This window comes from Budorcas taxicolor, chromosome 2 (assembly GCF_023091745.1).
Source record: "Budorcas taxicolor isolate Tak-1 chromosome 2, Takin1.1, whole genome shotgun sequence".
Classification (NCBI taxonomy): domain Eukaryota; kingdom Metazoa; phylum Chordata; class Mammalia; order Artiodactyla; family Bovidae; genus Budorcas; species Budorcas taxicolor.
The window spans coordinates 20828731-20971386 of record NC_068911.1 but is presented as its reverse complement, the minus strand read 5'-3'; the positions used below and the strand labels follow the sequence as shown (position 1 = coordinate 20971386).

The 142656-nt window shown below is 44.9% G+C and overlaps 1 protein-coding gene across 1 annotated transcript; it reads left to right on the top strand.

Annotated features, from left to right (window-relative positions):
- Positions 1 to 23321: 23321 nt before the first annotated feature.
- CACNG3 (calcium voltage-gated channel auxiliary subunit gamma 3) lies at positions 23322 to 120403 on the top strand. Its single transcript, XM_052635913.1, has 4 exons — positions 23322 to 23532; positions 107233 to 107316; positions 113999 to 114139; positions 119892 to 120403. The coding sequence occupies exons 1-4, from the start codon at positions 23322 to 23324 to the stop codon at positions 120401 to 120403; spliced, it is 948 nt and encodes a 315-aa protein (XP_052491873.1).
- Positions 120404 to 142656: the final 22253 nt, after the last annotated feature.

Here is a 142656-nt window from a genome sequence, read left to right as displayed (position 1 = left end):
AAAACCATAGCCTTGACTAGACAGACCTTAGTTGGCAAAGTAATGTCTCTGCTTTTGAATATGCTATCTAGGTTGATCATAACTTTCCTTCCAAGGAGTAAGCGTCTTTTAATTTCATGGCTGCAATCACCATCTGCAGTGATTTTGGAGCCCAGAAAAATAAAGTCAGTCACTGTTTCCACTGTTTCCCCATCTATTTCCCATGAAGTGATGGGACCAGATGCCATGATCTTCATTTTCTGAATGTTGAGCTTTAAGCCAACTTTTTCACTCTCCACTTTCACTGTCATCAAGAGTCTTTTTAGTTCCTCTTCACTTTCTGCCATAAGGGTGGTGTCATCTGCACATCTGAGGTTATTGATATTTCTCCCAGCAATCTTGATTCCAGCTTGTGTTTCTTCCAGCCCAGTGTTTCTAATGATGTACTCTGCATATAAGTTAAATAGGGTTCAAATAGCAGCCCTGCCATCTTTACAAACTATATCATTTGGGTAAACCGCTTAACCCCTCTGATCCTCCATTGCCCCCTCTATGGAAGGGAAATCTTTCTCTTGTGGGACTTCAATATAGTAACTGAGGTTATAACTGATTAATACTGAGCACAGTTTTGGCAACACCATGTGTGTGTCATACATGTAAGTATTATCGGTGTTGGAAAAGCTGGAAAAACCAAAATAAGTGTGATGGAAACTAAATTTGAGTGTCTATCAGGGCCTGGAAAATATTTGATGTAGCTGAGCTGACTCAGTTCAGTTCAGTTCAGTTGCTCAGTCATCTCCAACTCTTTGCAACCCCATGGACTGCAGCACGCCAAGCTTCCCTGTCCATCACCAACTCCTGGAGCTTGCTCAAACTCATGTTCATCAAGTCGATGATGCCATCCAACCATCTTATCCTCTGTCCCCCACTTCTCCTCCTGCCTTCACTCTTTCCCAGCATCAGGGTCTTTTCCAAGGAGTCAGTCCTTTGCATCAGGTGGCCGAGTTTCAGCTTCAGCATCAGTCCTTCCAATGAATATTCAGGACTATTCAGCTGAGCTGGCGGGACACAGATAATAGGGAGTGCTGGAGATACAGGAAGGGCAAAAGCCTGATTCAAAGACATTCAAGCTTTAAATTTTAAAATCTCCGTAAGGGACAAGCAAAATAAGGGCAAGAGCTACAAGCTCTCCAACTGCTGGAAAACAACTGAAACACGAATGTTTCAAGTGAGACCACAGCTATGAGCCATGAGGTCTGGTTGCCCAATTTCAAGTGTGTCAGTGAATTTCAGATCTACGAAGCAACATGATGCCCCCCAACCTCGAGGCTCTGCCCGCAAGAGCACCGAAGGACTCCTGGAGTTCAGGCTCTCCTTAATTTTAAAACCGAACATGACCACTCTTTATTTTTAACCTTCCCTTCCCCTCGTCTATGCCTTCAAGCAGCTTTTCTGGGGAGGCAGTGTTTGCGCCCACACTGGCAGATCTGAGTCCCTGGCCACGCGCCGGCTGCGACGGGGCTGTTGCCATGCCCACCCACCCCAGCAGCCTGGAAGCCAGCCTTTCGAGGGGCTCACTTGAGAGCTGCATGAACTATGAGGAGAGTGGAACTCAAAGTGCTAGAAGTGACCCAGGTGTGGGCGAAGTGCCCTCCACGCTGGCTCACTCTTTTGAAAGGAGCAAGCTTCACGTCTGGTAGGAGAGTCTGTAAGGTTCTCGGAGGAGGACCTGGGGCTTATGGTACTCATCACCACGTGGTAAATACTCCCCATGGACCAGCATTCGTCACATGTTGTGCCTTTTATCACATTAGCCTAACAGAGAAGGAAGCCCAGAGAGGTTAACAAACTTGCCCCGAGTCACACAAGGCTCATCAGTGGGAGAGCCAGGAAATCTATCACTTTAACTTCATCACCATACTGTAATGCCAGCAGGAGACAGAATGCAACGATGTGCTGACATGAGTTTTCTGAGCCCTTTGACAACTGCATTTATTTTTGCTCATTGTTAAAGAATCATCTGATCCATACATCCACTTCCCCTCAATATAACTAGTTTGATGGTCTTAAATGTTGACATGACATACGTTAAATGATGCATGTTGACAGATCCTTTGACATCCCTCCCCTTAAGAGATGGAACTAATTTCCCTCCTCTTGAATATGGGCTAGCTTCTAACGGATACAGTGAGGTAATGGAAGCAATGCCTTGTGGTTTCCAAGGCTAGGTTAGAATATAGAACTTTTGCCAGGCTCCACACATCCTGGGATGCCCACTGGGACCCACTGCCATGCTGCGTGGAAGCCCAGGCCACTCAGAGGCCACATAGCAGTGTCCCTATAGAAGCCCCTTCTCAGGTTCTAGCTCGCAGCCAGCGTTAACCATCAGAGGTGCAGATGGGAAAGATTTGCAATGATTCCAGGCCCAGCCACCCAACTGCAACCAGAGATGAACCCTGAACAAGAACCACATAGCTGATTCAGTCAATTCCCAGAACAGTGAGAGACGATAATAAATGATTGTCATTAGAAACAGTTACTGTGAATTAGTTCCTGTAAAAAAAAAAAAAAAAAAGATACATACTTCGGCTCTGGCAAAAAATTAAATTAAATAAAAAATGAGCTTCTTGACTTGCATGATTCGATTACAAACAGAATAAACTCCAATCCTACAAAATCAAGTCTGGGCAACTCTCCCACCTACATTTCTGACAGTGCTTTTAAACAATGAGGATGACAATGACGACAATGATGATGAAGATAATGTGTGCCTTTCCTCCTTGACAGCTTCATATGTGTCACACAGAGAGCAAAGTGATTCAGTTAGATATCTATCTATCTATGCTTTTTCAGATGTTTTCCATTATAGGTTATTACAAGATATTGAATATAGTTTCCTATGCTATACAGTGTGTGTGTGTGTGTGTGTGGTCAGTCGCTTCAGTCGTGTCTGACCCTTTGTGACCCTATGACTGTAGCCCACCAGAATCCTCCATTCATGGAATTCTCCAGGCAAGAATACTGGAGTGGTCTACCATGCCCTCCTCCAGGGGATCTTTCTGACCCAGGGATCGAACCGTCTCTCCTGCAATGCAGGCAGATTCTTACTGCTGAGCTACCAGGGAAGCCCATTCTATAGAGCAGGTCCTTATTGTCTGTCTATATTATATGTAGTAATGTGTAACTGGTAATCCTAAATTTCCAGTTTATTCTTCCACCCTTTCCCCTTGGCAGCCACAGGTTTGTTTTCTATTTGTTGTTTAGTTGCTCCATCATGTCCGCAATGCCCTAGACTCCAGGCTTCCCTGTCCTTTGCTATCTCCTTGAGTTTGTTCAAACTCATGTCCATTGAGTCAATGATGCCATCCAACCATCTGTCGCCTCCTTCTCTGCCTGCCCTCAATCTTTCCCAGCATCAGAACCTTTTCTAATGAGTCGGCTCTTCGAATTACGTGGCCCAAGTATTGGAGCTTCAGCTTCAGTATCAGTCCTTTCATGAATCTTCAGGGTTGATTTCCTTTAGGATTGACTGGTTTGATCTCCTTGCTGTCCAAGGGACTCTCAAGAATCTTCTCAAACATCACAGTTCAAAAGCACTCAGCCTTCTTTATGGTCCAACACTCACATCTGTACATGACTACTAGAAAAACCATATCTTTGACTATATAGACCTTTGTCAGCAAAGGGATGTCTCTAATTTTTAATACACTGTCTAGGTTTGTCATAGCTTTTCTTCCAAGGAGCAAGCATCTTTTAATTTCATGGTTGCAGTCACCATCCACAGTGATTTTGGAGCCCAAGAAAATAAAGTCTGTCACTGTTTCCATTGTTTCCCCATCTATTTGCCATGAAGTGATGGGACTGGATGCTGTGATCTTAGTTTATTTATTTATTTTTTTTTTACTTTACAATACTGTATTGGTTTTGCCATACATTGACATGAGTCCGCCACGGATGTACATGAGTTCCCAATCCTGAACCCACCTCCCACCACCCACCCCATATCACCTCTCTGGGTCATCCCAGTGCACCAGCCCCAAGCATCCTGTATCCTGTATCAAACCTAGACTGGCGATTCATTTCTTACATGATAGTATACATGTTTCAATGCCATTCTCCCAAATCATCCCACCCTCTCCCTCTCCCACAGAGTCCAAAAGTCTGTTCTATATATCTGTGTCTCTTTTGCTGTCTCGCATACAGGGTTATCATTACCATCTTTCTAAATTCCATATATATGTGTTAGTATACTGTATTGGTGTTTATCTTTCTGGCTTACTTCACTCTGTATAATCGGCTCCAGTTTCATCCACCTCATTAGAACTGATTCAAATGTATTATTTTTAATGGCTGAGTAGTACTCCATTGTGTATATGTACCACAGCTTTCTTATTCATTCATCTGCTGATGGACATCTAGGTTGCTTCCACGTCCTGGCTATTGTAAACAGTGCTGCAATGAACACTGGGGTACACGTTTTAAGCTAGCTTTTTCATTCCTCTTTCACTTTCATCAAGAGGCTTCTTAATTCTTCACTTTCTGCCATAAGGGTGGTATTGTGTGCATATCTGAGGTTATTGATATTTCTCCTGGCAATCTTGATTTGATCTTGAGCTTCATCCAGCCTGGCATTTCACATGGCTGGATGAAGCTCAAGATCAAATCAAGATATAGATTAAATAAGTATAGATTAAATAAGTAGAGTGACAGTAGACAACCTTGACATACTCCTTTCCCAATTTTGAACCAGTTTGTTGTTCCATGTTTGATTTTAACTGTTGCTTCTTGACCTGCATACAGGTTTCTCAGGAGGCAGATAAGGTGATCTGGTGTGCCCATTTCTGAGAATTTTCCACTGTTTGTGGTGATCCACACAGTCAAGGGCTTTACCATAGTCAATGAAGCGGAAGTAGATGTTTTTTCTGGAACTCTCCTGCTTTTTCTGTGATCCAACAGGTGTTGGCAATTTACTCTCTGGTTCCTCTGTCTTTTCTAAATCCAGCTTGAACACCTGGAAGTTCTCAGTCCACACACTGTTGAAAACTAGCTTGGAGAATTTTGAGCATTACTTCGCTAGCATGTGAGATGAGTGCAATTGTGCGATAGTTTGAACTCTTTGGCATTGCCCTTCTTTGGGATTGGAATGAAAACTGACCTTTTCCAGTCCTGTGGCCACTGCTGAGTTTTCCAAATTTGCCGGCATTTTGAGCGCAACACTTTAACAACATCATCTTTGGAGATTAGAAATAGCTCAGATGGAATTCCATCACTTTCACTACCTTTTTTTGTAGTAATGCTTCCTAAGGCCCACTTGACTTCACACTCCAGGATGTCTGGCTTTAGGTGAGTGATCACACCATCATGGTTATCTGGGTCATTAAGACCTTTTTTGTACAGTTCTTCTGTATATTCTTGTTATCTCTTCTCAATATCTTCTGCTTCTGTTAGGTCCATACCATTTCTGTCCTTTATTGTGCCCATTTTTGCATGAAATATTCCCCTGGTATCTCTAGTTTTCTTGAAGAGATCTCTAGTCTTTCCCATTCTATTGTTTTCCTCTATTTCTTTGCATTGTTCACTTAAGAAGGTGTTTTTATCTCTCCTTTCTATTCTTTGTAACTCTGCATTCAGTTGGATATATCTCTCCTTTTCTCTTTTGCTTTGTTTTCTATGTCTGGAGTCTATTTCAATTTTGTAAATAAGTTCATTTGTATCACTTTTAAAATTCCATATTAAGTAATATCATATCATGTTTATCTTTTCCTGACTTACTTCAGTTAATATGATAATCTCCAGGTCCTCCCATGTGGATGCAAATGGCAGTATTTCATTCTTTTTTTATGGCTGACTTATTCACTTCTAACATGGGAATAAAAACAATTGCTGTCTAGAAATAAACAGAACCAGGAGTATGCAGAATGTATATTAAGAAAAAACAAAAGTTAATCAAGAGAATTTAAAATAAGATCAGATGAATGGAATTAAGGAATTATTTAATAATGTCAGTTCTTCCTAAATAAATACATGGGTTTGATACATTTCTAATAAACATGCCCATTTCAATTTCTTTTTTATTTGTTATCTTTGTTTTCCTCTAATGGAGAAGGAGAAATTTGACAAAGTGACTCTAAAATTCATCCAGAAGAATGAATGGGCAAAATAGCCAAGAATAACCTAAAAGTGAAGAGTAATTAGGAAACAGGCTGAATACAGATATTAAAATAAACTGTAAAATTTCAAAGATTAAAATAGCATAGTACTTAAATATTGAAACACAGATCAATGGAATAGAGCAGATAACTCTGAGACAATCTTTCATGTATATGACTGTATTAGATAATAAAAGTGGCCATCCAAGATTATAGAGAAAAGAAATATTCAGTGACACTGGGACGATTGATTTATGTTGGGGGTAAACAAAGCAAAATTAAATCTTCATCTCATTATATATCAGTGTAAATTCCAGATTGATGAAAGCATATAAAGTAAAAATTAATTAAAACTAATAAACAATCTAGGCAAAGTTCTGAGTAAGAAGGCAGCTTGATCACTTGATCATAGGCATCTAACGTGTACCTGCTCCGCCTTTCTCCTCAATTCTCCTGTTGAAATATACATATATATATGTATTAATATACATCTGCAGTGCGTGCATGCTCGGTGTCTGACTTTTTGCGACCCCATGCACTGTGAACGGAATTTTCCAGGCAAGAATACTGGAGTGGGTTGCCGTTTCTTTCTCCAGGGGGGCTCTTCCTGACCCAGGGATCAAACCTTTTGTCTCTTGAGTCTCTTGCAGTGGCAAGCGAATTTACCACTGTGCCACTTGTGAAGCAAGTGTATATATATATACACACACATACATGCACATGTATATATATGTATACTATATATATTTATATATGTTAAAATTTTATTTTATCAAAGTATAGTTGATTTATAGCATGATGTTAATTTCTGGTGTACAGCAAAGTGATTCATATTCGTTTCCATTATGCTTTATCACAGGATATTGAACATAGTACCTTGTTGTTTATCCATCCTATATGTAGTAGTTTTCATCTGCCAGTCCTAAGTCCCAATCCATGCCTCTACCAACCCCCCTCCACCCTGACAAGTCTGTTCTCGATGTGTCTGAGTCTGTTTCTGTTTCGTAGATAGGTTCATTTGGTTGTGTTTTTTCTTTTTTAAAGATGAAGGGTAAAGCTTTATCTGTGCTGACGATTACAGAGGGCTGCCATCCATATATTTGAAACTTTAAAATATTTATTCCCAATGTGATATGAATGAGATGAAATTTAAAACTGGATCTTTGGTGATGTTGGAGATAAGTAGAAACACACACACACACACACTTAGTCTAATCAAGGAGAGGAAGAAAGACAGGTGTCATTAGGAGTAAGCAAAATCAGAATTACAGTTAAGGAAAATAAGTTTAAAACGCAGAATATATTATGCATAACTTCATCTGATAAATTAGAAAATTTGGATGGTATAGATTATATTATAGAAAAACATATATGGACCAAAAAATTGGATGAAGAGATCTGAGTAAAGGGAATTCCCTGGCAGTCCAGTAGTCAGGGCTCTGCACTTCCGCCTCAGGGGGTATGGGTTCCATCCCTCAAACCCTGGTGGGGGAACTGAGATCCACAAGCCAACAGCATGGCAAAAAAAAAAAAACAAAAAAAAAACCCATCTGAATAATATACAGAACCATGGGGGAGATTGAAAAACTAGTCAAAGAATGACCATGGGCTCAGTGGATTTCATGGGTGAAACAAACTGGAAGGGGTTAGCAGGATCTGCTTCCCCTGTCTGTGTTTTGGTTAAGCCAGTGGCCCAGCAGGAGCCAGGCAGGTGACCTACGAGTGACGCAGAAGGAGGACCTCAGAGAGGACTAGAGCCTGAGGTAAGAGAAGTGGGTGTGCCTCACTAAAGAAGCAGACGCTGCTCCTCCAACCAATGGCTGGCTGGAATTTGGGCCCACAGTTTAACTCAGCGCAGTGCAAATTGTAAAAACCAGATGGTGAAGAAAAGCATCAGCAGGCTGAACAGAATCTATGATCTACCAATTTGCAAGTTCTCCTGGAAATGTTATAAATACATAGGATTTAGGGAGGGATGATCTCTATACCATTGTCTGGAATCATTTTGAAAACTGTTTCTCAGACGAGGTGATTACCCTCATCAGTGCTTCAGGGTGGGACATGTTGCTGAACAACTTTGGGTCAGCACTGAGGCAAGTCAATTGAATAAGATAAAACAAAGATTTCATCTTTTGCCTTAACCCGTGCATCTCTTTGGCTGTGGCAAAGGAAAACTGGACAATTCTAGAAAAAATATAATTTTTTCATTCATTTAATCAACAATTATGTCTTAAGCACCTACTGTGTGTCATGCGCTATTAATACTGTAAGCATGGGAAACAGCAGTGTAGAGTCAAAGCTATGGTCTTTCCAATAGTCACGTGCAGATGTGAGAGTTAGACCATAAAGAAGGCAGAGTGCCAAAGAATTGATTTCTTTGAACTATGATGCTGGAGAAGACTCCTGAGAGTCCCTTGGACAACAAGGAGATCAAACCAGTCAATCCTAAAAGAAATCAACCCTGAATACTCATTGGAAGGATTGAGGCTGAAGCTGAAACTCCAGTACTTTGACCACCTGATGTGAAGAGTTGTCTCATTGGAAAAGACCCTGATGCTGGGAAAGATTGAAGGCAGGAGGGGAAATGGACGACAGAGGATGAGATGGTTGGATGACGTCCCTGACTCAATGGACATCAGTTTGAGCAAACTCTGGGACATCGTGAAGGACAGGGAAGCCTGGCATGCTGTAGTTCATGGAGTTGCAAAGAGTAAGACATGACTGAGCAACTGAACAACAAAAAGAGTAGTGAATAAAATAGAACATTTCTCTGCCCTCAGTGAGCTTTATGTTCTAGAGTTTGTGAAAAATAAACAATGGGCAGAACTCAAGGTCTGCTCAGTTTCAATGTTAAGAACCTTAGTTTTGTAAGGAGGACTCACTTCTAGGCATTCAAAAACCCAATGCAGAAATAACATGAGACCTGGGACTTGCTTCAAAATAAGTCAGTGGGGAGGGGCAGTTAATGGGACATAGAGATGAAACAAGATTGGCCAGGGGTCGACGGCTCTTGTAGTTGGTGATGGGCAAGGGCATTCATTCATCTGCTATACATTCCTCCCAATTTCATATGCCTGAAATTTTTTCATACTGGAAAGGTTTTCAAAGTCCAGTTCAGTTGAAGTCAAACGTGAACCTCACATTCAATTCCAAGTCTTCTCTTGTCTCCAGCCCCAGCCTGACCGTGAGTGGAGGGGCTCCGTGTGGGAGGGGGAGGCAGGTAAGATGTCCTTCCCTGCTTCCCCTCCTCTCCTGTTGCTGGCTGCTCTGGGTCTGAGGAGAGGGAAGAGGGGTAGGAGGTGAAGCTCTTCTTAGATGGTGTCATCAGTGGCCCTTTTGTGACTGCTGAGCCCTCTGCATTGCTGTCATTCAAATGTTGCTCTCTCCTAAATATGGTCCTGTGGAGACAGTTTGAGCTGAGTTAATTTCCTCGGTGTCCACATGGTACTCAGTGCATCTTTGCCTCACCAGACCTGGGAGTTGAGGCTGCCTTCCTGACACCCTCCCTCCTCACCCCGTAATCGACGGCTGCTTCAGCCAGCCTCTTGCCTCATGGTTCTCCAAGTGGGAACCAGGAACCAACCTCTGAGTTCATGTGTTCATGCGTGCTCCATATAGCTGATGACACTTAGTTTCTCTCCAGGGTTCCTCCCAGCGCATTTTGCTCCAGGTGCCAGCCTAGAGCCTCCACATCAGCAGCCCTGTCTGCAGGTCCCTCATCCCATCCGTGAGTGGATTGGGCCCAGTCTCACTTGGCTTGATGGGGGAAGAGCTGCCTACTCCTCCACCAGGGTGACGGGACACAAACAGGCAAAGCGCCTTCCTCCCCAGGCTCCTGGCTCATTTTTTCCCCACCTCACTGAAGGCCAGTCGTCAGTCCATGTAATCTGCATGGGAGCCGTTGTAGAGAGGGCTGCAGGACCTGTCTGGCCAGCTCTTCGTGAGCCTTGGGGAGTCACCTGGCAGCTCTTTGGCTCTGGATGTGGGAATATTTCACGCTTATTGTTTTCAGATTTGGGGCTTTGGCCAACATTCCAAGCCAACAGGAAAAGCCATAAACCACATCCCGTTCTACTGATTTTAGGAAGGTTTCCAAAGTGGTTTTAAGCCTCTTAGTTGTCGAGGTGTTTATCTCATCTCTCAATAAAGACACCTTTGAATCTCTCGCTGCCTCTTGGGCCATTTCATTTTCCTGGTGTATGTGCCCCATGGAAAGTGATTAACCACGTAATAGTCAGTTGTTCGTCATTCTGAAGGTGGCAGATTAAACCAAATCTCATTAAGAGAGTTGGCTTCTTTGGCATCATTGTTTTATTTATAGCTGCGTCGACATTTTTTGAGAACTTTGTATGTGCCAGGCGCTATGTTAAGCACTTATATGTAATCCTCATTATACAACAAGGAAGTCCTACTGACCTTAGAAACTGGTCCCATTATTTTACTTATGAGGAAAGAGAGGCATAGAAGGATTAAGTCATTTTCTCAAGGTCACAGAGCAAGTGATGCAATTGGGACTCAAATCCAGGTTTCCCTGACTCCAGACCCCATACTTTCCATCATGCATTAAGTATGTGCGTGCGTGCTTAGTGTCTTCAGTCGTGTCCAACTCTCTGCAACCCTAGACCTGTCAGGCTCCTCTGTCCATGGGATTCTCCAGGCAAGAATACTGGAGTGGGTTGCCAGTTCCTTACAGTGTTTGGTCTTTCCTTTGATATTAGCCTCTTTCCCACAAATCTGTGCAGGATGAGGGGAGGACAAAGGCTCTTTCTCCTGGTTCTCCTGGTGAGGTTTGTCCAGGACACCATTTGGGGGTCTTATATCTTGAGTCTGATCTCCTTAGGTCTTAGAGAAAGGCCAGTACCCTTCTTCCATAAAAGTGAACAGGAAGGTGGAGGGGAGGCAGATGCCCTAGGGAGGCTTGGGGCCAAAAGGCAATGGACTCTATCTATGATTTTCTTTTCATCTTCTTGTTCTCCACTACCATTTCTATCCCATGGAGCAGAGCCAAGCCTCTGATGTATCACTAAAAAATCCAAACCTGATCAAGTCGCTTCCTGCTAAAACCTCTCGCAGTTTCCCAACTCCCGCAGTTTCCCAACTCCCTCAGGAAAGTCATGTGATTTAACATGATTCTCAGTGTCTCCTATGTTTTTCACAGTGCTATACTGATAGCACACATGCAACTTAGTCTAAGATGCCAACATCTTTAGCCCAAGTTAGTGCAATAGACTCTTAATTTATCTCCTGGTTTTCACTTTTGCCCCAGTGGAGAATAGCCACTCAGTGGTTAGAATGAAATTTCCAAAGCATGGGTCAGCTCATGTTACTCTCCTGCTTAACTCATGCAATGTATTTACCGTGTTAAGGAATACCCAAGACTTCCCTGGTGGTCCAGTGGTTGAGAATGGGTCTTTCAATGCAGGGGATGAGGGTTTGATCTCTGGTTGAGGAACTAAGATCCCACATTCCATGGAGTAAGTAAGCCTTCAAGCTGCAGCTACTGAGCCTCCATGCTCTGGAGCCTGTATTGCCACAACTAGAGAGTCTGTGTGCCTCAGTGAGAGATCTACATGACACAGTGAAGATCCCAGACGCTGCAACTAAGACCCGATACAGCTGAAGGAAAAAAAAAAAAAAACAACTTGATGTACTGTCTTGATGTACTGCTGACAAAGGTCCGTCTAGTTAAGGCTATGGTTTTTCCAGTAGTCACATACGGATGTGAGAGTTGGACTATAAAGAAAGCTTAGCACCGAAGAATTGATGCTTTTGAACTGTGGTGTTGGAGAAGACTCTTGAGAGTCCCTTTGACAGCAAGAAGATCCAACCAGTCCATCCTAAAGGAAATCAGTCCTGAATATTCTTTGGAAGGACTGATGCTGAAGTTGAAACTCCAATACTTTGGACACCTGATGTGAAGAACTGACTCATTGGAAAAGACTCTGATGCCAGGAGGGATTGGGGGCAGGAGGAGAAGGGGACAACAGAGGGTGAACTTGTTGGATGGCATCACCGACTCGATGGACATGAGTTGAGCAAGCTCCGGAAGTTGGCGATGGACAGGGAGGCCTGATGTGCTGCAGTCCATGGGATTGCAAAGAGTTGGACACGACTGAGTGACTGAACTGACTGACTGTCTTGAACCGTCAGAGGAAAAAAAAAGAACCACTCAAACTGTTTACCCTGGCCCACTCGCTCTATATAATCGAGCCCCAGTCCAACTTGCTGACCTCCTTGTCTAGGACTTTTTCCTCTTGTTCATGAGATTCCTGCCACTCTGTCCATTCTGTCCTTCAACAAGTCACGTTTATTCTCCTTTCAGAGCTCCTGCACTTGATGATCCTTTTTCTGGGAACAGTTTCCTTGGTTCTTCTTCAGGCTGACTCCTTCTCCACCTTTGATTTTTCTCAGCTCAAGCCACCTCCTTGGAATGCCCTCCTTGATTGTGTTCCTTAAAGAACTCCTTCTGCCACTGCCCATACTGTGTATCCTATCGAGTTACCTTCATTTTCTTCACCGTACTTACCACTACTTGCTTCACAGTATTTATCACTATTTTTCTTGTTTGTTTGTTTGCTTATGTGTTCATTGGCTGTCTCCCTCATCTAGAATGCAAGTTCCTTGGGGGCAGGAAATCTGTGTTGCTCACCACTGCATCCTCAGTGCCTAGAGAAGACCTGGTCTTGATGGATGTTTGTTGAATGATCTTGCATGGCAAAATGGCCCTGCATGGTCTGGCATCTACCTATCTGTAGTGCACAGTGAACATCTCATTTTTATCTTCCTTTTTCTAGTAACAGTACCCTCAAATTCCTCGAAGAATCAGCCCTTTACCCACTCTCAGTTCACACAAATTGATTTGGTCTTCTTCCCTGTGTGTCGAGAGGCAGAATGATAGCACAGACCTGAAAATCAGTGAATCTCATTTCCTGGCTACTGCAATTGATTCAGGTAGATCTGAAACAAATGGGTCAATGAGAAACTATCCCCAAGACATTTGTTCTAACTGTTGGCTGAGACATATCCTATTTCTTCTCGGGTTGCTCAGCTGGTAGAAGGCAAGCCAGGAGTTCTTTGTACATGAGAAGAGAGCCAGGCTAAGGATGGAGCTGGCGGAGAGGGAGACAGGGCTGAGATGAAAAAGCAGACTCTGGATGCCATTTGTGTGAAGTCTTGGATTCAGTTGCTCATGAGCTTATCTACTTTCATGCTTTTAAGTCACAGGCACTGATTGATTGCTCTTGCTTTTTGTACACCCTTTGAGTTGCATTTCTGTCAACTCTAATCAGAAGCTTTTTGGGGGTTGGGGGAGGAAAGGATTGGGAGTTTGGGATTAGCAGATGCAAACTAGTATATAAATAGGATAGATACACAGCAAGGTCCTATTGGACCTATATTCAATATCACATGATTAAACCATAATGGAAAATAACATGAAAAATAATACATATATTAAAAATAATGTATATAACTGAATCACCTCAGTACATCAGAAATTAACACAACATTGTAAATCAACTATACTTCAATAAAACATTTTAAAATAGAAATTTTATGACTAATAGGCTACCTCTCTAATTCTACTTCTCTTCATCTGTATAAATTAGGAATTACCACTGATCCTTGAACAACAGGATTTGAATGCTCTGTTCTACTTGTACACTATTTTTAATAGTAAATATATGCTATATATTTACTATATACAGTTTATGTATATGGTACTATATAAACCACAGTTGGGTGAATCTGTGGGTGCAGAGGAACTGCATCCATGTGTAGGCGGGCAGACTATAGGGTTTTTGTGGATTTTCAGCTGAGTGGTGGCACCCTCTAACCCCTCGATTGTTCCGGAATCAACTGTATGCTCATCTGCTAAAAGTGAAAAGGGGTGAAATGAGAAGTCTGTTTGTGTCATGTAATAATTTTGGAGATAATCAAAGCCACCTTAGATGGTGGCTCCATAATGCTATTATGGACCCAGTCGTCTCCAATTTTATTTTATTTTCAGACATCTTAAACATGTACTTGTCACCTTCCAGTAACAAGTCATCTGGTCAGCCTCTGAAACTGAGTTCCAGTTCCATGCAGGCAGAAATATAAGGTAAGGACAGCATACTGTGGATTGTAAAATCTGACCACCAGCTCCCTTGAAGGAGATTTTACACACTGCAGAACAACTTTTTTTCTCCCATTTAAAAAATGTGGTAAAATTTATGTAACATAAAGTTTGCTATTTTCAATGTACAATTTAGTGGTGTTAATTGCATCCACAATGTTAGGTAACCATCACCAAAATCTATTTCTAAAACATCTCATCACACAAAACAGTTTCTTAACTGTTAAGCAATAACTCCCCATCCCTCCCTCCTCTTAGGCCCTGATAACATCTAATCTACTTTCTGCCTCTATGAATTTGCCTATTCTAGGTACTTCTTCTGCACAGAATAGTATGATATTTGTCTTTTTGTGTCTGGCTTATTTCACTAAGCATAATGTCATCAAGGTTCAATCATGCTGTAGCATGTATCCAAACTTCATTTCTTTCTATGGCTGAATAATATTCCATTGTATGTATAGAACACATGTGTTAATTCATTCATCAGTTGATGGACACTTGTGTTGTTTACACCTTTTGGCTATGGTATGCAAAACACTTTAATTATATTTTATTGGTCAGAATTTTGTTGCAGGATCACTATTCTCTTCAAGGAAAACTGAAAGATGTGATTTTCTTTCAAGTAGACAAAGAGCATCCCCAACTACAACTGGAGTTTTATTAGTTAAAAAGAAATGAAGAAAGGTCATTAGGGAAGCAACTAGCAGTCTCTGCAACAATCCACCCCTATGCCAGCGAATGTCTTTCCATATATAGAACACTGACATTCTCCCAAAGGAAACAATCACAAACTCTCATCCACTGAGAGGCTAGGATTTCTGAGCAATTTGTAGTCTTCTTCAACAGATCTGGGTGTGTCTTCTCTTGGTCTAAACTAAAAGATAACACATTTGCTACCAGTTCACCCATTATTTAATTTTGCAGGTGGAACCAGGTGAACATTAAGAGCTTCTTCTAAAGGCAAAGGCGGGTATATAGAGCACCCACAGGTTCATAGAAATTATCCAACCCAACTGAGTAAGAATAACAAAATTTCTCTTTTCTGGGAATAGAAGAAGTTTCTTGGCTAACAAGGAGGAACTCCTTTATCTGTTACTTTCCATTACTTTCTCTCTGTCCTCTGGAAGATTCTTCTTTGTCTATATCTCTCTCCCTGGACTCATCAACTCGGGGAGAACAAGCTTCCACTTGGACTCAAGAATCTTTCAGGGGTTTAGTTTTTAGAGGTGTCCTAGTCTAAAGGTTGCTACCCAAGCTTGGGATATAGTTGGCAAAATAATTCCCCTAAAATGCAAATAAATTTGTAATATTTTCTGGAAGAGTATCCATGGCCAAACATCTCCTCTGTACATAATATACAGGCATGGAGAGTATGCCATACTAATGCCACATCACACTCCAGTCATACTAAACTCCTTTCTTTCCCTCATGCTCTTTATGTTCCAGGGCACTGCACATACCAATCTAAATGCCTGGAACACAGTTTTCCCTGATCCTTACTTGGCTAATCATCCTCAAGGGCTCTGTTAAAATGGAACTTCCTCTGGGAAGCCTTTTCCAATGACCTCCAGTGACATGAATTGGCCCTGACTTGCACTTCCCCTAACAGAGTGCTAACCAGCCTTTGTTGATATTTTAGGTAGCGTTGCTTAGAAGCTTAGCCAGAAGCAGGGAGCCATATGCAGGTAAATTCTAGAAGTAGTGTCCTTTAGGAAAAACCTAGCAGAGTATGGGAACTAGCATATAGAAGGGCAGTGAGTGCCCACCTGTGACTTTTCAGAGCAGCAGTATTAGCTTTGCCAGGGAACTTGCTAGAAATGAAAGATCCCATGAACCATCCTAGAAACTCTGGGAATGGAACCAGTAAGCTGACTTTTTAATCTTATTTCTTTAGCTGCTCTGGGTCTTAGTTGTGCCATGTGAGATCTAGTTCCCTGGTCAGGGATTGAACCTAGGCACCCTGCATTGGGAGTATGGAGTCTTAGCCACGGGACCACCAGGGAAGTCCCATAAGCTGTTGTTTAACCAGCCTTGTAAGTGAGGCACAACTCAAGTTTGAGAAACACAGTGAGAGGGGACAAAGTCAAATGAGGATGTGGTCCCAGGTATAATCTGGCCTTGGCCTGACCCACGGAGGACTCTGGAACATAAATTGCACCACAGAATTGTCTCAGCCTTTGGCAAGAAGAAAGACTTTTGCATCCCTGTATCAGCCACTCATTGACTGTAGGCAGTCCCTGGGGTAGGGATCCCCTGGGGAGGCAGCTCCTATTAGCTAAGAGCGATTTTTCCAAGGGACAACCAAGGGCTGGCAGAGGGGATAGGGTAGGAAGGTTGGAGCTACAAATACACCAACCTAGCAAAGGGAATCTAGGCATCTATGGGATACTAACAGCATTGGTTTCAATTGTTCTTATTTGTTCAGTTATCTCTGTTCTCTCCGTTAGATTGAGTTCCAAGTGATCAAGAACTAAGTCTTTCTTGCTTGTTATTAACTTACCAGTGCCTTTCATGGTGTGTGAAATGTAATAGTTATTTATTAAGTTAATTGATTAATCAAATGCTGATTGAGTGCCTACAATACCCTGGGCACTGACCCAGGGTCTTGTAATTTAGATGTGAATTCTTTTGCTCTAGTGGGGAGGTGGCAATAAACATATAGATGCCTACACATACATATGAACTTATGTGTATATGTATATAAGACGGTGTCAGAGATTGAAAAATGCTATAAAGAAATAAAAAGCAGAAGGAGAGGACAGAGAGAAGAATGAGGTGTTATTTTAGAGCAGTTAAAGAAGGATTCTCTGAGAATGCGACATTTGAGCTGAGATTTGAATGAAGTGAGGGACTGAACCACGAGAAGGAACATCTGGTGGAAGTAACTTCTATGTGAATTCAAAAGTATTTCTAAATAAATGTTTTCTTATAAGAAGGATGTCTCGGGGGAGAGCATTCCAGGGAATGGTTGGATGAATCACAGGAAACACCTGGCATTTCTACACTGATAAAGCAGGAGGTGACTGGAAGAGATGGACAAGTGGCATGCTACTTACTGTTTTCATTTATTTTTTAATCGACTTCATTTATCAAAGTATACATGCTCAAGATTTTCTGAAAATCAAATAGGACCGAAGGGGCTGTCAGGAAAAGCAGCTCCTGGTCCCACTCCTGCTCCTCTCCCCCAAAGTTACCATGGTCAGCTGGTAACTTTTCTGTCTTGAGTGAGTGAATGAAAGTCATTCAGTTGTGTCTGACTCTTTGTGACCCCATGGACTTAGCCCACCAGGCTCCTCTGTCCATAGAACTCTCCAGGCAAGAATACTGGAGTGGCTTGCCATTCCCTTCTCCAGGGCATTGTCCTAACCCAGAGATTGAACCCGAGTCTCTTGCATTGACAGGCAGATTCTTTACCATCTGTGTCACCTTAGTTTAACTTGAAAGTCACACAGTCATGTCCGACTCTTTTTGTAGTCCATGGATTCTCCAGTGGGTAGCCATTCTCTTCTCCAGGGGATCTTCCCAACCCAGGGATTGAACCCAGGTCCCCCACATTGCAGGTGAATTCTCTAGGCTGAGCCACAAGGAAAGCCCACTCCAAATACAGTTGTTGAATTTTCATGGTTCCTATATTGATTTCCTTCATAACTTTCAATGACATACTCCAACCTATAGAGCTTCCATCAGCTATTGACAGCATGCCTTGGCTGTTCTCTATGTAATACCGGGATGTTGCATCCCCACCATTCCTTCCCTCCTCCAACCATCCAACTCCTATCACAGGTACAGATAGGAGGGACTTAATTTGCAAGTAGTGAGCGCACGAGGATAGGGGATTTTGGTTACTGAAAGAAAGTCAGTAAGGCTAAAGTTTAAATAACATGAAGATGTGTTTTATAATCATATTTCATTTTCCACGCTTTGAATCTAGAAGTGGCAAACCCAAAACTAGACTATGTGCGAACATAAAGGGGAATTATGGGATGGCAGACAGGGCACCCTTGGTCCACATCTGCTTAGTTTTCACCATTTCCTTAACTTACATTCATGTGGGTTACTTTACCACAGATGAGTTTTTCTCTTTCAGCTTATGTTCCTTGGAAGAAGGGCATAGACAAAGGTGAGGCTGGGGGGTACACCCAGCCCAGCTGTATGTCTGGCAGAGGCTCCAATACCTTCAGAGCCTTACACCCTAACATGTTGCCTTCTCACTCATGATCATGTTTTACTGCTGAACCCCTGGGCATCATCAGAGTGGCCCCAGAAGAGAATCACGGGGACTTTTCAGTCTTTTGAGCGGTCTCGAAAGTTCCTCCTGCTCTGAGAATTGTCATCCCTCCCTCAGCTCACAGGAGCCGGTCCCAGTAGCTGTGTCTATACCACCACCCCTTCTCCCTGACCACAGCAGGTCGGGCTGGAAAGTGGCACGTGACACAATCAGTTTGTCCCCCTTGAAAGTTTTTAATTGAGACTAAAACTGCCCTTTTGAGTCTGGGTGGATCTCTTGGATAGAGGAGACATAAAGCCTCAAAATCTAGCTTCCATCTTGAGAATCAACAAATAGAGAAGGCAAAATAATCTTTTTCCAACTAAAAATATGGAAAGAGGCAGAGATGAAAAATAGAGTGACTGTCAAGACTCCTGATGGCTTTTATTCCCTGGTTTTATCTTCTTGCTGAGTCCTGATAATGTCTTTGCTTAAAGGTTTCTTGAAGCAGCACCATATCCTTATATCAAAAATGCAATTCCTTAAACTAACTCCAATGAGTTTCTTCTATTTACAGCCAAAATGTACTAGCAAAATATCCCCTACTATATAATAGGTTTCTTGAGGGGCAGGTAGGAACCATATTTGTGTATTCTTCAAACTGCTAAGCAGAATGTTTTGTACATAGTAGGTACTCACAAAGTATTTATTGAGTTGAATCAGCTGCTGGTACTCATTCCTAAATGACACAACCACTTTCAGGGGCCCTGAAATTATCCTCACCTCCTGAGGTGAGGGTAATTCTGACCTAGGAGAGGAAGAACAGAAAAAAAGTACAGATGTACCTTGCCAGCTACTCAACTAGCTAAGAATCCAATCACCAGACTCCTCTGTCCATGGAATTCTCTAGGCAAGAATACTGGAATGGGTAACCATTCCCTTCTCCAGGGGATCTTCCCAACCCAGGGATCAAATCCTGGTCTCTTGCATTGCAGGCAGATTCTTCATCTGAGCCACCACGGAAACCCCTAAGAATCCAAAGGAAGCTTGTAAAAAGAAGCCTTAATAAGAGTCTTAAACATCAGTTGCAAGCTATCTGAGTGCCTCCCGGTCTCCCGCCACATTAGTAGGATCAAAGAAGGTCATCAGCACACACAGAAAGAGCCTGGCTCCATCACTTTTATAAAAAGGTAGTGCTTTGAATCTCTTGGGTCCCTGATGGATCTAGTGAAAGAGCCCTCTAGTGTTAAGAAACGAGCAATTACATCTAGGCTTAGAAGCTGATTCTACGCACCCATGTACACACACCTACACATTCAATTGAATGAAAGGATGAGGTCACCCCCTAGTAAGTGGGGAGGCATCCTCAGGAACTAACCAACGGCCTTCCTGCCTCTGCACTCCCACTCCACTCAGGTGTTCTGATTCTCCAAACGCAAGTACAGATCTTCCCATGCTCTGTGATCAGCTTTGAACTAGTCTGTGATCAGTTTTGGACCTGGGGTGGGGAGGACAGGGTAGGGGAGAGGCAGGGGAGAAGCCTGCCTCACCAAGCCAAAAGCTCAGTATACATTTTCACTCTCATTATGTTGATCCCTTTCTCTCCTTCAGAATTGTCCACATCCTGAGCAGTGATTGTCACCTTCATCTGCTTGAGCTCCTGACCCTTCTCCCCAACCCCACACAGTTTGCCTGGATGTTTGGTTCCATTCCCCTGGACCTTCTGGGAACCATACCTTGAGTGTTTGTGCTTACATTACAGACTACAGAGGTAGAGAGAGGGCTGCTCTTGTTTTACTGTGAGTTTGGTGAATGGATTGATTGGAGCACACTCTCCCAAAGCCCATTGACCTTCCAGTCACATGATCCTGCTTTAGGAACAGACTTTTCTCACTCCTATCAGAGGAAGGGTGAAAACAGATCCTGGAGTAGTTGCTTTGGTCATTATTAATTATTTCATATTATTTAAGTTTTTGAGATGGGGAAGGGAAATTTCACTAATCTAGCAACCCCTTTCAGGGAAGACCAGCTTCACCTCCATCTTACATAGGGCTTTATTGAGAAGCAAATTTCATTTCAGGAAAGGAAAAACAATAAATAACTTATAGAAGGCTTGGTACATTTTCCCCCATTACCTCCTATTTTTCTTCTGGGATAGCTGTGGTCTTGGCCCCAAGCTTATCTGTTCCATTTTGGTTATGTGGCAAGCTTTCAGTATTTCTACTTCCTGCCTACAAATCAGTGTTTGTGATCCACGACACATGCATATGCAAGTAAGTCTATGTAGGTGCATAAACCTACATACACCTATACTTAGGCATGTACACCCACAAATGCATACAGCTATGCATTTGCAGCAAATAGGCTCATAACACTGTAAGCAGGTAGTGTCATACACATATAAACATACATATATATATACACACCTGCTTTACTTCTACAACAAATTCCCCAGGCATTCAGAACTCATAGCTAAATTGGACACAGCACAAGTAAATATCTAAACACAATCACATGATAACTATTATGTATTCAAATCTACACATGCACGTGCAGGTATATCTAACACCAAGAACCAAGTGTTTAAGTGAATTTAAGACCAAAAGCATACAAACAAAGTGGCAGAGTCACCAAGAAGTCGTGAGCTGCATTTGAGAACTTTTCCGTGAATTGTTGCTATTCGGTCTTCTGGATAGAAGCTCTCAGACAGAGAGCCAGAAATGTCACCAGGGGACTGTATGTGTCTACGATTACCTACCATTATCTTTTTGTCCAGTTAAATAACATTCAAATATGACAGCTGGTTATGAACACATCTCAGGGACTGCAGAAACAACCCAAGCAGCCTCGATTCCAAACACCTGACCTCTGGGTCTCTGTCCCATCATGCCACAGATCAGAAATAATGAGGGCATTCTGTGGACTTAGTCTACTTGGCATGCTCAAGTATATGCCAGAACACATGGTGATAAAAAGCCAGTTGAATTAAATGATGATCCTTGGTGTCTCAGATGGTAAAGAATCTGCCTGCAATGTGGGAGACCCAGGTTCGATCCCTGGGTCAGGAAGATCCCCAGGAGAAGTGAATAACTACCTACTCCAGTATTCTTGTCTGGAGAATTCCATGGACAGAGGAGCCTGCCAGGCTGGGTGCGTGGGATAGCAAAGAGATGGACACGACTGAGCAACTAACACTTGCAACAATGACTATTTCCAAGGAAGAGTCTCACTAGCTTTCAGGTGTGCACCAACATTTGCACTTTGGACTAACAAGGAAAGCAGACCTAACTTCACTTGCTTCCTGTCTAACTTAGACAAGAATGTTAACAAATGATCATCCAAGGGACCTTTGAAGAGAATCTGACATTTTCAGCGACTCTCCCACCTTGACTCCATCACCACCACCACCCGAAAAATGTACGGTTGTTAAAATACATGTGTTCGGAGATCAATATCTCACACTCTCTGGGCCCAAATCCCTAATATGTGCATAACAGAGTCTACATACTTCTGGCTCTTTCTGTCTTTTAGGAATACATGATCATATGTATATGAACAGTTCCGGGTCTGATCTGAGCACGTTGTCTCCGTTGTAAACCAGAGCTCCAGAGAAAGGAGGGTAGACATATTGGTTTGTTTTCTGGGGAACCAAATTGAGACAGACTATACACAGATGTTCCTGTGACAACACTTTTTGCCCGCCCAAGTGAGCCATAGAACCATTGCCCCGAGTCGCCGGTCCCTTTAAGAAGACTCGGTCTTCCCCAATGGGCTCCAGCGGCGCCCGCAGCAAAAGGCAAACTTGCCTGGCTCATTGGTGGTGGGGGAAATGCCGCGTCGGGTGGGAGCTGAGAGAGCGCCAGAGTGCGCTGCAGGCTCCTTTCCCCTTCCCCTTTCCTTAACCCTTCCGGGAGCGGGGAGCGGGGGAACCGGGTCGTGCTGCAGCGCTCCTGAGGAGCCGGGGCGCTGACTGCCCTAGGCTCCCGAAACTTTGCGCGGAGCGTGGGTTGACTAGGTTGAGAAGAGCAGGTGGGCTGGCCTGGGAGGGGCGGGAGGAAGACCCACTCGTCGGTACCCCAGGTCTCTCGCCCGGGCGTTAGGAATGCGGGGGTGCAGCAGCAGCAGAGGAGCTGTCCCTTCAGCACCACGGACCTAAAGCCTGGTCGTTAGGAGGGCGGGGGCGGGGCAACAGACCGGGAGCTGTCCCTTCAGCACCGCGGACCTTTGCCCCCCGATGAAACCTCTCGGCCCCCGCCCCAGGACTGTCTTTTCTCCAGTTTGAGCGGGGGTGTCGGGAGCAGGCGGTGAGCTTTCCTGGGAGGCTGGGGAAGCAATGAACACTCTTCTCAGCGACTCGCCTCCCAGCAGTGCTATTTTTTGCCATCCGCCCTCACCCCCAGCACACGCGCTCGCGCACGCACACACACACACACACACACACACACACACACACACACACATAGTCCTCTCTGGATTTCTTTGCCTTGAGTCTCCCGGGGCTGTGAGGAGCCAGGCGCATCTCAGATCGAGCTGGCAGCTCCAGGCTCCAGAGCCATGCCCTGCACGGACCCTCATCCTTACCAAGCTCCCGAGGAATGAAAGGAATCCAGGGACCCTCAGAAGGCAGCAGTGATGTGGACAAACCCCCTGGAGCCTGCACCCTTCCGAGGGCCATAGGCGACCCAGGGAACTGGAGAGAGCTCCAGACAGGAAAACCCAGCTTTCCCAAAGTCCCTGTGGATGCCGACAAAAGGAGACCCGAATTTTGGGAAGAGCCTGTCCTAGGTTATCCAGCTGCAGAGTGATTTTTTCCCTCTGGCATTGAATCTCCCTCTCCAACGCCCAGCCGTCCAGAGTACCATGAAGAATTATGAGGATGTGTGACAGAGGAGTCCAGATGTTGATCACTACTGTGGGAGCCTTCGCAGCTTTTAGTTTAATGACCATTGCAGTGGGCACGGACTACTGGTTATATTCCAGAGGTGTGTGCAGGACTAAATCTACAAGTGATAATGAAACCAGCAGGAAGAATGAAGAAGTAATGACCCATTCCGGGCTGTGGAGGACCTGCTGCCTAGAAGGTATTTAGTAATTCCTCTCAATGGCCCCAAACAATCCAGTTTCTGATTTTTTGCTATTCCAGTGTGTGGTTGGGGAGACGGAGGCAGTGATGGGGAAAGAGGATAGTTCGAATTATTGCCGAGAATTTGCAGATGTCCAGACTGTTCCAAGAAAGACTAATGCAGTGTGGGATGAAAGGGTTGGGTCTTGTTGGTTGTTTTTGGTATGAGCTTCCTGAGATGAGATTTTGTGGCTCTCTGGGCAGCTTCTGCAGTTGAGAAAAGTCTTCAAATCTAAGATCCCCAGCCATATTGTGAACTACTTTGCTTTGATCTCTGGCTTGAGATGGGGTCTCTAGCTCTGCTTAAATTGCATTTCAATGGGGAAGAGGTGACAGGAGAGGAAGGGAAGGAAGGGAAAGCGGCAGGGGGAGAGAGAGATTGATTATGACCTAGCTTGGCATACTCTGAGCTATTTCCTGATTTCACAACATAGTCTTATCAGTTTCTTCTGAGTTTGGTCTACCTAGATATTTTCATGAACTTCCATTGGCAATCAGTTCCAGACTAACCTATATGAACCTCTACACACACACACACACACACACACACACACACATTTTATGAAAACATTAATACATATTTCTCCATTTGGGATCAAAACAAAACTTAGGTCTTGGTATTTAGTGTCCACCTGTCTTCTTTCCTAAAGCATTTGCAAAGCCAACATATATTTCTATGACATTTGCATAAGACTGATTCTCAAGAATCACAGCATACCACTTCTCATTCAAAAAATTGAAGACTCATTCTAAATTACAATGAAGGAGACAAACCAATTTTAGAATGTCAAGCCTGTCTCGCTATAAACTTGCTTTCAGAACACCAGAAGTCACTCTCAGCATCATTGGGCAATGCCTGGATGTCAGTAGGAGTAAATTTACAAATAGAGAAGGAAATCAAAGCTCTTTAGAGACTGTGTGCCTGAGGGAAGGAACTGGATTAGAGGGGCAGAAGGGAGTTTTTTCAGGCTTCTGAGGAATCTGTGAAGCTTGTCATAGTGATGAGCAAGGAAATCTGTGTTTCCTGTGTGTTTTCCTCCCCTGCCTGCCATTGGTTCTCCATGCCTGCATTACCACTGGCTGGCATTTGTCAGGGCTTCTTGAGAAGTTGCATTTACGTAAATTGCTTAGGAAATCATGCTATGACATCACTTGCTAGTGTAATATTGCATCATTCCCTGGCCTTCCTCCCATGATCTGACACTCTGAACAACTGCCCTCCTGACTGTAGAACTACTAGAGTGGATTCTGTTTCCACCGCAAATCTGCAACTGGTGGGAAGCCCAGGTAGGAAAGGATGACTTAAATGCAACAGGATTACTGCACTTGCTGTCTGAAGACCTTGGTAATGCTGCAAACTATCTATGTGACCTTGGCTAAGACATTTACTTATCCAACCCTGAGCATATTAATCTGGTAGATGATTAATTTGGGATAGGTGTTCATGAATTAGCACTATCCAAGGGTCTTATTATATCCAATGTACTGACAGGAATTCTTTCCTAAATATTGACACAAATCTGATATCTGTGATTATTTGTGGTCAGATATGGTGAAGTCATTTACCTTAGGGAAATGCCATAATTCTCTTTCCGATGTTAATAAGGAATTGAGCCATCTTCATAAAGCTGCAATTTGGTGGATGTTTTGGTGCCTATGTGATCCTAAGGGTGACATAAAAAAATCTGAGGTGGCTTCCAGGCCAAAAATGGCATATAGGTAGACTATGTTTCATTTATTTCCAAATTTTCTGCCTCTTTGATATAAATCTGAGAATACACAATTAAACCTCAGTTTTGGTCTCCCTCATCAGGTCCTAAAATTCCTGAATCCTTGCTCAGAATCTCTCAACTGATGGTTTCACTTATCTCCAACATCATGTCCTACACCCACAGTTTGTACAAGGAATTGGAACCCCACCCAGGCATTCTGTGGGCTTATTGGGAGAAGTGAGGATTTGAATCAAGAAGAAATTGGATTATTCTAAGATATGTTCTTGGTCAGGTGAATTCTTCTAAGAAAATTTTCTTGCAGTCTCCTTGCAATGTGGCCCAGGTATTTTATTTTCTACATTTGTGAAGTATTAATACAGTGAGCTGCACAAACTTTAATGAATCACAATGAAATTTTAGCTCTGTGCTCACCCGTATAATCAACACCAAAATAGGCCTGGCTGAAATCTGAAGCTAAGATTTTCCTTCATGCAATGAACATATCAAGTGTTCAAGGAATTTGCAGGAGCATCTGCTTTCTGCATGGGAGGACACATGCAGTAGGCAGCATCCATCTTCTGCTGGAATGAAGGTGTACAGCCATCTCCTGCTCCATTGTCTCCTGTCTTCCAAAGCCTCAGCATCTTCATTTTTCTGGCCCTTTAAGTGTCAAAGGATAACTGGGTGGGAGAGGGCATCCATATTTTAAGAGTCATGAGAGAATGTGGCTATTTCGTACAAGAAGGAGAGAAGGCTCCAGAGGGACATGACAGCTGTCTGCAAATATCTGAAGGGCTGTCATATGGAAAAGAGACTCAGAATGTTCTATGTGGCCTCAAGAGGATAGAATTAGGAGCTAGAGGAAAACAGGTTTTACCTCAGTGTAAGTAACTCTCCAATATGTCATAAGAAGCTTTCAAGGTTATGAGTTGTCTACTACCAAAAATATTCAAGTATAAGAAAACCACATTAATTGTTTCCAGATTTAACCAGTCATCAGAATCACATAGGGAGCTTTAAAAAGTAGATAATAAGGCCCCCACAGCTAGGTTCTTGGCCTCCATGGGTCTGCGGTAGGTCACTTGGAATCTTAATTTTCTGAAAGCCTTCTAAGCAATGTATGACATTAATGCCAAACCACATTGTGTATTTACAATGGGTCTGGGAATAACCATGTGTGTTAGGAAGGATCACATCTCTCAAGTGAGAGAAGAGATGTTTCCAGTTTTCCTTTCTGTAACTCAGCAGAACATCATATATATTTAGCACTTATTATGTGCTAGGATTGTGCTAAGAACTTTGAAAAAGTAACTCTTTCATCTTCAAAGGCTGTCAGGGTTGTGGGTATAAGTATTAGCCTCATTTAACAGATGAGAAAACTGACGCCAGGAGAAGTTATAGAACTTGCCCAAGGTCTCACACCTAAACTCAGCAGACACTACTTCACCTAAGCCGTGTTGCTCCACCTAGCCCTTGCTAGAGAACATTAATTCATGCTCCAGAGGACAGGTTGCTACTGGTACAAATATTAGCCTGTGAGAGAGCCCAAACACATGGCTTTTTCCATTCAGAAGCCCCAGATCCCACCATGCCTGTGCAGCATCTTCAGGGGTGTAGGAGCCACCAGACAGGCAAAAACTCAGAGGCAGTACAGGACACTGTTTGAATGAAAAACCAATCGACCTATGTAGAGACACCCACACTGAGAAGCCAGAACAAATGCCTGACTCATTAGCTGGAAAGCACGCTAGGCATTCACAAGGCAGTGCCCTGACCTGCTGTGTGCTTTCAATGGCGGCATGTGAATTTGAATGAGAATATGTTCAGTATGTGATTCTCTCATCAAGAAGTTGTAGATATAATCAAAGGGATGTGTTTAGATAACAGAAAGACCACTGGCTTAGTAGCAAGGATGCTCCCAGGTGCTAATCACATTCCTATCTCTAGCAGTTGTGTATGTTAGTACACACAGCAGTTGTATATGTGAATTGTGTATGTTGTTTCCTCCTTTGGACCTCAGTTCACCCAGTTATAAAGAGAAAGCTTCAGGTAAGATTAGGAAGAAACAAATCCAAACATCCCTGTGGACTAGGCAAGTAATGTAAAGTGTGAAGCAAGTATTTCACAGTCCTGTTAGCTCAGTTATATTGTTGTGAGAAGAGGAGTAACAGTGCATATGAGATGTCCATGGGATTCTCCAGGCAAGAATACTGGAGTGGGTTGCCATTTCCTTCTCCAGGGGACCTTCCCGACCCAGGGATTGAACCCATGTCTCTTATGTCTCCTGCATTGGGAGTCGGGTTCTTTACCACCAGTGCCACCTGGGAAGCCCATGAGAAGATATCCAGCAACTGAGACTTGGTTTCAATGTGGTGGCAACCGAGAGTGGCGGGGACCGTGGCAAACTGGAAACAATTGCTGTGTGTCTTGAGTTGATTTTTACTCTGGGAAAATGGATACCAAACTTGGCCCAATACTCCAAATTTTAAAAAGTCAGATGTTGAATCTTCTGACTTTTAAAATGTGGGCAACTGGTTTAACTTTTTAAACACACAGTGCCAGCCAAACCAAACTCACTTTATGGCTGAATTTGACCTATGGGTTGCCTTTTGAGCCCTGAAAATGATCTAAACGACCTTTTAAATCCTAATTTCTGATATTTTCCTTAATGAAGTTGTCCTTCATTAAGCGAATTATCACTTTTTCAACTCATTAAAAAGTTGATACTAAGAAAAAAAAAACCAACTTTGGATTTTAAGATAGGGAACTTAAAATTATGAAAAAGAAGTTCAAGAAACTGATGTTTCTGCTACAGATGGGCCTGGATAATATCAAACATCTGGCTGAAAAACTGGAAAAAAAATTAGCCAGTCATTAGAAGTTCCCCCATATTTCCAAATCTCCAGATGGTTGACTTTTTCAGCCAGATGGGGTTCCAGCTTTATTTATGTGTTCAGAAGCCTTCAGGGAAGCTTCAAAGATGTGGTTGAGGACAGGGATGGGAGAAGGACATGAGTACTTCCTATGTACCAAGCCCATTCTAGGTGCTTTAACCTATATTAATTTACAATTTTCACATCTCCTCCTATCTGCCCGCCAGTAGAATATAAACTCCATAAGGATGGAGATTCTTGTCTACCGAGGGCCCTACTATATCCCTAGAGCTTAGAAACAGTACCAGGTAGTCCCTTCTGCTCCTCTGCCCTAGATTAATGCTGTACCTCCCGTTAAATGTGGGTGCAGAATGCATCCGAACTCTCTTCCCTACTCCTGATCTTCCTGTTCCTTTCTCTCCACTTTTCGTCCTTGCTCTCAAAATCCAAGAGGCAGACAAAAGAGAGAAATGGGATGGAGTCTTAAGGCAGGGTGGGAGAGACTGACCATGACTGTGTTTGGGGGCAGGTTAGGATTTGGGGAAGTGGCAGAGGCTGAGGTGTGAGCATGACTGACATTCAGCCAGAAGATGTTTATATAGCCATACTAGATGTTAAAACATGGAAATACTTCCTCATCTGTTGATAAATAGTATCTGTTGGTTCCCCTTACTGATGAATTCAATAAAATTTGACATGAGCTCACTGTGTATTTTAAGAGAATTATGTTTTTGACAATTTGAACAGTATACTCCCAACATGTGAAAATATCCCCAGTAAAATGAGTTCTCACCAAAGCCCCACCACTAGCCCTTCCTCGAACCTCTCAAACATCCATTAGATCCACTAAGTAAGAAGTAAAAACCTGGCCCAGCAGGGCCATCAGGATCGTGTTCCAGCCCTATGGAAGCATAAGTTCTAACTGGCTCATCTTATGGCCTGCTGGTGGTTAAATATTTTTGGGTCTTACTCTCAGCTATGCCATTCTTGATGGAAAGAATTGTTCTTTTTTCTACCTCAAATCCAGACTTCTACCTTCTGACTGTAGCATTCTACCCATCTGAGAAAGTAGATAGCCCAGATATACTTTTTGCTTCATCATTTGAGATGTTATCTCTGGATTGGAATAAAGGCAAGTGACGTGCAATCCAAGGTTGGGTGATCAATGTGGGCTAGTAGCGTGGATGGTTAGTGTGAGTTACCAGCACATATGGAGAAAAAAAACAACAAGAAGAAATTAGGCAGAAAGATGGGTATGCCCTTTTAATGCTTAATGTGATAGAGTAGTGTCTGACAAGCTTACTTAAGTGGTCATCTAATCTCCTGGAAGTGTACCTTTGTTTGACCTAGCTTTTCTTATAGATTCAGGTCTAGCTGTATAGTTAGATGTTTACTTGCGGAAAACTTGGGAAGATGAACATTTATCTTTTCATTCAGTTGAGGTACAAATAGTTTCTGTTCATTAGAGGAGACAACTCCAAATGTTGTGGACAATTTGCCCACTCCCTAGGACATTAATCAGTTTTATATATAACTTAACAACATTATTCCAGTTTTTTTCCTCTAAAAAAAAATAACATCTTCCTTTGAGCCAGCTTTGTCATTCTGCTTGTTCCCTTCACTGATGAATTAAATAAAATCTGACATAAGCTCACTGTGTATTTTAGGAGAATTATGTTTTTAACAATTGAACATTCTACCCCAACATGTGAAAGTATTCCCAATAAAACCAATGTTTCTGAGATTAAAAAGAAGCCTACAAAAACTCCAAGACTATTTTTTTCCCTTCATTCTATGACCCTGCAGAGAGCCCATTTTTCAATATAGAAGCAAATGGGCCTTTAATAATTTATGGAAGATCCCAAAGAATATTAGATAATAGCAGGGGTTTTGGGGTCAGGTAGACCTGGTTTCTTACCTGAATCCTGCCATATTCTGGCTATAAGACTTTCGAGATTGCTAACCTCTGAGCATGAGTTTCTTTACCTGTACAACAAGGAAGCAAAAGTAGCAAGCACTTTCACCTGTTTCTTTCTTATTTCTTAATTTATGTCTTATGGTTCCTTCATACCTCTAAATAATATGTTGATTAGTAGTCCTTGATTCTTGCATTTTAGACAAGATGCATTTTCTAAGACAGATGATTTTGCTTTCTTATACTACTACCCTTCCTTCAGCACTTGTAGTTCCCCAATGAGTTACCTGTGGCTTCCAAGAAGAATCATTCATAAAGACTGAGGGCAGCTGGCATCTCATTCCTGGATTGGATACTAGCTGAGGCAGCACAACTGCTTATCTGTTCATGTACATACTTTAGCAAGGAAGTCAGAAGACAAGAGCAGGGCTGAGAGAGAGAATGGCAGTGGGGCAGCCTGTTTGGAAGGGAGAGGTCTCATGAGTTGAGTGGATCTGTGGTGGATACCTGAGAGCTTATGCCATTTTGTCCATATTCCACCCAAGAGAATAGCCAGTTAGACCCTAGACAGGGCTACATTATATTCAGGAAGATTGCCCTGCACAGGGCTGCCTGGCCAAGGGGTCAAGCAGGGATTAAGAGTCAGTCCATGCACCACTCCCCAAACCACGCCTGTTGATCCAGAACTGAGTCTATTCAAACGGAGGAGGAGGACCTTAAAAGAATAAGGGTTCTATATGGGGCAACTGCAGGTCCAGCAGCATAGGGGTATGAGTTGCCAGTGATGCGAGCCAAGATGGGATGACAAAGACTGGCCAGAATGAGGTGTCTCACATCAGGGAAGGAAGTTGCAGTCAAAGGTCCACAGGGCCTCCAGCAACCAATGCAGAGGTTTCTAATGGGAAGTCAATGTGTTGACTCCTGCGTGAGGAGAATCTGACCATCAGTGTTAGCTGGAGGATCAGTAGCAACGAACAATAATGCTTTGCAAATCCACACACTGAATGAAGTGGCGTTTTGGCCTTTTTTCCTTCCTGTTCTTGGCCACAGCATACTGAATTTACTCCCAAGTGAAAGAGGGAAGAGTAGGGAAATAGCTTGCATCCAGGTATGCAGTCGCAAGTTTTAACAACCACAGTGCCTGGAAAGTTATGAAATCTGCCCAAAATATCACTAAGAAAATGAGGGATTGGACATAACACAGTGGAAAGCCAAAATAAAACAGTTGCCTCATTATATGCCACTTAGTTGAGACTTATCAATAAATAGGAAATATGTCATCATGTTTTGTCTCTAAAATTCTAAAAGTTGAAAACTCAATGATGTACTATGTATGTACTAGGATACCTAATTATATTTCAGGAGTTGGCAAACTACAGCCAATGGGTCAGATTTGGCCCACGGTTTACTTTTGTGCAATCCAAAAGCTAAAACTATTTTGTACATTTTCAAATGGCAGAAAAAATTAAACAATATCCCCAAATATTTCACAACACATAAAAATGAAAAGAAATTCAAATTTCAGCATGTATATAACTCTTAGTGTTGTATATTTTAAAATTATGGAAATTTGTTTTCTTTCCTGTTATGTTAATACCTATATAGTATCCTCAGTTTTGCTGCTTGGCCTGCAGAGCCTAAAATATTTACTGTCTGGCCCCTTAAGAAAAAGTAGTTTGCCAATCTCTGCTACACCTCACTGCAGAGATATGTAGGAAGCTACAATAACATTTTATTTTGAGAAGTACCCTTTGTATTCCCAAGAGTGTCGAATTTCTTTCTTTTCTTCGGGTGCTATGTTGCCTTTATCATAGACTGTTCATCTGATCAGGTATTCAGGCATTCTGTCCTTTTTTCTTTCCTGAAGAACTCTCACTTAGTTCTTTGCCCAGGCAGTCCTTGTCCTCCTTCTGAGCCATGAAAAGTTTGCAAGAAAGTCAATGAGATCTTCCCCTCTCTAATGGTATCTAAGGAAGACAGCCCCTGCCAAGGTATGTAGGGAAAAATATCTGTTGGAGCCGGCAAGAGAAGAAAACTTTGTAACCTGTGTTCTGGTGGCTATGAAAAAAAAAAAAAAAATGATCCTAGAGGCAGACTGAAGTAGGCTCAATCAGACATGGTTACTGGGTGAGTGAGGGTGAAGAAATTAGGTCCACAAGAGGCAGCTGGTGTTGAAAATCTAGACAGAGCTACTCATCCATATAGTTCCAAGAATAAGGTTCATGTGATTATGAAACTCCGTGAAAGATACTATATGAATGGGCACTTTTTTAGAAGTAGTTTCATTCTCTAGTGTTACAACAGAGATGTTATGGGGAGGGAGGTGGGAGGGGGGTTCATGTTTGGGAACACATGTAAGAATTAAAGATTTTAAAATTTAAAAAATAAAAAAAAATAAAAAGTTAAAAAAAAAAAAAAAGGAATTTAGGGCAGAGAAGAAACCTGGGTTGATACTCAGGATCATCTAGGCATAGATGGTGATTGAAGACACAAGAGTATACAAGAAACGGCAGAGAAACCCCAGACGACTACAAAGAGGGAAGTTGACAGAACCCCTCTAAGTAACATTAATACTATGAGGCAAGGATCAGAAAAAAAAGTGAAAGTGTTAGTTGCTCAGTCATCTGACTCTTTCTGATCCCATGAACTATCGTCCATCAGGCTCCTCTGTCTACGGGATTCTCCAGGAAAGAATACTGGAGTGGGTAGCCATTCCCTTCTCTAGGGGTCGCCTGCATTGCAGGCAGACTATTTACCATCTGAGCCATCAGGGAAGCCCCGTGGATCAGAGGAACTTGTGAAAATTTAAAAACAACAGACCAACAACAACCAGAAAAAACAGAACTGAAGAGGAGAAAGAATTCAGGATTTAAATACCATTTTGAAGTCTACTAAGGCTTGCTCCAGAGAAGGCAATGGCAACCCACTCCAGTACTCTTGCCTGGAAAATCCCATGGATGGAGGAGCCTGGTAGGCTGCAGTCCATGGGGTCGCTAGGAGTCGGACATGACTGAGCGACTTCACTTTCACTTTTCACTTTCATGCTTTGGAGAAGGAAATGGCAACCCACTCCAGTGTTCTTGCCTGGAGAATCCCAGGGACGGGGGAGCCTGGTGGGCTGCCGTCTCTGGGGTCACACAGAGTCGAACATGACTGAAGCGACTTAGCAGCAGCAGCAGCAAGGCTTGCTCCAAAACGATGCAAATAAACAGAAACGTCTGGTGCTAGGAGCTATCTGGCTAGCTCCTAGCAAAGTGGAGTGTCAACATCAGTGGGCTACTTCCTGGGTTTGTGGGTCCCACAAAAGGGCCTGCTTCCAGGGTAGGTCTGCCCTTCCTTCTGGGATTGGTAAGCAGGTGAGATGTCAATGTGGACCCTGGAGGATGCTTCTAAGGAAGTTGCTGAAGGAGAGAATGGGTCATGAGAATCCCAGAAAGAAGTGCCAAGGAAATAGTAAAATAATAATTAGTTAACACTTAATGAACACCTTCTGTGCACGAAGCTACGATTACTGGAGTAGATTGAGCATTCATTTAGGGGCTAACTCCTGAGCATTTATTTATTTGTTAAACAGACACATGCTTTATGCCAAGCACTGTTGTAAGTGAGCACTTGACAAATATTATTTAATCCTTATGCATTCTTCAGAAGGTAGCCATTACTATTCTCCCCATTTTACAAATGAAGGGATGCGGACCCAGAAGGCACATGGTTAATAAGAGGCAGAACTGGAATTCCAATCTCACCCTGTACTTTCGTTACTGTACTCTACCGGCTTGGCCTGCTTGACAGAGGATGAGATGATGGGATGGCATCATCGACTCAATGGACATGAGTTTAAGTAAGCTCTGGGAGTTGGTGATGGACAGGGAAGCTGGCATGCTGCAGTCCATGGGTTCTCAAAGAGTTGGACATGACTGAGCAACTGAACTGACCAGCTTGGCTAAGCACTTAGTATAAACAGAAGGGACTGATTCTCATAATAGCCCTGTGGACAACCAGCAGGCCTCTCCCACCAATAACGACACTGAGGCTTGGAGAATTGATGATCACCAGCTAGGTGGTGGCAGGGCTGGGACTTGAACCAGAAAATCCACCCTAATCTCCACACTGCACTGTCTTAATATAAGATTCAAGGCCTGGTGGGCTGGGCTTCTCTAACCTTCCCACTCCTGTATCCAGGAGACTTTGATGCTAGTCATGGCTCTGAACCATTCAACAAATGGAACTGTGGTGAAAAATAATTAACCCAGCCTTTGCCAACTTTTATTATAAAACCAGAAGCAAGGTCAAGGGAAATATATGGTAGAGTTAGTGAGACTGAAATATTGTAGCAGTAGGTTCTGAAGAAACACCACCTCTGAATCAAAGGTAAATTGGAAAGAATTAAAAGGCAACACCAAGCATTTGGAATAAGAGCAATGTTTCTTTTCCAGAGTTTGACTAGAGGCAGATGAGCAAAGTACTGGAGATTCTTGCATTCTGTACATTGAATTGGTGGTGTTTGCAAACTTAAGAGTGCCGTTAGATTCACGGGTGTCCCACCTCCTGAGGACTAGACCTGGGCACATCAGTTATTTGACTTCTTTGAGCTTTACATTCTGTGTTAGGCAGGAGGAGTCCAGGTGTCTGACTTGGGTAACTCTGATACTTAGGGTCTGCAGCCTGATTCTCACGCAGCACCCAAGGCCAAAGACATCTTTGAAGAGCACCTGAGTCACACCAGACATGCCAAAGACTATTGTACCACCAGCTCTAGTTCTTAGTGACCTTGGGTGTGAGTAGGCTCACAATGGGCTGCTGAGGTGAGCTTGGGGCAGCAAGACTTAACACCATTGATCCACCTTTTAATTTTCATGTTGTAAGAAATACTATCACATATGTTATCTATCACATATGTTATGCTCTTTGGAGAATACGTAACACATAGCATATATGGAACATAAAACACATGGAGCATGTGTAACATATAACATATATAACACATGTTTCCTCCTTTTAAAATATTTGCTGATTTATTTTTGGCTTCATCAAGTCTTAGTTGCAGCATGCAAGATCCGTGTTGTGGGTGTGGGCTTCTCTCTAGCTGTGGCACACAGGCTCAGTAGTTGCGACGCATGGGTTTAGTTGGCATGTGGGTTCTCAATTCTCCAACCAGGGATCGAACCTGCATACCCTGCATTGCAAAGCAGATTCTTAACCACTGGACCACTAGGGAAGTCTCCCGGACACTTGATCCACCACATTTCCCTGAACCACTGCCTAGAACAAGAGCCTGGCACACAGTTGATGCTTAATAAATAGACATTGAATTTATTGCTTGTGAGTAAGTAATTTCATTACCTTGAGTTTCTCTGAGTGAATCCATGCTAATCCCTGACAATCGTTGTTCTGCCATTAAGTGCTTACAAACTACTTTTAAAATAATATATCCTATAATCCCTGCCACAATGAATGGTAATTCAACAGTCTGTATTTCGAGCAAGTCTGACTTGAAGATCTCAATATTGTTTGTCCATAGCTCACTTTCCATTTTTTTCCCCCTCAAAGATGATCCATAATATTTTATTTAAAATTTCCCTCTATATCCTGGGTGCAAACTTGGGGAAGGAAAAGAGAAAATACATGTTGTGTGAGACATATTGTGTACAGATCCGGCAGGCACTGTTTCTATTCCTTGTGCTTCAGATTCTGTATATATTTGGTTACCTGCATATTTAGGAAATGGAGTTTCCACCACTCTATATTCTGCAGCATATGCTATTCAGCATCATGCAGAGCTGCCTTGGAAACAATAATACCTACCTGTTAAATTAAAGTGACTCAAAACCTCATGGGTAACAGCTGAGGTGTCTTCCATCACCTCATCTATTACAAAATTCTACTGTCACCTGTGGAAATTGATTTTGGCATTGAGCCATTAATACAGATGCATATTTACAACAAATCATTCTGACCCTTTGCAAATCACAGGACGGCAGAACCAATTAGCTGTTTATCAACTTAAAATGTCTTAAAATATGTACTACCAAGAAAGTCCCGGCTTTTCAAAATATTGCTTTTCACCAAAGATGAATCTGGCTTGCAATCAAAATGCCTTAAGTGTTTAGAGAAAAAGAAAAAGATCAAATCAACAGGCAATGATGTTAATCTGAGTCAAAGGCCTGCTGCACAGCATCATAATTGCTCTTTTCTGCTTTTTCACTCTGTGGTGAGTGATGGCTTAGCTCTGAGCAGTGGGGAAATGGCAGGGGTTGGGTTCTAAGAGATAATAAGGTCTGAACCAAGGAAAATTCATTCTGGGCCACCCCCAAAGATGATTTTCCAGTTGGAGTCCCTGAGGCTGAGCATAGGAAATGGAGAGTCTTAGCCCAAGACCGTGCACTTTCTCCAAACTCTCTTAAAGCAAGCAGAAGAATGGGGTGGGGGAGGAGGGTGAAATTGTAAACAGCATGGTCAAGGTCGGCTTCCCTGAGAAGGTGACATTTAGCCCCAGATTTGAAAGAGGTAAGGAACCAAGTCAGGTGGGAAGAACGTTCCTGCCAGGCAGAAGGAACAGCAGGTGCAAAGGCCCTGAGGGGGGATGTGCCTTGGGTGTTTAAGGAGCAAGGAAGTCAGTGTGACTGAACAGGATGAGTGAGAAGGAAGAGAGAACAGGTGAGGGAGATGGCAGTCAGAAGGAAGTAGTAAGAACTTGGACTTTGAGTGAACTGGAAGCCTTTGGAAGAGTTTTTAATTACTTTACTTCTTTTCTGTGTTGGGTCTTGGTTGTGGCACACAGGATCTTCTGTTACAGCACACAGATTCTCTGGCTGTGGTGGTTGGGCTCAGTAGTTACAGTGGGCAGGCTTAGTTGCTTCAAGGCATGTGGAATCTTAGTTCCCTGACCAGGGATCGAACCCACAGCCCCTGCATTACAAAGCAGATTCTTAACCACTGGACCACCAGGGAAGTCCCTGAAAGAGTTGAATCCCAGGAATGACATATTCTTGGATTTGCCACGTCTGAGTCTTCTCACCTGCATTATTTGCTGGTTGACGGAAGGAGAACTTTGAACTGTGACCTTTCTTGCTTCCACCAGGCAAGAACTTCAGCTCTAACCTTTAAAACTTTCACCCTACCTGGTCCTCATGCTTCTCTAAGACTGGGCACAGCATCTCTTCAGCCTCCTCTTCCTTCTTCTCCTGAAAACAAGCCACAGTCCTTCACTGTTTTCAGCATCATATTTCTCACTGTGAGGAAATGGGGTTGAAACGAAATGACAATGATGCGGAAGTTTCTAATGCTTTCCGGATCTTACAAAGCTCTTGGAGTCATCATTCCTATTGGGTAACCCCTTCCTGACTCACAGATTATCCCCGTCAGGCTGGCGTCTTCTCCGTGCTCTGGTCCCTCTTCTCAGCCTGGAGAGACAATAAGACACTTCGAAGTAAGTGGTTTGCGTTTGAGGGAACCTCCAGTCTGCCTCCTGCTCTATGAGGGCTTATTTAACACCTACTATGTGCCAGACACTGTTCTGGGTGCCCAGGATTCAGCAGAAAATAGACAAGTTCCCATCTTCAGTAAGTTCACAGTTGTGTAGGAAAGATGCCGAGTGCACCTAGATGAACAGTTCAGGATGCTCCCGGGACATAGACCAGGGGATCCAGGATTAGGCAAGGGGACTACTCACTGTCACAGCAATGTTCTCTTAGGGCTTGTGTGTCCCCAAGGTGCCTGGCCTACAATATGTGTTCAGAACACATTTGTCAAATGCACGAAAAAACTTGTGGAGGGCGCACAGAGGAGAACTGACCTCTGCCAGGTGCTGGGGGCTGGAGTAGAAATGAATTCAGAGCCCGTGGCTTTTTATCCTTCAGCAGAGGGGAAAGAGAGCAGAAAAACAGTCTACCTAAAGGTCCATGGAGACTAATTGATGACACATCCGTCTCTTTTTCTAAATTCTTTGAACTTTTTTAAAAACAAATAATCTTGGATATTTGATTTTTGTCACGTTCTTTTGAGTGGCATATTTTTCCTATTGTATTTTCCTAATTAAAACAGCTTGAATATAAAAGTAGTAGAAAAACATATCCTCAATATCAACTTTTTTAGAAGGCAAGGTTTCCCCGGGGCTCTTACAGCAATCTCATCCCCTTACCCCCAAACTATTGCTACTTCAGTTTGATGAATCTCTAATAAATATTATTTCCCTTTTTTTCTGGTCTACCATGTCAAGGAGATTAGAAAGCATATATTTTTCTCTTCTAGTTCAAATTATTCATAATTTACTCAAAAGCTTTAAAATGGTATCTTACAATTTATTAAGGTATTTAATCATGCATGCTATTTTAAAAAATCAAATCATACAGAAGGGCTTTTAATGACAAGCATGTACTTTAAGGGGCTTCACCCCTCCCCACTTCAAGTACTACTCCTTAGAGCAAGCTTTAAAAAAAAAAAAAAATTTCTGATTCAGTTCCTCTGGTGGTTACATCCACATCTCTAAATAGTATGTTTCTTCTTTGATAAACATATTATAAACATTTTTTGATTTATAATCTATTGACTTCCTGCCGTAATAGGCAAGGATTTAGCTAACTCACTCTACCCTCTGTATTGATTATCTTTCTAATTTCTAAAAATAACATTAATCTTCATTTCTTTTTCCAGTCACCTTGGGAAGAACATCTTTGCTTCCCACTTTGCAGAATGAGGATGTACATATATCCTCCTTCCTACCCACCCATGTCTGTCAGTTATATTTGGACTTTTCCATGGTCAAGAGTCACTCCATTTGCATTCTATTCTATAAATAAGCTAATGTCTTCCATGCTGGGGCTATAGATTGATTCTGGAGTTTGAAAAACAAATGAACATTACTATGATTATGTAGACAATGTTTGATATAAAGCCAAGTTGTTTTCTAGGATTACATGTTTTTCTTTACGGTTTCAATGTCATTGAAATCTCTGAGTCATGCAAAGATAAACGTCCTTATGGAGTCTCCTTTCTAACGCTCAGCTAGTTGTTCAAGATCATGCCGTGTATTATTTGCTACAGTTTTCATTTTTCCTGGAGTTTCTGATTGACTCAAAGAGTTTTCCAACAGGTCATTTAAGAGCAAAATTAGGCTTCTTAAACAGAAGCCCTGTGGCCGGGAAAGGAACATTTTAGAAAAATCACTCCGCCTTCTTTTTTTTTTTTTTTTCCTGTTTCCTCAGTACAGGGTAGTGGTTAAGAACTCAGCTCCTACAGTCAGACTACTTGGGTTCAAATCCCATGTCAACCGCATACAGTTATATAACTTTGGATGTATCCACTAATATCTCTGTGTCTGTTTCCTCATCTATAAAGTGGTGGCTATTACTCATAAGGCTGTTTCAGGGATTTAATGAGTTAGTCCCTGTATAGCACTGAGAGCAGTGCCTGGCACACGGAAGTACTAACTTGGTGTTGGTTGTTACCACCCTCCTGTGATAAGCAGATCAGACAAAATCTGCCCATTGGCACTGTTCTGCCAACGGCAAGGACTCACCCAGTTACCGCTGTACTGTTAGTTCCCAAGAATTTTCAGTCTTTGCTTCCCTGAGGCAAAGCCAGTGATATAGCTGATGCAGATCCTATCAAGAAACAAAGTTCATGATTTTTGGTGATACATCTTGGACCTGATTCCTTTCATACTGGCTGATGTACGTGGTCAAAACGTCAGGGAATATGTATTCTAGAATATCCCCCAACTGAGCCACAGTGAGGAACCATTAGCACTTCATAAATAACAGTAGCAAGAGCATACTGAGTACTTGTATGCATTATGTCCCTTAGTCCTCTCAAGGGCACTATAGGGTATTTATACCCACTTTACCAATGAGCAAATGAGCTCAGATGGCAAAGAAGCTGCCTACCAGGTTCAATCCCTGGGTCAGGAAAATCCCCTGGAGAAGGGAATGGCAACCCACTCCAGTATTCTTGCCTGGAGAATCCCATGGACAGAGGAGCCTAGCAGGCTACAGTCTATGGTGTTGCAAAGAGTTGGACATGGCTGAAGCGACTTAGCACACACATGCCAATGAACAAATGGAACTCAGAGAAGTAACTCTTCAGATTCTCACGACTCGTGAGTGGTCGTAGAAGTGAGATTCAACTCTGGGTCTTTTAAATCTGAAAACTGATATCCTTAAGGCTGCTGTCAAGAGTTCTCAGAATGTCTTCTGTTAACTATGGAGCCTCCCAACATCATTTCATAGGGTCTGCAAAGTCAAAGCTATTTCATAGTGATAATAAAATGTGATCTGCCTTTTTCACTGTATTGACATTTGCACAGATGATGCAAAAACAAAGGTGGATAACACTCCTGGAGTCTGGAATAATGGCAATGCGCCAAGTGGTTCCAGGTGTCATTGTGTTCACTACCACCATGCACTCACAGTGAAAGAAAGTGCTAGTTTCACTTTGCATGTAACAACATGGGAAGGACAGGTAAAGTACTTCCACCATAAACCAAAGGCCACTGCTGGTCTCCACCAAAGGCACTTGTGCCACTGGGTTGCGAGCTGAACTAGCTGCTTTTCCCCAATGAAACACCCGATTTACTTGAAAGGACGACTGACAGGCAAATTATGGTTATTCAGACTTGGGTAGTTGGCAGACATTTTCTCGAAAATGAGCTAAGTGAGCCTGTCACTTCGAGGAAAGCAACTGACAGTATTTATTGCCAAGGAAAAAAATTCAAGGTTGCAAGTAAAATTACAATTTTGTTTCTATCTGCCCCCATAAGTGAATGCAATTTTTTTTTCTATTTGTAATGAAATGTGCCAAATTTGGAAGGTTTGTATAACTCAGTGAGCTGATATTTCCCGAATGACCAATGCATAATGTTAAAAATGATCCCTGGATAAATGATTCATTCAAAATATAGGCTTAGAAAGAGCCATGGATTTTAATGTACTAGAGCATAAAAAGTTAATGCATATGTTTTCAAACTCCACATTGCAACCGGCCATTAAAAAAAAAACTGCTTGATGAGTTTTGGCATACTATCAAAGGAGATATCCGTGATCATCTTCAAAGGCTATTCAAATTCATTGATCTTTGCGGACCACATATTTGTATGAGGCTAGGTTTTCTTCATATATTTCAACAAAACACTTGACAACAGATATAATGCAGAAGCATGTATGAGAACCTACCTCTTTTCTTTTTTTAATCAAGCCAGACAATAAAGAGATTTGCAAAAATGTAAAACCAAACGCCACTCTTCTCACATTTTTTGTTTTAGAAAATAAAGCTATTTTCATATAAATATGTTATTTATGTTAGCACGCAATTGGGTCTATCATTGTTTTCAAATGAATATGAATTTTTCTGAGTTTGATTTTCTAATACAGGAAATTCTGTTAGAGTTAATGCACAAAAATATCTCAATAATGTGCACAAGTGTAATAAGAGTCGTGAGACCAAAACACACAAGAATCTCTTTATAGATAAACTTTTACTCTTGTTGACAAACTTCAAGTGGTCGAGGAGAGAAACTAAAAAAGCCACGTTCACACTTTTGTCAGAAGCTTTCCTTCTAGTTCTGTCTTTTCTTTTCCGCTAAGATCTAAAACGTGGTCCCTTGGCACATTCTGGTCTCTCTGTTTTTGAGTCCTCTTTAGTTGCAGCTAAGCTCAGCCATTGTTCCCCCATCACTGGGATGTAAGAGGCAATGTGAGATTTCAGCAGGCGCTGAAAGAGGTGTCTTTGATTAAAATGCAACCCTGCTGGTATCAAGTTTGACAGGGCCCGAAGGATTCACTGTGTCTTGTGTCTTTGTTCACAAACACTGACAAAGCTTAGCCATGTCCTCACAAAGAAGTGAAAGCTCGGGATTTGTGGTATGATTCCTTACATGTGAGTCAAAGCAGAGGGCAGGAAAACTGAGCTGTGAGTTCTCAGGATTCTGTGGGTAAGGATTTATTGATAAATTGTCTGTCTTCTACCTCAAATTAAAGGAGACCACGTGTGAAGATGAAAAAATTCACCACGTGTGAAGATTAAATGGAAGGGACTACTGGGACAGTCACTGAACAAGTATTTCTTGTGCCCAGTCTCAGTGCTAGGCACTGGGAAACAAAGAGAAATGGGAAATCAGAGGGAGGGTTGGGGGTGCTTCCAGAAACGGCTATTCCTCTTTGTGTGTTGTTTTGCCAGCGCCACATCCACCCTACTTCTTCTGGTAACAGTACTCTGATTTTCTTTTCGGGGTTACCATGTCACCCTATCACTCTATCCTCTGTCCACATGATTTGAGAGGAACGGACTCCAGTCTGGCCCTCTGGATGAGCATGTGACTCAGGAATGACCTTGACAATTATAAAAAATTTAATCTACGAAGTGGTTCTCAATATGGTATAATTTTGCTCCCCATGGGACAGACATTTGGCAATGTCTTGCAACATTTTTGGTCATCACGACTTGGTAGGAGTGTGGGGGAGTATTCCTGCATCTCATGGCATCAGGGGATGTTGCTAAATGCTCTGCAATGCACAGGAAAGCCCCCACAGTGGAATTTTCTAGTTCTACATGTCAACAGAGTGGGGGTTGATAGCCCTGATCGAAACATAATAGGAAGCCATTGAAGGGTTTTAAGCAGAGGAGTAATGTGATGTGAACTGATGTTTTTAAAATTATAGTCAGGTGTCATGCGGGAACAGATTTTAGAGATGAAAGAGTGGGACAGGGAGCGGGTGCGGGAGTGCTATTGCGATAACCCTGGTGAGAGACTAGAAGTTTGGAGAGAAGTTTGATTTGGAAATAAACATTTGCGAATCATCAGAGGCAAAGCGTAGAGACTTAGATGAGAATAATAGCCTCCAATAAGGCTGTGAAAAAGAACAGAATAGAACCAAAGACAGAGCCTTTGGAGTCACCCATGTACGGCACGTAAAATAATGATAATATCTAACATCGTCTGACAGTTTATGCGCCAGCCACTATGCCAAGTCATGTACGTGATTGCATTTATTCCATTTATCAAAGCTTTCACCACCATTTACAGGTAAGAAAACTTAGGCACAGAGAGGTTAAGTAACTGGCCCAAGGCCACACAGTTAGCTATTGTCCAAGACAGAATTAGATATGACCATATCGCTTTCCCTCTTAACTACCAAGCTGCCTCCCTGGTCTAAGAATTTTCCAAGATAAAAACTACAAGTCTCACAAGAACTGAAGGATGAATGTGAGTTAGAAAATGAGAGGATGGAGCAGTGTTCCAGGAAGAGGAAAACAGCATGTATGGATGTCTGGAGGCTGGCACCACAGAGGAACTAAAACACTCAGTAATGGTTGCAGGAAGGTACACATTCATAGGTGGGCGGAGTGCACAGAACAGCAGGGGCCAAGTCATGCAAATCTGCAGAGGATGTATTAGGTTAGACTTAATCCTGGGGGCAACAGGAATCCTTTGGAAAATTTAAAGTGAGAGTTAAAAAAACTTATATGAGGTATGTTCCTGGTGGTCCAGTGGTTAAGACTTCATGCTCTCAATGCAGGGGGCCTGGCTTCGATCCCTGGTCAGGGGAATAGATCCCACATGACACAACTAAGTTCCTGCCTGCTGCAACTAAGACCTGGCACAGCCAAAAGATAAATAAATGGATGAATAGTAAGAAAAAAAAAATCTGGCATGATAAAGTTTTCATTTTTGAGGCCCATTGCAGATGGAGTGTGGACACTGGATGGGAGAATAGAAGGCCAGTTGAGAAGCTTAAATGTAATAATCCAGGAGCAACGATGGATTTCCCCTATTGGTGATGGGGAATCACATTACTTTGGGAGGTGTGTAAAAGCTGGAATCCACAGAAGTTCCTATTTGTTGCTTGTCAATTGTGAAGAAAAATAAAGTCAGGGGATTCTTGTGCTTCTAGCTTCACCTTTGGATGAGCAATGATACCTCTTACTGATGGAAATTTTGTACAGGAAGATGGTGAGTTTAGTTTTGAACAGGTTGAGTTTACAGCTTCTCATCTAACATTCAGCTGGGGGCGTTAAGAAGGTCATTGAATACACTCATCCTGAACTCGTAAGAGATGTCTTGTCTAATTACTTCTCCATGTATGTAGCTAGGCTTTTTGATCAGGAAACAAATGTGTACCTTCCAACCTCTGCTAATTCTAATAGAGTCACCCTGGACAGGTCATTCAGTGAGGTTCTGTGTGACAGATTAACTGATGTAAAAAATCTGATTTCAACATCAGGAGGTCACTGCCAACCTAGCTGGGCACAGATAGAGTTTACTGGGTCGTGGAAAGCAAGAAGTGTGAAACCCTTGTTTCAACCCCATCTGCTTCCATTGCTGACTTATCATCTGATTTGGGGTGAACATTAAAGAATCTTTTCATAATGGCGACCTTTTGAAATTTGAAATGATGGTTTCTGGTTAATTTCCATTCCAGCCCTGGGGCTGCTGCTTGAAGGTCATGAGCTTGAAGCTCTTGACTTGTTTCTAGCCCCATGATCTCAACCAGAATTGGAAAAGGGCATTGTTGTTTTTATCCTTTACATGCCCATCATTTGGATAAAGGATTGTCATACATAATTGTGTGACCAGACACTGAGGATGAAAAACATATGAAGGGTTGTGTTTCTGTTACTAACACGACCCAATCTGTTCTTTTCTGGAGAACCTGGGAACATTTGGTTTGAGGTCATCACAGTCCAATAACACGGTTGTATCACTTAGAATTCATTCAATTGCAAGTGACAGAAAACCCAATTCTAATCGAGAGAGAGATTCTACCAGGTCACATGCTTAGACAGTAAAGGTATGGCTTGATGTACTGAATTCACAAGTAACGCTCTTTTTCTTACAATTCTTTCTTCTGCTTCTTCTCTGTTGACTCCATTTCAGAGTAACGGATTAGAGACTCAGAGACAGATACAGAACAGCAACTCTCAGGGCTAAATGCTTCTTTGCTTGAACTCAACAAAAGAGTATGAGATTCTTGCCCAGCAAGTGTAAATCTCACTGCATTTCATTGGCTCTGATAAGGTCCATGTCTGTTACTGAACCAATCACTGTGGACAAGGTGTCCCAAAGGGCTGACTGGTTTATGTGGTCAAACCTTGGAGTAGGAGAGGCATAGATCCCAGAGATAATTGTGATGATGAACAACAAGCATCAGTTACTACATGTCAGGCACTGGTCTAAGCAGTATGCGTGCTTTTTAATTTGCTACTTGGAACAACCTTTGAGGTAGGTTCTATGGATATCACCCTTTTAATGATGAAGAAAGCCAAAATACAGTGAGGTTAAGTAACTTGGGGCTCCCCTGGTGGCTCAGTGGTAAATAACCTGCCTGCAATGCAGCAGACTCGGGTTCGATCCCTGGGTCAGGGAAGATGCCGTGGAGGAGGAAATGGCAGCCCACTCCAGAATTCTTGTCTGGGTAATCCCATGGACAGAGGCACCTGGCATGCTACAGTTCGTGGAGCCGCAGAAGAGTCAGACACAGTTTAGCGAATAAACAACACCAACATAAGTTAACTTTTCAAGAACCCACAGGTGCTAAATGACAAAAGCAAGGTTCAGAAAGGTGAAGGAACCTTCTTCAAATCAGACAGATGGTAGATGATGGAGCCACAATGTAACAAACTCAGGCAGCCTCTCACCTCCCATTCTCTGTGATACCACTCTAAGAGTGGGGCTACTAGATGTCCACTATCACTCAACACTTCACTGTTACAGAGGGCTTTCATATAGACTTCAATTTCCCTCACTGCCTTACGAATGAGTCAGGACCTGGGTGAATTAGCCCCATTTTCGGATGAGAAAATTGATGTTCCGGTTAATTGAGTGATTCGCTCTAGGTCAAACATCAAGTAAATAGTGGAACAGGGTCTAAAATCCCACACTCACGCTTTCTTCTCTTACTTATTTTATTTATTTATTTGGCTGTGCCAGGTCTTCGTTGAGGCACGTGGGATCTTTGATCTTTGTTGCAGCTTGTGGGATCTTTAGTTGAGGCATGTCGACTTAATAGAAGCATGTGGGATCCAGTTCCCTGACCCGGGATTGACCCTGGGCCCCCTGCACTGGGAACATATAGTCTAAGCCATTGAATCACCAGGGAAGTTCCCACAGCCATCCTTTCTAACCCTGCAATTACATACCCTGACAGTTTAGCGCGTATTTTAAAAGCCTGCAGACTTTATTGGACTCATTACAGGCTGGTCCTGAACCCTTGATTCCTGGAAGCTACCATCATGTTAATTTCTTTCTGGCTTTGTTGTTGGCAGATAAGAGAATCTCAAGAACTTGGACACAAAATTTCCCTCGATATTTAAACTGCAAATTAAGCTATTTATAAAATAGTTCATCCACATTGAATTATGGCCTTTTTCTTTGATTCAGTTCACACACACACACAAATCTCTATGTTTCTGGACTTTATATTCTTTACTTTGATACTTCTAGTTCTGAGGTTCTATCATACTTTTGTTTGACTTAATACCACAGGTTTTTCTTATCACCAGAAGGGCATGTGCTTCCTTATTATGCTGCTGCTTTTTTTTCTAAGAGTGATTTGATTACCTTTTAAAAAATACCTATTTAGGTGCACACTGGGTCTTCGTTGCAGCACTGGGAATCTTTTTTAGTTACAGTGTACGGGATCTTTAGCTGCAGCATATGAACTCTTAGTTGCAGCATGTGGGATCTAGTTCCTTGACCAGGAATCCAACCCTGGCACCCTGAATTGGGAGTCTTAGCCACTGGACCACCTGCAAAGTCCTTCTCTGCTCTTTTCCAGTACATTTTCAGTTCTTTTGATTTTCCCCAGTGAATTTTCTGACCATTCTGTCAAGTTGCCAGAGATGGAATATTAAGAAAATGTTAATTAATAGAGTTATTTGGGCACAACCGATATCTTCAGAACACTAAATCTTCCTCAACAAAAAAGTAGTAAATTTCCCATGTATTACCATTTCCTGTAAGGTCTTTTAGAGAAGTTGTGCCAGTTTCCTCATTTAAGCTTGTGCATTGATTGGGTGTATATTATTTTCAGGTAGCTTTTATATTCTGGGTTGCTAATATTAAGGAGTACCTTTTCCAGGATATTTCCTAAATAGTTTGTATGTGAGGAAGGGATTGATTTGCAATCATAAGCTGCTTGAACTTTCTTATTGTTGCCAGTTGCACTGTAGTTAATTTCACTTGGTTTTCCAGGTTAACAGTCATGACATCTGCAGATAATAGATTAAACGTATTTTCTTCCTGCTCACTTCCCTTTGACTGAGCCCCAGAGGATGACGGCCAGCAACAGTAGTGCTTAAAGACCACTTTGCCTTGCCCCTCACTATAAATGCCTTTGGACTGTAGTTCTCAAAGTGATTTATCTAGGTATAAATCCCCAAGTTTATGCAAATTTGCTAATCTGCATTTTAGCAAGCTCCTGGGGTGATTCCTTCTCCCCTAATCCTGCTCTTCACTGTTTCACCAAGAGGCATGGTATTTGCTATTGGTTTAGAAAGGTTTTCTTTATCATGTGAGGGAGGCTTCTATCAATGTCTAGCTAACTAAGAATCTTAAACAGGTATGGAGGTTTACATTGTTTTTTGGAGGTTTACATTTTTTGATATCTACTGAGATTGCAAGCTTTTTCTCTCTTGACTTGTTAATAATATGTTTTAATTTAAATTTATTTATTTTTTAACTGGAGGAAAATTGCTTTACAATATTGTGTTGGTTTCTGCCATATATCAACATAAGTCAGCCATAAGTACACATATGTCCCCTCTCTCTTGAACCTCCCTCCCACCTCCCATCCCATTAATGCCTTTTGTAATAAATCCTTTGGGGCTTTATTTTACTTTTGATATATAATGCTGAAATAAATCTGCTAATAAATAATTTAGACCCCTGCTCTATATTGATCAGTAAAATTTATCTGTAGCCTGCCTTTTGTATGCTATTTGTGTTAAGTTTAGATATCAGAGTTGTGATAGCTTGATAAAATGATTTGCCATGCTCTGAAATAGACTCAATAACATGGAGATTTTCATGTAAAACCCTCTGGGCCTGGGGCCTTTTTGAAAGTAGTTCTTTGACAATATCTTTCATGTGTTATTTGCTTGTATTAGGCCTTTTTGTGGAGTCATTTCTGTTTCCTAGAGAATCATTCACTTTATAGAAACATAAATGTTTTGGTATAGAGTTGAACACTGTGATTGCTTAAAGCTTGTGTTTTTCCAAGTCTATCTTTTCTCCTCTCTAGTTTATCATTTTGTCTCCTTGATTCTGTTTTTTCCAACACTGTGCCATTGAGTTGTCTTTCAGCCTTCAATTTTTCAGCTTTGAGGTTTCATCTCTTTCTGGTTTTTTATGTATTTTTTAAGAAGCTGGGAAAAACTGTTTGAAGGCAGCTAGCCAAATGCATTTTGAGCAACATGTTTTTTCTCTTGGGACTTTTCAACCCAGATTTAAAGTTTCATCTTGTTCAGGTTGGCAGGTTTTAATGGGAAGAAGTCCTTTTGGGGATCCCAACTCATCCAGCAAAGGCACTAGAGTTCCCAGCTAAGTGTCATCTGCCAATGTGATTGACTAGCTTGCCACTCTGATTCTCACAGAGTCATTGATAAAACCACTGAAAAGGAAAAGTTCAAGAATGTAGCTCTGTGGTAAAGAATTAGTTAAGCATAATCATCATCAGAAGATTCATCTGAATATAAACTCACTTCAAGTTCAGTGAATTCACTAAAAAACCAGAGCCCCTAATGCTGGCTGAGTTAAGTGTTATTCACTCACATATTATACACTCATTGAGTGTTTCCTCTGGGTAAGAAAAGCACCTTGCTGGTCTTAGACACACAACGCTGAAAAGATGCAGCCCCTTTCTTCGGGCACTTAGGCTGTGAAGAAAATCATTTCTTAAATTATGTGATCACATAAGCTTGCCCCACACCACTATTTTTTTTTCTTATTTAGGCAAACATTAAGTTTCCCCTTCAAAAACTACAAGAGTATCATATTTACTGTAATCAGTGCAACTATCCAAACGACAAAACTATCCAAACGATAATAATATACCCTGCTCAATTCCAACTCTATTTCCACGTTACTCTACTCCAAAGCAATCCAGGATAACAGATAGATATGTTTCCTCAACATCTTCTTCATCCCCAAACCAGACACATACATGCACAAGGGGGAGGGATTTTTCTATTTTTAAAATTGAATGAGATATTAGCTGCTACTTGCTTTTCTCCTTGAATACATCATGGGTTTCTTTCCAGGGCAATAGACACAGATCTAACTCAATCCTTTTAACAGCTATATCATATTCCATAGAATGGAATCACTTCAGTGTATTCAACCATTTCCCCATTGGTGAGCACCTTGCTTCCAGTTTTGTTTTGTTTCTAGTCATTCTTACGCATATGTTGCTATGTACTAGTGCTTTTATTTTTATAGGCTAGATTACCAAAAGTGAGATTGCCAGATTCAGGTATGGGCTTATAATCTTAAAAAATATTGACAGACTTGAAAATCTTGAAAGATTTTAGCAAGTAGGGGATGGTTACCAGGCAAATACTATAATTATTAAAATAAAATACAGCTTGCTCACACAAATTCAAGACATTTGTTTGAAAGGAAGCTCTCTAGAATGGGTCTGTTGGATGCACAAAATCCAGGGGGCACTGCTCTGAGAACAGTAATTGTTCTTGTTGGTCACTCAGTCGTGTCCAGCTCTTTGTGACCCCATGGACTGTAGCCTGCCAGGCTCCTCCGTCCATGGGATTCTCCAGGCAAGAATACTGGAGTGAGTTGCCAATTCTTTCTCCAGGGGATCTTCCTGACCCAGGGGTTGAACCATGGTCCCCTGCATTGCAGACAGATTCTTCACCATCTGAGCCACCAAGAAAGTCATTGAGAACAGTAAAAACAAGAGCAAAGCCATTTACTGAGCCCTTCCCACGTAATCAGCCAGCACCTTAATGGATATCTTTCATTTCACTCTCACTGCCATAGAAAACAGATGCTGTATGGTGCATCGACCCTGGATTGGCGATTCGTTTCATATATGATATTATACATGTTTCAATGCCATTCTCCCAAATCATCCCACCCTCTCCCTCTTCCACAGAGTCCAAAAGACTGTTCTATACATCTGTGTCTCTTTTGCTGTCTTGTATACAGGATTATCGTTACCATCTTTCTAAATTCCATATATATGACAAAACCAATACAATATTGTAAAGTAATTAACCTCCAATTAAAATAAATGAATTTATATTTAAAAAAATAAAAATAAAGAAAAAAGAAAACAGATACTGTTTATTACCATCCTCACTTTCCAGACACGGACACAGGCCTAGCAAGTTGAAGTCACTTACTCAAGGTCACCCATCTAGTAGGTGGTGTAGCTGAGATCTGACTCCAGTTCTGTGTGGCTCCAGGACCTGTGCTCTCAACCACCATATGGGATTTCTTCCAAGGATGCCTTTGCTGACAATGTTTTACTTGAGCCCCAAAATGATGTGACCTTTGATGTTCACTTTGAACAGGCTAAGCTGTGCCTCCTGCTGGGAAGGAGGAACACAGCCGTGAGCTTGATTGACCTCCACGTAGGACTTCCTCATTCAAGGGGAGCTGAGTGAGAAGTGAGCTCCCAGGATGCTAGGTGGACACGTTTGTTTGCCCTGCACACAGCTCCAAAGCCAGCTTTCTCCTCCTCTTCCCTCTCTCCTCTTCTCACCTCCCTACTCTCTTTCTTTTTCTTTCTCAAAACAGAGAACTGAAGCAACTAAGAGAAACTGGGAACTTTTTACCTGTCTCCATTCTCTCGTGATAGCCAACACAGTCATGGTTAAAAGTATAGACTCTGGAGTCGGAATGACCTGGGTTGGAAACCAACCTGCTATCCATCTTTGAGCAAGTTTCATGAGAGTCTCCAAGCCTCCTGGTCTCCCTGGCAGCATAACCATCCCACACAGTGTCTTGTCTTACCTATTAGAGCATCATCTCCTTGGGGACCAGTCAGTGCCCATGCCTCTCAGTTTACAGGTCCTGAGGGAACCTGCATCATGCTGGGCCAGTATTGATTCTCAGCAATTAGATTTGATGAGGTTTTTTAGTAAGACTCAAGGCTAGTCAGGGGAGAAGGGAAATGAATCTGAGGGCCTATGTATTGAGCACTGTCTTGGAACTTAATAGACATTGACTCAACTCTGTGACGTAGGCATCATTATTTCCATCGTACAGAGGAGAAAAATGACACTCAGCAGAGTCAAGATCATCTTTCTAGGACTGCAGAGTAGAAATGATGGTGATGGTAGTGATAACTACTGTTTATCAAGCATTGGCTGTGAGTCAGTACTACGTCAAGAACTTTGTTTGCACTCTCATTCAGTCCTAACAAAAATCCAACACATGAACCCTATTATTAACCCCTTTTACAGATGAGAAAACTGAGGCCCTGAAAGGTTAAATGACTTTTCAAGAGCACTCAGTAAGTGTGGGAGCTGGGATTTGAACTGAGGTCTTTCAGGTTCCTTAGAAGCTTATCTTGCCCTTCCTTTGGTAGTGAAGACCTTGGTGGCAGTTATCCAAATTTAAACATCCAGCTTCTTGGACCATATCTAAATGTCGTGTCATGCAGCTGTTTAGAAGGCCAAGCCTTTGGAAGAAGGAACCAGATTGCATCCCACCCATCTTCATCCCTTCATCTTTTGAGGTGTGTGGGCATCACTTACATGGCAAGATTCTGCATCCTGTCTCGTGGGCACCCGTACCGTCTGTGCTTGGCACGGCCTGCTGCCTCCCTGGAACATCTGTGGCTCCCTACTACTGTGAGTGATTCTATTTTCCACACATCTCCAGCTCGTTAGAAAGCAAGGCTCCTATTTGTTGGTAGATGTTTGCAATCTGAAGCTGAAATACTGCAAAATGATGATTGAGCTGATTCACACCGGGGGAGAGTCTTTGACACATAAACACACACACACACATGCACACGACACTTAATTAGTGAAGACTGAGCTGGCACCTGGTCCAGTGGGCGTGGTAACTGTCCACTGAGGGCCATCTGGCTCCTGGTGACAGTTGCTGAACCGGAAGCTTTTCACACAGCAATGGTGGTCTTCCCTGGCCACGGTTGCTGTCCAAATGTCCTCTGGATCACCCAACTCACTGAAGTGTGAGTATCCTAGGGATGCACTCTGTCACCCAAGGGAGTGAGAAAGCTGAAATAAACAGCATTACCCCAGCAGACCTTGGGTTATGTAGCGAGGAAAGAGCTTCCCCTCTGAACGTGTCTTAGAACTTCCTCAACGTTCCTCCCAGAGTCTCCACTTCTGGTCTTTGGCCAAATGCAATCTTTAAAAATACACATTTGGCAAGAATCTGAAAAAAAAAAAAAAAACAAACCCTTCAGATTGTTATGTGATGGTGGGGAAAAGACACATTTTTTTAAAACTCTAAAAAAAGCACCTTAGCATTTGTAGGCTTTTATAATTCTGAAACAGCTGAAATGCTAAAACTTTCAAGTTGGCAGGATTGAAACTGAAATCTGCAAAGCCCGTTCAATTTGACAAGAGTGGGAGCCTTGCATCTCAGAGGGATTTGATGAAGCCTGTGGGCCTGAGCCATCAACACAATGGGTGGCCACCCACTCTCGGGAGGCCCTTTCCTTGCCTCCCTTCCGGCTTCCTGCAGACCTCATCTTCTGGGGCTTTGTCCACTCAGCCCACCAAGGCTGCCCTGCTGCCCTCAGAGTGGCTGGAAGCACAGCATCTGGCTAAGGAATTCGGGTTGTGAAGTCAGACCACCTGGGTTTGCAGCACTGATTCCATGACCTATAAATTCTATGACCTTACTCAAGTTACTTGATTCTTCTGTGCCTTGGTTTCCTCATCTGTAAAATGGGAACAATATCTATCTCATGACATAACTCTAAGTGAGTTATGTCTTGAAAGTGGTTAGAGCAGTACCAAGTACATGGGAAACATTTAATAATGCTGGCTATTATTTATTAGCAGAGACAATGCAACCACAAAAAAAGATGTGGGATTGTGGCTAAAAATGTTGGGAAGCCCAGGGCTGAGCGGTTAGAGAAGCTAAGACTCTAGCCAGTCAGGGGTGAGGTTAGGACAAAAATCATCATAGGTGTAATCAAAACCTACTATGTGAAAAAAGCTCTATAGGGATTCAAAATTAATATTTAATATATTTGTTGATTTACAATCATCTTCTTCGGCTTCCCCAGTAGCTCAGCTGGGAAAGAATCCGCCTGCAATGGCGGGAGACCTGGTTTCAATCCCTGGGTTGGAAAGATCCCCTGGAGGAGGGCATGACAACCTACTTCAGTATTCTTGCCTGGACAATCCCCATGGACAGAGCAGCCTGGCAGGCTACAGTCCATGGGGTCACAAAAAGTCAGACATGACTGATCAACTAAGCACAATCATCTTCTTCCAGAAAGAATTTAAGGCAGTTTCTAGGTACATAACATAAGAGAAGATAGGTCCAATACTTTAACTGGATTAAGAAAAATCGGGAACAGGACCACGCCAAGAGTGAGAGTAAAATGCATCTTATAATGAAATATGTTCTTGGAAAAGTGATTCCTAAGGCTGCCCATAAACCAGGCTTCCTTGAACAAGGGGAAGCTTGGTCAAATGCATGGCTGCAGCACTCAAATGTAGGTAAACCTGATGGCTAAGCAAACCTTTGATCAGGCCCAACTGGGCTCTCAGATGTGCTTCAAGGCTTGTCCCTTTGCAAATTACTTACCTTGGAGTTGGAGTTCCTTCACCTGTCATGGGATACTATGTGTTGCCATGGGGTTATTTCAGGTGTAAATTGGAATAATAGATGAAAAACATTTATCACAGGGCCAGCCGCTTAGCAAGTATCCAGTAAATCATTGTCAAAATAAATAAATTTCAGAATGTATAGATACCTGCCACTCTCTTTGATACAAAGCTCAGAAAGGACTGTTTCCCTTCCTAAAAGGATGCTATATCACATAATATAACATGATATCCTCATCGTGGGGATGATGGCAAAGTCCCCAAAGCCACAGTGCAAACCCCTAAGGTGCACAACAGAAGTACAGGTTCAAGTTCTAACTCTATTGCTACTGGTAGTGAGACCTCAGATCCCTTGCTTCACTTTCCTGATACTTGGGTTCTATGTCTGTAAAAGGGCAAAATACTACTATTAATGCTTTCCTTATAGGGATGTTATAGAAATTAAATGAGATAATGATTGATAAGATATTTGGCATCGTTTGGGCATGTAGGTAGCACTCCGTGGCCCTGACGTTGTTCGTTGCTGATGTTGACAGAACTGATTCATCTGCGCTGGTCTGGCTTCATCCAGAGGGACCCGCAAATATCTGGTAGGTTGGGGGGTCTGCATATCCCGCCGGCCTGGTGGGGTATCTCCTCTGTGTGATGACACACTTACAGACCGCATTTTTCAGGCAACCATTCAGCTATTTTATCTCGTCAACTGAGGACAAACCATGTAGCTTAAATCAAGTGAGGGCTAGAAGGATCCTTTCGGAGAGGATGAAGTGCCCTTGAAGGGCCTGGACCTGAATCAATGGCCATTTTGGTGTCCTCCTTAGAATGGGCTGTGTTGGTGAAAGCCAGCAGGCCAGGGCTGAGGTATTATGGCTTCATGGTCAGGAGCACAGGTTTGGGAGCCACCCTGTTCAGGGTTCAAGATCTGCTTCTGCTACTTACTGGCTGTGTGACCTGGACCAAGTCACCTAAACCCTCTGGGTCTCAGTTTCCTCATTTCTTAAACCAAAGGGGACAGATGGTAACAGCATCAACCTCATATGATTATGATAGGATTAAGCAATCCGAAAGATGCCCTTGAACAAGGGGCACACAGTAGGGTCAGGCTAAGTGTTAGCTGTTCTTACCACGGAGAGTGCAGAAGGTGAGAACCCGAAGACGCTATGGGGGTGGCAGAAAGGGTTAAGGGGGATGTACTTCGTGAAGGGAGGCAGAATGGAACTTCAGGGTGAGCCGTGGAGAGGGAGACTTGGGTAAACGAGGGATGCTTATTGATGAGGTAAAGACCCGGGGGCGACAGACAAGCGCGGCTCCCGGGCACAGGTGGAGCGGATAATCGGGGCTCGCGGAGGTGGAAGACATTCAGGATGAGCAAGGTGGCAGCTAAGTTTAGCGCTGGAAGGGAGGGATTTGAATATGCATGAACTGCCCTCCCGCGGTGCCAAACGGCTGAGGTTTTCAATTGCTCCTCACAGGGAGTCATGAATGGGGAAACAGAGTCAGCAGGAATCCCCCTGTAGGGGGCTGTGTGCCCATTTCTCCTGGGTTCAGGCCACTGGCTTCCTACCCCCGTCGGGGACCAGAGAGGGGGCCTTCCTTCCTTTTGTCCAGTGAAACTAGGAGTTTGGGGTCAGTGGATCGCTAGGGAGTGGATTCCTTTTTGACATCAAGGAGGCCTGGTTTGGGGTGGTAGCTTGTACACAATCAGAAGTGGGGAAGGGTCCTGGCTCACTTCCTGCTACACTCCCTGAAACTCACATCCCCGGGTCCTGCCCTCCCTCCCGTCCCTTCCTCTCCCCACCCCTCCCCAGCCTCTCTCCTCTCCCCTTCTTCCTCTCTACCCATCTTCTCTGGTTCCTTCTATCTCTCTCCCACAAATCTATATTCAGTTTCTGTCTTCCAAAAAGAAAAACTGAGTAGGAGGACAAATTGTTTAAAAGCAATGCATCTATTTTAACAAAATGCTTTTTCCTTTGAGTCAGTCCTAAGAAATTTGGGTACCATCTAAACCAGAATGAACCAGACAATAATCCTGAACGATGACACAGATTTGGGAAGAGAGCCTCACCTGCCGGGACCGGGTGGAGAACAAGGAAAGACAGAGAGGATGTCACCCCAGTGTGTTAGAGAGGTAACCAAGCCAAGGTGTTCGATTAGAAGACCTGAAAGTCAGCAGAGAGAGAGTAAAGCACCTGTTCAATCATTTGGATGTCAAGTCCATCTTGTGTCAGTCATCCAGCTCTTGGAAACGTGTGGATGATTGCTTGTGTAGACCCGACCTTTCAGATCTTGGCCACCCTGGTTCTCACCCCAAGTCAAGAAGTCCTTCCTTAGCTGATGCATAGCGCAGGGAGTTCAGCCTGGTGCTCTGTGACAACCTAGAGGGGCGCAATGGGGTGGGAGGTGGGAGGGAGGTTCAAGAGGGAGGGGACATGTGTGTACCGATGGCGGATTCATGTTGATGTGTGGCAGAAAGCAACACAGCATAGTGAAGCAATTATCCTTCAATTAAAAATAAAGAAATTCTTTTAAAAAGAAGGGCAAACAAAAAAGAAGTCCTTCCTTGTCCTCTGGATTTAAAGATCCCAGAGCTGTCAGGAAAATATTGAAGTCTTTTCTGCTGGAAAAGCCAGAATCTTAGCTCTAGTCTCAACTCTGCCCCTTAGCTCTGTGCTATGGAATAAACCATTCCCTTTGGGGCCCCTGTTTCCTTCTGTACAGAATAAGAGGATTAGACTAGGCGACCTCCAGAGGCCTCCAACTGTGACCTTCAGCCTCTGGTTCTCTTTGTCCTTGTCACTCCACTTGACAGCCAGCTAAGAGTTCGATCTTTGGAACCGCATCACCGGCAGTCATATATTGCCTCCGTCCCTGGCAACTGTGGATCTGCACACGTTACTTTTAACTCTCAGAGTCCTCAGTTTCCTCATCTGTAAAATGGATAACTGTACGGTTTTTCACTGCGCTTGTTTTCCCCATTCCACTCAACAAAGCTTATCTGGAAGCCACTGAGTGAGAATAGAACCTACCCTGATTTATAAAAATAAAATGTACATCCCATGCATATTTCAGAACTTACACTGTAATTGGTAATAAGATTCTTGGGATGCCTTCTGCAATTGACAGAGAAATATTCTGCAGCTGAGATTTGCTGACTCCTCCGATCTGGTTCCGTTTCAGCTTTGCTTGAGAAAACTGAGGATCAGAGAGGCCCAACTATCTGCCCAGGATCAGCCAACAGATGTTTTTGGGTGTCGCTGAAAATGCCAAGGGAGATCTAGAGAGGGGAAGTCCTCTCTCACTCCGATACCCTGCATCTGGTTCTGGGATTCATACTGGAAACATTATGGGTGGGGGGAGGGGGAAATCAAACCCTTGAATCAAGAGCTTTCCAATCCTTCTGCCTCTTATCCCCATCCATCTGATCTACAGCCTCTTCTTCCGCTGCAGGAATGTGTTCTCATAGAAAACTACTTTTGCCTTATCTCCCTTCTGAGAAAATTTGCTGCTTCTGAAAAGATATATTTGTCCCACAAACTTAGTGTTTGTGCACCTGATAGTAGGTGCAGGAACAAGAAGGCAAATCTGGGTGGTAAAATTGCTTCCTTTTGCTTATCTGCAAACTCTTAACTTAGAGAGGACATCGGAAGAAGACACCAGAATATCTCCCCTCCAGGCAGCTGGCCCTGCATCCTCTTGGCTTGGGTACGAGAAATCCCCTGAGTTATTCAGTGTGAAGGGACATAACAGCATCCCTACTGGCAGCAGAGCTGCCTATGCCAAAGCCCCAGGGTGCCCAGTCACTGTTCATTAATGCTGCCTACAGGCTGCAGGAGAAGTCCGTCTGCTTTGACGGGCAGAAGGTCCAGGTTCCAGGGCACTGGAGGAGATAATTGTCTTTATAGCCAGGGGATGCTTGGCAAAGAGGTCAAGTGACTTTATACACTCCCCTAAAAGTCTAGGCAGATGATAGTGATGAAACCATATTGTTCTTAACTCCTGGCAAAACAAACAAATGAAAGATACTTTAGAAACAGCATGCTCTAGTAGAAAGTACAATATGGGGTCGATATCTGGGGATCTTGCAAGTTATGAGTCCTGTGCTGGCTTCTCTGGTATGCGTGCTCAGTTGCTTCAGTCGTGTCCGACTCTTTGCAACCCACCAGGCCCCTCTGTCCACGGGATTCTCTAGGCAAGAATACGGAGTGGGTTGTCATGTCCTGCCCTAGGGGATCTTCCCAACCCAGAGATTGAACCCACGACTCCTGCATGGCAGACAGATTCTTTACCCAGTGAGCCACCTGGGAAGCCTGGCTTATCTGGCAAAATTAGATAAATGATTCTTGCTCTGTGTATTTCCTTGGGTTGTTATGAGAATTAAATGAGATGCTAGGTATTAAAAGATTTGGGAGAATATATTGCACTTCTTTATTTATTCAAATAATGGAGGCTGAGTGTTCTCTAGATGCCAGGAGTTGCAGATCTAGGTACTAGGGGGTACCTGCACTTACATACAGGTGTGCCCTGAGCTGAGGAATGGTTTCTCCAGAGCACCCTCCAGAGGCCGCATCCTAGCCCTCCACCTGCCAGGTTAGCTGGAAGTACAATTTTTTTCCTTAAGTCTCTTAAGTCTCCAGATTGCTTCCTGGGGTCCGAACGGTCGCTCGGCTTCCTCCAGACTTGCAGCCTCAACTGCAGCCCAGATGTGCTCCCTGGAGTAGGGTATGTCACAGCTGCCCCCTGAGATGCCAGCTTCAGAATGGGCCTCCATGCAGCCAAGTCTCCCAGCCTGCTGCTGGGAGGGGTAAATACCCAGTAGATTCTCAGCTTGCTGCTCCTGGTACCAATGACAGCTAGATCTCAGTCCCCAGAGAAGGTGGGATTTCTACCAAGGCTTCTCTGATCCTTTAAGGTGTGAATAATAAAACAGCTGATTTCTACTGACTGATTTATCAATTGACAAGCTGGGTATTATCCTGAGCATATTTCATACAGTAACTCTTTCAATCTAGAATTGAAAACAACTCTGTGAGGGCAGGATTAGGATTATCCCCATTTTACAGGAGAGGAAATCAAGGCTAGGAGTGACCCTCCTAAGTCACAGCTCTATGTGACAGAGCCAGGATCTGAACCAGAGCCATTGTCTCTAACTACTAACCTCTCCTGGAGGAGCTAAGGAGGAGAATTTTCCATCATATACCAAAATAGGGCCCACAGATCTTAGATTCAAGTTCAAGTCTGCCCTTGGGATGACAAGGTCAGGGGTGCTTCCAGTGTCCACCCGTTCCTGACTTAATGTCCTCAGTCCTGGTCCTGTCTCCTCCCATCCCGCCCTGCTCCTGCCCCACTCTGGGGTCACTTCCGTCTAGGAGTCTGCTTGCCTTGCACCGTCAGCTGGGCCTGTTTGCACTGAACAGCGTTCCACAACTTCACATCTTGGTCTCCTTCTGTGAATTTGTTCTCTGAACGTGCAGCTCTTCCGGAACTACAGTTTCTCTTGCAGAAAACAAAATTAAACCGCTTCCTCACCAGACACCCAGCTGTGCACAAAAAATTAATCAATTACTTTTGAGATAAGAGCTGCAGAAGAGAAGCTCAGAGGGCTGCGGTGATACTGCTGTTATCTCTGAAGACACTCCTCAGCCATTCTATGCAAAGGGAGGCTGGGTTTGTTGAGGACGAGTGTTCATCCTGGTGGATGTTTCGAGGCCTACAGGTCCCCCCATAACCTCTCCTCCCTTCTCCTCTCTCCCTCCCTCTTAAGTGAAAGTATCAAATCATTAACCCTGCTTAACTACTGCTGTGTTATAGGGCCTTCCCTGGTGGCTCAAATGATAAAGAATCTACCTGCAATGTAGGAGACCTGGGTTTGATCCCTGACTCGGGAAGATCTCCTGGAGATGGGAATGGCTATCCACATCGGTATCTTGCCTGAAGAACTCCATGGACAGAGGAACCTGGTGGGCTACACAGTCCATGGGGTCACAGAGAATCGGACATGACTGAGCAACTAACATTTTTTCACTTTTTTATGTATAATGGCTCTTCTACTGTAGAAGCAATGCCCTATTCACTGTAAAAAAACTTAGATAATAAAAGTTAATTTGAAAGTAACATTAATTATCCTTATATTCTCTTATCCTAGATATAACCTGGAGATATAACCCTTATTGAATGTATATGTTTAGATTTTCTATATTTTCTAGTTATCCCTTATTTTTAACTCAAATGGAATTATACCATACATTTTTTGTATGTGTGTTAGTCGCTCAGTTGTGTCCAACTGTGTGCGATCTCATGAACTGTAGCCCACCAGGCTCCTCTGTCCATGGAATTCTCCAGGCCAGAATACTAGAGTGGGTAGCTATTCCCTTCTCCAGGGGATCTTCCTGACCCAGGGGTCAAACCTGGATCTCCTGCATTGCAGGCAGATTCTTTACCATCTGAGCCATCAGGGAAGCCCCCCATGTACTTTTTATAGTGTCCTATTTCCCTTACTAAAGCACCATGATCATCTTTTCTATATCGACAAATGTTTTCCCTTATCATCTAATGACTGGATAATATTTCATTGTATGCTATGCCATAACTAATTTAATCTCTTTGTGTTGGGTATTCAGTTTGCTTCCAGTTAAAAGCAATAGACACACATACATTGCAATGAATAAATTCTTGCACACATTCATGATAATTCCTTATGAAGAATTTCTAAAACTGAAAATCACTGGGTCAAAAGATGAACATATTTTAAAATATACTTTTTACTTAGGATAGTTTAGATTTGCAGCAAAGCTGCAAAGACACTAGAAATTGTTCCCACATTCATTTTCCTCTGTTAAGTTCTCAGACTATAATATATTTGTTCCAACTATAAACCAATATTGGGCTTCCCTGGTGGCTCGAATGGTAAAGAATCCACCTGCAATGCAGGAGACCCGGGTTCAATTCCTGGGTCGGGAAATTTCCTTGCGAAAGGGAATGGCTACCCACTCTAGTATTCTTGCCTGGAGAATTCCATGGACAGAGGAGTCTGGCGATCCTGTCCACAGGATCACAAAGAGTTGGACATGACTGAGCATCCAACACTTAACATAAACTAGTATTGGTACATTATTAACCAAAGTGAAAGTGAAGTTGCTCAGTCGTTTCCAACTCTTTGCGACCCCTGTGGACTGTAGCCTACCAGGCTCCTCCGTCCATAGAAATTTCTAGGCAAGAGTACTGGAATGGGTTTCCATTTCCTTCTCCAGGGATCCTACTGACCCAGAGATCGAAACCAGTCTCCCACATTGCGGGCAGACGCTTTACCATCTGAGCCACCAGGGAAGCCCTATTAAGTCACATGTTTTATTCTGATTTCCTCATTTTTTGCCTAATGTCCTTTTTCTGTTCTTGGATTCCATCCAGGATGTCATATTATGTTTAGTCATCACATCTCTTTAGGCTCCTCCAGGCTGTGACAGCTTTTCCTTGTTTTTGATGACCTTCATAGTTTTGTGGAGTGCTGACTAGGTATTCTGCCTCGGTTTGGCTTTGTGTGATGTTTTTCTCAGGATCACATCAGAGACTCTGGGGTTTTGAGAGGAAAACCCACAAAAAGTGCATTCTCATCCCATCATATCAAGGGTACGTGCTGTCCACATGACATCACTATTGGTGTTGACCTTGATCACCAGACTGAGGTCGTGTTTATCAGGTTTCTCTGCTGTAGAGTTACTCCCCCCATTTCCTGTACTGTATTATTTGGAAGGAAGTTACTCTGCACACAATTACTCTGATTCCCACACTTAATGAGTGAAGAGTCATGCTCCCCTTCCTTGAGGCGGCAGTATCTACATCAGTTATTTAGAATCCTTCTGTACAAGAGAATTGTTCATGCTTCCTTATTCATTCATTCATTCATTTATATCAATATGAATTCACAGACATGTATTTTACACTGTGGATTATAATTCATTACTCCATTATTTATTTTGCTCCTTCAGTTGTCCCAGCTCTAGCCATTGGGAGCTCTTTCACTTGGCTCCTTTGTCCTTTTGACATTCTCCCATCGGTTTGTGTCTGAGAACCTCCTTATTTTTCTGGGCTCATCTTGTATGTTCTCTGCCCAGAAGAAGTCATTTTTCCAAGAATCCTTGGTTCCTTTTACAGGAGAGTGGGATTAGAAACCAAGACTGGGTGCTGGTTATGCATTTGCTGTTCACTATAGGCCCTCCTGGCAGACAGAGCTCAAAAACGTATGTGTGCATTAAGCCATGTGTATGGGCGTATCTGTCATTTTTTCTGCATTTATCTACCTGTATCTGTTTTAAGCTAAACATGAGTTCATATTCATGTCTCCAGTATGACATGGTTTGCTTTAGCTTTCTTCTTTGCCATTAGCTATATATTTTTTAAAATTGAAATATAGTTGACATACAGTATGATATTAGTTTCAGGTGTATGCATAATGATTTTATATTTGCATACACTGTGAAATAATCGCTGTAATATGTCTGGTCATCATCTGTCCTCCTACGAAGTTATTACAGTATTTTTCATCACCATATTCTTTAGGCAGCATATTAAATCCCTGTAGCTTCTTTTATAACAACTGGTTTGTATCCCTTTCACCTATTTTGCCCCCCTCAACACCCCTTCCTCTCCGGCAAATACACATTTGTTCTCTGTATCTATAAGTCTGTTTTGATTTTGTTTTATTTGTTTGGTTTGTTTAGATTACACGTTTAAGTACGATCATATGGTATTTCTTTCTCTGTCTGACTCATTTCACTTAACATAGTACTTTCTAGATCCATCCATCCATGTTGTACAAATGGCAAGATTTCATTTTCTTTATGTCTGAGTAGTACTCCATTTTATATATATATAATGTATCTTCTTTATCCTTTCATCCATAGATGCACAATTAAGTTGCTTCTATATCTGGACTATTTTAAATAATGTTGCAGTGAACATTGGTGTCCATATAACTTTTCAAATTAGTGTTTTTGCTTGGAAGATAGCTATATTTTAAAGGCTTTTGACTTATACTGCCATATTGCCTTCCATGAACTTCTTTTTGGGGGGAGGACAGGAGTTAGAGAAGTATACCCTGAACCTCTTTGCTGACAATCAGGTTTGAATAAAATTAATCACACACACTGTGTAGAATGACACATTCTAAGCTAACATTTCTCATGCTATATGAGAGATATGAAGCCCCTTCTTGCTTGAAGAGATCAAAATCTGTAAGTACTTGTGTGCACAACTCGCGCACTTTGAGAATCAGAGACCACTCACATCAGAGAAGAGCTCCTGGTGGAAATCTGTGGTTATTTCTTGCTTTGTAGAGTACTTTTTTGAGCCATGACTAAGATCTTTTGATCTGAGTGGCTTCCAAACTGCTTTTAAGTCCAGATAAAGAGTTAGTCTTTTATTCCCAACTTGTGGACCTGAGACCTCATGGGGTAAACAATGGACTACGGAATCTGTATAAAGGGTCACAAAACTCAGGTACCTACAGAACCAGGTGGGTTACCTGGGAAAGGGTAAGGGAAAGGGTGCTGGCAAACTGGGAAACTCAGGGCCTGGTTACAGAAACGTGGGCCCAGTGTCATCAGGTCCTCTGATTTCTTTTGAAGAAGCCAGAAATCTAGATTTTTGTGTGAACCCCTGCAGTCTTTAAATGGTGGCCATGATTGGCAATCTTTCCAAAACACCGTCAGAGCCAGCCAAAATATGTCCTCTGGCAAGATATGACTTTCAGAATTCCTGTTTGGGACCTTGGTATTGGTACTCTCTTGTTCATAGGAAAACCGTTAACAAGTCAATTATGTGGGAATCCATGACCATCTTTCTATACTATAAAGGGATCCCACATACAACAAAGTTCAAATAACACTGGGTTACTTTGTCTTGCAAAAGCGTTCATTTTTTTAAAAAACTTTTTATTTTGTATTGGGATATAGCCGATTACAATGTTGTGATAGTTTCGGGTGAACAGAAAAGGGACTCAACCATACATATACTTGTATCCATTTTCCCCCAAACTTCTCTCCCATCCAGCCTGCCACATAGCATTGAGCAGAGTTCCATGTGCTACAGGCTTCCTAGGTGGCACTGAAACTGAAACTGTTAGTCACTCGGTCGTGTCTGACTCTTTGCGATCTCATGGACTATAGCCCACCAGGCTCCTCTGTCCATGGAATTCTCCAGGCAAGAATACTGGGGTGGGTTGCCATTTCCTTCTCTAGGGGATCTTCCCGACCCAGGGGTCGAACCCGGGTCTTCCACACTGTAGCCAGTTTCTTCACCGTCTGAGCCACCAGGGAAGCACTGGTGGTAAAGAACCCACCTGCCTACCAGTGCAAGAGACATAAGGGATGCAACTTCGATTCCTGGGTTGGGAAGATCCCCTGGAGAAGGAAATGGAAATCCACTCCAATATTCTTGCCTGGGGAGCCCCCATGGACAGAGGAGCCTGGTGGGCCACAGCCCATAGGGTCACACAGAGTCGGACACGACTGAAGCAACTTAGCACGCACATATGCACCATGTGCTATACAGTAAGTCCTTGTCGTTTATCCATCTTAAATATAATAGTGTGTACACGTCCTTTCCAAACTGCCTATCCTTTCCCCTCATCCTTCCTCCTAGCAACCATAAGTTCATTCTCTGTGAGTCTCTTTCTGCAAAACATTCACTTTTAAAAAATGTTATTTATTTTTCAATTAGAGAACAATTGCTTTACAATATTGTGTTGGTTTCTGCCATACATCAACGTGAATCAGCCACAGGTATACATATATGTCCCTCCCTCACCTCCCACCACTCTGGGTTGCCACAGAGCACCAGACTGAGCTCTTTGTGTTATACAGGAGATAGCCAGTGGGAAAACATTCACTTTTATTTCTTTCCTGGGTCAGTGAGTTTCCAAACAAGTTAGAATTCAGACTCTCTGGAGGCTGAGGGATTAAGACAGGAACACAGCAAACCATTAGTGGCAGAATAAGCCAGGTCAACTTCATGGGATGTTGGGGGAAATGTGACTCCCCTACCACCACCCAAAATAGTCACAAGAGGTGTGGGGACAGGGAGGGACCCACCCTGCGAAGGCATGTCCCCCACACTCTATAGTCTTCATTGCTTCTTCTGCTTTTCTGACTCATGAGTCTTTCAGGGCTGTGGGGGATTGATTTAAAAGCATCCCATAAGGCAGGGAATGGAGCCGAGGGAATTATTATCCATCCAGCAAGATTAAGCCTCCAAATGAAAACCATACTTCTTCGTTCATCTTGGCATGCAGACCATGTTCTTTCACCCAAGAGAACACTATTAGTTGGCAACCAAAGACCTGAAATGTTCATGATTATTTTCTTAAGTTTTTAAACAACTGTATTTTCTTCCGGTCCTCTGGACTTCCCTAAATTGGCATCTCCTTTCTGCTTCCTAGAGTTCTGTGTTTGGGGCATAGATCTGGGTTTGAAAGTCATTGCTTGGATGAGTGATTCCTCATGGAATAGTTCTGAGTGTCTAGTGAGAGGACATAGAAAGGGATTCTGATTTTTATTTATTTATTTTTGGCGGCACTGGGTCTTCGTCGCTGTGTGCCAGCTTTCTCTAGTTGTGGTGTTGGCTTCTCATCGTGGTGGCTTCTCCTGCGGCAGAGCATGGGCTCTAGGGCATGCAGGCTTCAGAAGTTGTGGTGCAGGCTCAGTAGTTGTGGTATATGAGTTTAGTCGCCCCATGGCATGTGGGACCTACCCAGACTGGGGATGGAACCCATGTCCGTCACACTGGCTGGTGGACTTCTAACCACTGGACCACCAGGGAAGTCTCAGAGAGGGATTCTAAATTAAAGACCGGGACACTGTAAATTCTGAATCTGTCTTCTTTTATCCTGATGCCAGGGATCCCTAGGACCCAGGCACGTGGAAAGCAAGAGCAGTCACTCAGCTTTTCCCTTTTACTCCCTCATCTCTTATCTTCTGGCTTCCGCTGTTTCCTCCCTCTAATCCACCATCCTCATTGTCTCCTGAGTAATCTTTTGAAAACACCCATAAGGTCGAGCTCTCCTTCTGCATAATATTCTCCAAAGGCTTCCCAAGGTGCTTTTAAAAATAAGCCTTCCTATCGCAGCCCTGTTAAACCTTGCTACTCGAAGTGTGGTCCTTGGACCTGGAGCATCAGCATCATCTGGGAGCTTGTTAGAAATGCAGCTGCTGAATGCAACCTACTGAACCAGAATCTGCATTTTCACAAGATCCTCTAGTGACTGGGCTGCCCATCAAAACTGAAGAACCTATGGGCTTCCAGGCACACACTAGCAGTTCTCAGCCCAGGCTGCATACTGAGTCACCTGGGAAGATTTTGAACACATCCTTCCCAGCCCCCATCTGGATGTGGTAGAGTCCAGACTCTGGTATATTTTTTTAAAATCTCCCCAGGTGGGACTTCCCTGGTGGTCCAGTGGTTAAGAATCCACCTGTCAGTGCAGGGGGCATGAGTTCAATCCCTGGTCTGGGAAGATTCCACATTAGCAACTAATGTGGAACAACTAAGCAACTAAGCCAGTGAGCCATAATTACTGACCCTCTTGCCTAGAACCCATGCTCTGAAACAAGAGAAACCACCACAGTCAGAAGCCCACACACCTCAACTAGAGAATAGTTTGCAACAACTGCTTGCGATAAAAAGAGAAACTCTGGGCGTAGCAACGAAGACTCAGAGCTGCCCCCTCCCCCCAAAAAAACCTCCCCAGATGGTTGTAAGATACAACTAGGGGTCAAAAAAACTGCTTTACCTGTTCTGACCCTCGCTTGCCCCTCTAGCTTCATCCCCCCAAGGTCCCCACATCCATCTTTTGTTTTTTCCATACTCTAAAAATGCCGAGTGACGTAAATCTCTCTCCCTCGTGTTCCTGCTGCCTAGAAAGCACATCTTGTGGTCTTACCACTTAGATGTTAGAACTTCAACATCAACGTTTCAGGTCCTCTTCCCTGGCTAGTCCCACTGCCCACTGGATCTGTACCCCACTGCCCTGTTCGACTGCCTTCAGAGCATTTATTGCTATCTGCAGCTAACGAACATGCTTCTATATTTCTTGGCCCGTGAAATGGTTGCTTTTGTTCATTAGAATTTCAGTTTCAGGAAGACTGAGACCTTGCAGGTTTTGTTTACCATCAGGGCTGGATTCATGGTAAACTAAGGACGTGCTTTGCGCAAGAACATGTGGTTGCGGGGAGAGTGACAGAAAGAAAAGCTTTTCTAAAACAAGATTTGATATTTCAAAAGCTGACCAAAGTTAGTCATCATGGGAAAAAAATTAGAATCTGTTGTACTTCCTTATACATATTTTAAAATAGTTCTTAAAAAAAAATACAAGAGGGAAAAGGTACCAATCATCTTTTTAGTACTTAGAGATTTAAAATTTTAAACTTAAAAAAATTAAGGTACAACCCACTCCAGCATTCTTGCTGGAGAATCCCATGGACAGAGGAGCCTTGTGGATTACAGTCCATACAGTTGCAGAGTCAGACATGACAGAAGTGACTTAGCACAACTGCACAAAAAGTGTAACAGAGAAATGCATCCTAAACTCAGTGAAATTTCATAAACTGAACATTCCTATGTATCCATCACCCGATCAGCTTCTAGAAGCTTCTCTCATGCTCCTGATCACTGTCAGCCCTCATTCAGCATAGACTCAGTTTTTGGAAAGTTCTAATCCAACATTGTCACCTCTGTGGGCCCATGACTAGAGCAGTGCCTCGCAAATATTGGACGATCAATCAGTGTTTGCTGAATAAATGAATTGGCTCATTGATTAATTACTTCTTCCAATTATCTCTATGCACATCCCCCTGATGGGGAATCCAGAGAGGGTGGCTCTCAGAGGCTGGAATGTATAATTCGAACGACCAAAACACATGTGATAGGCTCAGAGCAGACCTCAGTCTCCTTTAGGATGCCAGCAATTGATGGCACATTTTCCAGGTCCAGGTGGTCTGGGAGCCTTTTGATGGAACCAGGGAGGCAGGTTTGCTTTGGTGCCTGAGCCCCGATGGTACCCATCCAGCTGCACCAGCGCCTATCAGCAGGAGTGGGAATTATCACACCAGTGGGCTGTTCTTGGCATTACTGTGGTCACTGCCCTTTGTATTTCTTTGCATTTAACTGGGGCTTATATTTCGCCCCATGGAAACTCAGGGGTCCTATTCTTCCTTCTGGGCTTTTCGTTTTTTCCCTTCTAGTTGATGAAGCAACCGTGCTGAGCAAGGTAAAAAGGTTGAATTGCAGTTTCAGAAGCAGAGAGGTTCTAAACCACGGCTTCCTGTGCAGCAGGTGTGTGGGACAAAGGGAGGAGGGCACTGGCACTGACCCCGAAAGACGGGGACCACCTGGCAGTCCACGGCCTCTTGCTCACCATTGTGCTGGGAAGCATTCCTATTAGCCATTGGCTGTGCTGCTGCTCTGGGCTTAGTTGCTTGGTCATGTCCAAGTCTCTGTGACCTCATGGACTGTAGCCCACCAGGCTTCTCTGTCCATGGGGATTCTCCAGGCAAGAATACTGGAGTGGGTTGCATGCCCTCCTCCTGGGGGCTTGCCACTGGCTAACCACCCCCAACACATACACATTTGCCTGCATGTCCAGGTACCACGATGCCTTCAGAATTCAACTGTCCCCAGCTGTGTCCTGGACACAATTCTTCCCACCCCCAATTCCTGCCCCTATGCCCCCCCCCCCAACACACACAAGGTCCACAGTTTGCGTTAGGTGTGATGTCTGGCTCTATCTCAGGCATAACCACAACTTCTCACAACACTGCCAAGCCCTGTGCTGCAGCTCCACTTGCAGCCCCTCATTTAGAGCCCATCCCAGCTCTATGAAGCCCCTCCTGGCCTCATCCCCATTTTACAGATGGGGAAAATGAGGCTCCTGGAGGTTGACTTACCCAAGGTCTCTCAGCTAGTAAGCGGCAGAGCCAAGACTGGCACCCCTGTCTGTTCAATCTGAATGACAAATGCTGGACAGCATCTGACCAGCTACTGGACTGCACCCGCAGACACGGCCCATTCATAGCTGAGCCCTCAGGATAAAGAGGATACAGTGTAAAGAGCTCTCTGGAAATTGCCCTCAGTATAAAGAGCTGCCCCGGCCAAGGTCACATGCCTTTCGCAAGGGGCATCCCACATCCAACAGCTGCTTAAGGTACCGGGTACCCTTGCTTTCATTCAGGACATCTCTCAATGCCAGCTCAGCTTCAGAGTCCCCATACCCACAGAGCAGACTGAGACCGCATAACATCCACGTCACAGTTCCATATGCCCCCTGGCCAGCCCTTCCGCCCTTACTCCCCCACCACGCAGGGAACATCCCCAGGAGCCCATCCCAAAACACCTGACATGCAAATCTTTAGGATCTGTATCCTGAGAACACAAACTACAAAAACTCCAAGGCACACACTAGACTCTGAGGTCTGTAAACTTTACTGTTTTCCCAGCCCAGTACCCAGCAGGCAGAGATGGGAAAACAACCCAAGCCTGCCTCTTCATGCGCCTCTTGGAAAAACTGGATGTTCTCATTTATGATGAATGGCTTCCCTGGCAGCTCACAGTAAAGAATCCACCTGCAGTCCGGGAGACCTGGGTTCAATCCCTGGGTCGGGAAGATACCCTGGAGGAGGGCATGGCCACCTACTTCACTATTCTTGCCTGGAGAATCCCCATGGTCAGAGGAGCCTGGCAGGCTACAGTCCATGGGGTTGAAAAGAGTCGGACATGACTAAGCATAGCATAACTTATAACAAAATGATTGTAGGGGGACTTCCCTGGTGGTCCAGTGCTTCTAATGAGGAGGGCCTGGGTTCAATCCCTGAATCTGGTTGCATGCTGCAACTGAAAAAAAAAAAAAAAAAAAAGATCGCTCATGCTGCAAGGAAGATCAAAGATCCTGTGTCTCACAACTGAGACCTGCTATAGTCACATAAATAAAAATAAATGTATTTTTTTAATGGTGTAGGACCCTATGCGACCAGGAAAGAAATCTTTCCTGGGGTGTGATAGGCAGGGACTCTGATCCCCTGAGGACTTCACTGCATTGATATTCCTTCTGACTCGCGGCCCTACTTCTGGTGGCTGGTGGCATCTCCCCAAATAGAGGGTGGGGTGGAGGGGCCATGATCCCTCCAGCAGACCCAGACCTGCAAGAAAAGGATCTCCCTGTGCCATCCAGGGGCATGAGATCTGTGTTCCTGATGGGCATCTGGCTGCTGTGTCTGCTTCCTCGACTCCACGCTGAACTCTCCAGTGGGCCTTATTTGTATCTGAAACTCCTGGGCATCTGACAGGGCCTTTGACTCTGTGGACACTCTGAAAACCTTGCTTGAGTGAACAGATGAGCCGGGGACCCAGGAGGAAGGTCGATAAAGGTGGAAGGACCCCACGTGCTAGGGGGTAGATGGTGGATCACCCCCAGTGCCGTGTTCCCATTCATTGGTGACCTTGGTCCCCAGCCCCGAGGAAGAGGGTACAGACCCACACCTCACAGCTTCGAGCCTGGGTGTGGCTGTTCCTGAAGCCATCTGCTCTACCAGTGTCTGCAGCGGCCAGAGCAGAGGCGGCGCGCCCACTTCCTTCCTCTGCACTTGGGAATCTGCACAGCATGGACAACTTCGCTGGCTGGGCCCTTGTCTCTTCCACGCCATCCATCGTCTCTGCAAGCTGTCCCTGCAGCCGGCCTGTGTCTTACTTATGTCTGGATTCCCACATCTTTTGGTCCAGGCCTGATCTGATTGTAAGCACCTCATCGGTTAATATTATCAATGGTAAAAGCTAACAATAAGCATCTGAAGCATTTACTATGTACCACTGGCCTAATTAGCACTTCGCCGATGGCTCAGCAGGTAAAGAATCTGCCGGCAAGGCAGGAGACTAGGGTTTGATCCCTGGATTGGGAAGATCCCCGGGAGGAGGACATGGCAATCCATTCCAGTATTCTTGCTGGGATAATCCCATAGACAGAGAAGCCTGGCGGGGTTGAAAAGAGTTGGACGTGACTGAAGTGACTGAGCAAGTACGCACTGGCCTAATAACCTCTCCTGAATGGACTCATTTAACCTTCACAGCAGCTCTATGAATTGTGGTTCTCATGTTGCAGAGGTAGAAACTAAGGCACAGAGATGTCAAGCAACCTGCCTGAGGTCACACAGCTAGTCAAGTAGTACAGTCAGGCTCTGAGTGCAAGTGTTTCGGCACCGCTTTGTATCTCCCCAGTGTGCACAAAGTTAGGGCAATATGGACAAAGAGAAAAGGACTGATGAGCAGATAGGGTAGAAAAGGGAGGTAATAAATGCTATTTAGTGCCTAATATGTGCTGCTGCTGCTGCTAAGTCACTTTAATCGTGTCTGACTCTGTGCGACCCCATAGACGGCAGCCCACCAGGCTCCCCCGTCCCTGGGATTCTCCAGGCAAGAACACTGGAGTGGGTTGCCATTTCCTTCTCCAATGCATGAAAGTGAAAAGTGAAAGTGAAGTCGCTCAGTCGTGTCCAACTCTTCACGACCCCATGGACTGCAGCCTACCAGGCTCCTCCGTCCATGGGATTTTGCAGGCAAGAGTACTGGAGTGGGGTGCCATTGCTAGGTACCTTCTGATACTTTTCTCCCAACACCTGTACAATGAGATAGGAGAGGCTCAGAGAGGTTAAGTAACTTGCTCAAGGTCGTCACAGCAGGCATCCATCTGTCTGGATTCAACCCAGACCTCCTGACACCTGTTAGAGCAACTTTATTCTTTATAGAAATGAAGTGCTTTCAGCATGAGAAAACCACCAGATAAGTTTCTTGCTCAGGCTGTGATCTCCTGGTGGGCCCACATAATATTCGTTTGTCTTGGTTTCACACACACTTCCTAACACAAAACCTGTTGAGTGAGCAGATGAATCATCATTCACGTACTTTCATGCAGGGGTGCCTGATGGGACTTCATAGAAATAGTGGAGGGATGTGTTGTGAAGGTAATGATTTCTCCACAAAGCAGCGAGGAATGATCTTCAAAGAGTGAATCAGATCATTCCCACCAAGGGATGGCAGGGAAGGCCTCTCTGAGGAGGTGACATTTGAGCTGAGACCTGTAGCTCAAGAGAGAAGTTGCAGGGAAGAGGAAGCCAGCCATGTGAGAAAACAGGGGAGACACATTCCAAGAGGAAGGAATGGTATGTGCTAAGGCCCTGGGGCAGCAAAGAGCTCTGTGTGTTTGTAGCTGGAGGGACTAGAGCATGATGAGCCATGGAATAGCATGGTAGGAGATGAGGGCTGGAAGGTGGGCAGGGACCAGATCAGGAGGACATCATGGAACTCAGTGGGGGTGTCAGAGGTAGTTTTACATGTAGTGGTGGTGGTGGTTTAGTCGCTCAGTCATGTCTGACTCTTTGCGACCCTGTAGACTGTAGCCTTCCAGGCTCCTCGGTCCATGGGATTCTCCAGGCCAGAATAGTGGAGTGGGTTACCATTTCCTTCTCCAAGAGATCTTCCTGACCCAGGGATCGAACCTGGCTCACCTGCGTGGCAGGGAGATTCTTTGCTGTCTGAACCACCAGGGAAGCCTAGTTCTAAACATAGTGGGAAGCTATTAGAGGACTTTAAAGTAGAGAGGAAGACAAGAAGTGATCTGTTTTGTAAAATATCACTATGGGAAAGAAGTGAATGAGACCAGAAGCAGGGAGACCATAAGGAGGAGATATCCAGGTGGGAGGGGATGGTGGCTTGGACCAGTGTGAGGAAGTCAGTTCAGTTCAGTTGCTCAGTCGTGTCCGACTCTTTGCGACCCCATGAACCGCAGCACGCCAGGCCTCCCTGCCCGTCACCAACTCCCGGAGTCTACCCAAACCCGTGTTCATTGAGTTGGTGATGCCATCCAACCATCTCATCCTCTGTTGTCCGCTTCTCCTCCTGCCCTCAATTTTTCCCAGCATCAAGGTCTTTTCAAATGAGTCAGCTCTTCGCATCAGGTGGCCGAAGTATTGGAGTTTCAACTTCAACATCAGTCCTTCCAATGAAAACCCAGGACTGATCTCCTTTAGGATGGACTGGTTGGATCTCCTTGCAGTCCAACACCACAGTTCTCTAACACCGCAGTTCAAGAGCATAAATTCTTTGGTGCTCAGCTTTCTTTATAGTCCAACTCTCACATCCATACATGACCACTGGAAAAACCATAGCCTTGACTAAACGGACCTTTGTTGACAAAGTAATGTCTCTGCTTTTTAATATGCTGTCTAGGTTGTTCATAACTTTCCTTCCAAGGAATAAGCATCTTTTAATTTCATGGCTGCAATCACCATCTGCAGTGATTTTGGAGCCCCAAAAAATAACGTGTGAGGAAGAAGCATTCCTAACAGCAGCATGCTTTGGAGATTGAGTTGACAGACACTGATAACAAATTGGATGTTTGAGAGTGAGGGGAAATCTATCAAACAGTCACTTGAGATAGGGAAGACCAACAATGAAAATAGCTGTTGCCTAAACAGTGTTTGCTAGGTGCTGCTCTCATCACTTACTGTATGGTAGTACTTCCTGTCAGCTTCACAGCAGCCCAAGGAGGAAGGTAGTGTTATCCCCATTTACAGATGGGGAACACTGAGATACAGAGAGGTTAAGCGATGTGCCCGAAGTCCCACAGCTAGTAGGTGAGAGTGCTGGGATTTGAACCTGGATTCAGATTCCAAGCACTGGCATTTCACTGTGGATTCTTCCCCTGAGAGAAGAATGTTCACAAGGTAGGGGGCTTTCTGGACTCCCCCACATCCTGCTGTGAGCTGTCAGTAGGCAGAGATGAATAGCTATTCTCCTGAGGCTGTTAGAGTTCAAGTGGATGCACGTACAGGCTTCCCAGGTGGCTCAGTGGTAAAGAATTTGCCTGAAATATAGGAGACGCAGGAGACACAAGAGATGCAGGTTTGATCCCTGGATTGAGAAGTTCCCCTGGAGAAGGAAATGGTAACCCACTCCAGTATTCTTGCTGGAGAATCCCAAGGAGAGAAGCGCCTGGTGGACTATGGTCCATAGGGTTGCAAAGAGTCAGACACGACTGAAGCAACTTAGCACGCGTGCATGCGCACGCACACACACACACGCGCATGGGTGAAGACACATATTCCTCCTAGATATACCCGAGGTGATGACCCCTCAAGGCCCAAAACCAGGGACTCCATGGGGTCCCGCTTCCTGGCCAGCTCCCCAGCGTGGACACAAAGGAACCAGTCCTTAGGGCGTTTTCAAGCTGTTTCCCTTTTCTGGGTGGAGACCCTTGGGCTACCTTGTTCAGCCACAATATGGGGCAGAAGTTAAGAGTAAAAACTCTGCAAGGAGATGTGAGGCACATTACTTGACCTCTCTGTGTCTCAATTTTCCCATCTGTAAAATGGGAACAATGTTAGTGTCTCATGGGGTTATAATGAGTTAATGTATATAAAGTATTATTAAAAGTGCTTGGCACATTCTAAGAGCTTTTTCCATGGGTGCTAGGAAATAAAACGGTGATAGGTGAGGGCAAAGGGGAGATGCAATACTTCTCCAAGCCAAGATCATCATCCACAGAGCCAAATGAACACACATCATGTCTGTCCAGGGACCTGACCTGTTTGGGGGTTGATGCTGGGAAAAATGTTAAAATCAGCCTTCAGTCAATCTGTTCTAAATGTGAAATCAGAGTCAACAAGAAGGAGTAGGGTGCTAAATATTGGTGGCTGGGCTGGACTGCATTAGGCAGTAGGAGCAAACATTTCACACGATGAACCACGACCGCCTGGCCTGGAGGCTTCAGGTTTAAAATGGATCAGAGTGTGAACCCAGGTCAGCATCTCAGCCCATCAAAACAACCTACATCCCACTCCAGCTTTCGTGAGTTGTGTTAAGAGAGGAAAACTGTAAAAGTCCAGAGCTAGACTGGTTCAGTGGAGAAGGGAATGGCACCCCACTCCAGTATTCTTGCCTGGAGAATCCCATGGACAGAGGAGCCTGGCAGGCTACAGTCCATGGTGTCACAAGAATCAGACACAACTTAGTGACTAAACCGCCACTACCAGACTGGTTCAAAGCCCAGCTCTGCCACTTGTTAGCTGTGCTTCTTTACACAAGTCATTTACCCTCTCTGTGCCTCAGTTTTCCCATCTGTAAAAACTTGGGTGATAGTAATAATAAGATGTATCTTATTGTGCTATAGTGAGGAAAGAATGAAAAGTATGATTCTAGCACCTAGTAAACACTGAATAAATAGCAATCTCAGTGTGTATAATGCTTTGTCCTTTTTAAAAACATTAATCTGCTCTTATTTTAATTAATTAATTAATTTTGGCCATGCCACATGGCATGTGGGATTTTAGTTCCCTGACCAGGCACTGAACCTGCGCTCCTAGCATTTGAAGCAGTCTTAACCATTGGACCACCAGGGAAGGCCCCATGATTTATCTTTTCTAAAATATTAAGTTAAAACTTCCACTATACTAAGAACTTTATATGAACTGATTTATTTCTCATAACAGCTCCCTGATATAAATCCTATTACTGTCCCTCATTTGCTGATGAAAAAAATGAGACTCAGAAAGGTTAAGGAACTTGTCCAAGGATACACAGCTTGAAGCGTCAGGACTGGGATTTGAACCCAGGTAGCCTGGCTCCAGAGTCAAGGCTCAAAATACCACACTAAGAGGGTTTTGTTTTGAATGCAGCGGTATTTTTAAAAGCTTCATTTTCTACACTTGTCAGGATCAGTTTAAAAAAGATGAAACTGGCCAAAAAGACATACCTACTGTGTCTTCACTGTCCTAAAGCAGAGCTCCTGGGACTTTCCTGGCGGTCCAGTGGGTCAGGACTCTGCACCTCCAATGCGGAGGGCATGGTTCAATCCCTGGCTGGGGAGCTTAGATCCTGCATACCGCGTGGTATGGCCCCCGAAAAAAGAATGGATACCCGACTACCACGGGGCAGAGCTTCTCTCCAGATGTAGGTTCCTGGTGCGCCGAGCAGAAATAGATCCATACGTTAATAAATCCAGTGCAAAATGAAATTTTTTTCATCATTTCAAAAATATTAAGAATTTCAAGACAGTAAGAACAAAGCATTCAACCAAGGCCAGGCTTCTTCTGAGCACAGGATGCTGTGAGGCTGCTCCGCTCCTCTACACTTGAAGCTGCCCTGATGCAGGGGCGTGGCTCCACTCTGCCCGCAGGGCAGCCCCGTAGCCCTGGCTGAACCACGTCACCTGAGAGCTTGTGAGTGGCCTTGGCCTTTCACCCCAGGGCACCATGCTGTGAAAAAAGAAGGAAGCCCTGCCTTCTTGGATGAATCTGGAAAACACACTTCTCCTCGGTCTGAACCAAAGGCCCATTGTTTCCCCAAGATTTATCAGCCTTCAGAATGCTTTGTATGTATGGAACACCCCCCATCCTTACAATATGGATGTTGCTATGCACCTCTGTGTGCCCACAGACTCCCCAGCAACCCAGCTTCATTCTGAAACCCAGCAAACTCCCCAAGGATGCCCTGTCCCCTTTTCAGCCCCTCCTTTTCCTTCTTTTCCTTCTCCTCCTTCATCCCTTCACTCAACCTCCTTCATCTTCATGCCATCCAGAAGCCTCTACAATCAGGAAATCCAGGTAGGGAGGAAGTGAAAAATGGGAGCCGTGGGCTCTGAGTGTTACGTGATTGAGAAATCAGGGAGTCTGTAAGGGTGGGAGCCCCCTGGGCTGCCATATTAGGAAGCTGTGGGTGCGTGCGGGCTTTTTTTATTCTCTACCAGGTTCTTTGGGAAGTTCCCAGAACATGGGAGCAGCCCTGCCCACCTGAAGATCCTAAGGAGGTGGCTCCATCTGGGAGCTTCCAAAACAAACCCCCGACTCCCACTGGTGCTTCCCTCACCCAGCAGCCCCAGCCTCTCCTCTGTGCCTCACAGGATTATTTTTGGAACTCTACGAGTTCAACAGGTATTCACTGAGCGCTTCCCCAAGGCCAGGCCATGCTTGTCAGATTGCCGACTCACTTTGTATCTTGGGTGGAGATTCACCGACCTCTGTGTCTCTCCCAGCCCGAGAGGGCTCTTTGAATCCAAGGAAGGGACCCGTGTGCTTCTTCAGCTGTCAAAACACACCCGCCCCTTCACTGCTCCCTCCTCTGATCACCACCCTCACCATCAGCGGTATCATTGGATTGATGGCATTTATTGAGCACATGCTATGTCCCAGACAGCATGGTGCATCTAACGAGGTGGTACTGTTATTATCCTTGTCTTACTGAGAAAGAAACGGAGGTTCAGAAACTGTAACGTGTCTGAGGCCCCATAGCCTGGGAGCCAGGCTGGACCAGTAACGTAAGGTCTTTGCCACCTGGAGGATCTCAGGGACCCTTTGGACTTCATCCATCCTGAGACATCAAGGGCAGACACATCCCTTTTACCATCCCTGGCAGGAGCCCCTCCTGTTTGTCTGGGCAGTGCCCACTCTGCCACATGCCCCGGGCCCTCCTCCATCAGTGCCCTGGCTGAGCTCCGGTGTCAGTCTTTCCTTGAGCCTCTGCCTGAATGCCTAGCATGCTGTGAGCAACTCTGAACCCTGGGCTCTCACTCTGGCTTGTGAGCCTGTGCTTGTGAGCTCTCTGGGGAAGGTTCTGGCCCACTTCCCCGAGTCCCCACAGAGCCAGTGCAGAGCAGGCAGCCATGTCACTTGCAGGGGTGACAACGGATTGGCCCTTCCGTGGCTTCGTCTTCCCAGACCTTCTCCCAGCAGTCCGACTGAGACACCCAAGACTCCACCCACCCCCAGCAGCCGTGGAACTCCCCAGCTCGCTCCACGCTGTGCCTGGTCTGCACTTGGATCCTCGGAGTGAGAGACAGTTTGGCACCCCCCCCCACCAAAGTCCTGATGTGGTGGCCCCATGGGGACCAGAAATGAACAGACCTGGGTCCAAATTCCAGCTTGGCTACTTGGCCAGGTCATCAAGTGTTCCTTGACTTCCCCGATCTGCAGTCCCCTCACTAGTGAAATATGGATAAAATGCACAAATGCACAAATAATAACATCAGTTCAGTTCAGTCACTCAGTCGTTTCCGACTCGTTACGACCCCATGGATTGCAGCACAGCAGGCTTCCCTGTCCCTCACCAACTCCCGGAGCTTACTCAAACTCATGCCCATGGAGTCAGTGATGCCATCCAACCATCTCATCTGTCATCCTCTGTCATCCCCTTCTCCTCCTGCCCTCAATCTTTCCCAGCATCAGGATCTTTCTTTTCTAATGAGTCAGTTCTTCGTGTCAGGTGGCCAGAGTATTGGAGCTTCAGCTTCACCATCAGTCCTTCCAATGAATATGAAATCCAATGATTTTCTTTAGGATTGACTGGTGATAACAACAGGGGAAATGTCTTCTATAGTACCTACGACACAGACATGACATGACAAGTAGGACCAGCTTGCAAAACTAGGGAATGAGTGAATGAATGTGAATGAAGGGATCTCATAAATGACCCACCTGGCTGCAGAGTAACCATCATCACCCTTATTGCCCACATAGCCTAGGTCCCACGGACATGCTCCATGCTTTATTTATATTATCTCATTTAATTGGCCATTCCAGCTTTCCAGTTAAGGAAACTGCAGCTTGGAGATGCTGAAAAATTCAAGCAAGGCTGCATGGGCAAGAAAGGGCAGAGACAGGAGACAGGTTTCAGCTTTGGGGTTGGCTATGCCTGAGCCTGTGCTCTTAACCACTGAGTTATGCTGCCAGGCTGGCTCTCTGTGAGACCATTGCGTGTGTGCAGGCTAAGTCTATTCAGTTGTGTCCGACTCTTCACAATCCCATGGACCAGGCTCCTCTGTCCATGGGATTATCCAGGCAAGAATACTGAAGTGGATTGCCATGTGCTTCTCCAGGGGATCTTCCCGACCTAGGGATCAAACCCGCGTCTCATGTCTCCTGCACTGGCTGGCAGGTTCTTTGCCACTAGCGCCACCTGGGAAGCCCCTCTCTGAGGTGGTTAGACTCCACCTAACTATGGAATCACATGGTGGAAGTGACGTGGGTAGGGTGGAGGGGATGGGTGTGTTCCTCTGCCTGTTCCAAAGACTACAGACACAATGTGAGGAGGCCACTGTTCACAGGGATGGCTGAGCTGTGGGGGCTACCGTGGAGCCCCCAGACCAGCAGCAGCAGCAGCATCTCCTGGGAGCTTGTTAAACATGTAGAATCTCAGACCCACCCCAGATCTGCTGAGTCAGAATTTCTCGGGAATCTGCATTGTAACAAGCCCTGCAGGGGACCCTGTGCCCCTGAAGTTTGGGAAGCGCTGCTCTCAAGGGTTCCAGCCTCTGGGCCTTTGCACTTGTTGGTCACCCGGCCAGGATGCTCTCCTTCTTGCTCTTGGCATGGCTGGCTCATGTTCTGCATCCAACCTCAGTTCAGATGCCCCTTCCAGAAGCTTCCCTCTCCTCCCGCTGTGACTGGCTGTGTTACACCTTGTTGATTTCCTTCATAGCACAGTCCCCCTTGTGCTATGTTGTTTGAACAAGAAAGGCTTGTTCTTTCTCTCTCTCTCTCCCCCACATCCACAAGGGCAGAGATTTTGTTCATCTAATGTTTCTCTGCATTCCTGGACCAAGTGTTATACTTAGCACCCAGTAGGCCCTCCATAGACATTTTTATGGATGAGTGCCTGGCATCAGCTTATAGGCTTGCTACCGTCTGGTTATTATATGATAACCCTTTCAACACGAAGTCTCAATAACACAGGCCCAAGGGGCCTTGTATATCAGGTGGAAATGGCCTGTTACACGGTTGTTAGGGTGGCTTAGGGAAAATTTTGGCTCAGACGGTAAAACGTCTGCCTGCCAAGCAGGAGACATGAGTTTGATCCCTGGGCTGGGAAGATCCCCTGGAGAAGGAAATAGCAACCCACTCCAATATTCTAGCCTGGGAAATGCCATGGAAGGAGAAGCCTGGCGGGCTACAGTCCATGAGGTCACAAAAGAGTTGGACACGACTTAGCAACTAAGCAACAAGAGCAAATCACATAAAGGGCCCTTATTAAGGCTGTTCCTTGAGGCACTGAAAATCAGTGCCGCCCAACCTAGATGAAGTGAGGTTACCTAGCCTCTCCCTTCTACCTGGGGGTTACCTGACAGCCCACCCACAGAGGTTCCCAAGCCTCAGAGGGTAGCTACCATGGCTGATGCCTGGAATCTGGACATGGCATTAAATAGCATCTTACCACATGGCGAGAAAGCTATTTGCTTTCCAATTCACAGTGTCTCGCTGGAATTTAATAACATCATTTTGTTTTCATTGTGTTTATTTTCGAGGTGGCCTTCTATTTATGGCCAGCAATACTAGTTCTCCATTTACAGTCAGGTTATAAAGCCTCCTTTTAAATAAAATTGGGTTTTAAAAAAAGTAAGTTGATTTAAAGAGACGTATCAGACAAATACTAAAAGGTGGTATAAATATATGGAGAAAGCCATAAAGGCTGGGGAACATGTAGCTTGCTATAGCTATACTACAGTCCCGTACCCGGGTACATTTCATGCATCAGAGTGTTTAGAATTTTAGCGAGACTAGGGTACATTTAGCATAGATGGCTTTATGACCCTGGGCAGCACCCTGCAGTCAGATGCATTAATCCCTCTGTGGCAAAACTTCAAAATAATTCCAACAAGTGAGATTTGTAAAGACCATGGTTACTTTCTCAAGTTAGAGCGTTAGGTCAGGTTTTATCATCAACTGAGTCCATGTCATGACCTCACAGTTTTGTTACCAAATACTTTTTTTGTTACCAAATACTTTTTTTTTTTAGAGCTTTTTGGATTTCAGAATTTTGGATAAGGAGTTGTAGACCTTGGAAATAATACTCATACAAATCCTAAATGGGAGTTCATGAGCATTTCACCCTGTGACATGCTTCCCCTTGTATGATCTCATTTAATCCTCATGACAACCCCAAGAGTCAAGGACTATGATTATACCCATTTTCCAGATGAGGAAACTGAGACCTCAAGCAGTTAATTCACCTGCCAAAGTTACACAGATAGTGGGACTTCCTTGGTGGTCCAGTAGCCAAGACTCTGAGCTCTCAATGCAGAGGGCCCAGGGCTCAATCCCGAGGGCCCAGGGTTCAATTCCTGGAACTAGATTTCACATATTGGAACTAGATTTCACATATTACAACTAAAAAATAAAGATCCCACATGCTGCAACTAAGACCCAGTGCAGCCAAATACAGAAATAAAATATTTGTTTAAAAAACACAAAGGGAAACAAAGTTACACGGCTAATATGATAGTGGGACCTGAACTGGAAGCCAGACAGACTGGAGGAGAAGGGCAGAATGACCTGGAACTCAGATATATCCACCCCCGTGGCCCCTCCATGACCTATTGATGATTCCCACTCTCCTAGCACTGAAATTTTCACATCAGCATCACTCCTTAGCTAGGTGAGAAAAAAGAGCCACCGTCTCCAGATGCCCAAGAGAAACAAGCCCAGCCAGTGCCTGAGAACAGCTCTATGATCTCATTAGCACCTCGAGGGAGCCCTGGTCACCCCTGGGTACCCGCCAGAAACTGCCAAGACAAGCTGTGAGCTTCATGGCCACAGTTTCTTTTAGTCTTCAGACCTTCCCCTCCCCACCAGGCACACATTGCTTCTTTTCCTCTCTGGTTGCCATTTTTATTGAACATAAAAGCCCTATGCCAGACACTGATCAGCTAAACATTTTCTTATACACTACCTCTGTTTCCGGAGGGGGGCTTACCTGGTGGCTGCGTAGTAAAGAATCCACCTGCTAAGGCAGGAGACACGGGAGACCCAGGTTTGATCCCTGGGTTGGGAAGATCCCCTGGAGAAGGAAATGGCAACCCACTCCAGTATTCTTGCCTGGAAAATCCCAGGGATAGAGAAGCCTGGTGGGCTACAGTCCATTGGGTAGCAAGGGTTGGACATGACTTATTTAGCACCTAGTATATGGGCTTCCCTGGTGGCTCAGAGGGTAAAGCGTCTGCCTGCAATGCAGGAGACCTGGGTTTGATCCCTGGGTCAGGAAGATCCCCTGGAGAAGGAAATGGCAACCCACTTCAGTACTCTTGCCTGGAAAATGTCATGGACTGAGAAGCCTGGTAGACTACGGTCCATGGGATCGCAGAGTCAGACATGACTGAGCGACTTCACTTTATATGCCTAGCATCTTGCTGGATGCTTTGTAATAACGTTATTTCATTGAATGCTGCCAAAGACAAGCAATAACAGTAAAGCCTTTAGAAAAGATAATAGTGTCCTTGTTTATAGAAAACTGAAATTCAAGGGCAACAGAAACTGCCCAAGATCACACGGGAACTGGTGGAGCTGGGGTTCCAATCCCCTTCTTCTTTGCTTCTATTTCTAAACGGATACAGATCTCAGCCCCAAAACCCAAGTCTGCATGACACAATTGTATCTTTCTGCAGGTGAATTTGGTGTCTTCATTTCCTCCTGAAACACGCTCCTTGTCCAGTTTTCCCGTCTCGTTTCCTGAGACCACTACTTACCGTGCTCTCACAGACCAAAAATGTAGAGAACCTCAATGTCTCTTTTCTCCCTCATCATCCAATGACCAAATCTTTTCAGCTCTGCCTTCAGAATACAGAATTAACCAAGCGCTTCTCCCGCCTCCTGTCCTCTTAGTCCCAGCCGTCATCATCCATCGCTCCCACCCCAGGACCACATGGCCCCAGCATTTAGGCTTCTTTCTCTCAAGACCATCCTCCGCCTGGCAGCCTGAAAATGAAAGTCACTCCGTCGCATCCGACTCTTTGCGATCCCATGGACTCCATGGAGTTCTCCAGGCCAGAATACTGGAGTGGGTAGCCGTTCCCTTCTCCAGCGGATCTTCCAAGCCCAGGGATTGAACCCAGGTCTCCCGCATTGCAGGCGGATTCTTTACCAGCTGAGCCACCAGGGAAGCCCAGCAGCCTGAGGCGTCACTAAAATGTCCATCTAGTCACATCACTTTCCCCCTTACTCTCCCTCCTCAAGCCTCCATCATACTTGGAATAAGACCCCAGGACTGTTCTGTAGCCCACAACTCTTCTCCCCTCCTCCATGGACTCAGCCTCCATCTCCTCCCCACTCAACTCTCCTGTTCCCTACTGGGTCCGCCCTGTCTCCCCACAGCCCAGCTCACTCCCACCTCAGGACCCAGTGCTGCCTGAGGTGGGGCTTTTTCCTTCCCCATTCCGTCTTCAGGACTCACATTCCCTCAGAGACACCCCCATGGATCGTCACCCTCCATGACTGCCGAGCCCCTTGTCCTGCTTGAGTTTCCTCGCAGCTCTGATCACTAAAGCCACTCATCCATTCATCCTCCCCACCCTCCGGAAGGACCTGGGGGTGCTTTCTGAGCCACAGAACAGTGGTTGCAGTGCAGTACTTGCAGTCCTGGAAACTTAGGTGGCTCATGGCTACTTCTTTTCTTTTCTTTACTTTTTTAATATTTATTTACTTGGCTGCTCTGGGTCTTAGTTGCAGCATGTGGGATCTGGTTCCCTGTGCTTAGTCACTCAGTCATGTCCGACTCTTTGTGACCTCATGGACTGTAGCCCACCAGGCTCCTCTGTCCATGGGGATTCTCCAGGCAAGAATACTGGACTGGGTTTCCATGTCTTCCTCCAGGGGATCTTCGCAACCCGGACATGGAAGCCAGGTCTCCTGAACTGCAGGCAGATTCTTTACCATCTGGGTCACCAGGGAAGCCCAAGAATACTGGAGTGGGTAGCCTATCCCTTCTGCAGAGGATCTTCCCGACCCAGGAATTGAATTGGGGTCTCCTGCATTGCAGAAGGATTCTATACCAGCTGAGCTACCAGGGAAGCCTGACCAGGGGTCAAACCCAGGCATCCTGCATTGGGAAAGTGGAGACTTAGCCACTGGACCACTACAGAAGTCCCCTAATGGCTATTTCTTGAGTGACATGAATGAGTTTCTGTTATGAGCTCTGCTCCATTGGAGGAAGGATTTAATCTCAGCCAATCCTTTTCCTCGAAGGGCATCTAAGCTCAAAGGGTGGAAGCGCCTGGTCTGGGTCATCTTGCCTGCGTGTGCCATCTGCTGAGGTTTTCTCACTTCTTTCACCTCATTGGGGTGAAAGGAAGGATGATGGGAAAAAAAGATTTGGGAACATCACTTAATTTATAGCAGAAGAGTCACTGACCACACAGCTTTGTCCCACTTTATTCCTTCATACACTTGACACCCAGCACACTCAGTAGCCTGAGTCCAAGCTGCCAGGCCTCAGAGATACACAAGCCTTGCCCAAGCCAGTGAGCTCTGCTCCTGGGGGACCATGCTCAGCCCTGTTCCTGTGCCACGGCCTCACTGATTCTCACAGAAAGCCTGAGAAGCAGGATAGATAGGACTGCTGATCCTCATTTCACAAACGTGAACACCAAGACCAGAAAGGGTTATATGAGTTACCTGGGTTTGCAACATGGGTTTGGGGCAAACCTGAATTTGGGAGACAGATGTGCTTTGCTCTGGGTTCACCAATTTTCTCCAATAGGTAGCTTTTCAGACAGCTGCTGGAGGTTGAAAACGGGAGGAGTGATGAGAAATCAAATCCTGATGACCTCATTTGAGATCCTGGATCCAGCCATGCCTGAATCAGGCTCACCTCCTGGACATACCTGTAACTGCTGATGGTCAATCCAGCCCTTCCAGCAGGAGGCACACTCATTCATTTATGAAAGAAATATTTACTGAGTAAAGAAACAGAATCTGGCTTCCTTAGGGTGAGACTTATATTTGGTAAAACAAAAGCCTGTGTGTGGGGAGGTTCAGAAGGGGAGGCACAGGCTTAGACTATGACATGACTGAGAACTCTCACAGCCAGGGAAAGCCCTGTGGAGGAATTAGAGTCAGTGAGAACCTAGAAAAGGGCTGGGTATTGAAATCTTCTTTGGTTAGTCACGAGGAAGCACACTGAGATTCTGGAGTCAGAAGAACCTGGATTTAAGTTGTCAATCTGCCCCTCTCGGGCTGTGTTAATTGGGTGAGATACTTACCCTCACTGAGCTTCAGTTTATAAATCATAACGTGGCCGTGACAAGAGCTGATCCATTTCAAGTGATGTGGTGTAAGGATGAAATAATGTGTGGCCCGCACTGAGCAGAGTCAGTATAGGAAAGAGACAGGCAGAGCAGGAGGGTGGTACATGCTTGGACTCTGGAAAGAGTCTCTGGGTTTGAATCCTGAGTCTGCCACAGGTTGCACGTGTCATCTTGGACAAGTTACATATTTCTATATGACCAGTTTCCTTATTTCTCTATGACCAGTTTCCTTATCAATAAGATGAGTACCTATATCATCAGGTTAGATCGAAAGTGCTTAAAACTGGACTTGGCAGATAACAGGATTTTTACTGTTCCAAGAAGGTGATCCTATATTTGTGAAGACTCTCATTCGTAAATGACAGAAATCCATCTCAAATAATTATAAACAGCCTGAGGAGCTGGCACTAGTGGAAGAGAACCTGCCTACCAATGCAAGACACAGAGATGTGGGCTCTGAGGAGGGCATGGCAACCCACTCCAGTTTTCTTGCCTGGAGAATCCCCATGGACAGAGGAGCCTGGTGGGCTACAGTCCATAGGGTCACAAAGAGTCGTTCACGGCTGAAGTGAGTTAGCATGCATACATGAGGAGCTACTGGCTTATGTAGCTAAAATACCCAACGGTTTACTTAATTAAAACATGGCTGCATAAAGGGGTTCAAATGATGTCAACAAGATTCAGACCCTCAACACCTCGGAGCTCTACGTTCTTATCTCTGTTTCACCCTCAGGCTTGCCCTCTCCAAGAGGGGTCCTCGCCAAACTCCAGTTCCAGCTTACTATCTTAGCAACCCAGTGGGAAAGAGCACTTTTCTTCCTTAACAGTTTGAGCCAAGGCTCCAGGACCATTCCTCACTAGACCAACTTGGTCACTGGCCCATCCCTGATCCAATCACTCTGATCAGAGAGATGGAATGTGTTGATTGGTCAGATTTAAGTCACGTGCTCCCCCTTTAGTCAACCACAACTGCCAGACCTATTTGGAATTTTGATGGGTCATCACATGTCCACCTCTAAGCTAATAAAGTCATCACTATTCTCACCCACCCCTGACACACAGGCTGAAGTGAGGGAGAAATTATTTCCTACAGTGGAATCGGGGTGCTGATTCCAAAACAGTGTAGACCCTCCTCAGGCAGATAGAACAGGTGTGCCCTCCAGAGCCCTGGTACTGACCTCAGCCTCCCTGATCATCAGAGAGACCCACTTGATCTCTCCCCACCATGCCCTGATCCTGAGCCAGTCTAGTTAATTACAGCTGGCTGTAGGCTCCGGGCTTGAGGGTGACTGACCATGCCCGGGAACAGCACTGCCCGGGAACAGAACTCAGTGAATGTGCTGTAAACCTCAGCATCCCTCCTGGGGAAAAATGCACATCTCGAAGGAGTGGGCTTGGCTTGAGGACCCCAAGAGAAAAAGCCACAGTCCTGGAGAAGGAAAAGGCAAGGGGGCAATTCAAGGGCCCAGATTTTGCAAGGCTCTGGAATTAAGAGGATCTCAAGCAGTGAAGGGAGAAGGCAATGGCACCCCACTCCAGTACTCTTGCCTGGAAAATCCCATGGGCAGAGGAGCCTGGTAGGCTGCAGTCCATGGGGTCGCGAAGTCGGACACGACTGAGCGACTTCACTTTCACTTTTCACTTTCATGCATTGGAGAAGGAAATGGCAACCCACTCCAGCGTCCTTGCCTGGAGAATCCCAGGGATGGGGGAGCCTGGTGGGCTGCCGTCTATGGGGTCACACAGAGTCGGACATGACTGAAATGACTTAGCAGCAGCAGCAGCAGCAGCAGCAGCAAGCAGTGAAGAGACACTAACACAAGAAACTTAGGGAAGAATTCAGACTTGGAGGAAATACTCCATGCTCATCCCTTCATTGACTTATTTGTTGATTTAATGACCTACTGTGTGCCAGGAACTGGGAAGACAGCATCAAACAAGAAGGAGTGTGTTCTTGGAATCTATGGTAGCATAGAATAAACAGACATAGAATTAAACCCATAATTCATTATTTATAATATGTTCCCCCAAAAGAGAAACATGGGGTGCTGTGAGAGCAAATAATTGGATGGCATCAGCCTGAGTACATGTGGATGGTATCTTAAGGGCAGGAGGAATTAATCCAACAGGGAATGGACAGAGAAGGATATATGAGGCAGAGAGAGCGTAGGTGCAAAGGTCCTGAGGCAGGAGCAAGAGGAGCATGGGAAGAAGAATCTGGAGCTGGGAAGAGGCCAGATGCCACCGGACCGTGCACAGCTTCTGTCCTTATCCAACCGGAAGCCACCTTGTCTAAAATTCCCTCAGGTACAATACATAACAAACAGACATTTGACAAATACTGATGAATCACCTACTATGTACCAGACTTTGTGCAAGGTGTCTGAGATACAGCACTGCTTATATTTCAGTGAAGAAGTCAGAAATTAAACAAGGCAAGAAGGGCTTCCCTGATGGTTCAGTGGTAAACAATCCACCTGCAGTGCAGGAGACCTGGGTTTGATCCCTGGGTTGAGAAGATCCCCTGAAGGAGGAAATGGAAACCCACTGTGGTATTCTTGCCTGGGAAATCCCATGGACAGAGGAGCTATAGTCCACACGTTACAAAAAGAGTCAGACATAACTGAGTGACTAAACAGCAACAATAAATATAAACAAGAAAATAAACACACTTACATATAATCATAAACGATGTGAAGGAAGCAATTAGAGGCAGGTGGAGACCTAAACGCTGAGAATGAGAGAGCTCCAAGAAGGCCAGGAGAGAGCAGGGCAGGCAGAAAGCTGTGTTCCTCAACCTCCTGCACATTAGAATCACCTGTGCATGCCCAGTCTCTAAGTCACGTCCACCTCTTTGCAACCCCATGGTCTGTAGCCCACCATGCTCCTCTGTCCACGGAATTTCCCAGGCGAAAATACTGGAATGGGTTGCCATTTTGCTCATCAGGGGATCTTCCCAACCCAGGAATCAAACCTGAGTATCCTGCTTTGCAGGCTGATTCCTTACCACTGTGCCACCTGGGAAGATGCAGCATTTTAGAATCACCCAGGATAGCTAAAAAAGGCCAACCCCCACATCCAGAAATTCTGATTCTGCTGGTCTGCAGTGGGGTGTGGATACCAACACTATTTAAGAACTTCTAGGATGATTCTGGGGTCAGCCAGGACTGAGAACCCCTGGGTCAGACCCAGCTACTCAAAGTGTGGTCCACAGACCAGCAGCAGCCACACCACCTAAGAGCTGGTTAGAAATCCCAGAAGGGACAGAACCTCAAGCCCTTTCCCAGACCTACCGGTTTCAAATCTGCATTTTTTACAAGGTGCCCACGTTAGAGTTTGAGAATGGTTGACCCAGAGTATAGTGAGAGAGAGAGGTGTAGGTAGGACAAGGTGGGACTGGAGAGATGAGAGGAGGTCAGATGGGCTTTACTCTAGGGCCCTCGCTTCATTCCAAGTACAGCACAGGTACTCATATACCACACCCCAACACACACACACACAGCACACAGGCATGCAGCCATACCCAAATGTGGGTACCAGGCCTGTTTACATTCTGTGCTTTTCTAAAATATATTTGCACCCACATCTGATAACTTCAGGCTTCCCTAGTGACTTAGACGGTAAAGAATCTGCCTGCACTGTGGGAGACATGGGTTTGATCCCTGAGTTGGGAAGATCCTCCGGAGGAGGGCATGGGAACCCACTCTAGCATTCTTGCCTGGAGAATCCCCATGGACAGAGGAGCCTAGAGGGCTACAGTCCAGGGGGTGGCACAGAGTCGGACACAACTGAAGGAGTAAGTACTGATAACTTCAGACGCCCTCCTCAGGGTAGGTAGGGGCATCCCTATCCCATCTCTCTCTCTCTCTCTCTCTCTCTCACACACACACACACACACACACACACACACTTGCCCTTAGACTCATCCCACCCAGAGACACCCCTGCCTCACCCCCATCATACTGCAACTTAGAAAGACTCCAGTGGGTGAGTGGGCAGGGAGAATGGAGGATCTAGAGGAAGAGGCCACACCTTCTTCCTCCTGCCCAGATGGGGGAGAAACCATCACATCCACACAGGTTACAGGGAGGCAGCCAGCCTCTCTACTTTGCAGAACTAACTCCCAGGATGGAGTTTGCTCCAAACGCCAGAACTATTCTTGGATGTCAGGTGCAGTTAATGGTTGCCATGGCAACCACCCATGCTTAATGACTAGAAGAGAGTTAAAGATGCTGGATAAATGTCAGGGCCCAGGATGGATTTGCTGGGAGCAGATCTGCTCGTGCTGGGCAGAGTTGCCCAGTGGAGGTTGAAATGAGCAGTTTAGGGTAGCTGGAAAGAAATGCAGGAGACTCTTTCTCTCTCTTCTCCGGTTAGTGGAGTCAGAATGGTGCAAAATGTCAAAAAGTGTAGATTTCTACATGGACAGTTTCTACATAGACTCCAGGTTTGGGTTTGATCCTGCAACATGTTCTCAGAGATTGCAGGGGGTGTAAATCTAAGTCCAGGTCCTTGAAGAATTAAAAGATGTCACTTTATATTAAAAAAAGAAAAACTTTTCTGGAGGGTTTCCCAGGTGGCACTAGTGGTAAAGAATCTGCCTGCCAATGCAGGAGATTTAAGAGACCTGGGTTCCATCCCTGGGTCAGGAAGATCCCCAGGAGGAGGGCATGGCAACCCACTCCAGTATTCCTGCCTGGAGAATCCCAGGGACAGAGGAGTCTGCAGGGCTACAGTCCAAAGGGTCATAGAGAGTCGGACAAGACTAAAGCAACTTAGCACACATGCACATGAACTTTTCTGGATTATTTTTTTAATGAAGAGAATGCCAAATTAGTGCAGCAAAAAAGAGCCTTTTGTAAAGATGATGTCAAGAAAATGAGATGATAAGCCCCAGACTGGGAGGAAGTATCTGCCAAAGACACATCTGATAAAGGGCTGTTACCCAAAATATATGAAGAACTCTTGAAACACGTATATTACCATACTTTAAATAGATGACCAGTACAAGTTCGATGCATGAAGCAGGACACTCAAAGCTGGTGCTCTGGGACAACCCAGAGAGACAGGGTGGAGACGGAGGTGGGAGGGGGTTCAGGATGGGAGGGACACAGGTGCACCCGTGGCTGATTCATGTCAACGTATGGCAAAAACCACCACAATACTGTAAAGTAATTAGCCTCCAATTAATTAGTTTAAAAAAAAGAACTCTTAAAGACCAACATTAAGAAAACAAGGAGCCTGATTTTAAAATGGGCCAAAAACTATAACAAACATGTCGCTAAACTCAGATTAAAACAACGAGATAGCACCAAGCACCTAGTAGAACAGCTGAAACCCAGAAGGCTGACACCAGCAAAAGCGGGTGAGCAGCAGAAACTCTCATGCATTGCTTCTGGGCTGTGCTAAGTCACTTCGGTCGCGTCCAACTCTCTGCGACCCTATGGACTATTGCCCTCCAGGCTCCTCTGTGCATGGGATTAGTGGGTTGCCATGCCCTCCTCCAGCGGATCTTCCCAACCCAGGAATCGAACTTGTGTGTCTTCATGTTTACCTGCGTTGGCAGGTGAGTTCCTTAACACTAGCACCACCTGGGAAGCATTGCTGGTGAGAATGCAAAATGGAACAGCTACTTTGGAGGACAGTTTGGTGCTTTCTTACAGAGTAAATATACACTTAACCATACAATCCAGCAATCATATACCTTGGTATTTATCCAAATACTCCTTGGTATTTATATCTACACAGCAACCTACACATGGATATTTATAGCAACCGTGTTCACAATCGCCAAAAACCTGGAAGCAACCAAGATGTCCTTCAGGATGCACGCATGCGTACGTGTCGTGTCCGACTCCATGCCACGCGTGGACTGTAGCCCACCAGGCTCCTCTGTCCATGGGATTCTCCAGGCAAGAATACTGGAGTGGGTTCCCATGCTCTCTTCCAGGGGATCTTCTCGATCTAGGGATAGAATCCACGTCTCTTACATCTCCTGCACTGGGGGGTAGGTTCTTTACCTCTAGCGCCACCTAGGAAACCCGTCCTTCAGTATGTGAGTGGATAAATAAACTGTCGCACATCCGAACAATAGAATATTGTTCAGTACAGAGAAAAAGCTATGAAGCCATGTAAAGGCATGGAGGAATCTTTAAAAAAAAAATTTTTTTGTGGTAAAAGTCACATAATATAAAATACACTGTTTTGACTATACGTGACTGTACAGTTCAGCAGGACCAAGTACATTCACATTGCTGGACCTCTCTCACCAGCATCCATGTCCTGAATTTTTCACTTTCCTAAGCTGAAACTCTGTCCCCATTAAACACTGACTCCCCATTCCCCCTCTCCCCTTCCCCATCCCCTGGTCCCTGGCATCTACCAACGTGCTTTCTTTTTTTAACTTTTTATTTTGTATTAGAGTATAACTGATTAACAATGGTGTGATAGTTTCAGGTACGCAGCAGAGTGACTCTGCCATACGTATATACCAGTGTACTTTCCGATTCCACGAATTTGACTATTCTAGGTACCTCGTACAAGTGGAATCAAGCAGTATTTGTCGGCACCTGAAGTATATTGGAATGCACTTTTAAGGTTAACTTAACATATGTCCTACAAACAAACTGTATCTTCTTTTTATTCCCCCCTGTGCTATACAGTAGGTTCTCATTAGTGATCTGTTTTAGATGGCTGGATGGCATTACTGACTCGATGGACGCGAGTCTGAGTGAACTCCAGGAGTTGGTGATGGACAGGGAGGCCTGGCATGCTGCAGTCCATGGGGTCGCAAAGAGTCGGACACGACTGAGCGACTGAACTGAACTGAACTGAATGTAGCTGCTGCTGCTGCTAAGTCGCTTCAGTCGTGTCTGTCTCATAGATGGCAGCCCACCAGGCTCCTCTGTCCCTGGGATTCTCCAGGCAAGAATACTGGAGTGGGTTGCCATTTCTTTCTCCAATGCATGAAAGTGAAAAGGGAAAGTGAAGTCGCTCAGTCGTGTCTGACTCTTCGTGACCCCATGGACTGCAGCCTACCAGGCTCCTCTGTCCATGGGATTTTCCAGGCAAGAGTACTGGAGTGGGGTGCCATTGCGGAGGTGGGATAAATTGGGAGATTGGGACTGACATGGAGGAATCTTAAATGCATGTTGATACGTGACAGAAACTGCATGACGTTCCAACTATATGACACTGGAAAAGGCACGGCAAAAGGAGACAGTAAAAGGAATAGTGGTCTGCAGGGGTCAGGAGAGAGACGGATGAATAGGCGAAGCACGGAGCATTTTTTAAAATTAATTTATTTTAATTGGAGGATAATTTCTTTACAGTATCGTGGTGGTTTTGCCGTCCATCGACATGAATAGCCCACGGTGCGCATGTGTTCCCCATCCTGAACCCCCCTCCCACCAGCTTCCCCACCCCATCCCTCTGGGTTGTCCCAGAGGACCAGCTTTGAATGCCCTGTTTCATGCAGCGAACTTGCACTGGTCTTTTATTTCACATATGGTGATATACATGTTTCAGTGCTATTCTCTCAAGTCATCCCACCCTCGCCTTCTCCCACATAGTCCAAAAGTCTGTTCTTTACATCTGTGTCTCCTTTGGTGCCTTGCATATAGGGTCATCGTTACTGTCTTTCTAAATTTCATATGTATGCGTTAATACTTTGTATTGGTCTTTCTCTTTCTGGCTTACTTCACTGGCACAGAGGATTTTTTAAGGCAGTGAAAACTACTCTGTGTGATACTATAATGATAGATATGTACTGTTAGATACTTGTCTGAACCCAAAGAATATACAACATCAAGAATGAAATAGAATATAAACTATGAATTTGAGTGATAACGATGTGTCAGTGTGGGTTACACAGTGTAACCCATGTGTCATCGGTTATAACAACGGTACCATTCTGGTGGGGATGCAGATGAAGTTAAGGTAATGAGTGTGTGGCACAGGAGGGTATCAGAAATCTCTGGACCTTGCCCTCAAGTTTGCTCTGAATCTAATACTGCTCTAAAAACTACAATCTATTGAAAAAATAACAATAACTTTTTGAACCCCACAACTCCACCTGTTACATTGTAAGTGTGCCATTTACATGCTGCTTGCTGCTGCTGCTGCTGCTGCTGCTAAGTCGCTTCAGTCGTGTCCGACTCTGTGTGACCCCAAAGACGGCAGCCCACCAGGCTTCCCCGTCCCTGGGATTCTCCAGGCAAGAACACTGGAGGGGGTTGCCATTTCCTTCTCCAATGCATGAAAGTGAAAAGTGAAAGTGAAGTCGCTCACCTGGGTTAAAGAACACATGCAGGGAGCCAGGAGTAGGTTCCAAGTTGCACAATGGATGTCTCTCAGGTCTGCCAGTGTGTCTCTGTAATGCTGTGTGGTTCTGCCCTTGGGAACTGCTAGCACCTGGGAATGCGGAGGCCAAGTCCAAGGGATCGGCTGCTCTGAGCTCCCCGCTCAGGGCAGGGACTCAGGGCTGTGTGATGCTCCCTTGTTGAAAAACACACACACACACACACACACACGTGTATGGCCTCAACCTCAACCTTGTAAGAGGGAATTGCTTTCCACAGACCCCTGCAAACCCTATCTGGACCTGCTCCACAGTCAAGGTCTCACAAGCACAGAGGTCAAGTTCTTTGTGTGTGTGACAATGATCGTGTGTCTGTCTGGTTGCAGAATGTGGCTCTTAGACTCTGGTGAACCTTGGAATCCTGCAAGAGCCTGCTAACAAGCAGTTTCTCAGACTCTCCCTAACTCACTGCCTTGTGTAGAGAGCCCAAGAATACACTTCTGTTTTCCTAACAAGAGCCCAGGTGATTCTCATGTGGATGCACCCAGCTTTTCCAGGAATTCACAGAAAAAGGGTTTTCCCCAGAACCTCTGCCATGGACATTTGTTTGGTCTGAAAACGGATAAGTTCTTTGACTACTGCCAATGCTTGCCAAGGTGAGATTAAGATGATTTTTCACTCAAATGGTTATGGGGATCACCCCCCCCCCCCCCCACTCTCATAGATAATCTGATATTAAAGTAATAATAAAGTGAAGTCACTCAATCATGTCCAACTCTTGGCAACCCCATGGACTGTAGCCTACCAGTCTTCTCCGTCCATGGGATTTTCCAGGCAAGAGTACTGGAGTGGGTTGCCATTTCCTTCTCCAGGGGATCTTCCTGACCCAGGGATCGAACCCGGGTCTCTCGCATTGTAGGCAGACGCTTTACCATGTGAGCCACCAGGGAAGTGCAAAATAGTAATACTAAGCTGTTAGATAAGGAAGCACAGCACATTTCAGGATTTTTTCCACGGTATTTTAATTTTGTTTTTCAGTTACTAAGTCGTGTCTGACTCTGGGACCCCGTGAACTTCAGCATGCCAGCTTCCTTGTCCTTCACTATCTCCCAGAGTTTGCTCGAACTCATGTCCATTGAGTCGGTGATGCCATCCAACCATGTCATGCTCTGTCACCCCCTTCTCCTCTTGCCCTCAGTCTTTCCCAGCATCAGGGTCTTTTCCAATGAGTCACCTCTTCAACTGGCCAAAGTACTGAAGCTTCCTCAGCATCAGTCCTTCCAATGAATATTCAAGATTGATTTCCTTTAGGATTGACTGGTTTGATCTGTGTTGTCCAAGGAACTCTCAAGAGCCTTCTCCAGCACCACAAATCAAAAGCATCAATTCTTTAGCTATTTCAATGATATTTTGTAAAAGTCAAATATCGATTAATTTCCCATTCTCATTTTTTCCTCTCTCTGTTTTTATCCCTGCTTTCCTGGTACCACCAAACACATGGGTTAGCCTGCCTAGTTGGCAGAACTAGGCATTCTACATCAGTGCCTATGAAGTTTCAGGTGCCAAACTGGGCATCCAAAACACAGAAGTGGAGAGAACTGCTGTCTGGGCTAGGATGGGCCAGGCTCTTGACTCTGCACTTCAGAACCAGCTAGGACCCAGGCCTTGGGTTAGAATGGAGTTCCAGTTGGGCCTGCAATTAACCAAATAATTAAAGGCCACAAAAAGTTTTTACCCCAAACCCAGCAAAGGGTTTAATCAAGCAAAATGCCCAATGTCAGGCTCTGCAGAAATAAATCAGACCCAGAACTGGTGCAGAGGAAGACAGGCAGCACCACAGGCCCCTGCTCTGAGCTCAAATTTCTGCACTTGGTTCAAAGGCAGGACACTCGCTTGATCAGGCATCTCTCTCCAGGTGGATGTGGCTGGACTCTGGCTGGACCATTGTTCCTCCCCCATCACCAGTTACTTCTTCAGAAGGTTCAGGATAGCTTTCAATGATTCCTCTGATGATGCTCTTCCCTTCCTGTGCTTCTGCAAGCCCCTGCCACCTTCTAAGAGATCTTCTAAAACTGCAAATCAGATTGTGTTTCTCACCTATGTAAAGCTTTCCAGAAGCATGGACCACACACCTCTCCAGCTCCCAGCCCTGACCTCAGAGGGACTCCATCCTCTGGCTCCTTTGTGGACCTGGTCTTGTCCTGTCCCCCCCTTACTCACTCTGCTCCCTGCACTTCCCTCGATTCTAGAAACACGCTCCATGTTATCCTGCCTTGGGGCCTTTGCACTTGGGGTGCCCTCTTCCTAGAAAGTTCTTCCCTCACATCTTCAAATCTTGTCACTCAGGTAATCTTCACAGAGAAGACTTCCCTGTCCACCCAATCTTACAAGTCTCTCCCTCTCCTCCCAAGACACTCTCTCTCTCTGGGAATTATTATTTTCATGGCATTTATCACTATTTGAAATCACCTTTTCCATTTTTACAGAAACCTCTGTTTCATTTATTTATTCATTCACTGTTGGTCCCTCACCACTAGGCTATAACAGCCTTGAGCTCCGGAACCTAGTCTGTTTCATTCACTGACGAATCCGGTGGGCCCAGGACACAGCTTAATGCAAACCAGGCACCTTGGCAGACATCTGTTGAACAAAAGACTGAATCTGGATGTGCACCAACAGCAGTTCAGGAGCCTCAGAAGAGCCTGTTTCTTTCTCCTTAATTCGCTCATTCCTATTAGGAGCCATGAGCCATAATTGCTGTACCCCCAAGTGCTGTGTCTTGCTCAAAGACACCTAGTTCAGGGTCCTCATTATCAGTGAATTCATTGTCCAAATCCTGCACACGCGAGGCTGCATGGATGAGCCAGCAAACTCTGTCTTACTGTGAATATGTGACCTGACCATTCATAAAATCAATCTCTGCTCAAACACACCCCCAGCCCCATCCCACCGCACCCGTGTTGAATACCCTGCAGTTCATGGTTGCGGCCAGGCAGCCTCTCTCTCTGATTGCTAGCTCATGTCAACACGAGACCAAACAACGCAAATAGGAGGCAAAAATGACTGCAAAGTGAAAATGGGTATCTTGCAGCGTAGTCAGGACTTCACGAGATGGATGTGAAGGTTGTTGGGGATTTGGTGGCATGGGGTGACATGCCAGCCAAGGGCAACCAAGAGCCCAGCAGGAGGGCGCCGGTTAACAATGAGAGAAGAGGAAATTGACAAGAGTGATGATGCGAAAGGCGCGTCCCAGCCATTTGAATATCAAAGGATTAAGAGGAGCCCTTGAGAAAATGATGACATGCTCAAACATTTTTCACAAAAATGACCCACTTTATGATCCAGCTCTGAAAGTCAGACTTTATAATCCAGCTGGGAAAGCGAAAGATTTCGTATTGCACCATCATGCGATTGTATCAGACAAAGGGTGCCCCCTCCCACCAAAAATCCACATAACTGACTGGGCACTGAGGCTGGGCTGGGTAGGGCTGGCTAGGAGCGTCCACCCTCATCCTGAGCACATGGTCACTGTCCAGAGACGCTCAGAAGTGATCCTTTGTCAGGTCAGATGGTGCCACAGCCACCAAATTCTGCCCCAGGACTATCAACATGGGCTGCTCACAGTCCACGGGAGGTGGATGGTGGGGGACCCACCTGAAGACCATGAGGAGCTCTGCCAGTCTGATCTCCTCCCTTCAGAGGATGGACATCCTGTGGACAACTGCCCTCCATTCAGGGTCTCCCTTCAGGACTGCAAACTTGAAAAAAGGAAGGTTGATTTGAATGACTCTCTCACTTCACTGGTCTTTCTGCTCTGGGTCTGAGATTTCCCATCTTGAAGCCAAAACCACTGAAATCAGAGCTGTCTTTAGCTGACCCAGAAAAGCTCTGTCGGGCCCTTGCCCAAACGTGGTACAGCCGGCAGTCTAGGTCTGTTCCTGCTGGGGTGTGGCGGCTCCTCAGGCTTCCTGCCTGGCTCATCTCTATGTGGGATCACACGTGTGCACACGCCCACACACAGGTCTGTGCATGTATAGGCACGTCCATGTGAGGGTGGCAGGGAGAAGACACGATCTCAGCTTCCCCATGGCTTCCTCTCCCCCTGTGCCCCAAATAATTAGTAATAACATTAATAGCTGTCCCTTGGTTTGGGTTTTATGGTTTTTTTGTTTGTTTGTTTGTTTGTTTTTGTTTTTTACTGCGGGGGGTGGGATGCAACGGGAGTCACACCACGTGGCATGCAGGGTCTTAGTTCCCCAGCCAGGGATTGAACCCGCGTCCCCTGCATTGGAAGCTTCGAGCCTGAACCACTGGACTGCCAAGGAAGTCCCAGTAACTGTCCTTTGTTAACACCCTTCTTGGGGCTCAGCACTATGTTAGTACCATTTAGGGGACTTTGCTAAGACCTCAGGCTCTGAAGTTAGATCTTGGTTTTAGGCCTCAGGTTTTCTGTCTATAAATGGATTGATTGGATTAACACACACATAATAGTAACCATCGATCTAAAGCTCTAGACAAATATTAACTCTTAATCCTCATTAAATCCCACAAGCTATATACCACCAGTATTCTCAGTTTACAGACAGGAAACTGAGATACACGTAAGTTCAGTGACTTGCAACACAGCCAACACTCACAGTCAGGCAGTTTGGCTCCAGAATCCACGCTCCTCACTCCAGTCTACAACCAGCAGGAGAGCCTGCTTCATAGGGTTGCAAGCACTCCCCAAAGGTCCCTTAACTTGATGCGTGGCACAGGGGACGTCTAAACAAACATCAGGTAATATACTTATTTCTCTGAGAAGTTATTTGCAGATTATTGTTTTCTTACAGGAGACCGAGGCTCAGTGGAATAAATAACTCATCCAAGGTCGCTCAACCAATGAGTTAGTCAGTGGTGGAACAGAGATTTGAACTCAGGCCTGAGGGCTCCAAAGCTTTGTTCTTCTGACTCTGCCACTGGAAAACCTCTTTCTAAGTCAAATATATACGTGCTGAAGAGGTTGTTGTTCAGTTGCTCAGTCGTGTCTGACTCTATGTGACCCCATGGATGCCAGGCTTTCCTGTCATTCACTATCTCCCAGGGTTTGCTCAAACTCATGTCCACCGGTGATGCCATCCAACCATCCCATTTTCTGTCACCCTCTTCTCCTCCTGCCCCCAATCTTTCCCAGAATCAGGATCTTTTCCAGTGAGTCAGTTCTTCATATCAGGTGATCCAAAGTATTGGAGCTTTAGCATCAGTCCCTTCAATAAATATTCAGGACTGATCTCCTTTAGGATTGACTGGTGGGATCTCCTTGCAGTCCAAGGGACTCTCAAGAGTCTTCTCCAGCACCACAATTTGAAAGCATCAATTCTTTGGTGCTCAGCCTTCTTTATGGTCCAACTCTCACATCCATACATGACTATTGGAAAAACCATAACTTTGACTATGTGGACCTTTGTTGGCACAGTGATGTCTCTGCTTTTTAATATGCAAAGTTCATCTTTTTTTTTTTTCCCTAAGGAGCAAGTGACTTTTAATTTCATGGTTGCAGTTACCGTCCATAGTGATTTTGGAGCACAAGAACATAAAGTCTGTCACTGTTTTCATTGTTTCCCCATCTATTTGCCATGAAGTGATGGGATCAGATGCTATGATCTTTGTTGTTTGAATGTTGAGTTTTAAGCCAACTTTTTCACTCTTTTCTTTCACTTTCATCAAGAGGTTCTTTAGTTTCTCTTCACTTTGTGCCAATCTCATCTGCATAGCTGAGATTATTGATATGTCTCCCAACAATCTTGATTCCAGCTTGTGTTTCCTCCAACGCAGCATTTAACATGATGTACACTGCATATAAGTTAAATAAGCAGGGTGACAATATAGAGCCTTGATGTACTGACATCAAGGGAGTAATCTGGAATTAGTCCATTTTTCCATGTCCAGTTCTAACTATTGTTTCTTGACCTGCATACAGGTTTCTCAGGAGGAAGGTAAGGTGGTCTGGTATTCCCATCTCTTGAAGGGTACAGCCTTTATTTCTCCAAATTACAAGAATCTGACTTGTTTGTAAAAATTCCAGAAAAGTATATTCAATATTTTATAATAACCTATAAGGGAAAAGAAGCTGAGAAAAATGGATATATGTGTGTGTGTGTATAAACTAACACAGTGTTGTAAATCAACTATGCTTCAGTTTAAAAAAACTTGAAAAAAAAAAAAAGGAATTCCAAGCAAAGCAGCCTAATCCCCACTTCATGATTGTTGATGGCCATTTCCCAAGATCAGGCTGGGTGCCCACGGTACTCAGATCTGAAAGGAAATACTCAGGATGGAGACTGAGCCAGGGAACGTGGAAACACCACTTTCCCTGGAGATATGTGACAAGGCCTTTATGAGTTAAAAACACAAACATCCCATTTTCTGGGCTCCCTCCCCAGCCTGGCTGCCTCCCTTGCATGTCTGGAAGCCCATCAAGGCCATGTAGATCCTTTAGGTTACCTCGACCCTAAGGAAGAGATGGAGGCGACCTTGGTCCTTGTGCAACCCAGCCTCCGAGATATTCCATAGACCTCGGTGCTCAAAGGACAGCTTGAAGGGCAGCTGATGGACCCAGTAACAGGCCCACAAGAAGCCCTCTTCCACCCACTGGACTCCTTTCTGTTCCCCAAGCTCAATCCCAACCCCAGAGCCTTGGCACTTGCACTGCCCTTGGCCTGGAAAGCCCTTTCTCGAGCTCTTCACACCACTGACTCCTTCTCTGCACTCAGGTCTGAGCTCATATGTTCCCCTGGACCACCCTGCCCCAAGTTGCCAACCATCTCCCCCACCATCACATCATCCTGTAGGTTTCTTTACAGCAAAGTTATCTTATTCTTTTATTGAATAGTCTATAGACTCTCTTTTCCAGCGAGGATATAAATTCTGAGGACCAGAATCTTCTCTGTCTTGGCCACTAGTCAATTCCTAGGACTTAAAACAGCTCTGGTACACCGTGGGTGTTTGATAAATTTGGGGGAAGGATGGAAAGAAGGAAAGGAAGGAAGGAGGGAGGGAGGGAGGGAGCGGGAGGTTGAAGCAATCAATCTTCACAGCCCAGTTCTCATGCCTGCCCTACACCAGGTATCCATCACCTTATCACCTGTCACCAGTGGCTACTGGATCTGTCTCCCAGACCAGCCACCATCGATCCCCTTAGCACCTTGAATTACTCAGAGGACCCAAATGAGGTTTTCTTTCACTCACTCCCTCTCCTCATCTCACAAGTTATTCTACTCTGCCTGGAGCCACACACCTCCCTTACTCTGATTAACTTTTAATTAACCTTCAGATCTCAGTTTAGACATGATTTCATTCAACATTCAGTTAACACAAATCACTCTACGAAGTTATCAAGTGAGAGAATTTTTGGGTGATGAAGGAAGCGCTTTTACTTTAATCTTATGCCTTTTCTATATATTACTGTTTGAATTTTCTAACTATGTACATATATATATTCTTTTAGTTTAACAGGGGTTATCTGAATACGGAATAATGGATTGCTTCTTATTTTCTTTGTAACATTTCTCTGCTTTGAAAAAATATCCTAATAAATGTACTTTGTCAATGTCAGTACCACAATGACTTAATTATTACAGCTTTGTTTTATGGTTTAATATCTTACCAGGAGCCACCTTCCTGACTTCTTTCATTCATCTGCTATTTTTTTCATAGTGAATTGCCTCCAGCTTTCATTACCAAATAGACTATTCGATCACCTGGAAAGAAATGATCATTTTACCCTATTTTTTATTGTGTATAACTCTTACTTCTGTTTTATTTCTTCTTGTACCGGAGCTTGTATAACCATGGTACGTAATAGAGGCAATTGTGGGCATTCATATCTCGTTCTTGATTGTAATGGGACTATTTCTAGGGTTTGACCTTTGAAAAGGATTGTTGGTTTAAAGGAGGTGCCTTCCTCACAGGAAAGAAGTGTTCTTCTATTGTCAGAGCCAGAGATGAGCCATGAGTGTAAACTTCTCTGCAGGATGAGGCTTGTTGTCACCCCAAATCCAGTCCTCGTAATTACACGTCAACACTTCAGGAAATCTCTCTTGGGTCTCCCTGTCATTCCAAAGCTCTTTTGGGGGTCCTGAGGTCTGTGAGCTCTCACAACCTAGCTGCCTATGTGCTCTGCTTGGGGTTCCCATCACCTCTCACCTGTAACTGCTGGTCTGTCTCCTAGACCACCCACCACCGAGCCCTCTCCTGGTGAACCACATTCCTGGTTTCTGCTTCTCTCAGCCCCAGTGTCTTAGCCTCAGCTGTACTAAGACAGTGCTTATCTCTGTATCCTGACTTCATCCTTGCAGGGTACCTGTTTTCAGCATCTCTCTTGGCTCCACCCTCAGCAATTCATGGGCAAGTCCAATCCCATCCTTTGTTTTCCTTAGATTTTACTGATGTGGGGAAATACTGATGAGAAAATATAAGTGAGAATAAGAACAGCAAAATCTTGACTTTTTAAAAAAAAACTATTCGTGTGTTACAGCCTGGGGGGTGCGGGGAGAAGGCTGGAAGGAAACATACCGAAATGCTAAACAGTGGTTATTTCTGGGAGCTGGCAATATGCTACTTGTATGAATGGCCAAGTTCACTTTTTGATGAGTGTATGACTTATGGTGCCAGCAGCTTCATTTTGAGTGTGGAGTCTTCCTCAGGGAAAGTCTCGATTCCCTTTCCTTTTGTATTGCTTTTTAAAATCTCATCATGGCACCAATGTGTCTCTTCTGGTTCTAAAATACCTCCCCAAGCCAATGGTAGGAATAGTTATAATTTATTGAGTTCTTACTATGTGCCAGGAACTATGCTAAGTGCCTTACATCATTGCCTGATTAAGAGTTCTGTAGGAACTGCTGAGTACAGCGCTACTATTACAGCCTCGATTAATTCTCATGACAACCTCATGAAGTTATTATTGTTATTATCTTCATTCTGTAGGAGAAGAAGAAATTGAGATTTGGAGAGGTAATTCGCCACAGGTAGCTCAAGTGACGTAGAGCCGACTTTGGCCAACTATAGAAACTCACATCCAGTCCAAAGCTGGGGAGGGGTTACTGATCCCTAGGTGCTGGGGATTGTTTTCACATGGACACATGGGACAGAGCGCCCCATTGCTCAAGAGAAGCTGCTAATCAGATTTTCCTGGGACATATCCTGAATTTTAAATTGCAGCAATATACTTATAAAAATATACAGGACTTCCCTGGTGGTCCAGTGATAAAGAATCCACCTGCCAGTGCAGGGGACATGGGTTCGATCCCTACTCTGGGAAGATTCCACATGTTCAGGAGCAACTAAGCCCATGAGTCACAGCTATTGAACCTGCACCCTAGAGCCTGGGAGCTGCAACTACTGAAGCCCACGTGCCCTAGAGCCCATGCTCTGCAACAAGAGGAGCCGCCGCAAAGAGAGACGCCACCTACCCCCAAGCCTCCCCAACTAGAGTAAGCCCACGAGCAAGCCCACATGCAGCGAATACGACCCAGCACGGCCAAACGTAATTAATTTAAAAATATTATTAAAATGTAAAATCAAAATACAATAAAATACAAGTGGGAAACAGAACATAAACAGACACACCAAACAGAACATTCTGCAGTCCAAATTTGCCCTAGATGAACATTATCTGCTTCAGAAGCTCCAGCTTGGATTAAGTTCTCCAGCGCCAAGAAGGCCCATTTGTTTCCCATTTTCGCCCCCACCGCAGTTTGTACACAGTCCATGTCTCACTCTTTGCAACCTCATGGACTGTAACATACCAGGCTTCTCTGTCCATGGGATTCTTCAGGTGAGAATACTGGAGTGGGTTGCCATGCCCTCCTCTAGGGGATCTTCCCAATTCAGGGATCAAACCTACATCTCTTATGTCCCCCGCATCGGCAGGTGGCTTCTTTACCACCAGAGCCACCTGGGAAGCCTCCTTAGGCAAACAGTCAATAATTTTGGCTTTGCTGTCTCTACCACAACTACTCAGCTCTGCCATTTTGGCACAAAAACCGTAAACAAACGGGCATGGCTGGGTTTCAATACGATTTTATTTACAGACTCTGAAAGTTTAATTTCGTCATTTTTTTTCTCTTAATGTGTCATGAACAACATTCTTCTTTTGATTTTTCCAACCATCTACATATGCAAAAACCAGCCTCAGCTAGTAGGCTGTACAAAACCGGTGATGTGATGCTTTAGACAACTTAAAATTCTTGACCGTTTCTCCAGGAGCCACTGGTGTTTGCTGGCTCTGCGTCCTAGTGTCAAGCTGCCTTAAGCCACCTTAGGTAAGGTGCATTTCACAAGCAGATGCGGGCATGTGTGTAAGCTCTCTAGTCCCTTGTGGTTCTGACTGGTCTGATTCAGTAGTTTTCACATTTAATCTTCAGCTGAACTTTTCCTTCCTATGAAATCTCTTGTTGAGAATGTGAAATAGCTATTAATAGGTGGTCCTACAACCACGCTTCTTGCCCTGCCCAGTGGACTCTGATATAAATCCTAGAAAAAGCATGCTGCTGCTAAGTCGCTTCAGTCATGACCGACTCTGTGCGACCCCATAGACGGCAGCCCACTAGGCTCCTCCATCCCTGGGATTCTCTAGGCAAGAATACTGGAGTGGGTTGCCATTTCCTTCTCCAATGCATGAAAGTCAAAAGTGAAAGTGAAGTCGCTCAGTCGTGTCCGACTCCCAGCGACCCCATGGACTGCAGCCTACCAGGCTCCTCCGTCCATGGGATTTTCCAGGCAAGAGTACTGGAGTGGCTTGCCATTTCCTTCTCCAATAGTGGATGGAAGAACCACCATCCTGTGGTCTGGTTTATAACAGTGGATGAACCATGAAATGGTCATAGAGCCATCTGGCAAAGGACTTTGCTTACGACTCTAAAATGTGTTGAAGACAGTGCAGTTCTGAGTAGTGATTATGACCTTGGCTTGGGAGTCTGAAAGACTTACATTTGAGTGTGTCACTTGTACCTGTGTCCTTGGGGAAATCACCTGCTTTATAGATTTCCTCATCTGTGAAATAGGGCTCATAATACCAGGTACCTCACCAGGCTGTCTTGAGTGCTAGAGAGGATAAAACCTGTAAAGTATTTAGCATGGCATGTGGTACACGGTAAGTGCTTCACATGTGTGACTTATTCTGATTTGTTATCCAGCCAGGTGGAAGGCAGTGGGGCTTAAAAACAAACAGGAATCTGTGGCTGAAAGTCTCAAATCCAAACAAGAAAAAGGAAGGCCTTTTCTCAATATCAGGGAAGGAGTTCTGAGTTTGTCCTTCTTCCAAGAATTTCTTTGAGTCTTCAAGCCTTCTCTCCAAGACTCCCCTTCTTGGTTCTGAGTCCCTTCTCTACCTGAATAGTGGAGAATCAGAACCGAGAGAATGGGCTCATATCGCGTGGCATTTTCTGTGAAATGCCTCTGGTTTGGGGCATGTTGTAGTGTGGGTTAAATGCATGGCACTCCTCAAGACAAGGAAGCAACCTAAATGTCCATCAGCCGAGGAACGGATAAAGAGGATGTGGTCCGTATACGCAACGGGACGCCACTTAGCCATTTAAAAGGATGAAATGATGCTGTTTGCAGTAACACGGATGAACCTAGAGATTATCATAGTCAGTGAAGTAAGTCAGAAAGACAAAGGCAAATGCCATATGATACTACTTATATGTGGAATCTGAAATATGACATAAACGAATCTCCACAAAGCAGAAACAGATGCACAGACATACAGAATAGACTTGTGGTTGCCAAGGGTCAGGGTCGGGGGAGAGGTAGGGAGAGGGATGGATCGGGAGTTTGGGATTAGCAGATGCAAACTGTGACATATAGAATGGGTAAGCAACAAGGTCCTACTGTATAGCAAAGGGACCTATATTTAATATTCTGTAATAAGACATCAGGGGAAAAAATATGAAAATTATATATATATATATATATACACGTATAACTGAATAATTTTGGTGAACAGCAGAAACTAACAGAACATTGTAAATCAACTACACTTCAATAAAGCAAAACTTTAAGAATATACATGACACGGGACTTCTCTGGTGGTCCAGTGGCTAAGACTCTGTGCTCCCCATGCAGGGGACCCAGGTTCGATCCCTGGTCGGGGAACTAGATCCTGCATGCCACAACTAAGATCCTGTGGGGCCAAATAAATAAATAAAATGTTTTTTTTAAATGCATAGTGCTCCTATTATTATCAAATAATGATAGACATAGTGTAATGGTAAAGCCAGATGCAAATATTGACTCTTCCCTTCACCAGCTGTGACAACCCTCTCTCCTCTGCAATCCTGCATTGGCTCATCATCGCATGTCAGTGTGAATAGTCCCTCCCTCCTAGGGTGGTGGATGAGAGTAAATGAGAAGAATGTAGGTTTCAGCTCTATGCCTTGCCCGCTGGAAGCACTTCAAAGGTGCTAGCCATTATAATGATGCGCCTAGAGCTTTGTAAAAATTATCTTACTTCATATATGATCTTATTTAATTCTTACAGTAACTACTCTGAAAATATAAGCCCAGCTGTGTGTGAATGTAAGCCTTGTCTGCGGTCCTTGACACCACCTGGCCCCTCACCTCCGAGGCATCTCTACAGGCAGAGACAAGAACAATAAGGCATAATTTCATGCTGTGTTGTGGTGAGAGGTTCTGAAATTGTTTGTCATTTATGAGAACTGGCAGAGCCATTAACTGCCCTGGGAGACTGGCTAATTGGCTAGTTAACAAACACCTACAACGATTATCAAACACCCGCAATGAGTTAACTCAGGCTGATGGCGAAGGAAGAAAAGGAAAGAGAAGGCTGACAGTCATTTCCCCAGGATATACGCGTGCAATTCGGTCCTCCTGAAGGAGTAAGCCGCACAGCAGAGCCCAGCAAGCTGTGGTTCCAGGCAAGGGGATCATCAAAGGGACTATCCTATGTTATCTTTCAGGGAGAGTGGGTTACTCCGAATCCGTGCCTGGAATCCACACTGAGGAGTCAGCAGACCTTGACTGTGTTCTGGCTCACCACTTACGCATTTGAGCGCAAGCACAGTTTTGTTTTGTTTTTTTTTAATTGGAAGTTTATTGCTTTACAATGTTGTGCTGGTTTCTGCCATACAACAACTCGAATCAGTCATAACTATATATTAATATATATCCCTTCTCTCACGAGCCTCTCTCCCACTCCCCGCAAAAATATTTATTTGGCTCCTTGGGGCTTTGTTGCAGCATGAGGGGGTCTTAGTTCCCCTGACCAGGGATCGAACCCAAGTCTTCTGCTTTGCACAGTGGATCCTTACCCGCTGGACCACCAGGGAAGTCCCTAAACACAATGCTATTGGCCAGTTGTTTCATCTGTAAAATGGGACGGTAAGTTTATATATATATACACACACATATATGCCTACCCACTGGGTTTTCCCTGGTGGCTCAGCAGTAAAGAATCTACCTACAGTGCAGGAGCCACAGGAGACACATGTTCGATCCCTGGGTTGGGAAGATCCCCTGGAGGAGGAAATGGCAACCCACTTCAGTATTCTTGCCTGGAGAATCCCATGGACAGAGGAGCCTGGTGGGCTACAGTCCATGGGATTGCAAAGAGTTGGACACAATGAAGCAACTTAGAATGCACATGCGCACACACACACATGTGTATTCCACTTTCTTTTCCCCTTTCCCTTCATTGACTGGGAAAAAATAACAGCTCTCATGATGAGTGCTTATGCTTCCTAGCTCTTTGCCCTTCTAAATAGATCCCAGGATCATGCAAAATCTAAGCAGAAAGTTTCCGTCTCCAGCTTTATTTATTTTTTTCCTCTACTAATCTCCTTTTTGTGCCCCAAGAAAGACGCTGATTGACCCACCAAGGCAGAACCCACAAGTCTGAAGGATCTTCACTGTGGGAGAGAAGAAGCCCCAGGCTGGGCCCAGGTGCTCTTTCTCACCCCCTCCCCCGACTCAGGGCCACACTTGTTTCCACAGGGACTTTCCGAGGCGTGTGCAAGAAAATTGATCACTTCCCGGAAGATGCTGACTACGAACAGGATACAGCTGAGTATCTCCTGCGTAAGTTTCCCTGACTTCCAGGGTCCCCCTGGCGGGAGGGTGGTGAGGAGGGGTGCCCTGCAGTCACCCAGCTGCCTCTGAGTTTGAGGCTCCCAATACCTAGCCTCAGAAAAGGATATGTGCAATGAAGCGTCAGGAAAATCTTTGCTACTAGACAGAGACATTCAGGCAGTTCTGATACCTAAGTCTCTTTCATTTCCATGAACTAGAAACAGGAAAAGAAAAAAAAAAGAAAGGTGAATCAAACCTCAAAGTTCTTTTTAGTCCACTTACAAGAAAATCTAAGGGTTTTCTTCAACTTGAATACAAGTTTTCGCTTGCCCCAGAGGGTGGATTTGAGGTGCTAATGGGCAAAGTGCTAATGGGTGAGGTGCTAATGGATGAAGTGCTAATGGGCGAGGTCCTAAAGGGCAAGGCCTGGGAGAATGAACGTAAACCAAGGTTCACCCTTCTTCCGTTTCAGCAGCACTGGGGCAGGGGCAGTGTCTCCCCGTAGACTGTCCCAAGGTCAGTGGCCCTGATGTGATGTGCACTGTCATGAACACAGAATGCAGGAGGCAGTAGGGTATGCTGAGCAAGGGCTCTGGATTCTGTCAACCAGGGCTTTTATTCCACTACACCCTACTAGCTGGGTTAGATCTGGACCAAGTTGCTTTGCCTCTCATTGTAAGACCAAACACTATAGAACTCTTAGAGGAAAACAGGGGCAGGACACTCTTGGCCATAAATCGCAGCAAGATCTTTTTTGACCACCTCCTAGAATAATGAAAATAAGAATAAACAAATGGGACCTACTTAAACTTAAAAGCTTTTGCACAGTAAAGGAAACCATAAACAAAACAAAAAGACCATCCTCAGAGTGTGAGAAAATATTTGCAAACAGAGCAATTGACAAGGAATTAATCTCCAAAACATACAAAGAGCTCATGTAGCTCAATATCACAAAACAAAAACAAATGACACAATCAAAAAATGGGTGGAAAACCTAAAATAAACCTCTCTCTAAAGAAGACACACAGGTAGCCAGCCAACACGTGAAAAGATGCTCAACATCGCTAATAATTAGAGAAATGCAAATCAAAACTACATCATCAAAAAGTCTCTCACCTTTCTTTATAGTCAGGAATGAAGACTATAACGTCATCTATTTAACAGGGTCACAAAAATTAAATAAGCTGATGCACTACCCGCCGCCTGAAACCATACCTGTTGGCTCTTTTCTGTGGCATGGGATGAACAATAGCCAAGGCCAACAGCAGCCAAGGGCCTGACATTGATCCTGGCATAGAGAGAATTGGAAACAATGTAATTTAAATAGAATTTCTTCAACAGGGAGCCTGAGTTTCCTCAAAAGGAAAATCTTAAGGCACTGACTAATTTACTATTAGAGAGTGTTAAATGTAACATTTTTTTAAAAACTACTACAGTAATATCAATAAAAACTTCAAGAAATTGTGGTCTTCTGATTATGCCTGTAACTCATAACTCAAGCAGAGTGTTTTACAATTAAAATCGGTTTTCACTCTACTCATGCTTGCTAGTCCGCAGAGGGGCTGTGGGTATTCATATGAGCCTTTAATCACATAACAATATAAGTGGTGCTGGGGAATCCGTTTGAAAGAAACAGACACTTCTAAGCTAAATTTTAAAACATAAACATATTATTTCTCTTTTTTCAGCTACTTGGATTTGTCCAATGCTGCCTAGGGTTTATATGAGCAGCTCAAAAAGATCTGATGTGGGAATAGAAGCCACATTTAGAGAGGGAGCTTGACCAGAGTCTGGGGGATGACAAAGATTATTATTACTTGGACTTCCTCAAAAAAGGATTATTCTAAAGTCATCACAAGCGGGGTTTTACCAGAGTGCCTAAGTTTTTACTTTTCTTCCCTACTTTGATGTCTGCCCTGCTGGGGATGAAACAGAACTGTGAGTTCTATTTCATAACTTGCAAAACTGACTTTAAATTCTTCCAAGAGATGTACCTCTTTTCCAACAAAATATATATCTCCCCTCTTGAAAGGTAAAAGTCCTCACCATCAGCCACCAAACCAGGTTAAGGAGGGACCGTCCCAAGCACATGAATTTCCTGCTGGAATTTTGGAACCCCTGACCCAGTCACGTGGAGCCAGGGTCCCGTTCCTGCAGGGGTCTCCAGCCCGTACAGTCCACATGCTGCTAGTCCCTGCTGCGACCACACCCCAGGAGGATGGGATTCCCCACACCGATTTGCTTTTTCTTCTTTCTTATATGCGGTTGGGGAGGTTACAGCTTAAACCTATAGCAGAAGGTTTAATCGTCCACAGGTCCTGTTGACTTGAGCACTGGTCCCCAGCCTTTTTGGCTCCAGGGACTGGTTTCATGGAAGACAATTTTCCATGGGCAGCAGGGGTGGGGGGTGGAGGGGATGGAAGATTCAAGCACAATAGGGTTCCAGCTCCTATGAGAGTCTAATGACACTGATCTGACAGGAGGCGGAGTTTAGGCAGTAACATGAGTGATGGGGAGCGGCTGTAAATACGGATGAAGCTTCACCCACTGGCCTGCCGCTCACCTCCTGCTGTGCAGCCTGGTTCTTAACAGACCACAGATGGGAAGCGGTCCAGGGCCTGAAGGTTGGGGATCCCTAGACTAGAGAAACCCCTAACATAGCACTGGACCTGGCCAACCCCTGCTCAGACACCGAAGGTGAAATTACCCTGGAACAAACTTCCCTCCCCACTCCTAGGACCACAGCTTAGCCCCATTTAGATTAGGAAGGAGAAACAGGGAAAGAAGACAGTGAGACCTCTTTAATTGTCCTGAAGCCAGGCAAAAACCTTCTTGTTCATCTAGATAAACCAAATCCAAGGTTGGGAATTCCCTGGCGGTTCATTGGTTAGGACTTGGTGCTTTCACTGTTGAAGCTGGAGTTTGATCCCTGGTGAGGGAACTAAGATCCCATAGGCCATGCATCACAGCCAAAAAAAAAAAAAAAACGAATGAATCGAGGGTAGACTCCACCTGACTTAGGAGAAAGTGGCGGCAGAGCACATCCTGTGTGAGGCTGGCACCTGTAGCCAAGAGTCTTTAGAACCTGCTCTGATTCCACCCGTGGGGCAGAGATGGGATCTGGCCACCGCCTGGTTTCCAGATGGTTCCCACACTACATAGGAAGCAACCACGTTCCCACGTCTCACAGCCACACATTGCAAATACACACAACCAACGCAATTCAGTAGCTTCCAACGTTCAGATCATCTCCTTCGGGCATAATCACACTGTAATCATACTTTGAAATTTTTTTTTAAAAATTGTTTTTAAGGTGCTCTCCTTTAATCAGTTGAACTCATCACACTGAATATTCCAGCAATTCCCATCGAGGACACAATGCAAACGATTGCTTCAGAGATCTGTGCAAGAGTTCCTAACAAGTCCTTGATATCACTGGGGGTAGAACCACTCCTAATATTTGTGGGGCCCAGGGCCAAGGTTCATATGGAAACTCATAGGCCATATGGGTAAATATTTAGATGCTATAAATAAGCTATGCCCACCAAAGACCCGAGAGCTTACTTCCCAGGATACCGCTTGACATGGGCACTAGAGGAACCAGGGGGCCTGCCCTGCCTCCTGCAAGCCTGTGTGGGACCCCAGATGTGCAGGGCAAGACAGGCCTAGGCCAGGACTCCTGGACAGTGACTGACTGGCCTGAAGCCAGGATGGGGACTGATCTAATCACCCTCCCAGGGTCAGGACAGCCAGGAACCCTCCCTTCATGCTTCAGGTCTCCTATCGAGGTTTCTAGTTAGTTTGAAGCCTCTCCCAAAACTTTCCTATCACAACGGGGACAGTTACTGGGATCCTGGTCTGCCCAGACGCCAACACTGAGTGACTTGGGGTGGTCATCCCTAAACAAAAGCTAGAATTTTTTTCATTTTCTTCTTTTCATGAAGAGAATCTCACCCCAGTTCTCCTCCATCAGCCCTCCCAGGCAGATCCCAAATCAGCTACCAAACTTGCAGAAAACTTTTTCCGTGAAAAAGACAAAACAACAGCAACAAGAAAAGCAGAGCCCAGCCCTGTGCATTTGGAGCGTGAGTACCGCCACGCTGTAGCAATAGGAAGGGCTGCAGCTGAATCCCGGAGAGGCAATGGCACCCCACTCCAGTACTCTTGCCTGGAAAATCCCATGGACGGAAGAGCCTGGTAGGCTGCAGTCCATGGGTTAACTGGGAGTTGGACACGACTCAGTGACTTCACTTTCACTTTTCACTTTTCATGCATTGGAGAAGGAAATGGCAACCCACGTCAGTGTTCTTGCCTGGAGAATCCCAGGGACGGGGGAGCCTGGTGGGCTGCCGTCTATGGGGTCGCACACGACTGAAGTGACTTAGCAGCAGCAGCAGCAGCAGCTGAATCTGTAAGAAAACCCACAGGGCCGTGAAGTTCCGAACACTGAGCTTGAACTTCAACACCAAAAATGCACTGACCACCTTTTCCCGCTGCCCTACTGCTCCTGCACACACGCCATGATTGTAAAGATCCTACCGTCTACTCAGCCGCTAAGTACCAGGCCCTCGAGTCATTGTCAACACCTCTTTCTCTCACATCCCACTGCCAGATCTTTAGGATTTACCTTTAAAATACATCCTGAGTCTCTCACCACCCATCTACAACCGAGTCCATGCCACGGTCAGCTCAAGTCTGGGTTCTTACAGCCCTTGCAGCCCCACCAGCCCCACCCTTCAAGGGCCCATACCTGGGTCCATGCTCTCTGCTCTCACTATCTTGAAGTCTTCTTTTTTTATATATGCCTTTGACAGTCACCTTTATTTCATTTTTTCTTCCAGTTTTATTGATATATAACATATAACAGTGCTATATAGATTTGTGTACAGCATCATGGTTTGACTTACATACATCATGAAATGATGACCACAGTATGTTTAGTGAACATCCACCATCTCATATAGACACAAAATTAAAGAAGCAGAAAAAATTTGTTTCCTTGTGATGAGAACTCTCAGGAGTTACTCTATCAGTTTTTATGTATAATGTTCAGCTGTGTTAATTTTATTTACCATGCTGCACATTAAATCCCTAGTAGTTATTTTTCTTATAACCTGGAAGTCTGTACCTTTTGACCACCTTCATTTCATTCCCGCTCCCTCTAGTCCCCACCTCTAGTAACCACAAATCTAGTCTCTTTTTCTGAGTTTGTTTTTGAAGTAGATCTGACCTACAATTGGGGCTTCCCTGGTAGCTCAGCTGGTTAAGAATCTGCCTGCAATGCGGGAGACTCCAGTTAGATCCCTGCTTCAGGAAGATCTGCTGGAGAAGGGAAAGGCTACCCACTCCAGGATTCTGGCCTGGAGAATTCTATGGACTGGGGTCCATGGGGTCACAAAGAGCTGGACATGACTGAGTGATTTTCACTTTCACTTTCTGACCTACAACATGATGTTGGTTCCTGTTACACAACAAAATGATTTTATATTTTCAAAATGATCGCCATGATAAGTCTAGTCACTGTGCCATCTTGAAATTCTTAATAATTTTAGAACAAGAGGCCTTGCATTTTCATCCTGCATAGGGCCCTAGCAATTAGGTAACAGCTCCTACCCATCATCTCTGTTAGAATGTAAGCCCCGTAGGGGTGGGACCTTAGCTCTTTTGTACCTCAATGAATGCAAAATTTATCCAACTGATATTCTGGCCCAAGTAGTCCAGGAAATACTCTAATACTGGTTGGGTAAATACTGGGATCTCCACCTGAAGGCCCCTTCGCCCAAAACCTTAGGGCCTCTCTGTGATCCAGCAACAAGAGTTAACACACTTGTTTCAAAGACTTGCCCTGGGCCTCAGCTAGCATCCCTTTTTTCCCCTTTGAAGGGCCATGCCTGTATCCCTTGGGGAGTTAAACATTTGTCCCAGTGTGCCAGGACCCAGCAGAGCCCCTGGCATTTTGTAGGTGCCCAAGAAGCCTTGGTGAATGATTAACTAAATTCATGTGTTTATCCAGTGGCTAAATAGATATTGCATGGTCATTGCCAGACTCAGTACTAAACGAATGTTTGTGTGTTTTGGGAAAGACAGCTTGTGATCTAATGGGACTCCCAGGATGCCCCACCAGCTACCTACATTGCAGGGCCCAGGGCAAAGTGAAAATCCTGGGTTTCTGGTTCAAAACGCAGGCTGTTTCCCTTCTTCTGCCTTCTCTCTCTCCACCTGTCCTGGTGTCTTTTACTTGCTATGTAATGTCACACTCCCTCAGGCATAAGGACCCTCAAGGGTGCCCAGGGCTTGCACTCAATCCTGATTCTCCCTGTGTCCATGCCCAGGAGCCAAGGGTGGCAGTGGTCACTGGTTGGGGTCGGGGAGGGGCAGCTAGGAACCACCGCAAGGAGAACGGGAGGTAGCAATGTGGTGGGGCGTGGGATGCCACGTGAGTCGAGGTTCAAAGCCCATGGCGCATGCTCCATTGGCCCATCAGACTTATTTGAAAAACACATTCAAAGATAAAGTTATTATGCATTTCAGGATGATGACTACAGACTGTTAACCCCAAACCCAGGGTGTTAGATGTAGACTCTCTCCTCCTGCTCACGTGCTGTCCTCCAACCAGTCACCCCCATGCCTGTGGAGGGGGATCCCAGGGCTGGCTGGGTGCAGGCAGAACCCTCTCTCCTTCTCTCCACAGGGGCTGTGAGGGCCTCCAGCGTCTTCCCCATCCTCAGCGTCACACTGCTCTTCTTCGGCGGGCTCTGCGTGGCAGCCAGCGAGTTCCACCGCAGCAGACACAACGTCATCCTCAGCGCGGGGATCTTTTTTGTCTCTGCAGGTGAGCATCTTCGCCTCCGGCCAGAGAGCATCACAGACACCAAACCCGAGCCAGGGCCAGAAGGACAAAGCCATGCTATTCAGGGTTCCCTCCAGGGAAGGAGCAAGAAAATGTTCGACCTGTGTGTTAAGAATGAGAACCAAAGGCTTTAATAAGAACCAAAGATGCTGACAATCTAGCTGGAGAGTGGACGGAGTGAAGATGAGGAGGAGATGGGGTACTTAGGTCGGCTCAGAGACGGGAGAATGATTAATAAGAGTGTGCCTGTGTATGTCTGCTCAGGGTGGGCAGGGAGCATGTACGGTGTGTGTAAGGTGTGATCCGAGAGATGAGTCCAGTGTGTTTTAAAGGGGTCCAACTTCTGGATACGATCATACACTATTTCTGGCCCCGTGAGACTTGGGTTTACTGGTGAACTATTGGTCACAGCTCTTCAAGCACTCAAATCCTCAGGCTGTCCAGAGCATCTCTGGGAACAACAGAAAACCCAGCAGCCTCAGATGCCCTCAGGGAAGATCTTATCAATAGCAGCCCTGACCGGAAGGTGGCAGAGGGTGGTAAGGAGGATGAGCAGTCTTGAGAAGGGTTCCTGTTTCTGCCTCCTCTCTCCTCCTTTATCTCCATCCCTCCTCCACCCCCTCATCTCCCTCCCTTCTGGGTTTCCACGCCTTCATTGCTTTGCAGTCTCTTCGCACCTCACCCTTCAGTCAGTGCCATCTGAATGAAATGCTTTAGAGGTGAACAGAGGGAAGAGAGCTTGACTCTTTGATGATGACCTCCAAACTTTGACCCATAATGGCAGAATATTTACTGGGGTAGAAACAGAAGGGCAGCTTCCCAGGTGGCGATAGTGCTAAAGAATCCACCCGCCAGTGCGGGAGATGCGAGAGATGTGGGTTTCTATCCCTGGGTGGGGAAGATCCCCTGGAGGAGGAAATGGCACCCCACTCCAGTATTCTAGCTGGGAAATCCCATGGACAGAGGAGCCTGGCGGGCTACAGCCCATGGAGTTGCAAAAGAGACAGACGTGACTTAGCGACGAAACAACCACCACAAAAAAAAGAATAGCTTACCTGCCTGGATTTGAATTTTGGCTAAACTTATGGGGCCCTGGAAATGTTACCAACTCCCTGTGACTTGATTTCCTCAACTGTAAAATGAGGGGAGGGGGAAGTACCAGTATTTATTTCACAGGGTTGTTGGAAGGAGGTTGGATGTAAAAGCACAGTATTATTTTCTAGCAAGGTAAAAGCAACACAATAGTTCTGAAGCTGGAAGCCCAGCCCCCTCTAGGATCTTTCTCAGTTTCCTCCCTACTCTTTTCCCTTCTCGGAAATGGGGAAGGTGGACAGAATCCAGTGCTGAGTGTCTGGGAACCAACTCGAGCCACAGACCGTCTTGTCAGGAGAATAAGATCAGCCTATGATCTTATTAAAGGTGACACTCTGTGTGGACAGACGCTAACAGCTGGCAAACCCAGGGACTTGCATTGCTTTGAGGCACATTCTAGTTGTTGAGGGCCCCTCCAGACCTCCCGGTCTCTGACTGACACAGAGGATGCTGTGTTGTGCTGACATGAGGGTTTCCTAAACAGGAGAAGATCATTATTTTGTCCCCCAAGGGGATTGTGAAGGGAGAGTGTGTCACCAGCAAACGTCTTGTTACAAGGGGTGTTGTGAGAGACAGCAGGTAGAGTAGACACACGGGAACCGGGGAACACAGGGGCAGCAACAAGGCCCTGAGGGGGAGCCAGAAGCTGGGGGTCTAATCCTAGCTATCCCCCCACCACTGACCTCCCTGAGGACCCTAAAAAGCCTGTTTTTCCACCTACAAAATGAAAGTAGGATTCAGCACTCCCTAAGGCTCTTTTTGCTCAGTTATTCTAAGGTTCTGTGATTTCTGGCAAGCAGTCAACAACCCTTTATTGAGTACCTACTATGCGCCAGGAACTGGGCATTATACTCAAGACCGTGGGCTCTGAAGTCAGGCTGCCTGGGGCAAATCGTGGCTCTACCACTTCCTTGTGCAGTAACCTCAGGCAAGTCTCTTAACCAATCAGTGCCTCCGTTTCCCCATCTGAAAAATGGGGTAATCATGGCTCTACCTCTTAAGCCTGCTCAGAGGATTAGATAGTTGGTATATGGAAAATGCCTAGAACTGCATCTAGCTGGCAGTAACTGTGGGATGCATAGTGCGTGCGAAGTCACTACAGTCATGTCCAACTCTGTGACCGCTTGGACTGTAGCCCGCCAGGCTCCTCTGTCCTTGGGATTCTCCAGGCAACAATACTGGAGTGGGTCACCATGTCCTTCTCCAGGAGATCTTCCCAATCCAGGGATAAACCTGCATCTCTTATGCCTCCTGAATTGGCAGGTGGGTTCTTTACCACTAGCACCACCTAGGATGCATAATAGCTGGTATTATATATGTTGTACCATTTAATTCTCGTGTTGATTCAATTCAACAAATATGCACTGTGCTCTTGCTTTGGGTCAGGCTCTGGGCAAGGAGATAAGACCATAGCAGTGACCAAACCTAGCTAGATCTGAGCTCAGGGAACAAGAGACAATCTTGGGTTCAAACCCCACCTGTGCCATTTCCCGGGGCTTCCCAGGTGGTAAAGAACGCACCTGTCCATGGAGGAGATTTAAGAGACACCAGCTCAATCCCTGGGTCAGGAAGATCTCCTGGAGGAGGGCATGGCAACCCATTCCAGTATTTCTGCCTGGAGAATCCCATAGACAGAGGAGCCCGCTGGGTTACAGTCCATCGGGTCGCAAAGAGTCGGACATGACTGAAACAGCTTAGCAGAAGCACACAGGCCATTTCCCAGCTGTGTTGACTTAGGGAAGTTATTTTCTCTGTGTCCCAGTTTCCTCATCTGTAAAAAAAAAAAGGTTTTTTGTTTTTTTAAAGCAGGACTGTTGCAATGATTAATTGAGATCATGCACGTAGACTTTGCACAGTGCCTGGCATATCATCAGTGTCCTAGAAACAAGTGGCAACTCGCTTGGCTTGTCACCTCCTTTAACCTGCGCTGACATCTGAGTATCTCTTTGAGCTTCTTTATTTATTTATTTTTTTCAGCAAGACTTCTTTCCAGGGCTTCTCAAACTTTGCCACCAAAATTTCCCTGCAGGCAAAGGAGAGTGAAAAATGTGACCCTGGGGAGTCAGGGGGCATCACCAGGAGCTGCCTTCCATGAGCTGAAATGTCTTTGAAGTCTGTCTCCCATTTATACTTAAAAATTCATGTGAATTCTGCTCTCTTCTCCTTATTATATCCATGTTCATTTTAATATAAAAGAATGTGTCTTCCCTACTCATCTTCAAGCCAAACTGACACTCCAGAAACAGGAGCCGTTTTTTTTCACCCTGTGGTTTTCTGCAGCTTGACACAGGGCTGGCCGTGTCCACCCCCATATGAAGAAATAGCTCCGTGATTAGAACCCGCTGCCTACCTGCTGAGGGCCTGTGCTGGGTAAAGCCAAGAGGAGACAGGGAGGAAGCAGACCCCGGCCCTGCTTTCTAGGGGAGAGTCCTAGATGGAGTGGCCAGAGAATCACGTTCAAAACATGAATCCCTTTAATGCATGAGCACCAGTCCGTCAGAACGGTAGAACTGGAGTAGAATGGAGTGGCCCTGGCTATGCCAAGCTTTAACCCTTTGTGCAGATGAACCTATCTGCAGGGGAGAAGTGGAGATGCAGAGGTAGGGAGTGGACGTGCGGATCTGAGGTGGGGGGATGAATTGGGAAATTGGGACTGACACATGTGCACTGCCATGCGTAAAACAGACAGCCAGCGGGAACCTCCTGTAGGTTCCTACTAGCTCAGTTTGGTGCTCGGTGGTGACCTAGATGGGTGGTAGGGACAGAGGGTGGAGAGGTCCAAGAGTGAGGGGATCTATGTATGCCTATAGGTGATTCATGTTGTTATACAGCGGAAACGAATACAACATTGTAAAGCAACTATGTTGCTCAGTCGCTCAGTCATGTCCGACTCTTTGCAACCCCATAGACTATAGTCTGCCAGGCTCCTCTGTCCATGGAATTTTCCAGGCAGGAATACTGGAGTGGGTTGCCGCTTCCTACACCAGGGGATCAAACCCACATCTCTTGGGTCTCCTGCATTGGCAGGCAGATTCTTTACCACTAGCGGGAAGTTCCAAAGCAACTATACCCTAATTAAAAAGAACAACAACAACAAAACACTTTAACTCCTTGGTTGTTGGACTCTGGGGAAATCTTGAGGATCCCCAGGAAGAGTATGAGGTGTTCAATGGCGGGGATACTCAGCAGGCCAGTGGAGATGGTTATTTACCAACTAGTACTGGGAACTGTAGGCTTCCCAGGTGGCACTAGTGGTAAAGAAGCAGCCTACCAATTCAGGAGATGTAAGAGACCTGGGTTTGATCCCTAGGTCTGGAAGATCCCCTGGAGGAGGGCACAGCAACCCACTCCAGTATTCTTGCCTGGAGAATCCCATGGACAGAGGAGCCCTGTGGGCTACGGTCCATAGGGTTACAAAGAGTCAGACACGACTGAAGTGACTTGGCACGTATGCACTGGGAACTGTAACAAGGGGCAACTTCCATTTAGAGGCAGCCTGGGTTTGTAGGCTAGGAGACTCCAGCTGATGTACAAGCCTCCCTGAGTCATTACTGGTATAAGGCTCAGATGAGGCCCCTAAAGCAAAGAGACACAAGAAGATATCGTCAGCTTTGGACAGTCATGTGAGAGAAGCAGCCACAGACCCTCAGGTTCGTTCTTTCCTTCTTCCTGCTCCCTAGAGAATCAATTTCTCTCCAAGCGACTGGGCAGCTCTTTCCAAAACTATTCTGTTGGCACCTGGGGACACCAAGTCTGCAGACCTTGCCTACTGGGGACAACAGTTTCACATTCCCCAATTCCTGATGTTTGAACATTAGCTAATTTAAAACATTATTGTATCCCCCGTGCAGATAAAAAGATATAGTTACTGTCCCTTACTCATGGGTCATTCTTTCTCCAGACTTCATTCCAGACCCAGAAATACCCACTGGGCAGCCATATCTGGACTCTCAATAAGCACTTCTAACCCCATTCTTCTTCTGTAAGCCTCCTCTCTCTGCTGCCTCTTATTGAGGCTCAAGATGCCATCAACTTTCCCACCATCCAGGCGAGACCGCTACTATAAGTTATTCTGAACTCTGGTGTCAATAGCCTTTCATTTCCTGGTGAGCCAGGAGCTGTTCAGGACCTGCTCAAACGTCACCTTGTCTTCAGGACGAAGTGGCTTAGTCATCCTCTCTTTTTGCTCCTGAACCATTTTATATGTGTCTCTGGTGGAGCCCTTACTGTATTTTGCTGTATTTACCTGTCAGTTTCTGCTACTAATGGTGACGAACTCAAGGGCAAGGATCTGTATCTTGTTCATTTCACCATCCTCATGGCTTAGTGCTGAAGACTAAGTTTTGATGGAATGAACTGTTTCTAAGGGAAAATACATGCACTTTGATTTCTGCTGCACTTGCTGGAGGAGTAAGGTGTATTCTTTAGCTGAATGCTTCCCACCAGGGATGGATCAGCAGAATTTTTCATTTCCCGAGAGACAGACCCTGCAAGAAGAGTTCAGCAGCTGGATTTCCGGCCATAAATCCATTCTCCTCTCTCCCTGTCATCTCCACATTTTCAAAATAAATAGTTCAAGCCTAAAAGTGACCGTTACCTCTGTGCTTTATAAAGGTTGTATTTTTCTTTCCCCTTCTCTTAGGGTTAAGCAACATCATCGGCATCATAGTTTATATATCAGCCAATGCTGGAGACCCTGGGCAGCGTGACTCCAAAAAGAGCTACTCCTATGGCTGGTCCTTTTACTTCGGAGCCTTCTCTTTCATCATCGCGGAAATTGTGGGGGTCGTCGCTGTGCACATCTATATAGAAAAGCATCAGCAGTTACGTGCCAAATCCCACTCGGAGCTCCTGAAGAAATCGACCTTCGCTCGCCTTCCACCCTACAGGTATAGATTTCGGAGGCGGTCGAGTTCCCGCTCCACGGAACCCAGATCCCGAGACCTGTCCCCCATCAGCAAAGGCTTCCACACCATCCCTTCTACTGACATCTCAATGTTCACCCTGTCCCGGGACCCCTCAAAGATCACCATGGGGACTCTCCTCAACTCCGACCGGGACCACGCTTTTCTACAGTTCCACAACTCCACGCCCAAAGAGTTCAAAGAGTCGTTGCATAATAATCCGGCCAACAGGCGCACCACGCCCGTCTGAACTGACCTCGGCCCTCTGCCCTCCGCCCCAGCACAGCCCGAGGGGAAGTGGACAGAGGAGCCTCTGAGGTTGCATGGCATGGTCCTCGTGATGGTATTACTTTTTACAAAGAATGAAACCAAATGGACTCAGCCCTCTCCCACACTTCGCCCCTCCCTCTCCAGGTCCTAACCGGTCCATCCCTTCCCCCACTTTTCAAGCCAATCCCATGATGTCGTTTCTCTCTGTGTGTATCTGTGACAGATGTTTTCCTCTCTTCCTTCTTTACTGGAAGGACCTCCTCATTCTTCCCTCCTTGGAAGAGGACTTTACTCAAAGTCATGGGTGGTGGCTGGGTGGGGGGTGTTGGGGTCTCCAAATCCCCAGGTGTGTGCACAGGTGTCCCCATTGTCCACTCATGCACATCCTCAGGCCACTTAACCGCCCAGGTGGCCCAGAGGGAGGCATTCACCTTTCCGTGTTAGAATAACATGACCAGAAATCAAAGATGTCAGAGCCCCGAAGCAGCTAATGTAATAAGCACTCATGTATTAAAGGTTTTGCCTTGTTGTAACTCACAGAGCTGGGGTGCTTTGTTTCTTCTGGGTAATTCCTGCACAGATTCACTGCCCTGCCCTCAAGCTGACTCATGTCCACGTTGAAAGCTGAGCTTTGCTCATCCACACTCCAATCACTAGGAAGGCTCCTCCTTCCCCTCTTGAGGACAGCAAGGTGCTCTCACCAATGGCAGAGTCTGTAACCCTCGCCTGAATCCCCAGAAGCTACTGGGGGCAAACATGTGTTCAGAAATCTAGCTCTAGTGGTAGCCAGTAGCTCTAGGAACTGGGGAAAGTCCAATTGACCTTCAAGCCTCAACCTTCTCATTTGTAAAATGGAGCATGGTACAGTATTCTCCTCGACAGAGTTGTGAGGCTTAAATAGGACATCTTGTGTAAAATGATTAGGTTCAGTTCAGTTGCTCAGTCGTGTCCGACTCTTTGTGACCCCATGAATCACAGCACACCAGGCCTCCCTGTCCATCACCAACTCCCGGAGTTCACCCAAACTCATGTCCATCGAGTCAGTAATGCCATCCAGCCATCTCATCCTCTGTCCTCCCCTTCTCCTCCTGCCCCCAATCCTTCCCAGCATCGGGGTCTTTTCCAATGAGTCAACTCTTCGCATGAGGTGGCCAAAGTACTGGAGCTTCAGCTTCAACATCAGTCTTTCCAGTGAACACCCAGAACTGATCTCCTTCAGAATGGACTGGTTGGATCTCCTTGCGGTCCAAGGGACTCTCAAGAGTCTTCTCCAACACCACAATTCAAAAGCATCAATTCTTCAGCACTCAGCTTTCTTCACAGTCCAACTCTCACATCCATACCTGACCACTGGAAAAACCATAGCCTTGACTAGACGGACCTTTTTTGGCAAAGTAATGTCTCTGCTTTTCAATATGCTGTCGAGGTCGGTCATAACTTTCCTTCCGAGGAGTAAGCGTCTTTTAATTTCATGGCTACAATCACCATCTACAGTGATTTTGGAGCCCCAAAAAACAAAGTCTGCCACTGTTTCCTCTGTTTCCCCATCTATTTGCCATGAAGTGATAAGACCAGATGCCATGATCTTTGTTTTCTGAATGTTGAGCTTTAAGCCAACTTTTTCACTCTCCTCCTTCACTTTCATCAAGAGGCTTTTTAGTTCCTCTTCACTTTCTGCCATAAGGGTGGTATCATCCACATATCTGAGGTTATTGATATTTCTCCTGCCAATCTTGATTCCAGCTTGTGCTTCTTCCAGCCCAGCATTTCTCATGATGTACTCTGCATAGAAGTTAAATGAGCAGGGTGACAATATACAGCCTTGACATACTCCTTTCCTATTTGGAACCAATCTGTTGTTTCATGTCCAGTTCTAACTGTTGCTTCCTGACCTGCATACAGGTTTCTCAAGAGGCAGGTTAGGTGGTCTGGTATTCCCATCTCTCTCAGAATCTTCCACAGTTTATTGTGATCCATACAGTCAAAGGCTTTGGCATAGTCAATAAAGCAGAAATAGATGTTTTTCTGGAACTCTCTTGCTTTTTCGATGATCCAGTGGATGTTGGCAATTTGATCTCTGGTTCCTCTACCTTCTCTAAAACCAGCTTGAACATCTGGAAGTTCACAGTTCACGTATTGCTGAAGCCTGGCTTGGAGAATTGTGAGCATTACTTTACTAGCGTGTGAGATGAGTGCAATTGTGCGGTAGTTTAAGCAGTCTTTGCATTGCCTTTGTTTGGGATTGCAATGAAAAGTGACCTTTTCCAGTCCTGTGGCCACTGCTGAGTTTTCCAATTTGCTGGCATATTGAGTGCAGCACTTTCACAGCATCATCTTATGCTTTTTACCTTATGGATGACTTCTGGGTAGACTGACCTTTATCTGAGTTTGGGCTTCCATAGCAAATACTATAGATCAGGGTGCTTAACAGCAGACATTTATTTCCTAAAGTTATGGAGGCTGGGCGGTTCCAGATCAGGGTGACAGTAGATTCTGTTCTTGGTGAGGGCTCTCCTCCTAGCTTGAAGACAGCCACATTCTCACTGTGTCCTCACATGACAGAGCCACTAACTCCATCACAAGGGCCCACCCTCATTAAGGGTTTTCCCGATTTCTCAGTGGTAAAAAAACATCTGCCTGCGATGAAGGAGATGTAGGAGGTGTGAGTTTGATCTTGGATCCGGAAGATCCCCTGGAGAGAACCCACTCCAGTATTTTTGCCTAGACAATCCCACAGACAGAGAAGCCTGATGGGCTGCAATCCATGGGGTGACAAAGGGTTGGGCATGACTGAGCATGCACACTTGAGCTTGAGCTTGATCCCTAATTACCTCCCAAATGCCTCTTCTCCAAATGTCATCATTTTGAAGCTTAGGGCTTCAGTGTGTGGATTTAGATGGTGGGGAGGGATCCCATTCAGTCCACAGCAAGCATGACTGCAGGAAGACTGATGCCAAATGGAAGCTAGTCTCTTTTGGGGGTAACGGTGTACTTTGCACAGTCTCTGAGGGGCTCAGGGGAGTGAAAGTGGGAGGACATTTGAATATTTTGAATATTGATACCAGAAAGCATGAGAGACAGATAGCATCCCTGCCTGCAGTGACTCCTGGGGTGAGTGTGGCACACACCAACTCATCACGCCTCCATCCCACTTCCAGCTCCAGCCACTCAAGGGGGCAGAGTTATGGTCATAGGAGCTCACACTTACCTGACTCTGCTAGGTACCAGGCTGTGTTGTAGAACCTTACACATATGGCATCATTTAATCCTCCCAGAAATATCCCCATTTTACCAAGGAGGAAACTGAGGCCAGAGAGGGTGTGTGATTGTCCAGACTTCATTCCTGCTGCAGGCTCCAAATCCTGGGAAGCCAGTCACGTGCCCACACTCACACCCACGGTGAATTTTATTGTAGAGCGCAGACTAGTAACAATTTGTTTTGTTTGACACTTGAGAGACATTGCTTGCAAATTACACACATACATCAGATTATCTCACTGAATCCTTAAGACAACCCACGTGTAGGAAGAATTATTATCCGCATTTCAGCAGGTAAGGAAATAGAGGATCAAGGAGAGTGTCTTAGGTGCCGATAACAGAGCCAGCATTGAGAGCCAAGACTCTGCTTCCTAATTTGACCAATTTCCTCCCTTTGCCCGCATTTCCCAAACCTCAGTCATTTGAATTCAACCCTTGCAAAAATGTTTCATATCCACGTACCACATTGGCCATTATTTATTTAATGTTTCTCTTTAAATTGACTCACTTTTTACTTTAATAAATATATCTTGAAAGTGAACTTTATAACACTACTGTAAAAAAGAAAACTGGAATTGCTTACCATAAGCAAATGGTAACTAGGAGAATAACTATAGTAAAAAGCAACACAATCCTGCCATATTCTAGCTGCAGCCTATTGTAAGCCAAAGAGCAATGCCTGCTCTTTGTGAAAAAGAACATAATCAAAATGTTAGAAAGATGTTAAGATACTCTAGCAACAAAGAAGATGCTTCCCTTGGCTTAATCAGGAAAAATGGCAAGGGGGAAACCTCCTCACTAACACTGCTCTCTAGTACTGCGGCCATGTGTCAGGTCAAATTATCTCATCCAACACTTCGGGAGGAGTGGCTCCAGGCACTCTTGGAGAGGGAAAGATCTAAGAGATGGAGCAGATAGGTGATGGATACTGTGAAGGGAAGATGCAGTAACCTCCCTGAGAACTAGGAGCTTGTCAAAAACAGGCCATCTGGGGAGCTGATCAGGGATGGAGAGAAAAGACCCAGCGGCTTAACTAACTGGACGTCTGCTCAGGAGACCCAGTACGAAGCCCTCTGCCAAGAGTGCTGGAGGAGAGAAGCAGGCACCTGACCCCTGGAAGGACCCCCTTGCTCCCTGCAAGGTTTCGGTGTGTGAGACTTCAGAGTGCCTTTGCGTGAAGACTGCTCAGATGCACCCGGCTGGCTGGCATCAAGTACATATTCATATCAACACTTCCAGTTCACAGCCAGGACCCCGGGCAATCCTGGTCATCCAAAGTCCTGTGAAGAGCATTCACATTCACTAGGCACCTACTGCGTGTGCCAAGCAATGTGTCAGGAGCTTCTCTTAATTTGTGTTTTTTAATCCTAACATTTGGGTATGTACTATCATTAAACCCATTGGATAGATGTTGAAACTTGCAAAGAAACAGCAAAGCAGGTACTTGGACTGGCATCTATCTGACCCTAAACCTTATGCCATAGACACTCACTAAGCCTCCTGGGTCACACTTTTCAAATCTCTTGCTCCACCACTGAGTTCCCACCCCCCCCCACCCCCCCCACCCCCCATTTCCTTCACCACAGTGCAGCTCCTTTCCCAGTCCTCTCATTTATGGACCAGCAACATCCTATGGCCAATGTCAAGGGCAGAACACTGGGGCTTCTCTGTCTCGTATCCCTATTCTGCAGCCCCCAAGTGTTGTCTCTATTTTGCAGCCCTCAGGGCCAAGTTTTGTCTCTACCTTTCAAGCAAGCAGACGCTGTAGCTGCACTGCCCAGATTTGAATCCCAGCTCTGCATTCATCAGCCATGATGACTTTAACAAGATGATCTCTCTGTGCCTCAGCATTCCCTGCTGTAAAAGGGACACAAAAATAGTCCTTACTCCATAGGTTTGTAGTGAGGATTCAATGAGTTTATTTTCATAAAGCACTTGGAAATATACTTGAAACAAAATATGCACTGTATAAATGTTGCTATTTTGTGTTAGTTGCTCAGTCATGTCTGTCTCTTTCTGACCCTATGCACAGTAGCCCACCAGGCTCCTCTGTCCATGAGGATTCTCCAGGCAAGAATACTGGAGTGGGTTGCCACACCCTCCTCCAGGGGATCTTCCCAACCTAGGAATCAAACCAGAGTCTCCTGCATTGTAGGCAGATTCTTTACCAGCTGAGCTATCAGGTTGCTGCTGCTGCTGCTGCTAAGTCACTTCAGTCATGTCCAACTCTGTGCAACCCCATAGACAGCAGCCTACCAGGCTCCCCCATCCCTTGGATTCTCCAGGCAAGAACACTGGAGTGGGTTGCCGTTTCCTTCTCCAATCCATGAAAGTGAAAAGTGGAAATGAAGTCACTCAGTGGTGTCCGACTCTTAGTGGCCCCATAGACTGCAGCCTACCAGGCTCCTCTGTCCATGGGATTTTCCAAGCAAGAGTACTGGAGTGGGGAGCCATTGCCTTCTTCAGAGCTATCAGGTTAGCTAATATTTAATATTGTTCTCAGATTTACATTGTTCCTACTGGATCATTTCCCACCCATCCAATCTTATTTTCCAGATTGTGTCAACACACACCTCTAATCAAGCCAGCATCTACGTGCAAGCCTGCATGCTAAGTCGCTTCAGTTGTGTCTGACTCTGTGTGACCCCATGGACTATAGCCCCCCAGGCTCCTCTGATCACGGGGATTCTCCAGGCAAGACTACTGGAGTAGGTTGCCATGCCCTCCTCCAGGGGATCTTCCCGAGTCAAAGATCAAACCTCTTATGTCTCCTGCACTGGCAGGTGGGTTCTTTACCACTAGCGCCACCTGGGAAGCCCCCACACCTACATACTTATTCCCAGTTCTCTGCCATTGCTGATGAGTGTTATTCCTGCCTACAATGTTTCCCCTTGCCCTCTTCAAGGGACAAGGGTTTTGTCCATTCTTCAAGAGCAAAATCAAGCCTCGTCCGCCTCCATGAAGTCTTTAGTGGCTTCTAGGGCTACATAATCTCTCACTTCATAACATTCATTCCTTCATTCATTCATCTAGCGCTTATTACCAAGTACCTACTATGCTACTATGTGTCAGAAACAATTACAGTCCCCGCAGATACAACCACTGTCCTCATGCAACTCTCAGTCCAGTGTGGGAGACGAGTACTGAACAAGTAGACACACAAATCAGCACCGTTGACAATTGTGACCTGTGTCATAAAGGGAAAACAGAGAGCAAAAAGTACAAAGGCATGTAAACAGGGAGCTCTGATTTTGTTGGAGGGTCAAGTATCAGGAGTTGGCATTTACAATTATACCTAAAAGTAGAGTTTGTGTTATCCAAGTGAAAGAAGGACACAGGGAGGGAAAAAAACCTCAGCATGTGCAAAGGCCCTGAGACTGGAGAGACCCCCTCAACCACCACTCCAAAAAAGTCAGTAAAACTGGAGCACACACAGGTTACAGGAAGGGCAGCATCAGACAAAACCAAGGGAAAAGCTGGATCCAGAGGATATAGGATTACAGCCATGTGAAAGATTTGGAATTTTGACCCTAAGTACGTTCAGAAGCCTCTTATCAGTCATTAAAAAAAATGAAATAAGGCAATTCGCAGCAACATGGATGCAACTGGAGATTATCATCCTAAGTGAAGGAAGTCAGAAAAAGAAAGACAAATACCATATGATACCACTTATATGTGGAATCTAAAATATGGCACAAACGAACCTATTTACAAAACAGAAACAGATTCACAGACATAGAGAACAGATTTGTAGTTGCCAAGGGGAAGGGGGGAGTGGGGTGGGGAAGGGCTGGGAGTTTGGGATACATAGATTCATAGATTCAAACTATTATATTTAGGATGGACAAATGAAAAGGTCCTACTGTACAACCAAGGGAATTATATTCAATATCCTGTGATTAAACCATAATGGAAAAGAATATGAAAAAAAGTAATGTCTATATGTGTACAATTGAGTCACTTTGCTGTGCAGCAGCGATAGGCACAATGTTGTAAATCATTTATACTTCAATTTAAAAACAAAAAAATGTAGAAAAAATTTTAAAGACTTTGAAACATAAAAAAGGACTCAATTTTCGGTATACGTTAGAGATAATCTATTTGTCTTTTCAGAAATTTTATATGTTACTAGTGAAATATTAGTTTCCTAAATCTCATCTTTAGAAATAAATACTTCTTTAATAGTTTTTGCATTACTTGCTTTATCCACAGTCTCTGGTGGATGGGGGCTTCGCAGGCAGTGTAGTTAATAAAGAATCCACCTGCCACTGCCGGAGACGCAGAGGAGCTTAGCAGGCTATACAGTCCATGGGGTGGCGAAGAGTTAGACGTGACTGAGTGACACACACACACACACACACACACACACACTTACACACTTGCTGCCAGACACAGCTGATTGGATCCCAGTTTGTACCTGATTGAAGGCTAGCCAACTAGGGAGGCCAGTAACCTGGGACTTGTGACTTGACCTTAAAAGGTAAACTGAGCCAATCAGATGACCTCTGCTGGAAATTTTAACTAACAGCCACAGAAATCAGTTGCTAGTTGGCTAGGGACAGCAAAACAGAAAAGATACAAGGAAGCCTTGGGACTAGGGTGGCAACAATGGGGCAAAGGCAAGCTGAAGTTATTTTTTAAAATAAGACAAAACTGTTTGGTCATGAGGAGACAACCCTGCAAAGCGTTCCCATTATGCTTAAATAATACCCAAATTTTTGCCATGATCTCCAAAGTCTTGCATTATTAAGACCATACTAACCTATCCATCTTTATCCCATGCCACCCTTCATGCAGCCTACACTCCAGTCATATGTCCTCTCTTTTCAGTCCCTTGGTCCAGCTGAACATATGTCTGCCTCAGGGCCTTCACATCCAGTGTTCCCAGTGCTCGAAATCTCTCTCTTTACATGGTTGTCTTCTTTTCATTCTTCAGGTCTGAGATGACAAGTCACCTCTCAAAGGCAGATCCCCTGTTATTCTCTATTATAGTCCATACTTATTCCCTTGATCAGTCAGAAGGGTATAATATTTTATCTTTTGTGTATTTGTTTACTTACTAGAAGATAAGTTCTGCGAGACCAGTGTCCTTGACTGTCTTGTTCTAGCTTTCCATCTGGTAAGTGCTCAGCTATGTGAAGGGAAGAAAGAGAATGCCTGGAGTATTATTCAGGGGAAAGCAAGTAGGGAGAGGAAAAGCGTGGCTTTCTTGGATTCCAGTGGCTTCTCTGTCCCATTTCCTTCTAGCCCAGTCGTATTGTAGGTGAAGTCCTCTGATCTCTGGGAGACTTTTTCCAAATTCCTTCAACAATCTCCTTTTTCCTCGAGCAAGCTTGAGTGGGTCTCTGTTCCTAATCACCAAGTGAACATTGATGAGAACTTCTGAAGCTTCCAGAGCCGGAGAACACCCAGCCATATGGGAGCAGCTGAGAGTCCCTCTTGGGGACAGCAGGATAGCCAGGCCAGAATAGTATTTAGCCAGGATGTTTCTAGAAGGTGGGGTTCAGAACTTCAAAGCCAGTTCAGTTCAGAAAGAGCCAAGACTGAGACAGAACCGGGGACCGAAAACCAAGGGGCAGTGTCTGAGGGCCAGTAAATCGTGAGCCTAAAATCAAAGCCACCATAAAGGCAATGGCAAGGCCATGTTATTGGCTGAAAGCAAGCACCTCCTGGGTGTTAGGTAAAATTTGTAGACTGCTGATTCCTTCTTTGCAAATAATAGCAAAACCAACCAAACAAAAATCAGTTTTAAGATGGTGGTCTGTGGGGACTTCCCTTGTGCTCCAGCGGTTAGGACCCAGCACATTCACTGCCACAGGTTTGCTTCCTGGTCGGGGAACTAAGAACCTGCAAGCCTCATGGCGCAGCAAAAGAAAAAAAAAAAAAAAGATGGTGACCTGGACTTTAGAGTTCCTACTCTGATGCTTTAAGTAAAAATCTCTTGGCTGCAAGTAATACTCAGTTCTAACTTAACTAGATTGTTTTGATCAGGTAAACTAAGTTAGCATGAAAACCTCCCAAGTTTCTAGGCTTTAACCAAATGAGCCTTTACTGCCTGCTCACGCAAAGTCCAATGCAGGTGTTTTTGGCTGAGCCACGCTCCTGGATGACTCTACTCAAGTTGTAATTCAGTGGACAAAGCTGCTTCTGTCCTGCATTGTGCCATCTTGTGGCTTCAGGGTGGCCTGATCTCATCCACCTGGGTACATGAGGGAGGGGAGAGTGGCAGTGGTGAGAAAGCGAAGGATCATCCCCCTAAACTCAGTCACCTTGATCCAGAAGCAACCCATTCATTTCATTAGTAAGAAGAGTCACGTGGCTCCATCTAGATTCCAGGGGAAGTGATGTTGAAAACATCATCCACGGCTGGAGAGTTGCTCCCTAGTAATAACTCTACATGACATAAGGTAGGCATTGATCTTTTGCAAGTGCCTGCTCATCTCTGTCATTCAACTTATATAAGAAGAAATGTTGCCTTTGTAATAAGAAATCTCAAGATAAAGGGGCCCTCAGGTTAGTTAATGGTTTCCCTGGCAGTTCAGCAGTAAAGAATTCGCTTACAACACAGGAGACATAGGAGACGTGGGTTCCATCCCTGGGTCAGAAAGAGCCCCTGGAGGAGGGCATGGCAACCCACTCCAGTATTCTTGCTAGGAAGATCCCACGGTCAGAGGAGCCTAGCAGGCCACTGTCCATGTGGTCACAAAGAGTCAGAGATGACTGCAGCTACTGAGCACACACACACACAGGTTACTAATTCAGCAGCTCAAAGATAAATCCAAGGACCCAAAGACTTTCCATCTTTCCACTCTTCCATCCTTGGGCCAGTATCCATCATACCCAGGTACAATATCCCATCATAGACAGATGCAACATCGGTGCATCAAGATGCTGCCTCTTCACTGTGTGTCTTTAAGAGGGAAGAAATCTTAGAAGCTACTCCATTAGATGTTCCCCTTATTCTCTTTGGCCAGAATTGGGCCACATGTCCACCCATAATCCAGTCACCAATAAAGGGAATAAAATTACCATGAGGGACCCAGACCAGTGGTTCTTAGCATTGGATGCCCATTAGCACCATCTGCAGGACGTTTTTTATTTTTATTTATTTTTTTATTTTTTTAAGAAAGGAAGCCTTTTATTTTATTTTTTCTCGTCAAAAGACCAAATTTATTTATTTTAATTGGAGGTTAATTACTTTAAAATACAAATGTTCAGACACCCTAGCAGCTGACTCTCAACTTAATTGATCGGAAAGGGGGCCTGAGCTTCATGAGTCGCCAATGACAGATGAACGAACACAGTCTATTGACATTGTTGTTTAGCTTGATCCGCGAGATGCTTGTGAAATTTGGGAACTTGAAGTGATAAAGCAAATGGGGAAAATGATAGCAACCGGTACATCTGGATGAAGGATAGAGGAAGAAGCTCTTTTTTCATTCTTGTGGGTTTTTTTCTTTTTTTCTGTAGGCTTGAGATTATATCAAAATTTAAAGTTACAAAAAAGGAGGGTGATGGGAACTTACATATAAAAGCCAGGATTTTGAAATTCTCTTGAAAATCAGAAAATCTGGAGAAGTGGAGTCTGTGTTCCTGCAGAAACTAAAAAGTAGATCTGATAACAGAGCCCAGAACTCTGAGCAAATACATCCAAGGCAAGGGCCTTGGCATCAGTATCATTATCTGGAGCTCAGGTGAGTCTTAGAATCAGTCTGGGGACTCGGTGTCTGGAATCCTGTCCATTTCTATTCATTTTCTTCTATCCTGCTCCATCCTCTTCCAGCCGCTAAGTATAGCTTAGATTATTTTCTGCCAAATGCAGCACCTTGCACTTGCCCACACTGAAAGCTCATCCCTGGCAACTCCTCTGCCCACTCGCGCAGCCTGGTGAGCTCTTCCTGCGACGACGTGTCGCCAGCGGCTTGGCATTTCACTCCCTGGCACAGCGAAGTGTCACCGGCGCATGTGGCGCTCTCACCACTCACTCCTCCGGATCAATCGGGCAAATGTCAGCGAAGACGCAGCCCAGCACTGACACCCCGCTGTTTTCGATTAACTGATTAACTAACTCATCACAACCCAACCAAGCCTCTGGTGGCAAGCAAAAGCGGCCAGCTGCGGTTAATGTAAGCAACAAGAATTTTGTGTAAGGCAGAACTTCTCAAAGGTGGTGCAAGCGACACTGGGGTCTGGATAACTCCACTCTGGGGCTGCACTGAGCACTGTAGAATGTTTAGCGGCAGCCGTGGCTTCCACCCACCAGATGCCAGCAGCACAGCTGCCCTGCCTCACCCCCCATGTTGTGACAACCAAAAATGTCTCCAGACAACGGCAGAAGTTTTTGGTGGGGATAGGGGAATTAAAAGCTGCTCCCAACGGAAAGGGTTAAGGATTAAGTCTAAGAAAATATGGCAGTCTTAAAACAGAGCAGGACCCTGTGGGGCTCCTGGACCTGGAAGCACTTCTGTGTCCCCCATTCCTTCCTTGTTTATAGGGAGCAGACTCCAGTCTGCATGACCTTCCTTGAGTTCCAAAGGGCAGATTCAAATTGTTGCTACTCAGGGAATGGAGGGGCGCTGCAGAGATAAGGGAGGAAAAGTGTGGAAACAGTGGTGAAGCCTTGGAGCAGGGTCCTGGTTCCCCCTCGAGCGGTACCCATAACAATATCTTTGAGCTCTTTATAGAACTAAAGCCCCCAACAAATGGAAGATATTAGCATTCATCATTCCAGAGAAGACCGCCTGAAGCCAGCTTAAAGGAGTTCCAGCCCCGCACACACCTAATCCTTATCAGCAACCCCAGGCTTGAACCACTGCTATAAAACTCCTCACCAAATCCTCCCAAGTTGGGATACACAGTTCTTCAGGGCACAAGCCCACTGGGTTCCCCTGTGCCTGGCAAAGAAATAAAGCTCTTCTTTTCTACTTCACTCAAAGCTTTGTCTCTGTTCCATTCAGCACCAGTGTGTAGGGGCTGAGTTTTTGTCATCATACTGAGACACTGTAGGGTTCTAGATGGCAAGGACTGTTAGACGGTTGGATGTGAATCCTGGCTCCATCATTTTTATTTGTGTGACTTAATCTCTCCATACCTCAGTTCCCTTATCTTTAAAGGGAGATAATCAGGATAAATTAGGTTATATGGTGGAAACAAATAAGCCCCAAATATTAATAGTTTAAAATACAGGCTGTGTGTTCACTGCAGATCAGTTGGGGTTTTGTTCATCTTGCTCAGTAGAGGGTCCACCATCTGGATATTGCTGGTCAAAATGACAAGGAGAAAACAAAGAGATGCTAAACTGGCCCTTAAAAGTTTCTGCCTGGAAATGATACATATCATTCCTGTTCATAATTCATTGATCAAATAAGTTATGTGGCTATACTGAATATAAAGGGGACAACGAAGTGAAAACCTACCACAAGCCTGGAGAAAGAAGAAGAGGAAATATTGATTGACAAAGAGCACTAAAGTCGAACATGAGTAACAACAATACTGACCTTATAAGTTTGCTGGGAATAGTAAACAAATTAATTGTACAAAGTTCTCAGAACAGTGCCTGGCATCTATTAACTACTCTATAAATATTGGCTTATTATTACTGATTAATTCAGCCAGTGTTTATTGAGTACTGTGGTGGTCCATTTTATGTGAATATCCCGGTAGTCTCATCAAACACTCATCTTGGTGTTGCTCTGAAGGATTTTACAGATGTGATTAACACCTGTAGTTGACATTACATAAAAGGAATTATTTTCAACAATCTGGGCTGCCTGACGCAATCCGTTGAAGGGCCTTAAGAGCAGAGCCAAGGTTACCCTAAAGAAGAAGAAATTCTGGGGAATCTCCTGGTGGCCCAGTGGTCAGAACTCGGTGATTTCACTGCCAGGGACTGGGTTCACTGGGTCCACTCCCTGATCGGGGAACTAAGATAATGCAGGGTGTGTGGCATGGCCAAAAAAAAAAAAAGAAATTCTTCCTGAGGACAGTAGCATCAGCTCCTGCCCAAGTTTCCAGGCTGCCCTTCCTAACAGCCTGTGCTACAGATTTCAGATTTGCCCAGCCTGCCCCAAAATCACATAAGCCAATTCCAGGCAATAAATCACTTTACAAGAACTTTCCTGGTGGTCCAATTGTTAAGACTCTGCACTTTCAATGCAGGGATCTCAGGTTTGATCCCTGCTTGGGGAACTAAGATCCCATATGCTGTGCTGTGTGGCCAAGAATAAAATAATAATGATAATAATAAAATTTTAAAGGAATAATAAAAGTAATAACTGATAATAAAAACTCTTTACAGCCTTACCTGTCAATATCTTCCCCCTCCCTGCTTCCCCTCTTCTTCCTACCTCTTGTTAAAGACATAAATTCTAGGTTTTATTCCCTGCTCCTGTGATGACGAATTTCTGATTTCTGACCCTTTAGTCCTGAGCACCACCCCCCCCGACCCCCTGGTGGACGTTTCCTGGTTTGTCCGCATCCCCCTGGATCTTTCTGTTTTCAGCCACCACCTACCTCCTTAGACATCTCGCAGTTTCTTCCCCCGTGTTGGGCATCCTTAAGGCTAAAGAGCTTGGGAGAGCAGAAATTTTGAGCCACATGACATCGGGACCAACTGCCCCCAAAGTAGGCCTCAATTATATACTGATTATGTTGAATTAAAGTTAAGAAATAATTGATGTAAGAGGACACTCTGACCCTCCTCTGTGTCTCTCTGGAAGCAGGAAATAAACTTCCCATGTGATACATACTACTATATATGAAATAAATAACCAACAAGGGCCTACTGTAGAGAACAGGGAACTATACTCAATGTTATGTATTAACCAGTAAGGGAAAAGAACCTGGAAAAAATGGATATTTATGTATATATGTATAGCTGAATGACTTTGCTATACACTTGAAACTAATATAACACTGTAGATCAACTATACTTCATTAAAAATAAATAAATGAATCTTTTTTAAAAAGAAAGAAGAGGGCAGAGAATCCCCAAGTCAAAGAAAATCAGTCAATCAATAAGTAATCAGTCATAAAATTTCTCATGGGAAAGGTCCATTCTCTGTATCTGGAGGTAAAAAGGACACCCTTCTCATCTGAGGTGAGAAAACTGTATAAACAAGTCTTGTTACCTCTTTAATTTACTTTCCCCAAGCCCAAACTCTGTTTAGGTAATTCACTAATTAAGAAAAGTGTCATATCTGACTCTTTGCAACCCCATGGACTGTGGTCCACCAGGCTCCTCTGTCCATGGGATTCTCCAGGCAAGAAGACTGGAGTGGGTTGCCATTCCCTTCTCCAGGGGACCTTCCCAACCCAGGGATTGAAGCCAGGTCTTCCCCATTGCAGGCAGATTCTTTACCACTGAGCCACCAGGGAAGCCCCCAAAGCCTAATTTTCTTTGTCTCATCAATTCCTCATACCTTCATTTCTTTGTCTAAAAAGTATAGAAGCTGCCTGATTTGGCCACTTCTTAGATTCCATTTCTATAAGACCTCTGTCCATACAAATTAAAATTTGTCTCTTTTTCTCCAGTTAATCTGTCTTGTGTCCATTTTATTATGAGTCCAGCTGCAAGAACTCAAGAGGGGAAGGAGGTAAATTTGCCCCTCCTCAACAATGACCATGACTGTTATGCCTTGGGAAGCTCCATCTTCCGCCCCGACCCCACCTTCCCTATCAAGTTCAAGTTTGTGCTCTGTGACTTTAGGTAAGTGACTTTCTGTGCTTCAGTTTAACTCAGCTGCTGGAGGGGATCAGGATATACCATCTTGAAATATGCCACTTTGGCAGAGGATTATTTTGAGCTGAAGGCAAGCAAGAAACAGCAAATGCAGAGAAAGCTCTTTATCCTTCTCTTTACTGCCTCAAGGCAAAGCATAAATTTCCCTCCGTGAAGGTGTGCCCCCTCCTCAATCCTGTACCAAAAAGAGGAAACAACTCTTGTCACACTGGCGATGGCGCCAACTTGAATTTGCACAAAGAAATTGAATTGAAATAACCCTTATCGTCCATCATTTCTCCCATATATTTGCCTTCCCACAATCTACTGCCCCTAGAAGCCCAAACCCTTTTCCTTCCTCTTGTCACCTCTCTAACTAAATGTATTGCACTCTGTTAAAATGGTATATAACCTCTCAGACTAAACCATGCAACTCAGATTGGGACTTGAACCCATGGTCTTTTAGCTGAGACCACACTCTTGGTCTCAGGATTCTTGCAGTCTCTTCCCAGAAAGAATTCAGTGGGAGACTAAGTAATAGGTAAGAAGTAGATTTATTTAGGGAGAAATACACTCCACAGACAGAGTATAGGCCATCTTAGAAAGCAAGAGGCCCCAAAATATGGGATATTAGCTTTAACGTCCTGGGGAATTTCATAGGCTAATGAGAGGGAGGGTTATCCAACAGTTTTGAGGAAGTGATAGGGATTTTCAGGAACTGGACCACCGGTCACTTTTGGCCTTTTATGATTAGCCTCAGAACTATCATGGTGTATCATTTGGCTAATGTATTTCAATGAGTAATTAGACACATGAGTGTCTAATGAGGCTCAAGGTCTACTGGAAGCTGAATCTTCTGCCATCTTGGGCTTGGTTGGTTCTAACCAGTTTTTGTCGTGTCTTGTGGCTATGTCATTCTTTTAAAGGTTATTTCCTGTCCCCTTCCCTCCCATTTCAGAAACACTTCTTTGAGCTTTCACTTCCTCTTCCATGAGATTTATAAAAATATAAATAAATAAAATATCAATGTCAAATACAATTTGTATACCTTATAGGGGAACAAAATTTGCCACGCCAAAATCTGTCTTTGGGACATGAGGATCATGATTGATTATTTAGGTTGGTTATTTTTAAGAAACAGAAGATTCAGCAAGAAACTTTGACCTCCTGCTTAGCTGCCTAAAGAATGTGTATAGAGGACATGTTATAGCAAGGGAGCAAGGGAACATCACCCAAGACTATAGGAAGACATTAGGTGTGTAGACCCAGAGGAGCCTAACAAGGCCTGTTTGTTAAAACTCCTCTGTGTCCCACTGCCTCTGCCTGGACCAGCAAACATTTATTTACCAAATATTTGCTTTTCCATATCCATGTGAATTGCCTTCCTTACCTTTGAAGTCCCAGATGCTTATCCCTAACATCTTCTTCTATGTTAAGCTGAAGATGGCATTTAAGGTGAAGGTCTCAGTCATTTCAGTAAATTACTCCATTTTCCTGGGCTCTCCCATATATACTTGTTATTAAACTTTTGCTTGGTTTTCTCCTATTAATCTGTCTCGTGTCAGTTTAATCCTTAGGCCAGCCAGAAGAACCTACAAGGGAAGAGGAAATTGTCTTCCTCCCTAACAGCCACTGTTTCTGTTACCTAGCTTTTCTTAGTTTAATTTGCATGGCCCCATCCACTCAGTTAAAAAGTGTAAGGGGAAAAGCATTCTCCTCCCCTATACTGCAAAGTGGGAATCACAAGAGAACCTATCTTCTATTTGTGCAGTGAGGACTAACTGAGGCAAATGCTTGTGTAGTACTTAACACACGACCAGCTCATAGTCAGTGCTTAGTAACTGAGAACTTGTTAGATAATTACCAATACTACGATTGATGAAAAATTAATCAAGCTAGGAAAGAAATGGAATATTTTATTCAAGCCAAATGGAGAATTTAAGCATGGTCACATAATCTTTTGAGACAGAGGGAGGGCTGTACATTAAATGATGTGTTTTTGACAGTTTACAGAATCCAGATCTACAAGTACAAAGTGAGTAGTGGGGTCATGAGTCATTATGGCCCCTTACAAGATTCAGTTCAGTCACTCAGCCGTGTCTGACTCTTTGCGACCCCATGAATTGCAGCATGCCAGGCCTCCCTGTCCATCACCAACTCCCGGAGTTCAAAGTTATCTCCTAAGGAGTAATGAATCTTGATGAGATTAAAGAGGATTAATCAGATCTCCTAAGGAGGTCTGATTAAGGCAGATACCTGCTAAGTTGCTTCAGTCATGTCTGACTCTTTGCAACCCTGTGGACTGTAGCCCACCAGGCTCCTCTGTCCATGAGATTCTCCAAGCAAGAATACTGGAGTGGGTTGCCATGCCCTTCTCCAGGGGATCTTCTCAACCCAGGGATCAAAGCCACATCTCAGCTCCCTGCACTGGCCGGAGGGTGCTTTACCACTTGCGCCACCTGGGAAGTCCCTATGCAGACGCTCACAACGCACTAAAGGGACTTCCCTGGTGGTCCAGGGGCTGAGACTCTGTACTTTCACTGCAGGAGCATGGGTTCGATCCCTGGGTGGGGAACTAAGATCCCACAAGCTACACGGTCAAAAAACAAAACCAAGAAACAAAAGATACAATAAATACTAAATGGGGAGGGAGGAAGCCCAAACAGGCAAAGAAACACTTTATCAAAAATGTTCCCATCTTGCCATAAATTATGAATTTTATTTCACCACTAGCCCTCTCCATCTTCATCCCCAGCCCTGGTATTTTTGCCCCTTGTGGTCTGAGGACAATTTTGAGAAAGGTGAACAGCTGAGTCACAGAAACATAACCAGTTTTATTAACCACAACCAAACTGGTGTTGACAAAAAAATTAATCGGTTCATCTAAGAAAGCAATAGAAAATTTTATTTGAGTCTAGTCACGGCTATGGTTTTCCCTGCGGTCGTGTATGGATGCGAGAGTTGGACTGTGAAGAAGGCTGAGCGCTGAAGAATTGATGCTTTTGAACTGTGGTGTTGGAGAAGACTCTTGAGAGTCCCTTGGACTGCAAGGAGATCCAACCAGTCCATCCTAAAGGAGATCAGTCCTGGGATTTCTTTGGAAGGAATGATGTTGAAGCTGAAACTCCAGTACTTTGGCCACCTCATGCAAAGAGTTGACTCATTGGAAAAGACTCTGATGCTGGGAGGGATTGGGGGCGGGAGGAGAAGGGGACGACAGAGGATGAGATGGCTGGATGGCATCACGGACTCGATGGACGTGAGTCTGAGTGAACTCTGGGAGTTGGTGATGGACAGGGAGGCCTGGCGTGCTGCGATTCACGGGGTCGCAAAGAGTCGGACACGACTGAGCAACTGAACTGAAATGAACTGAAGGATTATAACCCAGGAAGAGCATCTCAGAAAACTCCAAGAACTGTTTCACCCATTAGAAGTCAAGGCATAGTTTTATAAGTTTTTTTGAGATATGTATGTTAAATGACATATTATTGACAGTTTATACAATCCAGACCTGTAGGTACAAGGTGGTGGATCATCGTGACCCCTTACAAGATCAAGAAGGAATGTTAGTCACCTTTTAAGTTTTCGTGTTCTTGGTGCTAGGAGAACGCTGCTATTTTTGCTGATGGAGAAGTTTGGTTGATGCATAACACAGGCACACAGTGCACAAGGAGGAGGGAGAGGGGACCAAAGTGTTAGGCAGGTAGAATAGGGAAAAGGAGTCCAAAATGGCGGTGGCTAAAAGACAAGGAAGGGAAAAGCCTGCGAAAATAGAACAAAAGAAGGTCCGAGGACCTGAGTGAGGACCTCAGGTAAAACAAAGAACACTCCTGGCTGGCCCAGTTTACATAGGACAGGCCCAGGGAGAGATAAACATATAAATAGAGGAGCCAAAGCCAGCTCTCTCTCTCTCTCTCTCCCCCCCACCCCCCGCCTCCCCCTCGCCCCTCCCACCCCCCGCCACGCGCTAGGGTGCTCTTCTCCTCGTGTCTTTGGATCGACATGCCCTCATGCCTCGAAGATGGATTTCCCTGCCGTCTTCTAAATAAAATAGAGCTGTAACACTGAGCCATAACACTGATTTGTCTAAGAGCTATGACATGGTCCATTCGAGACCTGAGAGCTGTAACACGGTCTATCCAAGACCTGAGAGCTGTGACACGCCGAGGGGGCTTTAATGTCCGTCACTCCAAATCTTTGTTGTGACGAGACAAAGAACCGAGGAACATGCACTCGTGTCACAAAAGGGCAGAGGACAGGTTCTATGTTTACATTTTTTCTAATCTTGCCATGAAATATGAATTTTATATCACACTGGCATCCCCACTATAAGTCTCTCTTTAGAAGGAGAACTTATACAATCTAAATCTATTCATCTTTTCTTCAAACCCACCCTCTCCCATAACATCAAGAGATGCTTCCTTTTAGCAGAGAACCCCAGGGAGCTGGCTTCTGTCTCCCTACTTCTATCCACGCTCAGGCACCCCATGGTCAATGTGTCCATATTGCCATCTCAGCTGTAGGGGATTCACAAGAAGTCTTGTGCTTTGAAGTATTGCACTTACCTACATTTTGCATATCAAGAGGGAAGAGGATGGCAAATCATTATTGGCAAGAAAGATAGGGGAAATAGCAGAGGTCGTGTATTCAAAAGCAATTAGTTGGGACAACAGAAGGAACAAAAGGAAAGACATTATGCAAATGGAGGCCATTCCATCCCTCAGAAGATAATGTCCTCTTTGAACACAAAAGGAAGGCTTTTAAAGCAGCCCAGTTCTTTCCAGTTCTGTTCAAATATTAAGCTTCCTCATGATTAATATTAGGCCTGGGTAGCGTCAGGGCTCTGAAACATTAACACTTTCATATTCTTCAGTAATGATGTTAGTATTCACTGTATTAGATTTTAAATATTTCACAACATTGGGCAGAAGTCAGTACAGTCATAAATCTTTTATTTCTACCAAATAACTCAAAACTGGCATAAGCCCATACCGCTCTTCCTTTTTTAACATTTCCTCTATGTAGTCTTTTGAGGGCTACTAAATTGGGGGTGGTCCAGTCTCTGGGAAGCAAGTAGTGTTTGATTTCAGTTACTTTCTCTCAGGAGGAGAAAGCAAGGTGTTACCAAACTCTGAGCCAAACTCAAAAGCCAAATTCAAATATTGAGAGTCAATTGGAAAGGAAAAGCTACTTTTTTTCAGGAGGCTAGCAACCTGGGGAGAAGGCTGACTTGTGTCCAAAAACCAATTCCAAAGATTCTGCTCAACCATGAAGTCTTCCCAGGTGTCTCAGATGATAAAGAATCTGCCCGCAGTGCAAGAGACCCAGGTTTGACTCCTAGGTTAGGAAGATACCCTGGAGAAGGGGATGAAAACCCACTCCAGTATTCTTGCCTGGAAAATTCCATGAACAGAGGAGCCTGGTGGGCTACAGTCCATGGGTGTCGCGAAGGGTCAGATATGGCTGAGTGACTAACACAACACACACAAGCTTTTAAAGGGAGAATCATTTGGGGAGCAGGTCAAGGTCTTCATATCTTCTACTGTGTGCTGGCTTTCTTCTGATTGGTTGGTGGTGAGGTAACAGGGCAGTGCTCCAGGAATCTCAAGCTCAGCCTGAAGTCACCATCCTCCACCTGGGTGGGGGCCTTAGTTCCAGTAGAAGAACTAAAAGGTATTTTGCTGTGCATATTCCATGAGGAGGAACCAGGACCCTGAAATGTTGTTTCAGTGAAAGTCGCTCAGTCAGAGCCAGAGCAGTTATTCTCAATCCTAGCTAAGCATTGAAAAAGTGAAAGTCACTCAGTCAAAGAGTCAGACATGACTGAGCGACTTTCACTTTTCCAGTGCTTAGCCAGGATTGTGAATAACTGCTCTGGAGGGTAAGTAGAGGCATTTTCAGTAAACATGGGTCTTCATTGTAATAAAACCCAAGACAAAAGAGGGCCAGGTTTGTTACTTCTCAAGGGATAAGATCAAGGTCAATTCTTAAGAGACAAGTACATTTCTCAGGTAGCCTAAATGGGAGTGGTTTACAAAAAGGAAATTAACCTCAGATCTGATTTCAATTACCTTAGGCCAGTTTAAGAGCTTAAAACAAAAAAACAAACAAACAAATAAAAAACCCTATTCCTTATGTATAAATTCTAAACATACACCTGCCCTATGTCCCAACAATTCTACTCCTAATTATATGCTTAAGAAAAATGAGTGCACTGATGGGAATTATTGGTGTGTACACCAAAAATATGTATAAAATGTTCATCATATTTCATTATGTTAGCCAAAAATTGAAAACAACCAAATTTCTATCAGAAATAAGACGGATGCACACATTGTGGCATAGTCATTCGATGGAATAAATAACTGCTGACCCTCACAACGTGGATGAATCTCACAGACCTGTTAAGGGAAAGAAGCTAAGCTCCAAAAGACTGCATGCTACATGGCCTCATTTCTATGAAGTTCAAGAAAAGGCAAAATGAATCTCAGGTGATAAAAGTCAGAATAGTAGTACCCCATCCTAGGACAGGGAGCTTCCAGGTTGCTCAGCGGTAAAGAATCCACCAGCCAATGCAGGAGGTGCAAGAGATGCTGGTTCAACCCCTGGGTCAGGAAGATCCCTTGGCGTAGGACATGGCAAAACACTCCAGTATTCTTGCCTGGAGAATCCCACAACTGAGCACACACACAGACATCCTGGGGTGGTGGGAGGAATTACTGCCTGGAAGAAGCATGATGGAGTTTTCAGCAGTAGCCAGAAAGTTCTACGGCTTCATCGAGGTGTTAGTATAATACCTGGGTATCAGTTCAGTTCAGTTGCTCAGTTGTGTCCAACTCTTTGTGACCCCATGAATTGCAGCACGCCAGGCCTCCCTGTCCATCACCATCTCTCAGGGTTCACTCAGACTCACGTCCATCGAGTCCGTGATGCCATCCAGCCATATCATCCTCGGTCGTCCCCTTCTCCTCCCGCCCCCAATCCCACCCAGCATCAGAGTTTTTCCAATGAGTCAACTCTTCTCATGAGGTAGCCAAAGTACTGGAGTTTCAGCTTTAGCATCATTCCTTCCAAAGAAATCCCAGGGTTGATCTCCTTCAGAATGGACTGGTTGGATCACCTTGCAGTCCAAGGGACTCTCAAAAGTCTTCTCCAACACCACAGTTGAACAGCATCAATTCTTTGGCGCTCAGCCTTCTTCACAGTCCAACTCTCACATCCATACACGACCACAGGAAAAACCATAGCTTTGACTA

Bases quoted from the DNA above. Each gene is read 5' to 3' on its own strand.
- CACNG3 (XM_052635913.1), top strand. From the start codon at position 23,322: ATGAGGATGTGTGACAGAGGAGTCCAGATGTTGATCACTACTGTGGGA. The intron at 23,533-107,232 runs GTATTTAGTAAT...TTGTTTCCACAG, and splicing joins GAGGACCTGCTGCCTAGAAG to GGACTTTCCGAGGCGTGTGC. The intron at 107,317-113,998 runs GTAAGTTTCCCT...TTCTCTCCACAG, and splicing joins TACAGCTGAGTATCTCCTGC to GGGCTGTGAGGGCCTCCAGC.